Here is a 133,431-nt window from a genome sequence, read left to right on the forward strand (position 1 = left end):
ACGTGCACTCAGAAGCAAACCCCAGGTTATTTGCACCATGGGATTGTCGCGGAGCTGGGGGTGGGGCAACCTTCCTTCTCCTTCCTCTTCCCTCCGGATTGTTTTGCCCAGGGTGGGGTGGAGAGGGGCGGGGTATTGCACGGGATCCCTGGGCGCGCCTTGCTCATTATCATCACCATCCCTCCGCCTCTTCTGGGCGATACGTGCGGACTCGAGCCTCCCCCGCGCTCGCAGGGGAACAGCCAGGGGCGTGGTCGATGGCAGTGATGACGTAGCGAAGCGGAGGCGGAGAGAACTGGAAAGCGAGAGGAGGGGGGTGCGTGGGGAGGGGGTCGGAGAAAGAGGGCTGCACGAGCCGCGCACGCGCAGCACCTTGTTTACCCAGAATGTGTCTTATATGCCATCCTTTACCCCCCACCCCCTCCCTTGCATTCCCGAGTCCTCCCGGCAGATGCCGCTCTAGGCCCAGCAGCGGAGAGCGTGCTCGGTGGCCGCCAGGTGGCGCCTGCGCTCTCCATTCGCTCTCCTGCCGCCGAGCTGCGAACACCCCAAACAATCCCCAGCGCCGCCGCCACCGCCAAATTAAATAATCCGCCCGTTTCGCTCCCTTCAACCCCCCCTCCCACAACGCCCCGCTCGAGGGCCCCCCCTTCTCGGCCTTCCTACTAGGCCCCACTTTCCACCCCCCTCCCCCGCTGAGGGGGCCTTGAAGGTAAGGGGTCGACCTGACCCGAGTTGTTTGGCCTTGGAAGTGAGAGCAAGAGAGGGAAAGAAGAGAGGAGAGAAGCGAACAGCAATAATTACTTGGAAGAGGAGAGAGAGAGAGAGGACGGGGAGGAAAGGCGCACAGGGCCCGAGGAACCCCGTCACCGCCAATCCAGCGAGGCCTGCCGGGTGAGGTAAGTTCGACCGTGGCGTAGAAGCTTCTGGAAGTTTATTTTTCTGAGGAGGAAAAATTCCGAGGGGGGGAAGTTGTTTGTTTGAAATCAAATCGCCGCGAGGGGAGGGCGCGCGCGCCTGTTTGCGGGTTTTAAAAATCTTTTATGTTTTTTTTAAAAAAAACATTATTTTTTTGAGCGGCGGCGGAGGGGGCGTACGGAGAAGGAGGCAGCGGGCGGTGGGGGGGGGAGAGAAAGGGAAGCAGCCAACGGCAACAACAACAACGGCGGCGTTGTGTAATACATATAGATAGATATCTGGAAATATCGGTGTCCCTATCCATCTTTCTTTGAATATGGAATGTAGGGCAGGCCTCGGAACAGCTCGAGTCTGAGGGGAAACTCACAAGCGCAGGCAAGATGGAGGACGCGGGGCCGAGCGAGCGAGGAGGGAGAGGGAGGAGGAGATGGTGGGGGAAGAAGGCGAAGGAGCCCCACAGACGCTGCCTGCCCTCCCGCCTCCCCTCATTCGCTCGCCCCCTTTCCCGGCGCTCCCTTGGCGGACGCGGCGGCGGGAGGGAGCGAACCTGAAGACGGAAATAACCCCCTCAAGGAAAAAAAATCGCTCCAGCTTTAAATTGCTATTTTTTCCCCTCTTTCTCTGCATCCATTCCCCTCTCTCCAATCAACCTTTCAACCGGAGAGGAAAAAGGCCTAGCCCGCCTCCTTCGGGCACAAAAAATGGAGACTCGCCCCTATCCGTTCCTCTCTGCCCCCCCCCCCCCAAACAACGATCCAGGGGTAATTGTTTGGGGTGGGGAGGCTGCCAGGGTAGGTAAGGAGGATAAGATGCAAGCCTGTGTTGTCTACTATTAAGAGCTACGGCTGGCAAGATGGAGGATTTCCAGCAGATTATTTTGGGGGGGGGATGGAAATGGGTGTGCAGTGTGTGTGTGTGTTAGAAAAGGGCACTTCGTTGGATATGTTGGTGTTTTTTTTTTAAAAAAACACACACACACACTACCACCACCACCAGCAACAACGGCAGCACGAATGCCTAACCTCTTAACGTTGTGAACCGCCCTGAGATCTGTACATGAAGGGCGGTATACACATCGTAAAAATAATAATGATTCTCTCAACTCCCCAAGCTGGGAGAAGGCGAATCGGACTTCTCGGTTCTCCGTGGGAGGAAGCTACGGGGGCGCTTGTAAGACACGCTTGGTGGCAGAGAAATCAGGAAGGCTTAGTGGTTTTTCTGCCTTCCGATCCTTCTCTCACCCCCGTTCCCCCCCTCCACTTCAAAGCGATGAGAAGGAAAATGACATTTCCCTTTTTTGCATATTGGGGAATTAAAAACTTTCGAGCGGGCCTATGCCTCGAGCTGGACGGAAAACCCTCAACTTTTCTTGTCCTCCTGTGACTTTGGCAAAGGGACAGTATATCATGGGAAATGGATGCACTGGGAGGAGTGAACACTCCTGTCTTTCTCTCTGTTCGGGGAGGAACTTTTGCGCGAGTTGTTTTTCCACATCGATAATGATTTTTAAGTGAGTTGTTGGGAAAACGTGGGATTTGCTTCTTGCCCACTTCATCTCCACGCATTTTGAAAGTGTGAGGAATGTACTGCCCGATGTCCTGAACATGTTTACATAGAAGGAAATTGTACTGTGTTCAGAGAGCCTTTACTCACAAGTAAAAACCTCAAGGATTGTAACCTTAGACATGTTTCCCATCCCTCCTCCGGCCTTTTATGTTTTATGGTGGCCGCTTTGAACTGTTAGTGGTGATGGTGGGGGAACCAAACCCCTGTTCAAAGTGACTTTTTGGTGTGCTTGTGCTGCTGGAAACCCCGCTGGGCCGCTGCCGGGTGGGAGGAGAGGAAGAGGCGGAAGGAGGCTGTTTAATAGCTTTGGGTTTTTTTGTTTTGTTTTTGGCGCCACTTTTGTTTTAGATACATACTCTCTTGTCGCTCTTTTCCTCTCGTCTCCACACTCTTAGAAACTGAGCTGATTACTCTCCAGGTATGAACTGGTCCCATTTTCTTAGACGTAAACGTCCCCTTCCTGGCATTTTTGTATGTGTGTGTGTGTCCCAGAAAATAGGGCGGCGGCGAAATGACCCAAAGTGGATGAAACCTTGTGAGATTCTTCCCACTCCCGATTTTTGGTGGTGTGCGGTGTCTAGCGTGAACTTGCTGCCCTTGGATTTTGAAATGTGTTAGTTTTACCGCCTGCTTTTTCCATTTTCTGTAGATTTGCTAAGCTCTGTTTTGAACCTCTTTGTGTCCAGTTTCAGCACAAGTATGTATATATGGGGCAGGGTATTGATCAACTTGCCAGTCGACCTAAGCAACTGTGGGTCTCCCCGGGCGCTGCTGCCCTCGAGGCGTTCCACACCGTGGCTTGTAGCCCTTATTCGGTACGTAGTTCCCTTCCTGCGGTGAGGGAGGAGGCGCTTTTGGCTGCCACACCCCATGTTTGTTTCATTCTAGCCGAGGCTCGGCTCGGCTCGGCTCGTCCTGTCCCCTTTCCCCATGGAGATGCCGGCTTAGCTCCGTTCTCTCAACGCCTACGGGTTAAGAGAAGGAAACATGCCGAACAAAATTATCTGTTGTTGTCGTCGTCCTCCTCTTAGGGGAAGGAGGGTAGTTTTCTTTTTTTTTTATCAGCATCATGGGGGAGGGCGGGGAGTCGGGTTACCGAAGTGCGTCACACAGTCCTGGTTGATGGGGCCTACTCCGCAGCCGACTTGTGCTCTGATGCTCGCAGAAATCACCCCCGCCCACCCTGCATTCTCGCTTTCGTCAGCCTCCCTAGAAGACACCGAATCTTCTATTCTTGGCAAGTGGGTTTAAGTGCACTTGAGGAAAGGGCTGGATTTCTAAACATCTGAACACGCGTGTGTTTCTGAATGCAAATCATTTGAGTTTGTGGACAAAGTAGTGCATGATTTATGGCCTACTCCCTGAAAGTGCGCTGTAGAGAGAGATATTTCAATCCACACCTTGGGGCTGCCATCAGAAACATCACCTGGAGTCTTGCAGATACAGCATCTGTCCTGAATTTCAGCCAAAGCTTATGCCTCTCTTAAGGACACAACAGAAGCTTGCTTTGTAAGTTAAGATTGCTCTCAGTAGTGTGCCGTGCTTATAGATTTGGGGTGTTTTGCTGTGGAGATATAATAGTTTCCACGTGGTGTCTCTTCGACATAGGGTATGATATTTTGGAATAAAAGGACACGACGCTCCGTAGTGCATTGTTTATAAACAGCCAAAAGTTTCTCAGCAAGCTGGGAAGTGATGGTCAGTATTTTTACTTCCATAGATTAATAATGTTTCATGGTTTCATAACCTAGAGCCTGTCTTAGCCCAACCTCAAAAGGTGACCCACTTTTAAGATTATACTGTATTCCTTTCATTTTCTCTTCTTTGGCTCTCTCTTCCAACACCATTCCTTTCTTATTTCCTTGTCTTAATCCTGCCCTTCACCCTAGGGTTCCAAAGTGGGCTACAACAATTGAAACACAATATTAAAATAGTTCAGAACAACTTATAATCATAACTTGCTGCTCCTCTTGCAATTCACATTCAGTTGGATATGATCTACATGTGTCACTAGCCTATTTTATGACTGCTCCCTTACCACCTCAAACTAGGGCCATTTTTGACATTAGGTAACACTTTGTCCGAACTGTGGTGTCAAATATGTTTGTACAAAATGCTGAAAAGTTATTAACAGCTCTGTAATCTGGAGTGCTTAGTATTTAGTTGCTATTTTGTGAGTAAAAACAACTAAGAGTCTGGTTGGTACCTTATTGTGGCATTAGCTTTTCTGAACCAGAGCTTGCCTTTACTGTATAAGAGATCTGGCAAAGTGAGATGGCAAAGTGGCAAAGTCCACAAAAGCTTATGCCACAATAAATGGGTTAGTCTGTAGAGTGCCACTATATTCTTAGTTGCTCCTAGTGGAACAGACTAATGTGGCTACTCTTTTGAATTTTGTGAGACAAAACTAGGGTGCCTATAGGTTGATCAAACCAGTGGCATTTTTCAGGGTTTGGGGGTTGTGGAAGAACAATTTCTTGCTAGTTTTTTCTAGTTTCCATGGCTCTTGCTTTAGAACTTCGATAGGCAAATATATACATTCCTGAGAAAGATATTTGCTCTGGTGAACCCCAGGAGCAGAATTCACAGTGCAATTCCTTTCAAATAAATTTTTATTATTTTTTCTCATATTCTTTAACATCAAACAAATTATAATCAGAATTCACAGTGCAATTCAGAACAGTGCTATGCTGAGTGGGAAAGGTTAGGGTGTATCGTATAGTCCAATGCACTGAACTGGCCTTGAATTGGTATACAGGGGAAACTTGAAAAATTAGAATATCGTCGAAAAGTGCATTTATTTCAGTAATGCAACTTACTATTTTTTTCTTTTAATTTTTACAAATGCTTTCTTTTAGAAATTCCACAGTAATAAAACAAATAGTTACAATAATACAAAAATAAACATCACTATTACATTTCATTAATTACATTCCATTTATAATTGACCCACCTAACAACAAATAATTACATTACAACAAATAAGGCTTGACATATGTTGCTTTGCATGTCATGCATCTATCTCATATATTTGTTTCACTTTTTGAGTTGCATTACTGAAATAAATGCACTTTTTGACGATATTCTAATTTTCCGAGTTTCACCTGTAAGTAACGTATAGCAGCCAAAGCTCTCTTGGCATAAATTAAGGCGATAGAAGTTACACTGGTGTAGAGGGCAAAAGGGTGTGTGTCAAGAATGGGAAATGGGTATGCTGGAGTGGAGAGAGGATTTTAAAGCAAAGTAATGCTGATCCTAGCTGATTTCACTAGCAGGTGTAAGATGCACCACCAAGCTTACATTGCCATATAATCATCTTGGCTGTGAGTCCTGGAAGACCTGCTCCCTGTCTTTATAACCCTTTCCTACTTTGCCTGGGTGGGCAGTGCCCTGATGGACTCTAGCTGCAAAAGCTGAGGTGGCTGAGCAGACTATTGTGTTGGGGTATTGCTTGTGGGATTTTGTTGCTGTTGATATAATTTTTTGGTATAAAAACGAGATGGTTGGACAGTGTTCTCGAAGCTATGAACATGAGTTTGACCAAACTGCGGGAGGCAGTGGAAGACAGGAGTGCCTGGCGTGCTATGGTCCATGGGGTCATAGTCGTTTAGTCCAGTGTTTTTCAACCACTGTTCCGCGGCACACTAGTGTGCCGCGAGATGTTGCCTGGTGTGCCGTGGGAAGGCGGCATATAAATTCAATAAAAAATAAATTTAATTAAAATACATTTGTCACTAGGCGCACGATAACTGGCGGGGCTGCGCAGCTTCACAACCGCCAAGATCTTAAAGCTCTACCGCCCTTAAAGCTCTACCGCACTTGCAGTGATGGACAAGTTTTTGACAAGGAAAGAACTGGATATATATACTATATATATACTTTATATATAGTCAATATAGGCACAGAGTTAATTTTTTTAACATTTTCTAATGGTGGTGTGCCTCGTGATTTTTTTCATGAAACAAGTGTGCCTTTGCCCAAAAAAGGTTGAAAAACACTGGTTTAGTCGGAAACGACTAAACAACATAATTATTTTAAAATCTCATTATTTATGTGGAATTTGTTCAATTTGGTTATGTACTTTTTGATATGCTTTATTTCTGACTATTGTTGTTATGTCTCGTAATTTTGAAATTCTTTTTCTATTGTTAGGCACTTCAGCATACTGTAGTTTTATCTATGGAAAGGGAACATTCAAATAAAATGATGGTCTTCTTGCTTAGGATTGCTTTGCTCAAGACCACCACTTCCCTGATACCACATTCTTCTGCCAGTTCCCCCCTCCCTTTTTCCCTGGAGGCAGATGATGTCAAATTTATGCTCAAATTTGTCAAACGTTTCTGACTATGAACTTCATAACAGTTGGTGCTCACTCAGTAAATTACTGTCCTTTTGTTTCTCATAATATATATAGTTGCCCTGATGGAAGATAATGTCTGATAGCCTCAATTCCTATGCAATTCTGCTGAATTTTCAGGAAAATACACCCTATACATTTGTTGCCAGATCACATATTTACCATGTGTTGAATGTGTGTGAAGGGAAATGTATTTTTCATGTGTTTGATGGTTGACTTGACAATGTGAGTTTTCGAGACATTAGTGAATAGCCCAAAGTAATGTGGATAGGTGTTTGAACCAGGTCTCCCTGGTCTAAGACCAGCACTCTTAATTACTACCCAGTACTGTACTGGCTTTTCATATTAGTTGTGTTTGCAAGCGGGAATGGGGAGGAGTTGCTGATTCAGCCAGTGGTCATTCCTGATAGAGTAGAATGGTTGAAGGTTGGTAATATTGTAGAGTGCCATTCCAGGTTATGGAAAGTTGAAGTGATTACTCGCATGGTTGTGAGTCTGTTTGTTTTGTTTTGAACACATGGGCAGTTGCATTCATCTATAAAAAATAAAGTCAGTTTCTTGTTCAAGCAGTTTTTGATGGTGAGCACCATCTTAGGGCACACACAGATTGTATAGAAATGCCTTCCTCAGATAATATGCTTAGCTGAAGCTGTGTTTCTGGAACTGTGATATTATGTGTCTCAAAACAATGCTGTTATATATGACAATACTGTATAAATTGTTTATTTTTAAACAAACAGCTATGGCAAACTAGCCACATGTTTCTGTCTTGTCTTGATCCTCCCAAGGTAGTGGGCTATTACTGATCCCAGCAGATCTTATGAGTCCAGGGAAGGATTTCAAAAAATACATATTTCAGAGTCAGTTTATTAGCCACCATGCAGTCAACCACTACATTCAGGCACTAATCCAGGGGTTGCACAGCCACTCCTGATTTCAGGTGCTATGAAGAAATAATCTATATATCGTTGGTGTATTTATGACACCTCATCAGCCAAGGCAGACTTATCACAACCACTTTTACACCACTTATGGACCAATATTACCATGAGAAATGATTGCTTTAAAATTATTTCAAGCTAAGTGGTAGTGTTCTAATTCCTTTCTCATTTGCTTATTGAGTGCTTGTTGCTCTATAGCCCCTATAAGCGTTGCAACTATCAAAGAGGAGGCTTATTTCTGCCCATCTTGCCCCAAGAACCAATAATTCTGCACTGACTATTTGCACTATCCAAATAGTCAGTGAATGCAACCAAGCACAATATATACTGAGGAGACATAAAAATGGGGAAAGAAGCAGCATAACAGCAACATGCTGTTAGAGAAATAATGTGTTATCTCTCAGGGCACAGCAATGATAGGAAGAGAAATAATGGGAAGAAAAAAAAGGGAATAAATGAGCAGTTCTGTATTTGAGTTAGTTTGGGTGGATGGTGAGATTGTATATGTGAAGTGTGTTCTCTTCCACCCCATTTTTAGGGGTGTTTTCAATACTTTTAGCTGTTTTGGTTATATAATTGTGTTCCTCTTTCTACAAAAATGTTACCCATCCCAGTTTAGGGTAAACTATTGCATAGTAAAGCAAAGCACAGCAAATGCATTAAGCCATTTTCAGGTAGTTTTCTTAAACTGTGTTTAAGGGCAAGAGTAGACAAGCTTTTGCCCTCCAGATGTTCATGCACTTTAGCCTGGTTCACACATGACATTAAGCCATAGCTTATACATATCGCTTACTGTGAACGAACAAAGGGGGAAGGGGCAAACTATGGAAGTTACCCTGATCTCCTTAGAGCAGGGGTGTCAAACTCAAATTCATCGGGGGCCGCATCACCAGTTTGGTCACCCTCAAAGGGCCGGTTGTATCTGTAGGACTATGTGTCCACTCTTTATTATCATAAATTATTGTCATTGCATTCAATTATTACAGTTTTTTGTAATAATGTAAGTAATAACTAGCTCTGAAAGCAGAAACATAGTCAGAATAATGGCAAGTAGATATTCAAATGTACAATTATTGTACAATTTATTGAAAAATGATTTTTGGTAACTGCACTGGGTGGTGGAGGCTCGCTAGGGTTTCATGCAGGACCTTTGCAGAGCTACTAGTACCTGGAGATGCTGGGGTCCTTCTGCATGCAGGACAGATGTTCTGCCAGTGAGCCACCACCCTTCACCAAAGGGACTGGCTGAGGTTGACTCACTGGAGCTGCTCTCCTGGTTCCAGGGTTTAACGGCCAGAAGTATAAAGCAGCATCCTATGTTTCTGAGGAGAGGGAGGGGAGGGGAGGGAGGGAGGAAGGAAGAAAAGAGGGAGTGGGAGGAAGAGAGGAAGGAAGGAAAGAGGGGAGAGAAAGAAAGTAGGAAATAAGGAAGGGAATAAAGAAGGAAAGAAAAAGAAAGAGGGAGAGAAGATGGAAAGGGAGAAAGAAGGAAGGAAGTAGAGGGAAAGAAAGAATAAGAATGAGGGAGAGGAAGATGGGAAGGACGGAAGGAAGAAAGGAAGGAAGGAAGAAAGAAAGAAAGAAAGAAAAAGAAAAGATTGAGCAGGAGGGAGAGAGGAAGGAAAGAGGTGAGAGAAAGAAGAGTAGGAAAGAAGGAATAAAGAAGGAAAGAAAAAGAAAGACGGAGAGAAGACAGAGATAAAGAAGGAAGGAAGGAGAGGGAAAGAAAGAATAAGAACAAGAGAGAGGAAGAAAGAAAGGGAAGGGGGGGTCGCCGCCTTGATTCAGCGCCAGAAAAGAGTGCGAAGGGACCCAGGGGCAAAAAGCATTTCCCGTGCAGCGTGAGGCAGCGGGGGTCCGTTTTAGAAGTGCGTAAAGCCTCAGAGTTGCATGTCCGTGAGGCTGAACCGCTGCTGAGCTCATGTTTATGAGGCTGAGCCGCGGCAGGAGGAGGAGGAGGTGAGGCAAGAGGAGGCAGAGGCGGCGGCTTGCCGGGTCGGTGCCCGACAGCGCCGTGCGGAGAGTCCCGAGCCTCTGGGACGCAGCAGTGCTCTGTAGCACTTTGAATCCTCCTCCTCCACACGGCACTGCTGGGTGCTTTGTCTGTGTTTCAGCAGCAGCAGCCGTTTCCAGGCGCCGAGCCGTGGCAGGAGGAGGAGGATTCAAAGTGCTACAGAGCACTGCTGCATCGCAGAGGCTCGGGACTCTCCGTGCGGCGCTGCCGGGCACTGACCCGGCAAGCTGTCTCCTCCTCCTCCTGCTGTGGCTCGGGGCGCTCCACGCAGCGCTGCTCTGGCCGCCTTTCTACCCCCTCTGGCCCCAGCTGTTTGTCGGCGCGGTGCTTCAGCAGCAAGGTCCCGCTGCTGGGTCCCGCTGGCTGGGGCGCTCGGCGGGCCACATGACGAGGTCTGGTGGGCCAGATTTGGCCCCCGGGCCTTGTGTTTGACACCCGTGCCTTAGAGGAAAGGCATGATGCACATTGGAGGCAACTAAATTAAATTCACTAAAATATTGACATACATCTAGCTAAACATTTCTATAAGCAGCATACTCTGGTGCTCTGTCTTCTTTCCAAAACTAACAACACCATCACCTCAGCTACCTCAGCCTAGCTAGGGGCACTATGGTAAAAGTAGGCTTCCATAACCATTTACAGTGGTACCTCGCAAGACGAATGCCTCGCGTAACGGAAAACTCACTAGACGAAAGCGTCTTGTGATGTTTTTGGTGACTTGCAAGACAAAGTTTTCAATGGCTGCGCTTCTCAAGACAAAGTTTTTTAGCGGTTTTTTTTTTTTTGCTGCGGCAACCCGTGCTTTGCAAGACGAAATTATCGCTAGACAAAGCGACTAGCGGCACGAATTAATTTCGTCTTGCGAGGCACCACTGTACTTAGCTGAATGTGGAATCATAGACAGAAACAACAACCATACACACCTTCCTTTAGATGATCCAACAATCAGAACTGAGCACAAGGAGCCCATCTAGGAAGGTTAAAATTCTGCAGATCACCTGTAAGGAAAATGAGTGGGGTGCAGGATACAGTGCTTGCTCACTCCCCCCCCCCAAATAGCAGTTTAGCAGGATTTTAAAAGGTAAATGACCCCTGACAGTTAAGTCCAATTGCGATCAACTGGGGGTGTTGCGCTCATCTCGCTTTACTGGCCGAGGGAGCCAAGGTTTGTCCGCAGACAGTTTTTCTGGGTCATGTGGCCAGCATGACTAAGCTGCTTTTGGCAAAACCAGAGCAGCACACGGAAACTGCTGGAGCGGTACCTATTTATCTAATTGCACTTTGACGTGCTTTCAAACTGCTAGGTTGGCAGGAGCTGGGATGGGACCAAGCAACGGGAGATCACCCCGTCGCGGGCATTTGAACCGATTGGCAAGCCCTAGGCTCAGTGGTTTAGACCACAGTGCCACCCGTGGCCCACCACACAGGATTTTGGCTGCTTTCAAATAGTTCTGCATGTTCAGCCTTAGCTGCTCCACTCTGTTGGATCAGTATTTCTATCTTTTGCCTCTCAGTGTCTTAAGTTCTAGTGCAGCAGGAAGCCATGTGTTCTGCACACTATTTTTTTATCAGCTGAGATCATAAATTTGCTTGCTGTCCATTAGTTGTAAGGACGAGATTGCAAGGGGAAGCTGTGCAAATTGGCTGCAACAAATTGGCTATAGAAACCATGATAATAAGTATCAGCTTAATTTCCCCCAAGCTAAATAAGATCTTCTATCAGCATATGCATATTTCTTGAGAGCCACAAGCATAGATTTTCAAGTCAAGTCTCTGCTATGCATACAATTAAATTGGACGTATATTCCATAGTAGCAATTTGCTTTTGAAAGTCAATATTGGTTTCGACAAACCTTATAGAAAATAAGTTACAAAATTGTAGGGCAGCTATCAGGAAAACCTGTTCGTTGAACTTAAATATTGCAGAGACAGCATTGATGTAAGAAACTGTTGCTTAAATTCATGGTCACAGGTACAGTTTTTCCTGATTAAGGATGATATAGCTTTACCAAGGACAGTTTCCCATATATCTCCAATCAGGTCACAGTGTGAAATGAAGTGGAATACATGAGAAATATAAGACATACCCCGAAAATAAGCCATACTTCCGCGCCGCGGAAACCAACCCCCTCAGGCACCTCCACTCACAGAGTCACTCCAGGCGACTGGCACTGCAGGATCGCGATCAGCTGTGAAGCGGCGCTCCAAGAGCTCTGCTTAACAGCTGATCGCGCGCCCGCCTTGCTGGCTGCATCCCTGCGTTCCGCCTTCTCGTCCACCGCCGTCCCTGCCGCTTCCGTGCTTGCCGCCACCGCTGGGCTCACTGCTTCTTCCTTGCCTGGTCCGGCCAAGGAGCTTGCAGCGCCCTGCAGCGGTGGGCGGAGCACCTGAACCAGCGGCCTCCGCCTGGCCCAGCTAAGGACGCCTGCCGCCCTGCCACCCAGAACCGGTGGCTACTGCAGCGCCGAACACTCAAGAGAGTCCCGCAGTGCCCTGAGCTGTAAAAACCGTACCGGTAATAAAAAAAGAGAGACATCCCACCGAAAGTAAGCCACCCTGTGTTTTTTTTGAGGAAAAAAAGTTATAAGACAATGTCTTTAAAAAGGGGAAACACGGTAACCCCCCCCAAAAAAATCTTAGATGATATAAATATTCCTTCTGTTTAGGTTTTCACTGTTGAACAGCTAAATTTGATATGTTCCAAGTTTACCATCAAGATGATAAACAGTTCTAAATAAGTCAAAAGCTTAAGGTTTTGATTAACTAGAAAATATACAGCTCTAATTGGATTTTTCATTATGGCCAACAGTGCCATCTTTACTTATTTGTGAGTGGCAGACATTTAAGTCCCATTTACTGTGATGCCAACAAATAAAGGTTGAAATCTTTTCCCAATGCTATGTTTTTAAATAAGGTGAGAGGAAGTTTAGCATAAAATCAAAGATTCTGTAGCACTCTTCACTAAAGAACTGAATAAAAATCTATATCAATATAAAAGTTAACATTTGTTTGAGACAGAGTTTGTGCAGAGTTATTCCCATTTCTTCATCATTTGTCTAGAACTTTATACAGTAACTGAGAAAGAAAGATCAGTCACAGGATGTTATCAGTGCAGGTGTGCCAATGTACTGCTGCACCAAATAACTAAAGTGACACAAGTAATTCACAAAGCTGTACATGATGCTACCTCTTGGGTGTAATTAATGCATCTCTGTGTTAACTGGAGCATAGTGATAGAGGTTTCCTGTCTTCCAAGTTCTGTGAAGATGTGCTGTCTTTTGTGCAGTACAGTCTTTCCCAAAACCTTGGCTGTACTGTGTACTGCTAGAATTGCAGGAAAATACTACAGAACCACTTTGTACTTCTTTCCTGAAGCAATTTTAAGTAAAAGCTACCCATTCGGTTAAAAGAGATATACACAATGCTGACTGAGGTTGATGGGATTTGCGAGTCCAGCACCTTCAGGATACTGTCTTGACTGCCACTGACTTAGAGCAACCCTTCCTTACATAAAGTTGAATTTAAGATTTGCATTTTAATGCCTTTCCAGCCTTGCTCAGTAGGTCCACAAAAGTTTTTAGTTAATAGTGACGACAGCGGCGGCAGCAGCAACAATAACAAATACTAGCTGGAGACTGGCAGAGGAGGAAAGAAGAGGTCATTCTCCTCTCCAGCAGCCTGCTGAAACCAAGGGGGCAGCCCACTTGGTTTCTGTGGTGGGTGCAGGGGACAGATGGAGCAGTCCATCCCTCTTCCAGCAGATCGCTCAAAGTTACCAGCATGCTGTTCTTTGTCACCTATGATTACCAGGTTATGCATGATCAAGGCTTAAAATTCAAAACGTAATGAATGCTACTGTTTTGTGCTTCAACACAATACTGTGCTCACAGTACTGCTCACATATAATATATAATGAGGTGTGTGCAAAAACATATCTTCCAGAGTTTATCATCTGAAGAGAAAAAATTGTAATTCTTAGCTTCATAATACCAGCATACATCTAGGAACTCTTTAAGTTGTATGTCATAAGAATACTTTCAGTAAAGAGTAATAATATCAGTTATTTAACTATCAGTTATTTGGATGTAGTATATCATCCAATAAGGTGAACCTTTGCATTCTGTGCCAAGTTCAGAAAATCAGAGTATTAGCTGCACACCTTAGACACGCTTTTGTTTTATGAATTTACTAAATATGCAAGCACAATTGGTAAAGGCTATATATATATATATATTTGTTGGAATTATTCCAACTATATTAAGAAACCAAGAGGAAAATAACTTTATCGAAGACTGAGACTATTTGCATTTGTGGACACATATAAGTTCCTTAGCAGGATTAGTTCAAAGTCAAGCAATTATAATTAATGTGAAAGGAAAACTAGGGATTAATTAATAATTAGAATAAAAGGATAACAAAGCAGTGTTATGAACTATATAAATATATGAAACAGCAAAAGGGGTGAGGGGAAGTCAAAATATACATTTTTTGAGGAAATATTGGATTTGTATTTCTAAAACGTTTCAAAAAACTGAAAAATAAAATTTATATAATTTTACAGAAAGAACAGCAAAAATAGAAAGAAGATCATTTCAAATTAAAAGTATTACTGTAATAGTTAAAATTTGACGAAAGACTAACAGTAAAATAGCAAAAATCAAAGGAGTTCATTTGTACTGAAGGTTATGTTTGGCAAAGGAAGAACCAATAACCACCACTGTGAATTCCTTCTTCACTCCCAAGCACTCCCCAAAATTCAGACTTGCACAGGCACCCACAATGCACTAATCAGCCCAACAAAAGCAATTACTCCTGGCAATCTGTCACACAGCACACAAATTTCCTCTCCAGAGCTCCCTTTTGTTCTGCAAATTGGAGGTCTTGAGAAACAACAGAAACTCTTCCAAACAGTAGGATAAATTTCTGCTGGTTCTTACCTTCTCCATACATCAGTGCATTGGAAATACTTTGCTTCTCTTGCTGCCCCCCTGCATCATATAACTATGGGAAGGAAGACGCCCATAAATAATGGCTGACTAGTAAGCCAAGCAAAAATATGTAGTCCACAGGGACTGAACACATTGTTTTCCTCCTATAAGATTTCCTTTAGATCCCATATTCATGCAAACTCTGGGTGAATTCTGACTTTGTATAGCAAAAGAAAAACTTAAATGCCTACTGAGCATCATTTGCTCCTCCTTTAATATATGTATCTTCCAAGTACTATAGTTAACAAGGTTCTCCAGATCTGGTTGCCAGCAACGTATTGCTCAGTATCTCCACAAAATCATCAATATTATGAAACAAAACAAAACAAATTCCTCCCAGTAGCACTTTAGAGACCAAATAAGTTTGTCATTGGTATGAGCTTTCGTGTGCATACACACTTCTTCAGTTAATCAATATTATGATTTATCTAGCACAGCTTCGTTTTCCAATACCAGCCAAGAGAAGTTGACAAGATAATAATAAAGTTAACATGATAATAAAGTTAACTTACCACCACTACCCTGTACAGTGGTACCTTGGGTTACAGATGCTTCAGGTTACAGACTCCACTAACGCAGAAATAGTACCTCGGGTTAAGAACTTTGCTTCAGGATGAGAACAGAAATCGCACGGCGATGGCGCAGCAGCAGCGGGAGGCCCCGTTAGCTAAAGTGGTACTTCAGGTTAAGAACAGTTTCAGGTTAAGAACGGACCTCCAGAACAAATTTAAGTTCTTAACCCAAGGTACCACTGTATAATCATTTATTGTGATGGATGATGAGCTTACATTGGTCATTATATTATTATGCCATCTCCCATCAGCCCTAGCCAGCATGACCAGTTGACACACATGACAGACCAACAACATATGGAGGGCACCACATTAGCTATTCATACACTAGTGCAGGGGTCCCCAGACTATGGCCCCCGGGCCGGATGCGGCCCAATTGGCCTTCCAATCCGGCCTGCGACGACCCCCACCGCCCGCTGCCGCCGCCCGGTCTTATGGCGCGCGGCGCGGCGGCGATCTTACAAATCGGGAAAAATCGCCGAAAATCCTTTGTGTGCACCGGTCATTTCCGGTGCACTTCCGGGTCGGGGGAGGCCCATACGCATGCGCACAAGCGATTTTCGGCAATTTTTTCCCGGGCGTGTGCGCATGCGCACGGGTGCGCACTCTCCAGCCCTCCGGCCCGCCGCGCAGTCGGCGCGGCAGGCACCGGCCCGAAGCCCGGTAAGTCTGTGGACCCCGGCACTAGTGGAAGACAACTGCAAGCAGACAACCCAGATGTGAAAGGGGCAGAGGAATTACGAGATGTAGAAGCTGGACCAGGAGTCACATTGTTTAGCTGCCGTACTTGCTACTGTATCAAGCAAGCAATAAAAGTTGTTGGTAAGATGTCTGGATTCAGCTGTCTGAATATGTCTGTAAGATAACATGGAACCTTATGATGCGGAGCTACCACCTGCAAGCTCCAAATTGCAGGTCTCACTTCCACCCCCACCTGGCATTTGAAAATTCAAGAAAAGTGAATGCATTTTTATTTTGGCATTTGGATCCCAAAGGATTTTTCTCTCTCTGTATGGTTCTAGAATATGTTATAAACACTGCTGAATATTGAATGTTATTGTTACAGGTAGGTAGCCGTGTTGGTCTGAGTCGAAGCAAAATAAAAAAATTCCTTCAGTAGCACCTTAAAGACCAACTAAGACCAAAATAAAAACTTAGTTGGTCTTTAAGGTGCTACTGAAGGATATATATATATATATATATATAGAAAGAATGTTATTGTATTTGTTGGTTTTAAAATGACATTTTATTTATCTAGGTCGCTCTGTGCACTATATTGGAGAAAGGGTCTAACAGAAACCTTTAAAAGTTAAATAAAAAATATATCATACTGGATGAGTCAGATAAGGTACACTAATGCTAGCCCCTTGTACTTGAGTATACTGTTTCCAGCTGGCAACCTGTTAGAGAGGCTTAAGCACTGGCGGTACTTCAGAAGGAATAATGACATGACACTGTACCAGTTCTTGGTGAACAGGTGCAAGACCAAGAAGTCATTTTCAGCTTGACAGTCAGCCCGGAGAAGCCCAAGATCTTTGTGGGCTGGAATATAAAAATCCATCTGTGACAACTGAGGGAAACTTACAGTCAGGGAAGAAGCAATAAACAGCATCCAAGCACAGTCATAAAAAAGTGCTGAGTAAATAGGAAGTCTCTGAGTGGATTTAGCACAACCATTAGACAGATTGCCACTCCAGCTTCATGTAACAATCCTGCTGAAAATTTGAAACAAGAAACTACACTACTTAACCTGAAGCAAACTTTCCCATTGAAAGTAATGGAAAGTGGATTAATCCGTTCCAGACAGTCCATGGAGTACTTAAACTGAAGCATACTTAATCTGAAGCGAATTTTCCCATTGAAAGTAATGGGAAGTGGATTAATACGTTCCAGATGGGTCCGCGGAGTACTCAACCTGAAGCGTACATAACCCGAAGTATGAGTGTAATTGGTTCTGGAAGTCCATACTTAACCTGAAGCGTACTTAACCTGAAGCGAACTTTCCCATTGAAAGTAATGGGAAGTGGATTAATCTGTTCCAGACAGGTCCGCGGAGTACTTAAACTGAAAGTACTCAAACTGAGGCGTACTTAAACCGAGGTATGACTGTAGTAAAATAATGTGTTAAATGAAGTACCTGTGACACAGTGGGTCAGTGGGTCTGGTTGTTAACCAGAGGGTTGGTGGTTTGAGCCCACCCAGTGATGACTGGGTAAGATTCCTGCATTGCAGAGGGTTGGACTAGATGACTCTTGGGGTCCCTGCCGACTACAATTTTGTGATTCTTAGAAACGAAAGAAAATGCAGGAGACTTGAAACAAGCAGGAATTCCAACAGGTTTATAATCCACTCCTGTAAGCAAATTGGTGAATTTTTAAGGGAATTACAGAAGCATGTAAACTTCTGGTTGTCAAATAGTGAATGGGTCACTCAAATTGAGAGGGTATATTAATAATAATATGCAGTGGCTATTTCTACTAAAGAATAATCCACTGGTGGATATGGTTGTGGAGGGCGCTACTGCAACTGATCCTGAATAGTATGGATTATCTGGATCCACTTCAGTCAGAGTCCAGGCCTGGTTTCAGGACTGAATCAGCCTTGGGTGACCTTATTGAGAAGAACAGGAGGGGTGCAACCTGGTTACTCCTACTAGATTTCTCAGTGACCTTAGATATCAATTACCTTGTATTGTCCTTGATTGACTGGAGGGTGGGTATAAGAGACATGGTAAAGTGGTTCAATTCCTATTTGTGTAGTTGAGTCTTTTTCATCCATGGGCCGGTCCACCGTCCCTTAGACCATGTGGTGGGCCGGACTATATGTTGGAGGAAAAAAATGAATGAATTCCTATGCCCCACAAATAACCCAGAGATGCATTTTAAATAAAAGCACACATTCTACTCATGTAAAAAAATACTGATTCCCAGACTGTCTGTGGGCTGGATTGCGAAGGCAATTGGGCCACTTCTGGACCACGGGCCTTAGGTTGCCTACCCGTGGTCTAGAAAGTAGCATGGGGGAATGCTCTTCAATCTGTTGGCACTTGTGCTATGGAGCTCTGCAGAGAACTATTTTGCTTCCAGTGCTATTTGTAAAAGACTAACGCAGGTGGCGCTGTGGTTAAACCACAGAGCCTAGGGCTTGCTGATCAGAAGGTCGGCGGTTCGAATCCCTGCGACGGGGTGAGCTCCCGTTGCTCGGTCCCAGCTCCTGCCCACCTAGCAGTTCGAAAGCACAACAAAGTGCAAGTAGATAAATAGGGACTGCTACAGCGGGAAGGTAAACGGCGTTTCCGTGTGCTGCTCTGGTTCGCCAGAAGCAGCTTTGTCATGCTGGCCACATGACCTGGAAGCTGTACGCCGGCTCCCTCGGCCAATAATGCGAGATGAGCGCGCAACCGCAGAGTCGGTCACGACTGGACCTAATGGTCAGGGGTCCCTTTACCTTTACTTTAAGCATTTATATAAAATTTCTAGGTGATGTTTGGAGAACCTGTGGATGTACAATTTCCATCCTTTCTATTTCCTATGCATGCAGCACCTAGTGGGAGTTTTAGTCCAGCAATATCTTGAGGGCCACAAGTTCTTCAGTCCTGTTTTTGGTTTATGCTTTTTGTGCCTTGCCCATCATTTAATCTAATAGTGGGCTGAGATGGTTGAGTGCCAACAGATCTAGAGCCAAACAAAGTCCATTGGAAAAACAATTGAGAGGTATTGGTGTGGTTGGGTGAACCCAAGGTATGCAAAAATACAAAAAGAAAATGACAGAAGAATTGCACAATATTACCTGAGCATACTCAGTTGCCTTCAGGAGCCACAAAAATATTGAGATCCAATTGGAGAAGAGAGATGAAAATGTGCCCCTTGCAGCTTATAGAATCCTAGAGGGCACGGCTGACTGGTTGGAAGAGGTGCATACCTGTTATAATAAGGATACATTACAAAATTTAGTTACAGGTCCCACTTGCCCAGGGTTCCCGAAACTAAGGAGATGTGGCCCAATCGCCTTCTAAACCCGGCCCGCAGATGGTCCGGGAATCAGCATGTTTTTACATGAGAATGTGTTCTTTTATTTAAAATGCATCTCTGGGTTATTTGTGGGGCCTGCCTGGTGTTTCTACATTAGTAGAATGTGTCCTTTTATTTAAAATGCATCTGGGTTATTTGTGGGGCATAGGAATTCGTTCATATTTTTTTTCAAAATACAGTCCGGCCCCCCACAAGGTCTGAGGGACAGTGGACCGGCCCCCTGCTGAAAAAGTTTGCTGACCCCTGCGACTTGCCAGTGCCTTAAGTCTACTTCTGTATTTTGAAGGGCCCATTCATCTCAGCCAGTTGATGCAAATCACAAACTTTAACTACTGACTGTAACAGTCAGTAACTCTAGTGTAGCAGTAAAAATGCAGTCAAGTTTGGTTGCTCTCAATTTTTGTAGAGTGCTTATTTGGGGACTTTTGTCTCACAGTAGAGAACGCTTAAGTTAATAAATTGGTTCTTTTAACTGCCCACCAGCTTGCTATATCTTCACTTACTACCGTATAATGCCAGTTTTTGCCTAGTGTTGATTAGCATATTTCCCATGTCTGATCTGTTTTAAGGTGACACAGTCAGAATGACCTGCATTTTTTAAAATAAACATTTTAATTAGATTTTCCAATTTAAATATCTAATCCATTTTCAAATTATACAAATATCAATTAAACAATTAACCCAAATCTTCTGCCAAATTATACAAATTTAAATTTGACTTCCCATGCTTCAGAAATCACCGAAAATCGCTTGTGTGCATGCGTATGGGCCTCCCCCGACCCGGAAGTGCACCGGAAATGACCTCTTCTGGGTTGGGAGAGGCCCATACGCATGCGCAAAAAGGATTTTCGGCGATTTTTTCCTATTTTGAAGATCGGCGCCTTTTCAGGGGATATTTGCCAGATCAGAACTATAAACACACATCTAATGTCTTATTTATGGCTCTCCCCCTTTGACTAATATTGTAGCCGGCTTTATCTTCAATATGGCGGAATCTAAATTATAGCTGCGTCATAACTTTCTTGACAAGTTTCCAGCCGCTAATGAGATTGCTTCACTTTGATGTCCATATTTTAAGGAATCTTACCCACATTCCAAGCGAATCCAAGAATACATACTTTGATTATTTATATTTTCAATTCACACAGTTTTCATATTTAAGAAACCATATTAATTCAATAAATTTCACCACTTTCCGATCTCGCTTGCTTTATAAATGTTTACGGTTCTCCAGGAGGGAGTTTTGTTAAGTGAATTGTAAAGCATAATAAAGCAGAATTATAAAGTTCTCGCTCCCTCCTTCAGCTCCGTCACATATCATTTCTTTGCTGATTACATTTCTCAGTTATCTTTGTTTTTTCAGTGGCTGAGCTTAGCAGAATAAATCTTCTTTCCTTGTCTGAAGCATGTCCATGACTTATATGTTTTCGTACAGTGTATTTAATGGGGGCTTTCCATCCAGTGCCCCCAACCTCTCCTTCCTTCCTTCCTTCCTAAGTCGAAGCTGGTAGTGGGCATCTGCCGATGAGACTGCATCTTCCCGTACCCCGGGAAGACTTTGGGAGGCTGCATACTCCCCTTTACAGGTTCGTAAATTACCCCGTGGGAACCAGAGAGATGGTATTTTCAGCCATCTTTTACGGCAATCCAAGCGGAAGTGAAGACCTGCATTTTAAATGAGAAGGCAGTGCAGTGCTAAGACCTGGGAAACCAGGGTTTAAATTCCTACTCAGCTGTGAAGCTCACCAAGTGACCTTGGGCCACTTACAGCCTCACAGCATAACCTACCTTACAGGGGCGTAGTAGAAATTAAATGAGATGGGGATTGGAACCATGTATGCAACCTTGAGCTCCTTGGAGAAAAGGTGTGATATAAATGCAAAAACAAACAAACAAATAAACCACATCTAACCAAGATAAAACTCTTCTGGTCAAATAATTTAATTTGCTTACACCTAACCTCTCCCCTCCCCCTCCCCTTCATTCAAAGGGTGAATTTCATACACGGCAACTTGAGAGAGAAGTTACCTTACAGCAAAATGAAATAATTTCTTTGTTGTATCAATTAATCAGTAAAGCTCTACTGCGGGGGAATTGTTCTTTAAAGCTTTGTATTCGGTAAAGAAAGTTGCAGAGAAATTGTGCAAATCATTGGGGTTAAGTCCGGGGGGGGGGTACAGAAAGGGTTGGCAGTGTAGTAAAAGCAAGGCACAATCTACAGTGCATGTGTATAACATCTGGAGGTTCTTGTGTTTGGATACAGTACGCATGCTTGCATTGCTGAATACACATTTAATTGAGTAAACAAGTGCCCTTGCTTGCACATGAATGGATGTCTGGATTTATCCATTGTACTCTGCATTGCACTTAAGCTAGTGTAAGTTGAAAAGGTAAAGGGACCCCTGACAATTAAGTCCAGTTGCAAATGACTGGGGTTGCGGCGTCCATCTCGCTTTACAGACCGAGGGAGCCGGCGTTTGTCCGCTTCCGCAGACAGTTTTTCTGGGTCATGTGGCCAGCATGATTAAGCTGCTTTTGGTGAAACCAGAGCAGTGCACGGAAACGCTGGAAACGCTGTTTACCATCCTGCCTACCCCTATTCAAAAAATTTTAGGACATTAAAGCTTGATAGCTTACCCTTGTATTTAAGAAGTAGTCACAGGTGATCAAGAATTCCACAAAGGTGAGTAAGCTAGCTAGCAGAAGACAAATGAAGTGATCAATCTTTCCTCTGTAACAAGCATAGAAATGCAATTATAAATCCCTCCTTGTCAGCACTAAGCCGGGCTAGTAACTTCTCACAGCTTATTTACAAGGCTGTGTTAGATCTACAATTCATCTCAAAACTAAATCAATGCCTGCTGATAAAGACATATAAAAGAGGCTTTTCTATGCAAATGAAAAACCAATCTGAACATTTCTCAAATAGGAATATTTACATGTCACCTACAAAACATAGGCATTTCATATTCACCTGATGAATGTAAATTACTGCAATGTGTTCAGTAACAACCATCCCTGTTTTGAACTATTGGTCATGGGCAGTTCATTTTGGTTTGCTGCTACTTTTGTGAGAGTGGGACTGTATTAAATGAAGCAGAAGGAAATGCTTGAAAGAAGAATGGAAGACAGAATTTTGTAGTGCACATGTTCCTGTATTCCCATACTTAGGCTTCAGACATGTATATAGGTGCTGGTTTTAAGTCCTATGGGATTTATTAGATGGGCTCTAGTGTGATAGTGACTGGGTGAGTTCTGTGCCCTTCACTAACATTGTTCTCAATTATGTCAGCTACTTTGTGGAATCATTTGTGGTGGCAGATTTTTTGGGTGGGCTGTTGTTGTTTGCATAATGTGTTTGGGAGGAGTTTAGGAAAAGAGGGATGTAGTTGATGCCACCACAATTTCACTGATCACGGGTAGAAGGAGATACACCCATGGGGAGGTGACAGGTTACCATGCAGGTTGAAGATGGGGCTATTTACTCTTTCTTTCTCACCCCTATCCCTTCCAGTGGTGGGTTGCTGGTTACTCATCATCTGTGTCTTCTGTTTAATGCTAGATCAGTACAGAATAAAACCACATTTATCCATGATTTGATTATGGATGAGGATGCTGACACCTGGGTGGTTGAGCTGGGAAGAGTTGATCTTATCCAGCTGTGCCCACCTGGATACTTGGTGCAGCATCAGCACAGGCCGCAGTATGGGAATGAGGAGCTGCTGTGTTCCATATAATGTCCATCTCCAGGAAAACCCTCAGTCTCAAGAGCTGGTAGTGTCTGACCAAGGAGACAGTAGACTAGAACTGTTGTTGGTGTACCCTGCTGCCCAGTATCTTTTCTGACTGAGCTGACAAAAATGGTCTTGCGTGTGATGTTAGAATAACCCAGAATTACAGTGCTGAGTCAGCCCCATGCCAACTTTGGGTTTGTCTCAGGTTGGTCCAGCACATAGGGCAGAGCACACCCTAGTTTGGGTTTTTGCTCCAGATGAAGGAAAGGATTGTCTGGAGGTGGGGATGGTGGATGCCACCCTGCTATCATAGTTAGATCACTTCATGGTAAACTTTGGACTTGTAGCTCCAATTTTCCCACTCAGAGTGGTGGACAGATTGAGATGATCTGTCTTGGGAGACTAATGGAGTCCACTGGATTCCTGAATGCTCTGGGGGAATTTCTCGTAGATAGAGCAGGTGATCCTGTTGCAGCCCTTGTCATGCTGTGGAACACCAAGACTTGTAGGGCTCTTGGCAATGCTCTCAGGCATTGTTGAACCCACTTTGCACCTTACACAAGTGAACTAATGGCCATGAAACAGGCTGAATGATGGCTAGAGCACAAGTGGAGAAAGATGTGTTGTGAAGCCAACCTAGCACAAGTGAAACAATGGGACCATGCCTATTGTGTGACTGTGAGGGTGACAAAGGTTTCCTATGAATAATTAGATACTGTGCTAATATAAGTGCTGCTGTTGCCATTTGTGTACAGGTGTACACATTTTCCACTTCAAGGGGGTGGGAGAAAAATTATATGTACAACTGGTTCAATCCCCCATAGTGTAAAGAATGCTGTCCAGCTTCTGCTTTGTGTAGGTTGCAGGCTTACACACATCAACCTCTGATACCTTTCCTTCTCCAATTGTCATTGTTTCCTTGTCAGTATTAACCATAACACAGCAATAACCCTGAATTGGGTTTTTAACCATAATTCTTTGTTTCCTATGCTATTTAACATTTATATGAAGCCACTGGAAGCTGTTGCCAGGAGATTTGGAGCAAGGTGTCATCAGTACAAGGAGCAAGGTGTCCTGGATGGGGTTGACCTCCCCTGGAAGGAGCAGGCTCATAGTTTGGGGTTTCTGCTGGCTCGCAACAGGGCATTCTCTGTGGCAGCCCCTAACATATGGAACTCCCTGTCTACAGAAGTGTGTCCGGAAACTTTAGTTTCAGTGACCTCTTTATTCTGGCTTATGACAGCAGAGATGCATATTTTTATGATGCACCCGATTTTTGTGATTATAAGTAGTTTCAAGTGTTTTAATGTTGTGTTTATTATTGTTGTAACCCACCCTGGGACCTTAGGGTGAAGGGCAGGTTGTTGTTGTTGTTGTTGTTGTTGTTGTTGTTGTTGTTGTTGTTGTTGTTGTTGTTGTTGTTGTTGTAAATTGCATTTGGTTAAAAGATTAGCAATGCTTGGCAATGCTATATCAGACCGTATTTTTTTTTAAAAAAAATCTTGGACCTTCAGGAGTATACTTTTCTTGAACAGTAATGTTTGCTTCATATGTAGGCTTCATTATCAAGCCCTCGTGGGAAATATGCAATAATAATAGTTTTAAATCCAGAAGGGCCTGGTTCACATAGGCTGCAGTCATATCATGTGATGAATTGCATGTGTAACTGACCCCATCTTGGATTATTCACCTCAGTGTTTTCATCTTGCTCAGTGTCAGTTCACAGTCAGTCTACTTTTCAATGGGAACATTCCAAACGACTGAGAGCCACATTTTGTGTGAGGTGATACAGATATTTTGTCCCTGAGGTTTGATCAGTTTTGGCTCATTCTATTTGCAATTCTCATTTTCAGTGGACATTTATCTGCATAATTCTTAATGGAGCAGTGTTCTAAAATCAGATTGTTCATTTGTGGCAGAATCCTCAGCTTACAACAACTGAAAGCACGCTGTTACCTGGAAAATTAGCTAATATAACTAATATTCAAATATATGAATGTGATGAGTTTAATCACTATGCAGAACTCTGTAAAATCACTACCTTCCTCATTGTTGTAGCAGGTTTGGGGTTTGTTTGCATTGTTTAAAAACAACAACATGCTTTTGATAAGCTTGGCATGATTAAAGTGAGGGAGTACTTTATGTACGTAATTTTATTTAGCAAGCTGCAAAATATAAATTCTTACTCATTATAATATTGTTCTGCCTTAGCTGTTACAGTTTAAACTTCCTGTCTAGAAATAGCTAGGTCAACCTCTGGGTGACCTGTCTTATTTAGCTTTGGGCTAGAGCTCCACCAAGTGATCTTCCAGCATGATACAATTTTTTTAAAAGTACCGGTAAGCTGATTGTGTTTTAGCATCACTTAGTGGCAGTATTAATTTTAACATTTTATTCCTGCCAGGAAATTACATTTCAAGAACTTTGGTGTAAAATTAAAAGAATATAGTGTTAAGTTGCATTTGATAATATTTAAATTTGATTAATTGGATTTAACACTTAGACTGCTGAAATGTTTGTATATGGTCTTCAGTTTTGTCATTTGTTTTCAGCTTGAAACCTCGCAAGAGGCACTTGAACCAGGCACCCCCAAACTGTGGCCCTCCAGATTTTTGGCCTACAACTCCCATGATCCCTAGCTAACAGGACCAGTGGTCAGGGATGATGGGAATTGTAGTCCTAAACATCTGGAGGGGCAAAGTTTGGGGATGCCTGACTTGAACCATCTGGTGATTAGCTATTGCTTACAGTATTTTAAACGTGTTGAAAACTTCAGTCAGGAATTGGACAAGGGTGTCACCACTGATAGCAGGTTGGCTACCATAGTTGCAGCTGTGAACCCCTCAATGGAAAGTGTGATGGAGCCTGCACTTCCCCAATTGAGCAGCCCCGATCCAGCTCCTGTCTTGCAGCAAAGACTCCTACTTGCCTGCAAGCAGGAGCAGGAGCAGGCTGGGGTGGGGTGGGGTGGCAGTGACATCCCTTGCCTGCTCGCTTGCTGCCCCAGCCCAGCCTCCCCTCACTCAGCGCCTCTGGAGCTGGAGGAGGGGGTGGTTGCTGTTGTGGCTGCGATGGCGGAGGGACCCAGTGCTGGAGGGCAGCAGGTGCCTGCTCGTTTGCAGCCCAGCCCACCTTCCCTCATTCTGAAAACGGAAGTGTGGCACTCAGAACGGAAGTTATACTCAGAACAGAGCACGTTCTGCTTCCGAAAAAAGTTCAAAAACCAGAACACTCATTTCTGGGTTTGAAGTGTTTGGGTTCCAAGTAGTTCGAGAACTAAGCTGTTCAAAAACTGAGGTACCACTGTATTACTCCACTGACTCTCCACATGGATGCGCCAACCTCCCCTTCTAAACTAAAACCTCAGTATTCAGACTAAATTGCCATGTTGGCACTTTGTGATAAATAAGTGGGTTTGGGGTTGCAGTTTGGGCACTCGGTCTCTAAAAGGTTCTCCATCATTGGTATAGCCACATTTGGGATTCTCTGTATAGTTCTGATCATCTGCCTATAATAAGGTATTACAGAGCTGGAAAAGACTGGGGAAAGGTAAACCAAAATGTTCTAGGGATTGAAGTACCTTCATAGGAGTGAACTGATTGATACATATAAGTATGAATGGTGTTGAGAAACTGGGTGAGTGAGATAATTTTCTCTCTCATAATACAGAATTCAGGGCTACTTGTTGAAATGCATAAACATTAATAAACTTGGGGGAAACATAAGAAAGTTCTTCCCTAAGGGCACAGTTAATCTGAAATTTGCTACTACAAGATGTAATAACTTACATGGACTTTTTACATGATCTTAAAGGGAGGCTAGACAAATTTGTAGGTCTCTCACTGGCTGTTAACTACCGGTATGAGAGAACTAAATAGAACTTCCATGTTGGAAGATGATTTTCTGCTTAAAAGCTATTGTTTGTGGGAAACAGTAGGGAAGATTGCAGTTTGCCTTCTCTGTTTCTTGAAGTATCTCATTGATTTTTTATGAAATCAGGATGCTAGATCCAGTGGACCTTTGATCTGTTCTGCTCTTGAAGGCATTTATATTCCCAGGAGCACTGTGGAATATATATGCATATATACTAATCACAACTATATTTTGCTTCTTGAAAATAAGTTATAACTTTTATTTATTTTATCTTTGGGGGCTATTTTTTAAAGCAGGGGTCCCCAAACTAAGGCCCAGGGGCCAGATGTGGCCCAATCACCTTCAAAATCCGGCCCGCGGACGGTCCGGGAATCAGCATGTTTTTACATGAGTAGAATGTGTCCTTTTCTTAAAAATGCATCTCTGGGTTATTTGTGGGGCCTGCCTGGTGTTTTTACATGAGTAGAATGTGTCATTTCATTTAAAATACATCTCTGGGTTATTTGTGGGACATAGGAATTTGTTCATATTTTTTTTCAAAATATAGTCCGCCCCCCACAAGGTCTGAGGGACAGTGGACGTGGCCCCCTACTGAAAAAGTTTGCTGACCCCTGTTTTAAAGAAGCAACAATACATATTTGATGAGAACAACTAAAACCACAAGCTGCTGTGTAAATTGAGTTAACCTTTTGTTTGTTTTTTAACAGGTATAGGCTACTGCAACAAGAGTGATAAACAATTACTCTTGCAAACTACAGCTGCCTTTGAATGCATTTTTAATACAGTAGTGCTCCAGAAGATGATAAAGAAATGATAGCAGCTCAAGAAGCAACAACTAACTTTGCTCTGCTTCAGTAAGTACCTTAAAATAGCAATGTTAAATGATAGCACCACAAAATATCTCCCCCCCCCCCAACAGCAATGATATATACTATTATGTATATGCCTTAAAATTATGGCTTATATTAACTCAGTAGTTCTAGCATCATTTCATCATCAAATAATTATGTGATGATATTGTTTAAAAAGATTGATTGAACAATTTAGCAGCTATCAAAGTGTAGCTGCCATAAATATTTGTCTTGTGACTTCTTCAGATATAATGGCTTTTTAAGCCATATGTGTTCAATGATCAATGAGATGTTGGAGGTGTTTCTTGCAGATTTGGGGTAGTGTATGTCAGGTGTCTTCAGCCTTTTTAGACCCAGGACACACTTTTTTAATCTTTTAGCATATATTCACATGAAGGTAGTGCTAGTGTTGCAACTCGCCTTGGATCAAGTTGCAACCCACTAGTGATTCCAGACCCACTAGTTGAAGACCAGTGGTGTAGGCAATGAAGTACTTCACAACAGGCTCAAACAGGGTTACTGAGTATGCTCTTTTTAAGATGCTACAAAAGTATTACTTGATAAGGATGAGCAAAGAAATGAGTGTTCCTCTGACTGCATTGTTTTTTCTTTAAATCGTGTGCTGTCTAAATTTGATTTGTTCACCTGATGTTAATTGCGCACAGTCTGTTGGTTTGCCGCTTCCTGCAAATCATGCTGAGAGTTTATTCAAAGTTATGCCCATTGAGCTTAGTAGGGTTTATTCTCTAGTAAGTTTATTTTGAGTTGAAGCTTAAGTGAAGTATCTGCATGCATCAGGAAGATAAATTGATATGGATGCATGCAAATTTCATTGTTACGTATGCAGTGTTCTTGTCACACATTTAAATTTTGCAGATGGTGGGTAGGAAATATTCTTTATCCACATATTAACTCAAGGTTTCTAGTTTTTTCTCTCCTTCCACCTCTGAATTGGCATGGTGTGTATCATATGCTGAGACCATGTACTGCCATGGACTGGCTTGCTTCTGACAAGTACCTGCCTGTTCATATTGAAACCTGTTCATATTGAAACCCTGTTCAGAGTACACTATTTTGCATCCAGGTAATAGACATGGTAAATAAAATACTTTCGAAATAAAGGCACACTTACCAAAGAATATAAAAATATGTCTTTTTAGGGAGTCTGAAACACATTTTTCTTCAGATACTGATTTTGAAGATATTGAAGGAAAAAATCAGAAACCAGGAAAAGGAAAGGTATGTGTATCTGGCATTCTCAGTCATATAGACTAATGATGGTGGCAATGTAATAAAGTTGGTTTATATTTTATATAATTTTTGAATGAAAATTTTTCCATGCAGTAATGGTGACTTAAGTGCTTGTTTGAATCTGAATAATGTTGGTGTAATAGTGTGTGGGGAGGTTGCAGATCCCTTCAAGTTGAAGCTGTTCTTCTCATGGAATGTGTTCCAGAGTGTCCACACACCTTTGGGGGCAGCTTTACCAGAGATGGGTTGCTACTAGAATGGGCAGGCCAGAAAGCCACTGTGTACATGCAACCCGGTCTTTGTGTTGAAAACATTTGTTTCAGCAAATATAAATTGGCAGAACACAACAGGTGCTAATAGTGGTTTATAGTAAATAAAGATTCCAAAATGTTAAACCTCTGATAACACATAATAATGCTAAAATTAGTTCAATTATATTTTTACTAACAAATACATTTGCTTTTGATATTTATACAGACCTGTAAAAAGGGGAAAAAAGGTGCAGGAGAGAAGGGGAAAGTTGGAAACGGAGCAGGGAAGCCTGGTGGTCCAAATCGAATGAATGGGCATCACCAGCAGAATGGTGTGGAAAACATGATGCTGTTTGAAGTTGTTAAAATGGGCAAGAGTGCTATGCAGGTAAATCTTTTTAGGGGTCTTAAAGTGAATATTCAAGCAGTGTAAATAAAGCACTCTATAAAATTGAAACTGTCTAAGGAGTTGGGCTCATGTACATCCTTGATGTTATATTTTAAAACATAATTTTTTTAACAGCGAGACAACTATGGGGAGGGGGAGAGATACTTTCATTTTTCTCTTTGTTTTTGTTTGTTTGTTTGTCTAACCTTTGGAATGAACCCCTGGAAAGTTGTCCAAACTCAAATCTATCCCTCAGTCCCCCACTCTGGCTATAAACTGAGAATGGCCTCATGAAGAAATTAATAAAATAACATATAATCATATTGGCTATGATTGAACATAAACTAAATAATGTTTTAGCATTTAAAGTTCCAGTAAAGACCTGGGCTCATAAAATCCTCTCTCCTTCTCCTCTGGGGCAGCTGTGAGGAGGAAAGCAGAAGTTTCTACTGAACAAGATTAACAGCAGTTTAACACGTGTGCAGTTTTTGACTGTGAAAGCAACTTGATAAAACTTGCTTGTTTCAGCAAACATAGTTAAGGCTGACCACAGTTTGCCCAAATATTGATAACAAGACATGCTGTTATTAAGTGAAACTTCCAAAGTTCTCCTTCAGAGGGGGAGAACACAAGCCCAAGACTGTGCGGCAGTAGTGATTTAGTCATACTGGCCACATGTCCCTGAAAGCTGTCTGTGGACAAACGCTGGCTCCCTTGGCCTGAAAGCGAGATGAGCGCCACACCCCATAGTCACCTTTGACTGGACTTAATCGTCCTGGGGTCCTTTAACTTTACATATTCAGAAATTAATTTATGAAGCTAATTCTACTAGTATTGGCAGATCTTAAGACAGGCGTTGGCAACATTTTCCGGCCATGGGTCAGAGCATTCCGACAGGCTATCATTCGTGGGCCAGACATGGACCAAACATGCACAGAAGCTAATTCTGGCACCACGCTGCCCATGTCTGGGGTGCCGGAAATCACTTCTGCGCATGTCCGCAGCGCCGGAAATCACTACTGCGTCTGTGCAGACGCGATTTTCGGCATTTGCGCAGGCGCCATTTTCGGCGCTGCTTGGCAAGTCCCTGCGCTGCGTCTGCGCGGGGGGGCTTGCTGAGCAGGCAGCTCGGTGACCGGGCGGCTCGTGGGCTGGATAAACGGCTTCCATGGGCTGGAGGTTGCCGGTGCCTGTCTTAAGAGTTAGTGTGTATTATTAGTGCAGGTTTATTTAATGCTTCTAAATTATTTTGGTTAATGGAATCGTTTGTTTTTATTTAGATACAAACATAAAAATAGTTTGATCCAAAGGTACCCTTCTGCTCAAAGGGGCAGCATCCATGAGTTGAAAGGCACCTTTGGATTAAAATCAGTGTACCTAAATCTTTTGTCTCATTGTCATCAATCTGCAAGCTATAGTTTTAACAGTGAGAACTGCCTTACTTGATTAAAACATTTTACCTCTTTCACCAGTTGAAGCTGCTTACAAGCAAAATACTTTGTTCACAACAATTTAGGCTTCTCTGTTTCGCATAACTGGAGCAGGACTGGCAGAGGGGAAGGAGAAGGGAAAGTTGTTTTGTGTGAGCAGAAGAACATTCTGCTAGTGAATGCATATAGCCTAATACTTTGAGAAATGAAAGAAAGTAAAGACATAAGCAACTTAGCTTGCTGTTTAGAAGAACTGGTTCAGGAAACTATGAGCTTATTATAATTTTTTTATTGGTGGCTTTTTGGGGTGGGTGGGAGCTGCATCTTGAAAAGGTAGTTACAGTGTATTTAATGGTGGCTTTATTTATTTTTCCCTAGTCTGTGGTAGATGACTGGATAGAATCCTACAAACATGACAGGGATATAGCACTTCTTGATCTCATCAACTTCTTTATTCAATGTTCAGGCTGTAAAGGTAAGAAGTGTATTTGGAAGTAGTGCTTACTTCCTTACAGACTTAAAAAAATTCAAATCCCACCCTTTTTTCAATTAACTATTCAACTTAAATGTGGGGGCTTGGCTTGCAAATGCCTGCCACCACTCTGTCTCTTAAGCACAGCTGGCTAGACATGTTTCCATTAGACTTGCCTGTCACAGAGTAGCTCAGTTCAGACATGATGCCAAAGCATGGCTAAGGAAGCACAACTATGGTTTGTCATGGCATCTGAATTTATAAACCGAGTTTTGTTACCAGCCAGCAATTCAGAACTGGAAATCACTGTTTGAAGTGGGCTTGCAAACGATGGCTTGAGACTTGAGTTAATATGATGTCTAAATTTCACAACTCAGTGGTCACACAGAGAGGAAACAATGTATTCACTTGAATGGGTTAGCTGCCTCTTCTTTAAAGATTTGAGAAATTTTCTTCAATAAACACTTAAAAAAACAAACAGTAAGTGAGGAGGTAGAAGAGATAGCATAGTTTGCAGTACTTTCAGTTCTTGTTGTTGGAGAACAAGACTCGGTTCAGATGACTCTCAGTCTAATAAACCAAGCTTTATTAGATTGAGAACAAGCCCTGTACCATAAGGAAATAAAGGACTACATAACTTTTAAAAGGCATCTGTAGGCAGCCCTGTATCGGGAAGTTTTTAATGTTTGATATTTTACTAAGTTTTATATGTGCTGCAAGCCACCCAGGGTGGCTGGGGAATAAATAAAATTATTATTGTTATTATTATTATTATCTCTCTCCTCCTCCTCGGTTCTCTTGCTTGTAAAAATTGAAGACATTGTGGATTGATCTTAGGCTGCCAACCAGGATTTCATGTGTTTGTGTATCATAATATCTCAGGATTAATTTATTGACAATATTTCTGTAGTGGTTTACCAGAGGTTGAGGTGACACACAATATAGCATATAACATATTTTAGAAAATTCTAACAGCCAACTATATAAAAACTTGCATGTTAGCAGTTTATAAAGCAGGCCTTGTCTGAATTTGTAATTGTTTGTATACACAAACAGTGCTTATAGTCCAAACATTAAATGGCATTTCAGTTTAGTATGTTCCTGCATAACCTTTTTCTCCCCCACAGAAGTTAAGGTCTGTGATACTGTATGATGTGATTTTAAATCACTGTTTGTTACTTGTAGGGGTTGTAACAGCAGAGATGTTTCGACATATGCAAAACTCAGAAATTATTCGGAAAATGACTGAAGAATTTGATGAGGTAAATCTTACACATATTTCTAGAAAATTTGTCGTGCATTTATGAAATGAACTATCATGTTGCAGGATATAAATGTTTGATGTAATACATTGCATATTTTGAATTGCATAACAAAGGATATTGGTAGGGTGAAAAGTTAATAAGTAAAAGCAGTGGAAATGAACTTATAGTTAAAACATGCAGATATAATGATGGCATCTCTTTTGAAGGGATGTTTTAAGCAGTGCTAGAAACTCAGATATGTAAGCTATCCCCCAAATGGCACCTTAAACCTAAGTTACGGTCATCACAGTGGAATGTTGGAGTCTCCTTTGGAATCAAAATCACCTCAAAAATTAAACAGCCTCGCTGATTTTTAAAGGATTGGAATTCAGCATCACACTAAGGCAATCATTCTGCCAGGCCAAGCTTTTTGACTTGCCGAATGAAACAGTCCCCTCTCTCACCCCTGTGCACTGTGGTGGTGGCTACTCCAACCCCCCCTCCAGCCAGTTTTTTTTTGGGTGGCTTGTGGAGGAAGGGAATAAAGCCCATTACAGAAGCAGAAATCCTTTATTTCGTTTATTGTATTTATATCTCACATTTATCTTCCAAGGAGCTCAAAGGAGTGTACATGGTTCTCCTCATCTCCATTTCATCCTCACAACAACCCTGTGAGGTAGGGTACGCTAAGAGATGGTGACTGGTCCACAGTCACCCAATGAGCTTCATGGATGAGTGAGGATTCAAACCCTGGTCTCCCAGTTCGTAATCCAACACACTGACTCTGCAGGGCTTCCATTGGCAGGGCTCTTTAATGGAATCCCATCCAAAGTTGGCACTGGGTGATAAATAAGCTAAGGTCTTAACCCCACTTCTCTGGGGTGTAAGGCTGAAAACACTATATGTACACCTATTTGGAAGTAAATCCAATTGAATTCACTGGATATTACTTCTGAATAGACTTTCATATGATTTCATTACAAAGCTCTAGAATGCTAAGCAAAAGTGGCGGGGACAAGATCTACTGAGTATTCTTGGAACTGGGATGATAATGAATGTGAGCACTTAGAGGAGACCTTGAGAATTGGTATATGCTTTTTGTGAAAAAGAAATGTAGGTCCTGTGTCAGGAAGGCACAAAATGTCACAATATGGTTTAAGTCCACAAATAACTATATATTAACTAGCGTTTTTATAACCATTTTACTTTTCAAAGTTTTCCTGTGCTTCTAAATAGCTGATTACTACAACCATTTTAAATGTGACTCAGACCATCTTTCAAAGACTTTTCAGAAAGTAGCAAGCCACACCATGTGTGTTAAGAGGCGTTCATAAGGCTGATGGCCTTGTCGGAATTCCACCCACCCCACTTCAGTGCATAGTACTGTTGTGTCAAGTGGTCCTAAAATACTTTTTAAAAAGAAAGAAGGATAGTTTAGCAGTGATAGCAATAGAAGAGGGTCAAAGGAGATTGAGAGAGAGATAGGTAAAGGTCATAGCTGCCAAGTTATCCCTTTTTCAAAGGGAAATTCCCTTATGCTGAATAGGCCTCCTCGTGAGAAAAGGGAAAACTTGGCAGCTATGCCAGTAAAGGGACCCCTGACCATTAGGTCCAGTCGTGACCGACTCTAGGGTTGCGCGCTCATCTTGCGTTATTGGCCAAGGGAGCCGGCATACAGCTTCCAGGTCATGTGGCCAGCATGACAAAGCTGCTTCTGGCGAACCAGAGTAGCTATTTATCTACTTGCACTTTGACTTGCTTTCGAACAGCTAGGTTGGCAGGAGCTGGGACCGAGCAATGGGAGCTCACCCCGTCGCAGGAATTTGAAACCGCTGATCTTCTGATCGGCAAGCCCTAGGCTCTGTGGTTTAACCCACAGCGCCACCTGTGTCCCTTGAGAGAGAGAGATACAATGAAGTAAAAGAGAGTCCAGAGGACCACTAGGGACCAAAGAGTAGTCTTAAGAGAAAAATACCCAGCCAGACAATGGGTTGTAGCCAAGTACTGCCTAAGAGTAGACCCATTGATTGTAATGACCCTGTTAGCCATGCCTTGTAACTTAAATTGATTTACTCTGAGCTTTGACTAGAACCCACAAGTCTGAAATCCTATCCACTAAACGTTAGAAATCCTTCTGAGCTTAATTCTGGAGTATGAAAGTTCACCTGTTTTGCAAACATCCCTTTGCAGCCCTGAGGTTCTGTAACTTGTGGATTCATTAATAAATAAAAAAACAACCTTGGAAACTTAGTTTTTTGAGAGCTTAGGTTGCATGTTTATGGAATAAAAATGTGAACACCATGCAGCTTTGGCCTCCGAGTGTCCTTGGCAGTGATATTAAATGATAAAAATAGTCAGCGGTGTTTAATCCATGAAAGTGTTGAGGAAGGCAAGGTATTAAGATGTGCAAATAATTCTGTTGGGGCCTCTCTCGTGTATCCTTCAAATAGGATGAATAGAGTTCAAGGAAAGTGTTTCTTGTGTGTTCCGGACAGCTCTGCCGTTCAGCCACCACCACCCCAATAAAGCTGCTTCTGTTTTCCTCGTGGCTCCGTTGTCTTAACTTCTCCCCCTCTCCACTCAGAGTTGACAGCAACAAAAATCTCCACAGGTTGGCTGGTTGGAGCACAGTGGCGTCTTTTGCTGCCATGCTACTACACGAGTTAGCTGACTTTTGTGGTTGTGTGACAGTAAAAGACGCTGCCGACGTGTGGAGATGTAAAGAGTTGCTGGCGATTCTGACATCTCTCCAGCTTGGCTGGCTGGTATGCAGCAAGAAATGCTACTGTGTGCCAGCCAGCCAGTTGGTGATGTTAGTCACCAAGTAGATGGTTGTGAGTCGCAAAATGTGACTGGCGACCAGGGAATTTTGAACACTGGTTTTCAGGATAGGGTGGGGGACCTCTGGCCCAGAGGCTGAATGTGACCCTCCAGGCCTCTATTGGGCCCTCAAGATTTTCCCTGTGCCACACCTATCTCTGCTCTATGTCCTCCTTGAGTGCATAATGCCTGTTGTGTGTGGAATTGTTTGTGTTTGCAATCCTCTGTCTGGCTTTTGCATGTCTGGAATGTAGCCTGCTGTACAAAAGTAAATCTCGTGTGTGGCTTCGTCCACATGCCCTTGGCCCCACTCACCATGGGCATGTAATCCACAGAGGGTTGCCCATGTGAGCCTACAGCTTTTCAGCTAAAGAAGCTTCTCCTCCCCTGTTTTAAGGGGAGTGATGAAATACCAAGCATGAATAGAAATAGGTGTCCCAAAGAAGTTATTGGAAACCAGACACTTAAAAAGAATATACATTTCCAATTTTAAATAATGGCTTTTAACAGTAATGAAGAAAACAATGGACAGTGGAGTTTTGAGAATTTTTGCATGGGATAAATTAAAAGATATTAATCCAAGCCATATTCATATAACTGGCATTGTTAGATTTACTATTGCATTTAAGTTTAGAAACAATATGATACAGTGGTACTTCGGGTTGTGGACCCGATCCGTTTCAGGGTGCCATTCACACCCCGAAAAGTCCGCAACCCAAGAGGTGCTTTTGAGCATGTGTGAAAGCGTGACAGAGTGCTTCTGCGCATGTGTGAAGTGTGCAGAACGCTTCTGTGCATGCGCACGTGGCAAAACCTGGAAGTAAACACTTCCAGGTCCGCCGCGTTCGTAACCGGGAAAAACTCAACCCGCAGCGGACACAACATGAGGTATAACTGTATGTCATAAAGACACTGAATATTTGATAAGTATTGCATATGTAAGTACATGCCCCTACACAAATATTCTACTGTTTAAACCTTGAAATACTGTTTAAATATGGTTTTTAAAAGACGATTCCCAACTATTCATCTAAAAGAGTTTAGCTGTATTTCTTAGCACAATGGTAATAAACTGCACAGGAGCCATATATATTCTGCTCTGAAGAGGTTATCAGTTTTTGCCTTGATAAGGGAGCTCCTCTCCAAAAGTGTATCTTTTCCAGAGCTAAAGAAGACAGTTGACTTGAATGTCTTACAGATTGCTTATCATTGGTTTCTTTTGAAATCCCTGCTTTGTTTTGAAAACCGCTTGTTGGCATCTCAGGTTTATGTAGTTTTCTTAAAATAACTTCTTTCCCCAAGGCTATTCCAGAGTGATTATTATTATTCTTGCATGTTCAAATGCACCTGCTGCCTTGAGAGTTTTGGTTCTGCAAAAAATGGTTGTTTTGTGGTGAGCAGAAATCTTGGTTCCACTTTGGAAAGCAAAACAAAACTTAGAATATCTCATGTACTAAAGAAAACAATGATAATCTTTTTTGGAGAAGCATTTCTTGGGTCTTGAAGAATGCTGACATTTACAGCATTTACTTTTGATGTTTTAGTTCCTCAAGTCATCTTATATTTTAACAAACAGTAATATGAAATATCGTTAACATATATTTGTTTCCTATTGTAGGATAGTGGAGATTATCCACTTACCATGGCTGGTCCTCAATGGAAGAAATTTAAGTCAAGCTTTTGTGAGTTTATTGGAGTATTGGTCCGGCAGTGTCAGTATAGTATCATATATGATGAATATATGATGGACACAGTCATTTCACTACTTACAGGACTATCAGACTCTCAAGTCAGGGCATTTCGACATACTAGCACACTGGCAGGTAAGCAGTCTTTATTAGGATGATTTTGTGTATTCTCTTTTTAATTCTTAAAAGGCATCCTAAATAATGATTTCTCCCATATTTTATTGAATTTGCGATGACTGGTTCAGAAATCTGCAGTAAGCCAAAGAGAAAAACACAGATTGATAAAATAGAACAAGGAGATAGCTCTATTTGCCTTCCTTTAAAGTGGGAATGATCACAGTAAAATAAAATATACTTTATATTGGGCTATATCCAAAAACTGAACTCATCCTCACTGGACTCCCTCCTGTATTACTGAATGTTAGCATGTGGATGCTTTGTTGTCTCTACCTTCTGAAATAAAGCAGATGCAACTGGAAAAAATGTCCTTGAGGATATGGTTCTCTGCCCTCTGGAGTTCTTTCCCTGGGAAAGCTTTTTGGTACTAGGCAAAGACATAGGATTTGATTGCCCCCAACCCACTAAAAATAGGATAGAGTCTCTGAATAAAACAACAGAGGTGTATGTAATGAAAAGCATTTTTGAAAAGTTTGGGGTTATTTCAAATTGTTATGGAATAAGATACTATACTGTTGTAGGAAATATATTCCTGTTGTTATATAAATGAATACATTTCTTATTTATGCCAGTTTCTGTTTTATAAACTTACATACAAATGCATACATACATCTTCTATGTGTGCATGTGTTGATTGTAATTTACTTTAGAAAAATATTCTCTAGGTTTCATGTAACAATCCTTTCCATTTCTGAATGAATCATTCAAATGGTGCATTCCTGTACAAGTCCTCTAAGAAGTAAGTCCCCTTGAGTTCAGTGGGACTTACCGCCAAGTAAGTGTGTATAAGATTGCAGCCTTGTTTACATTGAGCAGTCTAATTTAAATGTACTATAGTGGTTTTGTCTCTATGTCTCATTTGGCAGTCTTGAAAATGTTTTTATTTTTTAAAACACATGCACGTTAAGTGATTTTATCTTTTATATTTTTTTAGCTATGAAACTGATGACTGCATTAGTGAATGTGGCATTAAATCTGAGCATTAACATGGACAATACCCAACGACAGTATGAAGCAGAACGAAATAAAATAATTGTAAAACGAGCTAATGATAGACTGGAGCTCTTGCTACAAAAAAGGAAAGAGGTTAGAGCCTTTGTCAATTATTTTAGTTTTTAAGGATTTTGATGCAAAATGAGGTGTGCTGTCAGTTGATTGTGAAATTTGTCTTGCCATTGCTTAGTTATTAGAACATAAGAATAGCCTGCTAGATCAGGCCAATGAGCCATCTAGTCCAGCATCCTGCTCTCATAATGGCCAACCAGATGCCTGTGGGAAACCAGGGAGCAGAACGTGAGTGCATGAGCACTCTCCCACGGTTTCCAGCAACTGGTATTTGGAAGCATTGTTGCCTCCGACTTTGGAGGTAGAGCATAGAAATCATGGCTAGTAGCCATTGACACCCTCTTCTCCATGAATTTCTTTAATCTTTTAAAGTCCAACACAATGACCAAGGCAGACAGTATACAAAAGATTCAAATAGAGTGGCATGCCCAGGGTCACCCGGTGACCACATGAGAGAGTGAGTTCCGTTGTTTGACTATGTCCTGTATGAAGAACAAGATAATGACCCTAAATCACCCCAGTCATATAGACCAATTCATTTACTAAACCAGTATGCCAAGATAGGGTCTTCCATAACTGCTAAGCGTTTGAATAATATTATAAATAAGTAAGTAAGTAAGTAAGTAAGTAAATTCAGATCAAACCTTTATAAAAAGTAGGAGACTACTATACAATGTAGAAAAAAATATTGATTGTATTGAATTAATAAGTGTAAGCAATTGCGGAAAAAGCCTTTGATAGGCTTGAATGACCCTTTCTAGTAAGAAACCTTCAATAAGTGAATCTCAGTGGCATATTTAAAGAGTGGGTTGACCCAATGTCAGAAGTTTTTGTTAACAGTCACTTGTCAAAGCCACTAAGATTGCAGTGTGCCACACGTCAAATATGTTCATGATCTCTTCCTGACTTGCAAGAGTTCATAATGTCTCTATGCGAATAATATTACACATCAATACAAAATACATGGACCTTACTATACACTTTTGGAGAAGCATCTGGTTACTTGATTAATACTACTAAATCATTTGTTTTCGGAATACTGTAAATCTGAAAACTCAAGTGACAAACACCTTTTATAAATACTGTATATTCCGGCGTATAAGACGGCCCCCAACTTTTCCAGTTAAAATATAGAGTTTGGGATATACTCGCCGTATAAGAAATACCACCTGGCGTATAAGACGACCCCCGACTTTTGATGGGTTAAAAAGTAGTCATACGCAGGAATATACAGTACTTTGGATTTAATTTCAAAATTGGCCCAATAAAATATTGAAGAGTTTGGTTGTACTCAGATTCACAAGCAGTGGTTGATCACAATTATAACAAAATAAGCACAGAAATTAATGAAGATCTTAAAAGGTGGCATACTCTTTCTCTTATATAGGCAAAATATCAACTATTTCTATGATTATTCTATCCATGTGTGTAGATGTGTTTTAAGGAAGGCTAACCAAGACAGCCCTTTTAAAGACTACGTTGACTCCCACCAGCTGGATTTGTGCTGTGTGGAACATTATATACAATGGAGTTTCCTTTTTACCCCATCTCCAAAAATTGAGTTTTTAGTCTAGTTTACTGTGGGTCCTCAAACTCTTCTGCTAGGTAGCACTGAGCATTATTTTTTCTGTGGAATTCTTATCTCCAGAATTTAGCTACTGTGTCATGAGTCTTCACAGGATTTGGATCCTAGCTGATGACCTTACTGTGCCTAAGACACAATATAAATATAATAATAGCTCATCTGGCTAGATTTTCCCAGCCACTGGGCAGCTTCCAACAAAATATTAAAATACAATAGTGCATCAAACATTAAAAACTTCCCTAAACAGGGCTGCATTCAGATGTCTTCTAGTTTTGAAGTATTGAAATATTGAAGTACAATGGCTGTAGTTTTAGTTTCAGAGTTCCTGTAGCATGAATAGTGTAAATAGTCAGCATGCACATCATCTGGGTACAACGGATGGATGTAGAGGATATATTTCTTTTTCTATGCATTCTCTCATCTCCTTTTTCATTGATAACCTCAATTTGGCTAAAGAACTATTGGGCAGAGTCAAAGTGACCCTTCTCCCAACACGTGCACCATACCTGAGAACAAGTGGAGGCCAAAGAAACATTTCTCTCCAAACTGGGGAGCTAGGCTCAGAGAGCCTCTTAGCTGAACCCAGTTCCATTTAATCTCCCTACATTGCTCTAAGAGAGCTTCCGCTTTCTTTTATGGGATGTTGTCCATCACTGAACCACTTCCTTCCACTCTCTCGTCTTAGACGTCTCTAGCTGACTAGGTTTTCTGCGAAAGGTAAAAGTGAGTTGATTGAAAGCATGGTGGGCCAACAATTCATCAATGCTCATAAATTGCTTTGTCTAAAAGAAACACTCCACCTCACCCCCTAATTGTGTGCACTCTTGTAAGCATATCTTCAAGCTTCATTGTTTCCTTAGTATAATCTAAAACTTTTAAGGCTATTTTGTTCATGTTGCTATCCTGCTTTCTGGCATGTGTAGGGAACATTTGACCCTCTAGCTTTTGTTGCAGCTACAACTCCCATCAGCCCCAGGAAGCTTGGCAAATGGTAATTGTAATACAGCAACATCTAGAGGGCCAAAGGTTTTCTCACACCAGTATGGCATGCTGTGGTGTTCACACACTCCAGGTCTCTGGGGAGAAAATGATTTGTTAATATGCAATTATTTAAACAAATTCACCTGTCCCGTAATCTTTTTTGAGAATTATTTCCGTTTTATAGACATTGTATTGTGTCAGTATATCTCTTAAAACTACAGTTTCTTCATTTGGCTCTTAATGTATTTTTCAGCTCCAAGAAAATCAGGATGAAATAGAGAATATGATGAATGCAATTTTTAAAGGTGTATTTGTTCATAGATACAGGTGAGTTCAGTTGCGCTGTGCTATAGAGTGGGCTAAGCTTTGCTTGTGGTTATTTTATTTATCATATTTTATTTACTTTTCAATCCTCTTCCAGGGATGCAATAGCTGAAATAAGAGCAATCTGTATTGAAGAAATTGGGATTTGGATGAAAATGTATAGTGATGCCTTTCTCAATGACAGCTATTTAAAATATGTGGGATGGACAATGCATGACAAGGTAAGGTGCTGTGTACCATTTGTCCATTTTCAAGGTTTTCAGAACTATTTATTGAGAATCAAGCAGCAAAACCAAACAAAGTTAGTTTCAGTACAGGTACAACATTTTAAATATATATATTTTGTGCTGGTTTTAAGCAAAATGGAGAAGTACAAAAGTTAAGTTATATGAATTACATTCCAAGAGGTCTTTGAGTCAAAAGTGTTTCACAAGTATTTGGGTACTGCTTGGGACCAAAGTGCCTGAATACAAATGTTCATTAGGCTTTTTACGGTCTGCCTTGTCAGTAGTGGTGCCATAACCCTAGAATGTTTTTTAGGAAGGCTGTCTGGTGCCTACTTAAATGTTGTTAAATGTGAGGTAAGCCATAAACTATGGCTTATTGTGAATGAACAATATGCTAGCACACACTGTCAAATCGCTCCTGCTGCATTTCTCTCCTAGCGTAAGCAGGAGCAATCAACCAGTAACCTTGGTTTCTATCAATGTCTGAACCAGCACATGGTTTTCTTTCTCTACAAACTATAATCTGTGAAACTAAGGCTCTTGCTTTCCCAATTTGTGGCTTGTTTGGAAAACACAAACTACAAGCTTTGGTTTAGATTATAGCTTGTTGCCCTCACTCGGGAAGGGGAGCAGCTGGAGCAATTTGCCAGCGTGAAATAGCATGCTCTTCATTCACAGTAAGCCATGTTTATGGATTACTATGTTAGAATGCAGCCAGTAGTTGTTTGGATCCCAATCACAATCATAGTGAGGAAGATTATATTGTTTTGGGAAATATTGCCTGTTTGAGCAGGAGAGTGCTTGGTTATTAATATGACAGCAACAAACCAAGAACAGTAAAGACCTTTGATTTAGAATAGATGTAGAGCTGTTTAATCAATGAATGCAGCATATCATGTTGAAAAATGATATTTAAAGCCTCCATGTGTTTGATTTTTTTCTTAGCAAGGGGAGGTAAGACTCAAATGTCTTACAGCTTTGCAAGGGCTTTATTATAATAAAGAACTGAATTCCAAATTGGAGCTCTTCACCAGTCGATTCAAGGTTAGTATTTTTACTCTTTCATTTAAGCTAGCATTTTCTCTCTTTTCATTTAAGCTAGCATTCCAGACTTTCCATTTTTAACACTTGTCATTTTAAAACTTTGTTTCTCTCCCCCCCCCCAAAAAAAACAGGATAGAATTGTGTCTATGACTCTAGACAAAGAATATGATGTGGCAGTGCAAGCAATAAAACTACTTACTCTTGTTTTACAGTAAGTATTTCAGGCCAGTGTGTAATATAAACATGTGGAGTTAATTGGTGCATTTTGTTTACGTGTACTTTGACAAAGCTTTGAACATAGAATATCTGTTTTGCAGTGTCACTTTTATTATGTTGCTTATGGGGCTGAAAGTTCTTTTTTTGGGGGTTCAGTTTTCATCATGCTGGGATACTCTGAGCAGGTTTTTAAGTACTTCTCAACAGCCATTTGCGCCAGAAAATGTCATGATTCCTTGATATATTTGCTTAAGAGCCCAAATTATTGGGTGGTTTCCCCCCCCCCCCCATGTCCACAGTGAGTAGCAGGGCAGCCTAAACTGGCTTAGTAAGGTCAGCTGTTCTGCTGTGGTAATTTTAAAAGTCCACTGATTTCATGGTAGTTGTTTGTAGGTGGTGTAAGAATTCCTACAGCATCTTCCCCCAGTTTCCAAGCAGCTGCAGCTATCGACTACTTAGCAATCAACCGGATTTACCCTGTCTCCTTTATATCTTTTTATTGCCAATTACATTTCATTATACTTGAATAAAAATGTCTGAGAGAACTTGGCCCATTTCCCACAGTGCAAATAATATTACATATTAAACTGCTGTAGTGCTTGACCAGCCCTCCATTCATAACCAATTCTGGTAGCTATGGGGCATGTCAACCATTGGTGGCAAAGATAGTTTAACTTAGCTGTCAGCATTTACTTCAGATCACTTACCATTTTTTATACAGCTGTTCACAAATTTAATAAGCAGCTAATGAAACTCAGTAAAATGAAACTAGTTATGCAACCCCTGAGCGGTTGGTGTACATGGCTTTGGACTGCAATACCTCAAAGACCACCTCGCCCCATATGAACCAGTCTGGACTTTGCAGTCATCATCTGGGACCTTCTTTGTGTACCTTCTCTGTGAGAGGTCTGGAAGGTGGCAAAACCATAATGGGTTTCCTGGGTTGGCTCCCTGCTTGTGGAATGCTCTCCCCCAGAGATGCTCACCTGGCACCTTTGTTCCATAACTTTAGGCACCAAGCAAAAACATTCCTCTTCTTCCAGGCCTTTGGCTAATTAAACTATCTATGGCCTTTTAAACTGTGGGGTGGGTGCATAGTGTTTTCATTTGTTGCTGTGATATGTATTTTTGTGCTTTTATATTTTAAACCTAGCTCTGCTAGGCTTTGTGATTATTGTTTCTGTCTTTGTGGTTATTGTCTACATCAAAATGTTAGTCACATTGCTCCTTTTTTATTTTAATGTTAACATCAACATGGAATCTCTTCGTTCTTCTGTAATATTTTGGGATATATATATTTTATTTTCATTTCTAGGAGTAGTGAAGAAGTCCTGACTGCAGAAGACTGTGAAAATGTCTACCACCTGGTTTACTCAGCCCATCGTCCAGTAGCTGTAGCAGCAGGAGAATTTCTTTATAAAAAGTAAGGCAGGATAATGTTTTCGTTTAAGTACCACTTACGATAAATGGTTGATATTTTCTGTAATTAGCACACTATGGATATTTTTAAACAAAGTTTCTCCTCATGAGGGAAGCAATAATTGAATGCAGTATAGTTGCTTCAGACTGTAGGAAGTCACATGCACAAATACCACAACTAAGTTTTATTTCTCTAGTTCCACCTGAGCAGGAAATCTCAGTACTGTGCTATATACAGGGCTATGTCAGAGTCAGTTCCAACAGAATGGGGCTTGATAATGTTAAAGGGTATAAAGTTTGTTTCTGGACCCATTTGAAGTGCTCGTTTTGACCTTTAAAGTCTCATACAGTTTAGGGAAATTATGCCTGCTCACACTCTGTGGACATCTTGTGCCTTTCACTGCGTGCCACAGTTCTAGTAAATGGACAGCCTGAAAATCCTGGTGGTTTTTGTATTTATGGTTCAGTTCAGACATAATGACTTAAGGTGTTTTGGTGTGATATCTGACTTGACAAATAACAGTTTATGGTTTATTAGCAAATTGGATGATCATAAACCAGGATTTGCAAACTAGTTTCCACTAACTATGGTTAGTGGATTGCAGGAGGTATCATGCAGACTTAAGATGAGTATAGTTTTATGGAATTCAAAGCGCAATACAATAAAATACAATGTGTAAGAAACAAAAGAAGCAATTTGGGCATCATTTGGGGGAAAGGGTTGTTTCCATTCCTGATCTGGAGGCAGTCTTCTACTTGGAAGTAAATCCCAACAGTTCAGTGGGGTTTCCTCCCAAGTAAAACATGTGTGGATTGGGGACCTCAATGACTAAAGCCGTGTGTGTGTGTGTGTGTGTGTGTGTGTGTGTGTGTGTGTGTGTGTGTGTGTTAATACGGCTGCCCTGAGACATTCCATAGCAACTGCTGGTCATTGTAGGCCAGTGATGTCCAAACTTTTTTCAAAGAGGGCCTGAAGTGAAGGGCCGTGAGGGTCAACCAAAGAAGTTGAGCTTTTTTAAGGGTTGAAGTTGTTGAACTTTTTTTTAGGATTTCGGATTAGGTCCCCAAAATGGACTGGACTTTGGACATGCCTGGTGTAGGCAGTACTGAGGTAGACAAAGCAATGGGTCTGACTTGGTATAAGGCTCCTTCCTGTGTTTCTGTTTCAGAGCAACTATGGCTGAATGCCAAGAGCATCTTCTTTGCACCCAGAAGGACCTTGGTTCAACTCCCTGCTTTGGTTAGAGCATGGTGATGATAATGCCATGTTCAGTCCCCATATGGGACAGCTGCATATTCCTGCATTCAGGGTTGGACTAGATGATCCTCAGGGTTCCTTCCAACTCCACAATTCCATGATTCTAAGTAGGCAAGCATTTGCACTCCTGCTATCCTAACCCAGCACACACATATTTAAACTAGGCCACTGAGTGTTCAGTCACCAGAGGTGAATATGCATGAAAATGCCTCAGCTTTTGCCTGACAGAACAGAAAGTAGAAGTCAGAAAATATGTTCCACTTTTTGTTCTTCAAAATGTGGCAACCCTATTATTGGCAACCCTTCCATAGTGACAGAGGATGAGATCGCACATAGTGCCAGTGTACACAGTGGGAATTCCCCTTTCTCTTCTGCCCCCTACGTCCCCCCCCCCATCTATCTCAGAGGGTCCCTCAACCCATTGGAGCAGATTTTGGGGTGCATTGGTGACAGCAAGGAAAATGAGAAATAAAATGTATCACATGTGCAAGTGGAAGTTCACTGCATCAGTAGGGTGCCACAATTGGATATTGTCTATAAAAGAGCAAACTTTTACCTGTTAATAATAGTTAACTGTTGCTCTTGAAAACATCATCTGTCTAGTAAATGCATATGCAGCAATTTTTGATACAGCAATAAATGTCTGGTGCTTGTTTTTTTGTTCCCTTGCTTTGAAAGGCTTTTTAGTCGTAGAGACCCTGAAGAGGATGGAATTCTTAAAAGACGGGGGAGACAAGGTCCAAATGCTAACCTTGTCAAGACTTTAGTATTTTTCTTTTTGGAAAGTGAGGTATGTTTATGAGTAACTTGTTCATTTTATAGAACTATAGTTAAGATAAATGCTTGATTTTTATGGTGATTTCTTTCTGAAGAGCATACCAGGCATTCAAGACTTTCTGAATAGTAAGAAGTATCTCACCCAAGTATAGCAATTTGCTTAAAATAGGAGTAAAAGTTTTGCCCCAGTTCATTTTATATACATTTCATATACAAATGCTTCGGGTTACAAACTCCACTAACCCAGAAATAGTTGCTCCAGGTTGCAAACTTTGCCCCAGGATGAGAACGGAAATTGTGGTGTGGCGGCAGCAGCTGGAGGCCCCGTTAGCGAAAGTGCGCCTCAGGTTAAGAACGAATTAAGTTCATAACCTGAGGTACCGCTGTATCTGTTGAATGTTTTTTTAAACTAGGATGTCTTTACAAATCTATTATTTAATGGATTATTTCTTTTACTGTAAAGGTAGTTTTTGATAATTAAACATCTGCCTAGAGTGATGCCAAGGCCTATATATTTTTTTGGCTACACTAATTAGAGTTCATGAAAAGTTTTGGCTACTCTGTTAAGAGTATGAATATAAACAATATGGTCAGGAAGATTGAACTCATAGGCCACATTTCCTTTGCTCTTCTTTGCACCTCCAAATCTCTCCCTTTATGATTATTGCTGACACTGCTTAGCTTGACAGTTTTGATAATAGAAGCATGAGGGGAGAAGAAGAGTTGTCTGATTTGAGGTTCTTTGAGTGCTTTGCTGCGATTAGATCTTTCAAATAACCATGACTGTCACTGTCAATTCAAATGCAGCACACATTTCTGAATTAGTAAACCAGTTCAGGATGCTTAAATACACTTGTTTTAAGGGGTCATCATAGTACTGTAACTGCAAACAAGTAACAAAACATTTTCCTGGTTAATTGCCCATAATTCTGTTCAATATTAACACCTCCCTTTGAAATCATAAATAACAGGAATTAGTACTGGCTCTTTTACAGTTTCAACAACAGTAGGGATTTTCCTACATATTAACTAGTTTTCCTGAGACAAAATATTAAATACAGTTGAATCTTTTTTTAGTTACATGAGCATGCTGCTTACTTGGTGGACAGCATGTGGGATTGTGCCACTGATCTCTTGAAGGACTGGGAATGTATGAATAGTCTTCTGTTGGAGGAGCCACTCAATGGAGAAGAACGTAAGATTTCACTGTATTCTTCAGCATCAAACTTTTTCATAAGAAGACTTTATAGTCTGGTTGGGAAGGGGTTTTGAGTTTGGAGAGGTTTCCTTTCTCATGGAAGAGAAAGGGAAGCTCTTTTGTGTACAGAAATTTGGATTGCAACCATTGGTTAGCAATAGTCCATAGGTCTTGCAGTCCATAGGTCAGTTTGGTCCTATGCATATTTCTTTGGAATGTACTCTTCGATGGGGCATACTCATTATGAAGCATAGTTTGTAGCCTAAATCTGTTGAATTTTTGTTGTTGTCTTCAACTTGGGGATCAATTGAAATATGTATATGTTTAATAAACAAGCTCTCCAGAGAATTATAGAGTAGATCTTGCAGTGATGAGGAGCGAAATCCACTTTCCCTTGTTCACTCACCGTGATTTTTTTAGTATACAAAGTTAACCCCCTCTCCTATTTCATAGTCAAACCAGCAAGTGTGCTTTAATAAACAAACAGATGTCTGGTTGCTCCTCAGTTTTCTGTATTGGTATTGTGATTGTATAAATAGTGCTGTCTTGTAGATTTATACTGAAACATCATCCCTGATAACTTTATTAAACATTTGAAATCATTTTAATGCTAAATCAGTACCTTGAGTTAATTCTGCAGATCAGTACCCTTGCTTCTGCTTTGTTCTTATCATGTGAATCTCCCATTTACTTTATTCTGTAAAAATAATACTGCTGTTTTCTTAAAGAAAGCATTAAAATGCAAATACACCATTGAATGTAGTACAAAAACTGTAAAACATTACTATTACTTCCAAACCTGAATTCAAACTCATAATTGTACACATTTGTTGTTTTCTACTTAATCTTGAAGCCCCAGTTGCAAGTTTAAGCTATTAACATAATTCCAGTGGAAAACCTTTATTACTTATATCTAAGCCTTCATAAGCAGGTATGCTCTTAGGAAAAATGAGTTGAAATATTTATTCATTTATTTATTATAATTTCAGCTTTAACAGACAAACAGGAAAGTGCACTAATTGAAATAATGCTGTGTACAATTAGACAAGCAGCTGAATGTCATCCCCCAGTAGGAAGAGGCTCAGGAAAGCGGGTATGGTTTTGTTTTTGTAAACTTATAGTTTGGCAGTAGTGCTGAATTCATTCTCATATTTGATTTTAATAATAAGGCTTTCTAGCAAATGAAAAAATGTGTTGGTAATTCTTCACATATATTGTGACAGATGGGTGCAGTACAATGTCAGTAATGTTTCATTGTTAAAGTACGTATCAAAAGACCCTATTGTTCAAAACATATATGTTGTGTTCCAAAAGCCTTTTAACTTTCATGATTATTACATTAAATCAGAAGTAAGATGTGCTGACTGGAAGATGTAGTGTACATCTTAGTGTAAGTATCTTAACTTTAACTAAATTATCTTTTGTCTCAGAGACCAGCAATCCAAGTTCCAATACTGAAATTCGGTCATAGAATTGTGGCACATTTTTGTAGCATTAGCACTTAGTAACTCTACTATGCAATAAGTTTATGTAGTGTTAAATTGTGTGGCTGTTGAAAACATGATTCTATCCCCATTGCTTAACTTTGGTTGTACATTGGTTAGAGGATTCAGTTAATAAGCAACTAATAAATGTAAACAATAAATTTTAGTTTGCTCTTTTATATGAATCTGTTCATACATGTGGCATCTGTACCAAATTCGTAATTGTCACTGGGCATGCATGAGCACATGGATGGGTGGGGATTCTGGCGCAGCTGCTGCACATCTGAGCCACACCTGTTCTTTATTTTTTATATTAACTCCAGAAAGTAGTACAGCATAGCATGTCTTTGAATAACAATTGCTAGAGAACAACAGTGGGATAGAGCTATTGTTCTTGTGTCCTGCTTTTGGGTTTCCCAGGGGCATGTGGTTTGCCACTGTGGAAAACAGGATGCTAGACTATATTGGCCTTTGGTCTGGCGCAGCAGGGTCTTGGGTCTACTATGAGTTACATTTTTATAACCTGGTAAGTTACTGATTTACTTTCCCGCCAGAGCGGTACCTAATTATCTACTTTCACTTTGACGTGCTTTCGGACTGCTAGGTTGGCAGGAAGAGGGATCGAGCAACGGGAGCTCACCCCATCATGGGGATTTGAACCGCTGACCTTCGGATCAGCAAGCCCTAGGCTCTGTGGTTTAGACCACAGCACCATCCGTGTGCTGCTCTGGTTCACCAGAAGCGGCTTAGTCATGCTGGCCACATGACCCGGAAGCTGTCTGCGGACAAATGCCAGCTCCCTTGGCCTATAGAACGAGTTGAGTGCCGCAACCCCAGAGTCATCCACGACTGGACCTAATGGTCAGGGGTAACTTTACCTTTAAGTTACTGGTTGGACTAAACAACTGTTGAAACTGTTGATATGATAACTTATTTAGTTATAACTATCCTTGCACTTTCAATGTAGGTACTTACGGCAAAAGAGAAAAAAGCACAGTTGGATGACAGGACAAGGATTACAGAACTTTTTGCTGTGGCTCTCCCTCAGCTATTAGCAAAAGTGAGTGGTTTATTTCTCTCCTTAAGACTACAATTCCATAGGAAGCTGCCTATAGAGTTAGACTATTGGTCAATCAATCTCAGTATTGTTTACACTGGCTGGCAGCAGCTCTCCAGGGTTTCAGACAGTAGTAACTAGTAGTAACTTTCTCATTCCTACCTAGAGAAGCCAGGGATTGAACCTGTGACCTTTTGCATGCAAATCATGTGCTTTGCCCTTCTTGTGCAATTTTCCACTGGTCCCAGCACTTGAAGAGGCATACAGAAAGATTGCATTTGGAGAAGCTACCTGGTTAATGAAGTTAACAGTGTTGAATAATAATGAATATTTTTGATTTCCTGGTAAAACTCATATCTGGAATTGTAGAATGCATAATGTGGTAGAAATCTGGTATTAAAATTTAACAAATACATGATTATGTGGGACACTTTTGTTTTCTTTAAAACGAGCTTTGTTTTCTTTATCAATTTCTACAGTATTCCGTAGATGCAGAGAAAGTCACCAACTTGTTACAGTTGCCACAATATTTTGATTTGGAGATCTACACAACAGGAAGATTAGAAAAGGTAAACAAATATGCAAGTATAGAAGAATAAAGGGAATAAAAACTGAACAAATCCTCCTATTAAACAGATAATTTTATATTGGGGGTTAGCAGCATTCCATAGTGGGGGCTATTGCAGGCTTGGCTATGGAGCAGATAGCTTCATGAGAATGCAATTGTAACAGGTGAAGCCAATACCTACCTCTTTTGAAATACAGTGGTACCTTGGTTTACAACCACAATTGGTTCCGGAAGTCTTTACTTAAACTGAAGCGTACTTAACCTGAAGCGAACTTTCCCATTGAAAGTAATGGAAAGTGGATTAATCTGTTCCAGACGATGAAAAACACCCCCTAAAACAGCAATTTAACATAAATTTTACTGTCTAATGAGGCCATTGATCCATAAAATGAAATGAATAAAACAGTACAAAATGAAAATGTGAGGGATCTCTTACATATCGGAGCACTTCAGTGACTGCGGCCCAGTCGCGGACGCTCCGATGCCTTCTGGGTGGCCAGGCCTTCACCCCGGGCCTTTGCAGAGGCATCGGAGCGTCCGCGACTGGGCTGCAGCCACGGAAGCACTCCCATGGCTTTGTGAAGGCCCAGCCTCCGGGAGGCATCGGAGCGAAGGCCCGGCCTCCCGGAAGGCACCAGAGCATCCGCTCTGCCTCCGCAGAGGTCGGGCCTTCGCGGAGGCATTGGAGTGTCTGCAACTGGGCCGCAGCCACGGAAGCGCTCCCATGGCTCTGCGGAGGCCGGGCCTTCACACAGCCATGGGAGCGGTTCTGCAGCTGCGGCCCAGTCGCAGACACTCCAATGCCTTCACGGTGGCCAGGCCTTCACTCCGATGCCTCTGTGGAGGCCGGGCCTTTACTCCGGGCCTTTGCGGAGCCATGGGAGCGCCTCTGCAGCTGCGGCCCAGTCTTCAGGCCTTTGTGGAGGCCTCCGTAGGCCTCAGACACCTTGGGTTACTTACTTCCGGGTTGCAGTTGTTCGTAAACCGAAAACTCGTAAACCAAGGTGTTCAGTAAACCAAGGTTACACTGTAAGTAGTTTTAAAGAAATTCCTTTTGGGTTTGTTTGTTTGTTTGTTTGTTTGTTTGTTCTACTTGATCAAATCACCAGAAAACATATGTTTGCTGTGCTTATTTGATAATTTTGATTTGTCTTTTGTAGCATTTGGATGCCTTGTTGCGACAGATCCGGGATATTGTTGAAAAGCACACCGACACAGATGTTTTGGAAGCTTGCTCTAAAACGTACCATGCACTCTGTAATGAAGAGTTCACAATATTTAATAGAGTGGACATTGCAAGAAGTCAACTAATGGATGAACTGGCTGACAAATTCAATAGACTTCTTGAAGATTTTCTGCAAGAGGCATGTATCTTGTTTTAGGTTTTCTTTTGTATTTCTTGCTTTAGCATTCAAGCTAGCATTCTCAATGGCAAGATAGCAAAAGGCTTCTCACAAGGTACAACACCCCAACAATTGTGTTTATTTACAAGGTTCTATTGTTACATATTGCAAGAGGTAATAGAAGATATATTTGTTTCTCATCGCTCCTTGTAAGAACAAAAAACCTCAACAATTGCAAGTACACTTCATATCTGGCCTGAAATAGAAAGGATTGATAGTTGTTGATTTTGTAAGTGATTTTCATTTGAGCTACTCTTAAAATATTACTTTACCATTTTTTGAAGATACTTACTTTTACTGCAACCGTATAATTTTTTAACAGGGTGAAGAGCCTGATGAAGATGATGCTTATCAGGTCCTATCAACATTAAAGCGAATCACTGCATTTCATAAGTAAGTACAGGAACAGCCTGTCCACTTCTTGCAACTCTCAACTCTTTGTTTTAATAAGAAAAATATTTTTTTAAAATAATTGACAGTAGCGCTGTGATCATTTTAGCAGTCATGTGTTGTGCAGGCATTCGACTACTTTCTGCTCAATATGCCCAGCTTCTGTTCCTGCTGGTCTTTCCCCCTATTAACATCACCACAACTACACATTTCATGTTTGTGTAAAGAGGCATTGACTCTTTTAATACTAGAGAGAGACAGAGTACCACCGGTTAGACTCCATGTTAGCTCTTTGTTTAGAACAACTTACTTAGGGAAAGCTGTGCATGAATCTGTCTTGTCTTGTTTGAAGGTGGGCATTAAAAACCTGTGTATGTGTCCACCACCTACGTGTCTTCTATGTACACTCCCAATATTAATCTTTTTTGCTAGTCACAGTGTGCTTTTAAAAAAAAATATGAATGAGTTTCCCCTTGTTCTTATACCCAGTGGAAATTCATATGTAAGAGAATAAAGAAATATTGTCTTACTACATGAAATAAAAGAGACCGAATATATGGATGCTGCTTCAGACAGCAAAATTTTAAAATAAGCAGGCAACAAATCTTACAACACTTAACATATCTTGATCTAAAGAGTAAAAGAATCATTAACTATTCCCCAAAGTTTCATTACTTGCTTGAAGTCAATTGTTTCCTGAGTCTTCAGGTTATCTTACTGTTGACAATGTGGGACACATTCCTTTACAGGAGATGTTGATTAAATTTCGCTGGTAACCAGATTATTTGTGCAGTACATTACGTAAATAGTCTTAGGAGGTTAGGATGTTTGCTCAATGCTTTCCAGGACAAATTTGAGATACAAACTAGACCAAGATCTGGAAAGTTCATTTAGGAATATATTTTATATTGAATGATACCTGTGCTGATGCCACAATCTATTCTACAGTAAAAAGCTATTTACAGATTGGCACCCCTCTTTCCTTCCTCTTCCAATCCAGGGCAAAGGGCAAGGAGGGAAAACTAGGCACATTGCATCCTCCATGGCTTGGTGCTGTGCAAAGCACACTGGATCTCTGTAGCAGGGGTGGGGAGATTTATTCATATCAAGGGTTGTATTCCCTTATGGGGGCTACATGACTGTTGTGGACAGGGTCAGAGGCAAAAGTTGGGGCTGCGATAGGTGTGGCCTAGAGAGGTATGAGGGCCACCTGAAGCCTTCTCGGTGGTGGCGCCTGCCCTGTGGAACGCCCTCCCATCAGATGTCAAAGAGAAAAACAGCTACCAGATTTTTAGAAGACATCTGAAGGCAGCCCTGTTTAGGGAGGCTTTTAATGTTTAATTGTTTTATTTCATTTTTCTGTTGTAAGCCGCCCAGAGTGGCTGGGGAAACCCAGCCAGATGGGTGGGGTATAAATAATGTTATAAGGAGAGTAATTTGACTAATGCCTAAGGGTAGTTGCACTGTGCTGCTTGCACTGTATTGCAAGGATTACAGTCATCAGTGCATTGCAAAGTGGGAGAGAAGGTGTGATGAAATTGAGCTGTTCATTTTTTTTCTATTTCAGTGCTCATGATCTGTCAAGATGGGATTTATTTGGTTGTAACTACAAGTTATTAAAAACAGGCATTGAGAACGGAGATATGCCTGAACAGGTTTGTATATTTTAAAAAGCAGTAATAGGAAAAATACATATAAGAAAACAAAAATCAGGTTTTTTTTTAATAACCATTTTATCTTGTATTTTAAACACAGATTGTTATTCATGCTCTGCAGTGTACTCACTATGTAATCCTTTGGCAGCTAGCAAAAATTACTGACAGCAGTTCTACAAAGGTAAGCCTTGTTATGATGATGGTGGCAACTTATAGTTTCATAGAATGAAATGTGTAATAACAGTGTGTCACCAGGTTCAAGCTACTTGAAGTGCCTGTCAGTATGATTGGGGGGGGGGGAGGACAGCTGGTAACCCTTCTGACCTCTGGATGGCAGGGTGGATTTATTGAGCTTTGGGAGGGAGGTCTCTCATTTAAATGACATAAATGGGACATCTCTTTTCAGCTGCTTATTTCTATCTGTAATGAGAACAGAGGGATGCAATGTGTGATCCAGAAGCTTGCTTGAAACTTGCACTGGGTATAATTCCAAGGGTCAAATAAGCTGCAATTATAATACATGTTTTTTGTTTCTTTTCTTAGATCATTTCTATTTTATGACAAGTTCTTAGTTAACATACATTTTTTGTTTAACAAGCAAGTATAATTTAAAGCATTGCATATTATTTATCATTCTATTTCAAAGGAGGATCTTCTACGCTTAAAGAAACAGATGAGGGTATTTTGTCAAATCTGCCAGCACTATCTTACCAATGTAAATACTGCTGTTAAAGAACAGGTTAGTCAATGTTTTACTACTTGGCCCCTTTGTATGAAAGTGATTGAAGATATTTTGCGCTCTCCTCTTTCACTCACGTTAAAAGGTTCTTTAATTCCTCCTCACTTTCTGCCATCAAGGTTGTGTCATCAGCATATCTGAGGTTGTTGATATTTCTTCCGGCAATCTTAATTTCAGGTTGGCAATTCATCCAGTCCAGCTTTTCGCATGATGAATTCTGCATATAAGTTAAATAAGCAGGGAGACAATATACAGCCTTGTCGTACTCCTTTCCCAATTTGAACCAACCAGTTATTCCATATCCAGTTCTAACTGTAGCTTCTTGTCCCACATAGAGATTTCTCAGGAGGCAGATGAGGTAATCAGGCACTCCCATTTCTTTAAGAACTTGCCATAGTGTGTTTTCATATGCTGAATATATATATGCTATATGCACGCGCTATATGTATATGTGTGTGTGTGTGTGTGTGTGTGTGTGTGTGTGTGTATATATATATATATATATATATATATATATATATATATACACACACACACACACACACACACATATCAATCACGCGCGCATATAGCATATATATATTCAGCACATGAAAACACACTATATATATTGTGTAATAGTGCAAATTGATAGGATGGTAATGTTTGGAATATTAGAAAGGCAGTATCTTTAGATTTTTTTCAGCATATGAAAACACACTTTTGTATGATATTTTAGTTCAGTTTCTAGCCTTGGGATTGCCATTGCAGTGCTCACTGGCAACCTGGTACCCCAGAAAACCTACATTAGCTCTGCCGCCCCGCCCAACAATCAATTAAGAAAATTGATTTTTTTTAAAAAAAATGAAAAGGACTTTCAGCTATTTTCAACCCAGAATGCTTCTAGGTGCACATGGGCCTGGATGGAAGATGGACTGGAAATTACTCAGGTGTTGCCTTTAGAAAGGTGAAATATACATGTGCTAAAATATAAAGCTCTCTCACTAGATTTAGTAGAGCTCCTCAGAATAAAAGGTAGAGAAATGGGAAACTTTGTTGGATCCTTACTTTACAAGTTTAGCATATCATATCTCTGGTTGATGATGACTATAACTGTTTATTGGATTCCTTGCCATAATAATACAAACATACTAAAATCTGTTAATGCTTAAAATCGGAAGAATGAGGTGGGTCCTAAAACATCTCAGGTGTCAAAGGTCAGGGTTTTCATAATATGACAGAAGCAATATAATGATGGGAATTCCACATCTAACAGCCTGCAACGGAAAATAAAATTACAGTATAATCACATAATTATGGTTCTTATCATTATTTTTTGCAGGCCTTTACAATTTTGTGTGACGTATTAATGATCTTCAGTCATCAGATTATGTCAGGAGGTCGTGACATCTTAGAGCCGCTAGTTTACACTCCTGACTCTTCATTGCAAGCTGAAATGTTGAATTTTATTCTTGATCATGTCTTCATTGACCAGGATGATGATAACAACAGTGCAGGTATAAGGCTGTGAAATCATCTTCTAATCATATTGACAGAATCTGAATATGACCCAAAAGACCTGGGTTCTCCCTTAATCTACTATATCACTGGCTTCCTCAGAATAGCTTGCCTGTTTCCTTATTTTATCACATGAGTTCCCAACTGCAGTCTGAAGTGGTACAGTGAAGACACACATTTATCTCACTTGAGTGGGAATTAGGCCCTAGCTTACACCATATTTTCATCATTGCAGTCTATATTGTAGTAACTCACGTTAGCTTTGAATGTGTCCTTTACAACAGTTAGAACTTCCTGGCCTTGCATGGTGTCCTGCTTTCAGTTACCTTTAAAAGATAGCTCTATGATTCCATGAAGTACCAGTCTAGGTGTAAATTCGTGTAAAAAGTTGGAAAGGGATCATACAAGAAATAAAGAGAACTGAAATCAACTACCAAAACTATTCTGTGCTACAGTGTACTTAAAAGTTATAGGTTCTTTTTAAAGATTGCCTTGTTATTACAGTGTAGCTGGCAAAGCATTTGGTAGTCACTTCTTTTTTTCCTGCTATCATAGGTTATTTTCAACAACATTTTCAGCAGCTGTTAATAAAGGTCCAGTTGATGAGAATTGATTTTTTTTAAATGTTGTGCACCTTATTTCATTTCTTAGATGGACAGCAGGATGATGAAGCCAGTAAGATTGAAGCTTTGCACAAAAGAAGAAATTTGCTTGCAGCTTTTTGTAAACTTATTGTATATACTGTGGTGGAAATGAATACTGCTGCAGATATTTTTAAGCAATATATGAAGGTAATCAGCATTTCTGATCTTCTGAAAATGTGGGGTGGGGCTTTCATGTTAACTGGTTGCTGTCAGCTAGCATGTTCTCATTTTTTCAAGATTTTATATTTCCTTTTTCTGTGTGGCTGGTAGACCATAAACAGATTATATACTTGATTCATATCAGAATACATTTCTTTTCCTTCTGTCTTGTATTGATAGAATGCATGTCTTGCCTGGGCCCTGGGAATGTCTTGTTAAATTGTAGTTAAATGAAATATTTTAAAGTCCTTTTTTAGTATCCCTTCAATTGACTTCTTAACACTGTTAAGAAGTGACTGTTTGCTGTCAGCAAGTCAAGCTATTTTGTGTGTTTTCTCTCCCTTGTAGTATTACAATGATTATGGAGATATAATCAAAGAAACAATGAGTAAAACAAGGCAAATAGATAAAATCCAGTGTGCAAAGACTCTGATTCTCAGTTTACAACAGGTAAGTACTTCCTCAATTAAAGTACCCGATCCCAATGTTTGCTAAAAACAGACCTTATTAAGATAAATAAATTAGTGCAACTCAAGTTATAGTAGTACTGTAATTCTATTTATATCTGAGTCCATTGTTATGCCCATGAAGCTCTGTGATACTTAATGCTAACTTTAATAAGCGTTGACAATTAGGAAATTTCATTTCATGTTTGTGATTTCTCTCAAAGAGAAATTCAATCACTTAAATGTATGCAAGTATGCATGAGCCATGTGTTGGACTACCCTCACCTGAAGGAACAGGGTTTTCCATATGTTTCCCTCAGTCTGTAAATTAATGGGTTGAATAATATTTGTCAGCTTGCATCACCCTGCAGGCCATCGGATGAATAATTATGAAATACTTTAATAAATCCTTATTAATTAATAGGGGACCCAGGTGGCGCTGTGGGTTAAACCACAGAGTCTAGGGCTTGCTGATCAGAAGGTCGGCGGTTTCAATCCCTGCAATGGAATGAGCTCCCATTGCTCGGTCCCAGCTCCTGCCCACCTAGCAGTTCGAAAGCACATCAAAGTGCAAGTAGATAAATAGGGACCGCCCGGCGGGAAGGTAAACGGCGTTTCTGTGCGCTGCTCTGGTTCGCCAGAAGCAGCTTTGTCATGCTGGCCACATGACCCGGAAGCTGTCTGCGGACAAACGCCAGCTCCCTCGGCCTATAGAGCGAGATGAGCGCCGCAACCCCAGAGTCGGACACGACTGGACCTGATGTCAGGGGCCCCTTTACCTTTACCTATTAATTAATATTAATGCCCAGGTTCATAATGTCCAGATTCTTTAAGTACATATCTTCTATGTTCTTCTTCAGCTTGTATATATTTTAGAACTAGCACTAACACCACATTGCAAAAGGTTTACTGAAAATAAGTTGACATACGGGTATGCACGTTGTAAGCTTCAATCAAGTTTTGGGGGATGGAATTCAGCAGACAGAATGCTCTGTACACTTCATTGTATTGTTATAAGTAATACTTCCCTCTTTATAACCTTTGCATGTCTTGCTGGAGTATAAGCAAAGTTATTATTTTATGTTGAAAGACTAGCTCTTAAGATGGTTTTGGTTAAAGTTGGTAGAAGTCACTCATTTTGTAAGATTTGGGGAAATAGTCAGATTATGCATTAAATTATACAAAAGTTTATTAAGACTGAAAAATACTTTCTTTATGCAGCTTTTCAATGAGATGATTCAAGAAAATGGGTATAACTTTGACAGATCATCACCAACTTTCAGTGGCATTAAGGAGTTAGCTCGACGTTTTGCTTTAACATTTGGACTCGATCAACTGAAAACAAGAGAAGCCATTGCTATGCTACACAAGTAATTGCTCCCATTTTATTTTTTTTGTTTCGGAAAACACAAATGCATCTGGAGTTTTGAATTACTATTTAGCTTTTTGTGAATTTAATGTGTTATCAGTCTCAATTTCTAGCAGGTGGAAAGTCTAAAATAAATTGTATATTCAATTCTAGCCAATTCAGTCTTTGTGGTGTGGGTAGAACCTCTGACCCAGAGGCCAAATATAACTCTCCAGGCTACTGTCTGCTGTTCAGGACTCTCCATGGGTTATATCCCCCACCAGCCAAACTTTATACCCTCCTTGAATGCTTTTGCCTAGCTGAAATGTGTCCATGAATTCCTATATTTCCTCTTGTTTGTCTGGGTGGAGGGTAGAGAGGGTTGTGAGAGTGTGTGTTGAAATGAGCCTAGTTCACAAAGGTAAAATGCATATTTATTGCTCTGCCCACTTTTGCCATTGACCCTGCCACCACTAGCATGTGACTCCTAGGTTACATTTGCATAGAGGCATATGTGAACCTCAGTTTGAAAGATTCACCACCTATATAACTTTCTGTAATTTTAGCAATGCTATCTCACAAGCCCCTTGGAGGTCTGTGCATTTTACTCCATCTGCTGTGCAATAGCTTGCTTCCTTCTAGCCTAACTGGACATAAAAGAAAGTAGACCATGTTATTTCTGAAGCTTTTTTATGATGGTAAGGCTGTAGTTTAGTGGCAGAGCACCTGTTTTTCATGAAGAAGATCTGAGGTTCATCACCTTTGTTTTTCAGATTTGGGCATCAGGCAGTGGGTAGACTTTCATAAAGCACTTTCATATGTGCACACAACACCAAAAAGAAAAATGTCATACTTTGAATTTACTGTATTCCATGAGAATACAAAAACAAATAGGAAAAATCATTTTAGCTTCATTTAAAATGTTTAATTTGAATTGAGAACAATGTTTCATTCACAGTTGTAAAAGACATGATTTGCAATATGTGAAATGTAAAAACACCGAATACAGTGGTGCCTCGCTTAACGAATGCCCTGCTTAATGAAATTTCCACTTAACAAAAGGATTTTCCGAGCCGAGGTTGCCTCGCTAGATGAATTTGTTTTACAAAAAATTCGTCTAGCGAATCGCGGTTTCCCATAGGAATGCATTGAAATTCAATTAATGCGTTCCTATGGGCAAAAAAAATATCAATGCATTCCTATGGGATTCGCTAGACGAATTTTTCGTTATAAGAAAAGACCCGTGGAACGAATTAAATTCGTCTAGCGAGGCACCACTGTACAGTACTGTTTACCCTTTTGAAAGACTTTTCTAGCATCAATTGTTTTGGAGCCTTTTCATGTCAAAGGAAAACCTTACTGTATGTTTTTCATTTTTTTGCCCTTTGTGAAAACTCATTTAGAAGTGCTCACTTCAGTTTTTAATTGTTTTCAGGGACGGCATAGAGTTTGCTTTTAAAGAGCCTAACCCTCAAGGTGAGAGCCACCCACCATTAAATCTTGCATTTCTTGATATATTGAGTGAGTTCTCATCCAAACTTCTCAGGCAAGACAAAAAAACAGTGTAAGTATATTCTTTATATTTGGATCTTCTTACAAGGTACACAGATGTCATTTAAGTATCGCCATTTAAGAACATTTCTGTAATATAATTCTCTGAGAATAGCTGTGGAACATTTTATCTTCAGTTTGCTTAATAATTAATTGCTCCATATACCATATTTTTCAATTTATAAGACACCCCCATGTATAAGACACCCCCTATTTTGGCGGACTCCAATTTAAGAAAATGGGAGATATATCCGTGTATAAGACGCCCCCCCCCAATTGTGACATTATTTTAAAGGGGGGAAAAACAACTAGTCTTATACACAAATAAATACAGCAATTCTCCTAAACGAGACATTTAGCATTGTGGTGAGTAAACATCAGTGTTAAACAAATTATGAGCATAGGATGAGATACAATTCATGGAGGTATATTTTATTCTCTTGTGATAGTCTATAAAAGAATTGTTTCAGAATGTTGTGGGTGGACAAACTTTAGCATTGGGACATAGTGCCCAAGTCGTCTTGTTGTTTGAGACACTAGAATTAGGACAAAATATACATGTAGCTTGTCCATGATGTATGGAACAAGAATAGCTTTTATCAAAAATTCCAGAGAAGAATTTGATAATAGTTCCAGAGCCAACATTCCATTCCATTCCATTCTAGCTCTAGGGGACTGTTTGCTATTACATTCCAGATTAGGGCCAACTCAACAGTCTTTTCTAACTTGATCCTAGTGGGGTGGAGAATTATTATTACAATTAATATTACAATTATTATTATTAAATTTGTTTACAACCCTTGATCCAAAGATCACAGTGTGGCTCATAACATAAAAATACCAAATGAGAACAGAAAATACATAATAACCCAAAAGCAAAATGAGCAGATGTAAGAATGACTAGAGTCTGTGCTGACAAAAGCAATACATGGACATAGCTGCTAGCTGTTTTGTTATTGCAGGGGAGAATTGCTACTTAAATGCTGTTTCTGTCTTTAGACCTTTGAATTTAAAAGCTTTAGAGAACTGTGTCATTACTTTTGATATTCATATGTTAAATATATACTGTATCCAGGGTATGTTAGTAATAATTTTTTGTTCCTCCTTAAAGGTACGTATATCTGGAGAAGTTCATGACTTTTCAGATGTCTCTCCGAAGAGAAGATGTGTGGCTTCCACTCATGTCTTACAGGAACTCTTTGCTAGCTGGGGGTGATGACGATACTATGTCAGTCATTAGTGGAATCAGTAATCGAGGGTCTACAGTAAGGAACAAAAAAACAAAACCAGCTACAGGGAAGCGGAAACTACCAGAAGGTTTGGATTTTTAATTTTTCCATTGCAGCATGTTTGGCTTTCAACTTGAGAAGTGCTAAAATGTAAACTGTAGTACAGTTCCTGATTTCACTTTATGTGAGGGCCTCTCTCACAAAACCTTAGCTATTTGTAGCCCACTGTTTCCAAAGATCTGACCCAGCTGTCTTATATAAAATAAGAAAGCTTTCAGCTAATTTGGTCTCAGTGAAAACAACATATTTATCGTACTCCAAACCACTGACTTGTGTGATCCTGCCTCCCTTCATGGTTTTCTAAAATCATAGTTGCTGTTCTGTGACTTCTGACAGATCTTGGGCAAACTTTTGTTAGGGCCAGTAAGGGATTTCCATGAGTCGAAGCAGTTTTGCAGATGCATGTTTTGCAGGCAAGGCTTGTTAGCACGAAACATAGTTTCCCTGCAGTAAATAAGGGAAGGGGGGCAGGGAACCACCTATTGGTGGTGGTGGGGATTAATGACCCTATGCTATATTCCTGATAGCCATATAATTTTAGGGAAGGGTTATTGGATTTTCTGCATTGAGTCTATGCCTGTTGATTCTTTTTTCCTGCAGTACAGGAGGGGGACCGTCAGGTGAGTTGCTCCAGTAGTCAGGCGGAGCTAATGTGCCTACTAAGTGGGAGTGAGGCGTTGTTGTTATTTGTCTTGAGGTCTACTGCCCAGTCTGTGCAGCCACACTAGCTCTTTTTCTTCCTTTGAGTTTCCTTTCCTGGGGTTACTTACAAGGGGGGCACTTAAAAAGAAGAAGAAAGGAACTCAATAAAAAGACAAAGACTTTTTCTTTTGGAGGTAATCAGTATAGGCAGCACTGCCTAGCAAGTACAGTGCTTCCAGCCCAGAAGTCTTGTTAGAGGGAGGCAGGGGCAAAGGAGAGAAGCCCTCAGAGCTACAGAAAGCAAAGCAAGGAGCATCTAATCTGGTGGGCCTATTCCTGCCAATCAGTCTATCCCCTGGCATTTGTTCCTGATGACCTAAAGCCTCTTGAAACAGGGTATCCCTGCATTCATCAGGGAAGTTATGCTTGGGAAGGATTTGGCAGTGGTAGGTCAGAAGCTGGGAGTGGCCAGCACAGGTTGTCTTACTCACCCATGATTATCCAGGTCTTTACTCTGAATTTGGTGCAGATTATTTTGGTGAGCAGCCCTGTAGCAAACCAGCTGCAGGAAGGAGCTAGACCCCAGCTGCTTTCTCTTTATTCTGAAGAGTGTGCTTTGGGTCCAATGGCTTCACACAGGTCAGTCACAGTGGCAGCAGCAGCGTGGGGCTCATCTGGGGAAGATCGTCACAGAAGAGTTTAAGCAGCTGTGCTTCAAGACAGTTAAGACTCAAAGACTGGGCAAGAGACTCCAAGATATATAAAATATATTAAAATAATAAGCATCCTTGAGGGAAGTACCCTATCTGAGAAAGGTGGTCACTGAAGTGACTTTGCTTTGTACAAAACAATAGTTTCTTGCCGGGTTATTGCACTGTACTCTTAGAGACGTGACCACAAACTGTATGACTGCAGTTTTGTTTAGCTGTTTTAATTAAGGGTTTTGAGTTGTTCTAAAGCTGTTTTATCTCTCTAGCTGAGGAAAGCAGCAGTAGTGACAGCATGTGGATGAACAGGGAGCAGACAATGCACACACCTGTCATGATGCAGACGCCGCAACTCACTTCCACCATCATGAGGGAGCCCAAAAGATTGCGGCCCGAAGAAAGCTACATGGGTGTCTATCCAATGCAACCTGAACACCACCAACCTCCGCTCGATTACAAGTATATACACGCTTCTCTCCTCTGTGCTTTGCTGCTGCTACTAAAATATGTGGTCTGCCCTTCTTTTAAAATCTTGTTTATTCTTCTTTCAAGTACGCAGGTGACATGGATGTTAGCTCAAAGGCAGCAGGAAGAAGTAGCGAGACAGCAGCAGGAGAGAGCAGCCATGAACTACGTGAAGCTGAGAACCAACCTGCAGCATGCCATGTAAGCTCAAGCAACAATTGCTTATATATAATGTTGCTTATTCTTTGCTAGTATGTTTTGTCCTTAGGTTTACATTATTTATCTCTTAATTGTAGTCAAATGTGCCCTGATACATCAGGCCAAGATCTAAAGAACTCTGAAACTAGCTTCCTTTGGGCGTTTAGTCTCAGGTTTCTCACATTAACTTTCCCAATGCCACACAGCAAAGTGCCTTTGAAATTGGTGGAGTTTCAGGTACAACAACAACAACAACAACAACAACAACAACAACAACTTTTTTTTTATTATGCCACCCATCTGACTGGGTTGCATAAAATCACAGTAAACATCAAATGTTTAAAATGTTCCATTCTTTTGGAACAGCTGCTCTCAACCTGTTCATTCTGCCCTGCGTACCTGAATTATAGGCAATGTGTTTGCCACATTGGACACAAATTTATATCAACAGAACTAGCTAGCTTGCCAGGGGATGGGGTGGGGGACAAGGAGGAATTGCAGTTGCACCAGTTCCAGAGCCATAGCAAGATATAGATGGGAAGACAAATGAGAATACGATGTGGACTGTGTTCAAGGAATATTTGTCTTTGACTAGAACCCTGGACAGTCATTTCACGGTGCAAGCCTTTGAATGCAGCCATCATCTTAAAAGAGTTGCTGAATCCCTTCTCATAGTTAGTTAAAAATGATGCATTATGTGCCTGCCTATATCGAGGGCAAAGCACTCCCGTTGCTTTCCGAAGCCACTTACTCTTTGAAAACTGCTAGTGTTGGGTCTTGATGCAAACTATATATCTTTGAGATTGTTCTTAATTTATGTTTCAAACATACATATTGGTGAAAGGCTAGGCATTGCTCACACATTTATTTATTACATTTTTAGTTGTTTCATTCTCTGAGTTACTTTTTTTGAGATAAACTTTTGAGAGCTTCCGATAGACAAGAGTTTTTATTGCCAGTGCTTACTTTCTGTAAGTAACTTGATGGTAAACGCCAATGGGTTTTTTATATAACAATTATATGTATTACATGACTAAGTTAAAGTTCTGTATTAATATTTAAATATCAGTCGACGTGGCACAAGTCTAATGGAGGATGACGAGGAGCCAATTGTGGAAGATGTGATGATGTCATCAGAAGGGCGCATTGAAGATCTCAATGAAGGCATGGATTTCGATACCATGGACATAGATTTAGTAAGAAAAATCAATTACTGCTATCTTAAAGCTTTTCCCCTGCTGTATCTGTCTTCATAAGATGGCTATAGCATTGCACTGATTCTGCCACAGCAGGTTTTAGGACTCTGCTGCAAATGCAGCTTTTGTACCAACCAAATCTGGATGCACCATTTCTTTGTCTAATACGTCAACTAAATTAAATGTTAACAGATCTCTAGATTTTATTCACTGGCTGACACATTTTAAATAAAACTCGTAGAAGTATGTGTATTAATTTTAGATTGTCTAAGCAGATTGCATAAATAAACATCCAAATATGATGATACCTGGTTTTCTTTTCAGCCACCATCAAAGAATAGGAGAGAGAGAACAGAGCTAAAGCCAGATTTCTTTGATCCTGCTTCAATCATGGATGAATCTGTAAGTGTGATATGACAAGCTGGGTAATGTATTTAATTGCAGTTATTTGATGATCTACAAATTAGTTTGTTAGGGCAAACATCACTTCCTTCTTGGCAGCTGTGGTAAGGACCTTCCCCTTGGCTCAGAGCTTGGAAGGTGCTAGCACATAAATTCTGCATTCATTCAAGAAGTACTCCCAATTGAGTCTGAAGGTTGCCATGAAATGGGCTGCCCCTTCCTCCTGAGTTTGTAGCTAGTGGGGGAATTGTTACTGGCCTCTAGTTACAGTTCTGGTGCCCCTGAAGCTCATGGTGAGATGAGGCACAGAACCACAAATTTTGAATACTCTAGTGAAAATGTGGACCTATAAAAATAGAAAAAAAGTTACAATAAAAAACAAGAGACTAAACACCACAGAACCTTTCTCCTAGGGAGTATCTTTCCAATGTAAAAACAAATGTATGAGTTATTGGGCTCTATATTTACTTAAAAGTCTATTTGACTTGTATTTCATTCACTCATAAGTAGATCAGGAGTTGGGAAGAGCCTTTGAAGGTGATCTTGTAAACTGTTTAGTCACACAAACACCCCAGCTGCTGTTTCCTGACTGCTAAAAGGCTCTTCAATCCTGGGAAAATTAATAATAAATGGCATATTTTTACAGTATTTAATCTAAACCACAATCCACTTAAAATGAGCATCCTATTGCCCTTCCAGCTTCCTTTCTTTTCTTGCATTTATATCCTCCCCCTTTCCCATCACGGAACCTAAGTTGTCAAATGTTTGTCAGGAGTACAGTGGTGCCTCGCAAGACGAATTTAATTTGTTCCGCGAGTCAATTCGTTTTGCGAAAAATTCGTCTTGCGAATCACGGTTTCCCATAGGAATGCATTGAAATTTATTTTTTTGCCCATAGGAACGCATTAAATTTCAATGCATTCCTATGGGAAACCATGATTCGCAAGACAAATTTTTTGCAAAACGAATTTGTCTTGAGAGTCACCATCAGATCGCAAGACGCATTCATCTTGTGAAAAATGCGTCTTGCAGGGCATTTGTCTTGCGAGGTACCACTGTAGTCCTTTTCTGTCAAGGGTGTGACCACAAAATAGCTACCAATGTGTGTTTGGGTGGGGTGATAAGCTATTTTGTGGCTAGTTATAAACTTTTAAGAGCACCCTCTGACTCAATGTATTTTCTACATGTGTGATTCTTAGTCCTGTCTCTGTTTTCATTTCATTTCATTATATTCTTCCCATCCCTAGTCTCTGATCTCCCCCCTTCCTTTCTTTTTCTTTCCTTGGGTTGGTGGTGAATTTTTTGTAAGCAGCTGTAATCCTGGGTCCCCCAAATGCATTGCTTAAAGTCAACACCATGCATTTGGGGGCTTTAAGATAGCAGCGACCTGCTGCGTATGGCAAATGAACATCTCTCTTACAAAAGTGCCATTGCCTTCCATTCTTGGGAGCATTAGGATAGGTAGGATAGAGGGAACAGCAGCAGGGGTGGATTGGTGGGAGGTGCACCAGGGAATGCTGGCCTAGAGTAAATCAGTCAGTTCCTTTTGCTTGAATAGGAAAAGTAGCATTTTATCAATTGCACCACAAGATGGCAGTAAATACTGAATTATTTGATCAGAAAGTCTTGTGGCAACTGTAAATGCATAATTTTTAGAAATAGACAGACTTTGACTTTTAATTTCAGAAGGAAACTGTAACCTTTACTAGACTTCTTTTAACTTGTCCCTCCAAGCCATAAGTTTTATTTCATTGTTTTTCTAGCACAGACACTTGAAAGGGAAACAACTGGTAGATACGGAAATGTGCATATAAAGAAATGCACTTTGATTCAAAGTTTACCCTTGGTTTCTCTAAACATAAATATTTTTTTAGTACAGTTCTAATAATTCTAATGCAACCACAGTTGGAAAAATGAAAAGTCTTCACTTCTAGTGACCTACTTTCTGTATTCTACAGATTCATGTTAAATATTGTCTTGATATGCTCAATCCAACTGAAATTATTTGCATTACATTTCTTCTGCATGTAGCTGGAATATGTTGTAGCTTAAATATGAATAAGCTGCATTACCTTCTGGATTTGCAGTTCTTTGTATATTTCCACTAACCCAATTTCATTATGCGGAAAAGAGAAAAAGTTGTAATACTCTATAATGATTGGTATTTTCTACTTAGTATTTACTGGGATATGGGCCTCCCCACTTCAGGCTAAACTCCCTCAGGGGAAAGGGGTTGGGGGCTGCATGTCCAAAGCAGGTAGGACCAGCACCCAAAGTGTCCAAGGACAAAAGGTACACACAAACACAACCCCATTCTCTCTTTCCATGGTGATTGCTTGCAGTGAGAAGGAGTTCCCTAGATAGGGCAAGCAGTGATTTAGCATCTACACTTAGGGCTCCCCTTTCTCAGTGGATGTTGTATGATAAGAGGCCTGTCAGACAGCTTCACACTGCTGGTGTATACACTAAAAGTATTTTCTGTTTATAGATATTAACTGCTGTAGACATTGGTGAAAAAAAATTACAACCTGATCTCTCAACTTCATACATTTCCCCCCTCTCTTCTAGGTTCTTGGGGTATCAATGTTTTAATACCAGTACAACCGATAACTCCATGCTGAAGTTTTCTAATGTGGAAGAGATTTTTAAAATAAAAAACATGTGGTAGATACAGCGATATTCTAAATAAGATTTTTTCTCTAAGGAGAATGATGTGCTTAAAAGATCCAGTACATTTAAGAGGCAGTTTTGTTTGCCTGAAACATAAAGGACAAGTAAACAACTTGAGGATAAGCTACAGTTTCTGTTGGCAAACCAGTATTTTATTTATGTAATATTAGTTTATTTCCAAATCATAGTAAATAATCACTTTTTTGAAATTCGTAGCTGTTGGATAGGGGCTTGGTGCATTTTCAAGCCCTCCTCTTTATAATTTTTCTGATAGAATTCAAATAATCATGACTTATTCTAGATTACTGTTGAAATTATGAGCTGAAATGATGGGATGGTTCAGAGAATCATTGACTTGTTGGAAGGGACTTGAAGCATTTTCAGCGAAATGCTATAAATTTTGGTGAACTGAAGCATTGGTTAAGTTACAATAATCATAGAGAGAAATAAATTTACAAGCTGATCGTTTTACTCAAAAGCTATTTTAGGATCTAAAAAAAGTAATGCCCAAGCCTCCCAAAACTTGCTTATTGCATATTCATGAAATATTCAGAAACCATAAACTGCCAGAAAGCACTGAGATCAATCCTGCTTACCCATTTATGACCCTGAGAGTTTGCTTGTCCTTTAAGAAAAATGTAATGTTGTGAAATTCCTTCCAGTAGTGCCACTGTATTTTGTCTCCAAATAAAGAAGCTTATTGTAGTATGTTTGCAGAAAAAAAAAATCTAAACAAAAAAATATACAGCTTATTAGAGTGTGGGAATAGGGGTCTAAATTCTAAATAAAATAAATATATATATATAAATATACATACATATATATATATATATATATAAATTGGTGCTGATTTTATAATTGCGCAGTTTGTTTAGTTTTTTCTTACTTTTAAATTCCAGCTTAAAAATTATGAGGTTTCAGAAATATATTGAAAGTTTAACAATGTTTAAAAATAGATGAGCATGAGAACTCATGCTTTAAAAATGATTTTTAATTTTGTATTTTATATTGGTTTATCTATCTCTGTCTTTGCAAGCAGTCTTCAGGTTAATACTTCTAACAGGTTACAGTACATTTCCTCTGTATGTAAATTAAATTGGATAATAGAATTCATCAATTCCCCCCATAATATTCTTTGAAAGCTAAGCTTTAAATTTCATTTCATGACTTTTTCACAATTAAATTTAACCATTCTAAATAAAAACATGGTTCTATGCCATTTTGACATCAACTCACTGCAAGGCTTAGGCAGCTACACATCACTTTAAAGGAAATGTTAACTTATATTACATATGTATATTTTTTGTCAGTTGTCTCTCAGCTCTTGAGGTATATAATTTCTAATCATTCCATGCGCCTTAAAATGCTTGCAATACAATAATTTCCTCAGATAAGCAAATATTTTTAAAAAGGCCTCTTATTCATTCAAAAAATAAAATTGTGGGCTGTGGTAGCCATAAACCATAGGTTTTCTAAAGTATCGTGATGACATAATTATTTTGAAAAATCATGGGTTAATGAACACACAGAGCCAATCTGCCTAGCTTCATACTGTCATGTCTAAAAACATACTGCCTATACCCCCCCTTCTCCACACCACTGCATTTAAATGGAACTGCTGAAAGGACTGTATATATGATTTAAACTTAAGCTGATTTTTTTCTTACTCTTGAAGGAGTGTTTCTTTGTGAAAGCAGTTCTTACAGCTTTATGTTTTCAAACTAAAAATGTTTTATATATTTACCTTAACCTGTTGTCCTCCACATTCTATTGTCCTAATTGTACTGTTTTCTGATTTGTATTTATGTCTTGAGACAAGTAACTTTTTGAATAAAAATAAACCTACAGTATGTTGTAAGTTTGATCTTTTGGAATCAAGGGTAGAGGAGAAAATAAAAAATAGTATGAATGGTGCAAATGTTATGTTTATAAAAATTAAAGCTTTTTCCATGTCTTTGAGTTTTTGTCTCAGAATTGGGATAATGTATGGGAAATGCACTGTTTTATATTTGTAATAAATTGTACAAGTTTTTAAAATGTGAATAAAGCACTAATTGGGTTAATAATTTAAAGTAGAGATGTTATGCAATGATGATTGGTGTAAACATTTCTTTAATTGAAGATAAGTTTGTGTCTCCTCCCCCTCACCCCCATTTTCCTACCTGCCCGAATTGTAATTGTATTTATCAAGCGCATCAAGAGAAAAGAATTTTTAGGGATATAAGCTGTTCACTGGTGTTCATTAAAGTTGTTGAAAGTCCAAGCTCTGCAGAAGCCCTAGCACCTGTATTAAGTTGGTCTGATTTAAACTGTTCTGATTTTGTGTTGCTACTGTAATTGTGGGCATATGCATACAATCTTATCAAAACTTAATAATGACCGATGTTGCATTCTGATGGACACTTATTTGAAAATAAGAACCAATAGCAAAGATTTCTAAGAATGCATAGGCACTATATGTTGAAATCAGTGGGATTTAAGTTTCCATTGTTTTCAGTGAGACCTTGTGTAACTGACATCTATCCATAATGCATGACACAAGATGAATCACATACATACACATATACATACCGTACATAATATTGTATGCTGCCTTTCCATAGTTCCATATTCAAGACTGCTTACAACCTGAAAAAATACATAACTGTAACATGGCAAAAGTGGTCATAAACAATAAAAAGACGTCCAAAAAATACACAACCAAGCTGAACAATTTCCAGCTAAATCACAAGATGTAAAATAAAAGTACAAAAAACAACAGCATCACCCCCTACCCCCCAAAAACAGCCCAGCCCAAGAGTCTGTTCAGCATCCTCAGTTTTTGTAGTTGTAGTCAGGTCTCTTCCCTCCCAGGCCAAGTTGAAAAGGCCTGCAAGGCAAGGAGGCCTTCAAGGACTCACAGCTGAGATGGTCTCAAACTTCTTCTGTCTGTTTTTCACCTTGGAAAGCTAGCCTGAGAGTTTCGGAGCTTGTAACAAGCTACTCTGCTATATCAAGATGGGGGAAAACTTCACACTACAGGATTTGACAAATTACAAATTTTCAAACATTTTTACTGTTTACATGGATGGAGTCACATAAATGTACCTTCTGAATTAACTTAATCCACCTGCAGTTCTGATTTCAGTGTCAGTTTCCCAGAATTTGGCACCCCCCCCCCCCATTTTTCATATATGATTTACCTGAGATTCCTGCATTGCAGGGTTTTGAACTAGATTACCCTCGGGATCACTTCCAACTCTAGAATTCTGTGATTCTATTCGACACCTCAAGCAGCTTCTATACAAAACATGTCTAGTGTCCTGTCATAGCTGCCCTATTTGCATAAAGCATACCCAAACAACTGGGTGTGATGCATATGCAGATTTAGTGGCCCAGCTTAACATGCTGCATGCAGAGATGCTCTTCCGCAATGAAGTACTGGCAAGTTTCTCTTGATGTGCCAATTCTCAATTCACTGAAAAGGTAAACCACCGTGAAGTGCAAATATTTAAAAATATATGCACCAACAACCTTCACATATACAAGGAGTTTCAAAAATGTGTACAAAATCTCATGCTCGAAGTCTTAAAAGTCCAGTATAAAGTGCAATAATCAAGTCCGATAGTAAAGTGCTAGCACAAAGAATGAGAATTATGAGCTTCGGTAGTCTTGTTAAGCTTTTGCACATGAACCTTTGAAAGGGTCCGCCCCCTAGGAAACCATTCCTGTGAAACGGGGAAGAAGCTGGCCACCCGTCGGATGAGATAAGAACGCATGGGAAGAGATAAGAATGCATGATACATCATAGCACTTTACTATCGGACTTGATTATTGCACTTCGAGCATGAGATTTTGTACACATTTTTGAAACTCCTTGTATATGTGAAGGTTGTTGGTGCATATATTTTTAAATATTTGCACTTCACGGTGGTTTACCTTTTCATTGTTTTGCTAACTACTGTGTGGTCTGTCTGTTACTGCAATTCTCAATTCACTGGCTGCACATTGTGGAGTTGGGGGTCAGCATTCCTGCACTACATTTTCCACTTGCATGTTACTGACAGCCTCCAGCAGGTGCAAGACATTTTACCACTGAGGGAGAATGGTGCCTCTCCCATTGTTAGTTATGGGTGCCTTTTTAATATAATGAAAACAACAGGGAAGAGTCACCGCTTCTTTGCCTCCTGCCTTCTCTACAGCCTGAGTCATTTTTGGCAAATTTGCATGGTCCTTGCAAACAAGGCAGACACAAGAATGCCATTGTGAAGAAGATTGCTACATGCCTAGAGGCGGCAGCCAGTGGAGTGGTTGGCATAGTGCAGGCACAGCAGGCAGGACCAATCCAACACTCACTGCCTTGCCCCCTTGACTTCATTGACTAGCCTTCATAGCCTCATAGCTTCATAGCTTCATAGACTAGTATTTCTTAACCATAGAATCTTAAAATTGTGGAGTTGGAAGGGACTTCAAGGGTCATCTAGTCCAACCCCCTGCAGTGTAGGAATCTTCTGCTCAACATGAGGCTTGTACTCACAACCCTGAGATTAAAAGTCTCATGCTCTACCTACTGAGCTTGTCTACTCTTGGAAGTCTAAGCTGGTGACCATCACTACATTCTGAGGCACTGAATTCCACAGTTTACATCCTGTTCACATCTCTGCTTAGGAAAAGGGAGTCTAAAGACCACTCAGACTGGAAAGCCACTGCCTCTTGTAATAAACTATCCTGGGTTAGATTGGCGGTGGCTAATCTGTGGATCTCCAAAAATTATTGGACATTTAGACACATCAATCCCAGCCAGGGCAAATAGGCAGGGACTACTGGAGTTGTCCAGCAACACAGTCCTGGGGAATCCATCACAGTAATTTGCAGGTTGTCCCTCTAAGAGTGAGAGCTCGGAAATCTCCAAATCTCTCATCAGCATTTAACTCAATTTAAGCAGCACTTGCATTCTCTATAAATGACAAACATAAAAACCCGCCATTTATGAGTAAAACAATAAACCAGACCAGCTTCCCCAAATCTGTTCATTACTTATTTCATTACTTCTAAATGGAAAACTTACAAATTCACAGCCATTATGTCCTCCCCGAATATGCGAGTACATGACTGCTGCCTTCTCTACAAGCAGTCAATTTGTAAATGTTTACATGAGCACAACCCCTCCCCATTCAAGGCTGCAGTCCTATCCCCACTTACGTGGAAGCAAGCCCTGTTAACTTCCTTTACTTCCGAATAGGCACGGCTAGAGCTGCGTTGTTTCTTTAATAAAGTCGCAAAGATGCTGGTGGCATTTTAAAATTTAGCAAATGCATTGTGCCACAGGCTTTTGTGGACCATTTTTGTAAAGTGCACTTGGCAAAGCAGGGACATGAAATAGTAAATAGGTTAGGCTGCAATCCAACGGCAATTTACCTGGGAGTAAGTCCCATTGAACTCAGTAGGACTTCTGCGTAGAGATGCATAGGAAGGTGCTGTCAAGTGACACCTGAATTCCAACCACTCCATAACACATATGGTTAATAAAAACCATACTAAAAAGAACATTTAAGCACATGCCAGTTGCATGTTTCCATGCTGGATTGGAAAAGGCCCAAATTGGCTAAGGAAAAAAAAAGAAAGAAACTTCAAACTGGAACATTTTAAACAGTTCTTAGCTTTCGCTTCACAACCCTGAATTCACATGGCAGATACAACATCACGTTAAATGACACAGCCTTTGATAAACATTAAATCCTGTCTCCCAAGTCTCCCAATAATGATTTGAAAAAAGGGAATATATTTCTAACTACTGCAGGGGAGAATCGGAGAATAGTCCATAATTTTGACGCGAGGAAAAGCAGGATGGGGAAAGCAGAAAGAGAGATGTGTTATTTTAAATGGTGTGTGTGCGCGAGTGCTGCTTTTAGTTCAAGGCTGGGGGATGCGGATGGGGAGGAGAGATCTAGTTCTGCAGCCACAAAACTGCTCTTTGCCCACTGATTTAGTGGATCCAAAAACAAAACCCCAGGTAGCGAGGAGGCTGACTTGGTTGCGGGATCTCTCTTGGGATCCCAAGTTCCTCTCCCGAAGCGATCGGATGTTCAGGGTTCGTCCCCGATTTCCAATAGGGAAGTGAAACTTCCTCTCATTTGTGCTTTAAAAACAAAGTATGTTACCGAAATGTAGGATATCGAAGGGGCTGCTATCCTCAGCAAGCGCGCTGGCTAGGAAGGATTGCTTCCGTGTAGACCTGGCTGGTCAGTGTTACCCAGGCAGCGAGAGCACATATGCTTTGTAAAAAGCATCGATGGTGGCAGTTTATTTAATAGTCTGGGGTGATACAGAAGATCATCCAGCCGAAACCTCCAGACATCCTGAATAGGGTAAGCCCCATATCAGGGGGCAGCGTTCCAGCATCCTTTGGAGCTCTGCAAACCAACTTTAATGATGGTATACAAGGAGGTGTTTTTTAAACACGCCTCAGATATTTATTTGTTGTATTTATATCCCACCTGAGTTCAAGATGGCGCATTGCTCTCTTTTTCCTCACTTAATCTCCACAAAGGTAGGTGGTTGGGCTGAGAAGACATGACTAGCCTAAGGTCACCCCGTAAGCTTCATCATGGCGGAGTAGGCATTCGAACCCTGGTCCTACTCCTAACACTCTAAACCACCCCACCACCACACAGAAATGGTCAGTTGTTGGACGTGGAATCGCACAGGCTGTGATTTATTTATTTTTTCAAGTTCCGTGAGTTAATAAAAACCTCAACTGAAAAGGTGTATTCTTGGGAAATTCTGCGCAAACGCCTCGAAGGACCCAAGAACTGCCCCGTGGATCGTGCCCTCAAATCACCAATAAATTAATGTAATTGGATGCGTCTTTCCCTCCCTCCCCCAACACTACACCCAGAAACTGCCACGTGCTCTACTTGACTGGTTCTGCTTTTGCACTGGTTCCTTTGAAACTGCAAAGCTTTCAAACAAAGCAAAGGCCGGCCCAACTGGGTTAGGTCGATCTCCGCCTGTCCCCCCGCCCCCGAAGCAAGCCCCACTGAGCATTGAGAGAGCCAATCAGAGCAGCGAGGAGAAGCCCACAAGGCAGAAGGAGCAGAAAAAGCAACTTTCCGATAAAGGGAGGAGTGCCCAGGAGGTGACAAATCGCCCCTTCTCCCGCATTGACGTTGCTCTGATTCAGATTTAAAGAGCGGGTCTTTCAGCGCTCCGACAAGGAGCGTTAAAGTTCTGCCTGGAAATGGGTGGGGGGAGGGGAATGTGTCCATAAGCCCTAAGCTAGGGATGGCCCTAGTTCTACTTCACCTGCACGCACACATACCCCCGCGCACCTAAGCACCTACTCAGAGTTTCTCCAAGGCATTGCTGTACACAACTTCTTTTCCCAGGCTCCAGCAACAGGAACCCACGAGGCGCACAAGCCCCAGCCCCTTGGTGAGCTTTCTCGCGCTCACAAAAGCCCCTGGTGCTGGCAGGAGCTAGGAGCGGAGCAGTGGGTGTGCGTGCTTCGACTCTAGCTCTCCAAAAATTGAGTAAACTAAGAGCGCCCCGCAGTGGCGTTGGTTACAATAGTCACTCCAACAGCAGCACGAGTTCCGTTTTAGGCAAGAATCAGGAAAGAGAGAGAGAGAGAGAAGAAATATTCTCACCACTCACAGCTACCCACTCCCTCCTGCTGGCCTTGCACCTGTTGAGCCTTTCACCACCAGGCAAGCTAGTCCCAGCAGCTGAGAGAAGCAGCAGTCAAATGCATTGAACATTGCTGAGGGTTTGTGATCAAGCCTACTTAGTGGCAATGAAGGCAGCAAAGAAGGCATGTTTTGGTGCCTTCATTCATGGGCATAGCCAGGCTTTATGTTAGTGGCGGCAGAGACTCAGTTAAGTATTTTTATTGATTTGCTTTATTTGGGGGGGGGGCAGCTGCCCCTGCCCCTGCCCCGCCTTAGGCTATGCCCATGCCCCAAATCTTGAGGGTCATGCTAGGCGTCCCTGCAGTGGTGGCAGGCCTCGCCAGGCCTTACTGCCTCCTCCTGACACACGTGAAGTCCAGGGGCGTACCCAGGATCAAAACTAGGGGGGCAAGGGGTGGGGCCAAGACATGGGAGGGGAGGGGCCACAAAGTGGGAATGTGGGCGGGGCTACGGAGCCCAGGTGAAACTGACTCCGGTCTCACCTAGGCGCCGCGAAGCTTTTTGCAGTCGGAGACGCAGGGGCTCCGCTGACTGCACGCAGCCAGGGCGCTCGCTCTGGCCCGCCGGGCTGCCCCCAGTGCACTATGGCCAGGACCCCGGCGGAGCGCGCAGCTGTGGGCAAGAGCGGCGCTGCCAGCGGGGCTGGTGGGCAGAGGCGAGTTCCACGGGCAGCGGAGCGTGAGTTTGGCATTCCCGCCCGCCGCGCCCTCCAGCTTCCCGCCGCGCTCTCTGGTTCCCCACCGCGCTTGGCTTTGCTGGAGGGCGCGACAGGGTGCTGGAGTGAGGGCACGGTGTGGTGCGGTGGGTGGGAACGCCAAACTCGCGCTCCGCCGGGCTGTGCTCCGCCTCTGCCCACCAGCCCTGTCAGCAGCGCCGCTCTCGCCCACAGCTGCGCCGGCCCCGCTTCGGGGGGGGGGCAGCTGCCCGCGCTGGGTACGCCCATGGTGAAGTCACATGTGTGTGTTGCACATGTGACATCAGGTGCACATGACAAGCCTCCCCAATGTCTCATGGAACTCGGCACTTCTGGCCACCCTGCAGAGCTTTTTTGGGTAGTATGAGACCTTTTACAGTCTGGCCTAAAGGAGGTACCAGTAGCAAAACTGATCATAGCTCACTGTGACTTGTTGACAAAGCATTTTGAAGACTAAATTACTTGCATCTGCTGAGAACTCGTCTCCAATATTACACAGATTAATCTCAAGGGGGTTCCCTTGTCTTGTTGGATGAGTTTCAGTAAGGCCCAAGGACACAGACATAGCACTCGGATCGGTCAGAGCAACAGAGGGAGGTGATTAATGTTTTCTTGTGAGAGGAGGTGGTTCCTGCTTGCTTGAAGGAGGCAGTTCCTTAAGAAACCCTCCCTGGATTTGTAAAATCTAAGCAATTACTCGTCAGTTGCCAATCTACCCTTCTTGGGCAAGGTTCTTAAGCAGGTGGTCATGGACCAGATCCAGGCTCTGTTGGATGAAGCCAATTTGTAGATCCATTTCAGTTGGGTTTTAGGGAGAGAAACTGTTTTGATTGTTCTGTATAATGTCAGGAGAGACATGTGTCCCTGTTAATTCTTGACTTTTGATACCATTGACCTTGATATCTTTCTGGAGTGGCTGCCTGAGTTAGGAGTAGGTAGAACCACTTTGTGGTGGCCCCAGTCCTACTCGGATGTTCACTTCCAGAGGGTAATGCTTGGGGAATGTTCAGTCCCATGGAACTTTCAATATGGGCTTCCTCAGTGTTTGATTTTGTCCCCTATGCTGTTTAACATCTATGTGAAACTGCTGAGTAGGGACACCCAGAGTTTTTGGAATACATTGCCACCAATATGCTGATAACTCACAGCTCTAATTCTCCTTTACATCTTCAGGTGTGACGATGGATATGCAGGACCATTGTCTGGCCTCAGTAATGGACTGGATGAGAGCCAACAAAACGAAGCTCAATCCAGATGAGACTGAGTCACTGTTAGTGGGAGGCTCCCTGGACCAGATGGGTGGTGCCCTGCTCTTGATGCGGTTACACTGCCTCTGAAGGAGCAGGTACATAGTTTAGGAGTCTTTCTGGATCATTTACTGCACGGGTGTCAAACACAAGGCCCCCGGGCCAAATCCGGCCCGCCAGACCTAATCATGTGGCCCGCCGAGCGCCCCAGCCAGCGGGACCCAGCAGCGGGACCCTGCTGCTGAAGCGCTGCGCCGACAAAGCGCCGACAAACAGCTGGGGCCGGGGGGTAGAAAGGTGACCGGAGCAGCGCTGCGTGGAGCGCCCCGAGCCACAGCAGGAGAAGGAGGAGGCAGCTTGCCGGGTCAGCACCCGGCAGCGCCACACGGAGAGTCCTGAGCCTCTGTGACACAGCAGTGCTCTGTAGCACTTTGAATCCTCCTCCTCCTGCCACGGCTCAGCGCCTGGAAATGGTTGCTGCTGCTGCTGCTGAAGCACAGACAAAGCACCCAGCAGCGCCTCATGGAGGAGGAGGAGGATTCAAAGTGCTACAGAGCACTGCTGCGTCCCAGAGGCTCAGGACTCTCCGCACGGCGCTGCCGGGCACCGACCCGGCAAGCCTCCTCCTCCTCCTCTTCTTGCCTCACCTCCTCCTCCTCGTGCAACTCTGAGGCTTTACGGACTTCTCCTAAAACGGACACCCGCTGCCTCACGCTGCACGGGAAATGCTTTTTGCCCCTGGGTCCCTTCGCGCTCTTTTCTGGCGCTGAATCAAGGCGGCGACCCCCCTCCCTTTCTTTCTTCCTCTCTCTCGTTCTTATTCTTTCTTTCCCTCTCCTTCCTTCCTTCTTTATCTCTTGTCTTCTCTCCCTCTTTCTTTTTATTTCCTTCTTTATTCCTTCTTTCCTACTCTTCTTTCTCTCACCTCTTTCCTTCCTCTCTTCCTCCTGCTCCCTCTTTTCTTCCTCCCTCCCTTCCCTCCCCTCCCTCTCCCTCTCCTCAGAAACATAGGATGCTGCTTTATACTTCTGGCCCTTAAACCCTGGAACCAGGAGAGCAGCTCCAGTGAGTCAACCTCAGCCAGTCCCTTTGGTGAAGGGTGGTGGCTCACTGGCAGAACATCTGTCCTGCATGCAGAAGGACCCCAGCATCTCCAGGTACTAGTAGCTCTGCAAAGGTCCTGCATGAAACCCTAGCGAGCCTCCACCACCCAGTGCAGTTACCAAAAATCATTTTTCAATAAATTGTACAATAATTGTACATTTGAATATCTACTTGCCATTATTCTGACTATGTTTCTGCTTTCAGAGCTAGTTATTACTTACATTATTACAAAAAAACAGTAATAATTGAATGCAGTGACAATAATTTATGATAATAAAGAGTGGACACATAGTCCTACAGATACAACCGGCTCTTTGAGGGTGACCAAACTGCTGATGCGGCCCCCGATGAATTTGAGTTTGACACCCCTGATTTACTGTCTCTTGAGGCTCAGGTGGCCACAATGGCGTAGAAAGCTTTCTATCAACTTTGGTTGGTAGCCCAGCTGTGCCCCTATCTGGACAGAGACAGCCTAACTACTGCTTTCTAAGCTTTGGTAACCTCTAGCTTAGATTAGTGCAACGTGTTATATGTGGGGTTGCCTTTGGAGATTGTTGGAAAGTTCAGCTGGTACAGAATTTGTTTTTCACCAAGGCAAGACAGTTTAAACATATAACATATAACACCAATCTTGGCCTGACTGCACTGGCTGCCAATTAGTGTCCATGTCCAATTCAAAGTGTTGGTTTTTACCTATAAAGCCTTAAACATTTCAGAATTGCAAAGTTTCTAGGACCGCCTTTCCCCATATGAACTACCACATGAGAGGTCTGGAAGGTGGGAACATGAGAATGGGCCTTTTCTGCAGTGGCTCCCTGTTTGTGTAATGCTCTCCCCAGGGAGGTTTGCTTGACACTTTCGTTACATATCTTTAGGTGCCAGGTGAAGACATTCCTTTTTCCTCCCAGGTCTTTGGCTGATTTAACAATCTGTGGTCTTTTAAACTTGTGTTTGGGTCTCTGTTTTTTTGTTTGTTATTATGGTATGTTTTATATTAGAAACTTCGCTCTTTGGATGAAGAGCAGTATAGTAAATAATAATAATAACACACTCTTTGGAACCCAGATCTGCCACTGTGGATCCTGCAGGTGGACCAGCTGTGAGCAGGTGCAGGCAAACTTCCTGTGTGTGGTGCCTCTATTCATGTCGTGAAAGCTGCTAAATACTAAGGCTGGCAAAGGAAAACTTTCATTTCCTGTTGCAGTTTTAATAACCAGCTTATTTTCCCTGTCCCATATCTGGCACCATGTCTTTTTGAAACAGGATCTTTGGTTTGAAAAATGGGCAAGCACATGAGTTATTTCTTCTTCTTCTTCGTATACAAAAGACAGCCACTGCCAGTTAGTGTAGACCAGGGGTGACCAACGAATGGCCCTCAAGATGCTGCAAGGCTGCAACTCAGTTGTCAGGGGTGTATGTTTGTTTATTAAATCACACAGGCAATAAACCAAGTAAAACAGGGGTGTCAAACTCAAATTCATTGGGGGCCGCATCAGCAGTTTGGTCACCCTCAAAGGGCCGGTTGTATCTGTAGGACTATGTGTCCACTCTTTATTATCATAAATTATTGTCACTGCATTCAATTATTACTGTTTTTTGTAATAATGTAAGTAATAGCTAACATAGTCAGAATAATGGCAAGTAGATATTCAAATGTACAATTATTGTACAATTTATTGAAAAATGATTTTGGTAACTGGTGGTGGAGGCTCACTAGGGTTTCATGCAGGAGCTTTGCAGAGCTACTGGTACCTGGAGATGCTGGGGTCCTTCTGCATGCAGGACAGATGTTCTGCCAGTGAGCCACCACCCTTCACCAAAGGGACTGGCTGAGGTTGACTCACTGGAGCTGTTCTCCTGGTTCCAGGGTTTAAGAGCCAGAAGTATAAAGCAGCATCCTATGTTTCTGAGGAGAGGGAGAGGGAGGGGAGGGGGGGAGGGAGGAAGGAAGAAAAGAGGGAATGGGAGGGAGGGAGGAAGGAAAGAGGTGAGAGAAAGAAGAGTAGGAAATAAGGAAGGGAATAAAGAAGGAAAGAAAAAGAAAGAGGGAGAGAAGACAGAGATAAAGAAGGAAGGAAGGAGAGGGAAAGAAAGAATAAGAATGAGGGAGAGGAAGAAAGATGGGAATGACGGAAGGAAGGAAGGAAGGAAGGAAGGAAGGAAGGAAGGAAGGAGGGAGCAGGAGGGAGAGAGGAAGGAAAGAGGGGAGAGAAAGAAGAGTATGAAAGAAGGAAGGGAATAAAGAAGGAAAGAAAAAGAAAGAGGGAGAGAAGACAGAGATAAAGAAGGAAGGAAGGAGAGGGAAAGAAAGAGTAAGAACGAGAGAGAGGAAGAAAGAAAGGGAAGGGGGGGTCGCCGCCTTGATTCAGCGCCAGAAAAGAGCGCGAAGGGACCCAGGGGCAAAAAGCATTTCCTGTGCAGCGTGAGGCAGCGGGTGTCCGTTTTAGGAGACGTGTGTAAAGCCTCAGAGTTGCACGTTCGTGAGGCTGAGCCACTGCTGAGCTCATGTTCATGAGGCTGAGCCACAGCAGGAGGAGGAGGAGGTGAGGCAAGAGGAGGAGAAGGCGGTGACTTGCCGGGTCGGTGCCCGGCAGCACCGTACGGAGAGTCCCGAGCCTCTGGGACGCAGCAGTGCTCTGTAGCACTTTGAATCCTCCTCCTCCTCCACGCGGCGCTGTGGGTGCTTTGTCTGTGCTTCAGCAGCAGCAGCAGCCGTTTCCAGGCGCCGAGCCGTGGCAGGAGGAGGAGGATTCAAAGTGCTACAGAGCACTGCTGCGTCGCAGAGGCTCGGGACTCTCCGTGCGGCGCTGCTGGGCGCTGACCTGGCAAGCTGCCTCCTCCTTCTCCTGCTGTGGCTCGGGGTGCTCCACGCAGCGCTGCTCCAGCTGCCTTTCTACCCCCCCCCCAGGCCCCAGCTGTTTGTCGGCGCTTTGTCGGTGCGGCGCTTCAGCAGCAAGGTCCCGCTGCTGGGTCCCGCTGGCTGGGGTGCTCGGCGGGCCACATGACGAGGTCTGGCGGGCCGGATTTGGCCCCCGGGCCTTGTGTTTGACACCCGTGAAGTAAAATATCTAAAAGCAGGTCCAGTACACATGGAGTCTGGGAAAGGTATTCAGTAAGCACACACAAACAAAAGAAAACAGATGGCAGCAGCCTAAAATTTAATAGGAGGGATTTCAAACAGGTTGGTACCAAGACACTAAATTCCTACATTGTATGAAATGGGCCTTCTCCTAACATGACATCTGCAGGAGCTTCTCACCCACAGAGCAGAGTGATCAATTGCCTGGGCAACATTCAACAGGGAGCTGACACTAGCCATGCCTGAGGGCTGCATGCTGACTTTGTAAATACCTTTCCATGTTGACGGCTAGGATCCCAAGCACACTTACTGGGGATACAATACATGTGTGTGAGGGGACAAGGGGTTCAGGGAATGCTAACAGCCCCCACAATACTTAACTTGCCAGGTGTTTGCAACCTATGCTACCCCACTGTTGGTTGGTTATATAAGGGGCAATTTTTCAGATATCCCAGGCCCAAGCTGTATAGGATAATGGGAGGTCTGGTGCAACAACAGCTGGAGGTTTACCAGAGGTCACCAACCCTTGCTCCATAAAGTCCATAAAGTTTGTTTTTTCCACCCCAGCACAGATTTTAAAGAAGTGCAACAATTAGCACACCTCCGTTGCTCCATATTGTGTGTGTGTGTGTGTGTTTTGTAAGGCAGAGGGGGAAACGCTTTGGTCCTCCAGATGTTGCCTGGAGTACAATTCTCTTCGTCCCCACTGGGATCAACATCTGGAGAGAAACTTATTTCCTATTCCTGCTAGATAGAAATTGAAGGTTTTATTTTTTAAATGTATCTTTCTCAAGTTAACCAGCAGAGGGCATACATGAGTTAAAAAACCCTGAATAGTATCAACCTTAGAACAATTCTGAATGATTAAAATCTTCAAGTACTGTACAGTATTTGTACTTTCCAGAGAAAATTTCCAGCTAGTCTTCTGCAGCAAAAACAACAAAGGATTGTATCTAATGCAGGCATCCCCAAACTTCGGCCCTCCAGATGTTTTGGGCTACAATTCCCATCATCCCTGACCATTGGTCCTGTTAGCTAGATTCATGGGAGTTGTAGGCCAAAACATCTGGAGGGCTGCAGTTTGGGGATACCTGATCTAATGCTACTCCTACTCAGTAATCAAGTTAGAGATGTCCATTAACTTCAATAGGTCAACTCTGAGTAGGATTAGTATTACAAATACCCCAAAGCAGGCACCCCCAAACTCAGCCCTCCAGATGTTTTGGGACTACAGTTCCCATCATCCCTGACCACTAGTCCTGTTAGCTAGGGATGATGGGAGTTGTAGTCCCAAAACAGCTGGAGGGCCGAGTTTGGGGATGCCTGTCCCAAAGGGTCTTATGGTTGGTCATTCATGGCACAGACATCCTGGCATTAGTAAGCCCATTAACATCTTGAGTGTGATTAAATTAATCATTGCCATAGTTCAACCCACTATTAATCCCATCTGAGTCATCAGTGAAAGCAATGGACCTATTGAAGGTTTCCTGCTGTGACCGGGGTCACCAAAGTCTCTTTTCCTGTTTGCTCACCCACTTTCTGCCCCCTTTCTATTTTTTTTGTATTTTTAAAATTGCCAAGCGCATAAAGCTGAATGTGCACAAGTTAAATGTGCACAAGCTGTGGGTCTACTGTAATACAACTAAAACATTTCAGACAGCATAGTTGCGACTGGACATGCGAATAAGGTAAATCCAAATACAATAGTTTGTATAAATATTATTTAATGAGGCATATGCAATTACATATTACATTTGTAAACATTGTTCTGCCATTCAAATGCACAAGTCCATTGTCATAATCTCCATGTCTAAGGGAGGGCATAGCTCAGAGTCTTCCCCATAAGTGCCATATTTGTAAGAACTTGAGTTGTGTTCGAGCTCCTGTCAGGGAGAGGGGAGAGAAGTTTCATTTCCTAATGAGAAATTGATCCGATCCATGTTTACTTAGCAGTAAACGGCAGCTGTGTTAATTGAGGTTACTGCACTGTAAGTGTGCATAGAACTTTGGCACCTCAGGACCAAAATGGGGTATCTGATTGGCTTTACAGCACCATGGGACTGCTCTGCAATGACAGTAGACCATTTTGGATCAATAGGATGAAGTTTGAAACCTTTAGCCATGTGGACCAATAAGGCAAGGTTTTTCAACCCTCAGCCAAGCAGAGTATTCAATTGGTTTTTCCAGCTCATGTGACTCCCCCCCTCTGCCATGACAGTAGGCCATCATGGGCCAATAGGCAAAGGTTTTGAACTCCCTAGCCAATCAGGGAAAGGGGAAAGGAGGACATGAGTCAAAACAGGGTATCCGATTGGCTTTACAGGGCCATGGGGCCTCTACGATGATAGTAGGCCATCATGGACAAATGCTTTGCAAATGTTATTAACACCCTAGCCATTGGACCCATAGGCTGAGGGATAATTTTATACGCTTCTTCTATGCTGCCTCTTCCTTGTCTTTTCTTTAAACGCCCCAGATGCTGCAACACTTCTTCACAGGGCAGCTGCTCCATCCCCTTGACTGTTTTAGTTACCCTATTTTTTAACACCACATTATCCTTTTTTTTTACCTGAGCTTGTAGATTGCACTGGGTTGTGCAATGAAGAATGCAAATAGTTACAAGTCCTTAGAGAGAAATGAATGAAGAACTGAACCACCAGAAATAGAATATCTCTGAGTCAAGGAAATCAGCAGCAAAAAAAAAAAGGGGGGGGGAAAGCACACTGAAATGAATAATAACTTTTATTATATGACAGCATGGTGGCATTTTTTCATCTTGGGTGGGAGGTGTTGTGTTCCCCCATTTCATACATATTTCATACTCACATACCTCAACACCTACTTGCAGAGGAGGGACTAGATTTAATGGAATTGTAGAGGTGAAAGGGACCCTGAGAACCATGTATACCAACCCCTTGAAATGCAGGAATATGTAGCTGTCCCATACAGGGACTGAACCTGCAACCTTGACGTCATCAGCATCATGCTCTAACCAACTGAACTAGCCAGCATATTGTACACATGCTGTGCACAGAAGGCCCTGGCTTAGATTTGTGGCATATCCAGTTAAAAGAAGCAGTGACAGTTTTGAGCAGGGTGTTGATGCCTACCACACTACTGATCCTGTCCACTTAACCCTGTTGCTGGTTGGGCCCTCCCATTAGAGCTGCTTGATCAGTGCTGGACATATGTTTAATTTCCCTCAATGCAGTGCTGCAGAATGCCCAATGTTGCAATGCTAGGCCAGATCCTCTGCAGCAATGCATGGCGGGAAAGTAATGTTGAGGGGGGCAGCGGACGGGGCAGGTCTTATTGAGTCCCTTCTAATTCCTGGCTCCAACAAGAATCCAACTTCTGGAATAGCCAGGCAAGTTTCTTGGCAGCGGCCTAAGTATGGGTTGTTAAGGTAACAAAGGAAGTGGCTCTGTGCTAGAAAGCAAATGGGTGGGCCCTGCTCCCTCAACAATCTGGTAGTTAGAAAGACAAAAGGTCAGAGTTATATGAGAGCGCTAGAAGCTAGATGCAGGCAGAAGCCAGAGAGAGAGAGAGACAGACAGACAGACAGATAGATAGACAGACAGACATGCTTGATTTCTGTTGGGATCCAAGCTTGCAGCCATGGGAGAATCAAGACCTTCTTAGGGTGTTAATACTGTGATCCCCTGCATCCTAGGCTCAGGTTGTATGTATATATGAGTAAATGAACCTAAATACACCACAGTCTTTGCTGTCCCTCATTTTGAACTCTTGGTTGCCTGGAACCCCTGGATCTCACATTGCTTGGAGATTGGGGTGGTGTGTAATTGTAAAAATGGCAGCCTCCTGGTGCTGAGTGTTTTTTGATTCCCATGAGATATGTCCCCCCCCCCCTCAAATGGTGACCTCTGCCTGACTGCCAATCAGCAATTGGGGGAGTATTGCTGCTGACTGGCAGTGCCTAAGCCCTGGTTTCAGTGGGGCCTGTCAGGATACATGTGTTAGGGTCTCTTACTCGTGAGTAGGACCCTGGCAGAGACACATGCCTGACTGGCATGTTCTCTCCCTCCTGGTCGATCGGGAGCTTCAAAAGCATTCTTCAGCCCGAACACCACAGCGACTGATTCCAACAGACATCAGCACACTTATGGATCTGCAGAGTTTGCGTAACAGATGTCAGCAACTCAGCATTTGGCTAATCTACGTTTATTTACATATAAACATACACGGAGCACTGCAACATGGCTCCCTCTCTCTCTAGCATCAGGCAGCAAAGAGAATGAACGAAGGACAATAGTCCCACTTCAGGAAACATAGTAACACAAACATCCTGTCTTCGTGGAATGAAAACATATACCATCATGTGATAGACAACAATCCCATGAATGCAAACACAGGGAATGAATCTCTAACATGTACCCTGGCACTCACCAGGTGCTGCCACTGGGTCTGGATTACAAGTAGCCTGGTTGAGACCCTGGAGAGCTAAAGCTAGCAGGGGCCAGGCCAGATAATACCTACTTACCTCCCGGTCCATCAGTGGGAGTATAAGGCAGTGCCATCTATTTTGTTCCAGTAGCTCACCATATAATGCTAGAATTCTGCACACATTGATTAGAGGAAAATTTCATGCATGTGTACAGAGGCTTAAAGCAGTGTTGTTTGTCTTGGCATTAAGAGTTCCATTTAACAGAAAAAGCTACTCTTATATGGTTAATATTGATTCAGACCAAAAGGGATGAATATATAACTCATCTGAAGATGTTATGAGGTTAGTGTTTATATGCACAGGAAGAATAATTAATTCCAGGAAATGGAACATAAAAAATCAGGGATGAGTCAGGCTGCATTGTGAAGCATACTTAGCTGGGAGTAGCAAGCAGAGTTTGGCGAGGACCGTCAAGGAAGCTGTCAGAGGCTAGAAGACCTTGCGCCTGTCCAGGTTATTTGTGCTCATGAAGCTTTTGAGAAGGCCATATGCAGTTACGCTTCCAACACTGTGTCTGCAAAAGTTTTGCAGTCAGTTACTCTGCTTTCATTTCTAATCGGTGCATATCATGTAACTTCCTGCAGAAACCCTGCAACTTTTCACACCATCAATTTGGCTGCGGTGGGGGGCATGGCAGAACCGAAAATGGCAGCCACACCTGGAAAAAAAAAGTAGGAAAAAAGACACGGCCACAAAATGGTGCAGTCAAACTTCCCATCAGCTGCCCCATTAATAGAGGAAAAGGCACATGCACCACCCCCCAACATTTGCTCACAGAGAGAAACTCTTTCTACGTACCTCAGGAACATATGTTCAAGAACAAAGAGAGGGTGGGTGTCTAATTCTGCTATCGAAAGAAGTATGTGCCTATTTAATGTGATGTGCTAATGTACAGGAGATGTTGATCCACAAGAGCAAACAATCTGTCATGGATTTTTGAGGGGACATTTGCTGAGCCCTTCCATGGAGGTAATGGCTGGCACACTAGTGTCCACAGATACCAGCCATGTTAGCAACCCTGTCACATAAGCATAGTTTAGTGAATGAACTTCTGGCTCTCCTCTTCCCTCCTACATCACAGCCATAAAGAGCAGATCAGAGGCATCTGCTTTAGTTTTCAGCTACGGTAACTACACCTGAAAGTTTGTTAGAACCAAGACATACCGTGGTTAGTTTTAGCTCCAGTTTGTCCAAGTAGGACAAACTTCAGATCATAGTTTTTGATCCTGGCCTGTTTGAATGCATCATTGTTACCTGCAGATTCCGAATTATTAAATGGGAAGAAACTCCAATGAAAACCCTCGTTATTACATATTTTTTACATATATATATATATGTTTATATATATATGTTTATATATGGATGCTTTATGATGGCCTATATTTGTAATGCCTAATAAAGGTTTGGTGAAGTGTTTAAGATCCTGAACTGGATGAAACAACCATACCTGCCAAGTTTCTGCCTGAGAAATAAGGGACCAGACCGGAAGTAGCAGATCAGAAGTAGCGCTGCCGCCATTTTGGAACTGGGCAGAGCATGCTCAGAAGTGACTTTTGATGCTGCTGTGCCCAGTTCCAAAATGGCTGCCGCACCAGAAGTCGCGCTGCAGCCATTTTGGAACTGGGCAGAGCAGCATCAAAAGTCGCTTCTGAGCATGCTCCGCCCAGTTCCAAAATGGCCGCTACGCCAGAATAAACCGGGAAAAAACAAAAAAAAATCCGTTTTTTTCGACTGGGGACAGCTGGAAAAATGGGGGTTTCCTGGGGAATACGGGAGACTTGGCAGCTATGAACAACAAACTGCAGTTAGCTGAAAATTTGCAGCAAAAGCTGAGAAAGAACGAAAAGGAAAGGAAAGGAAAGAAAAAGAAAAAGGAAGGAAGAAAGTTTGTTTTCCAGCAACATTGGAGAAGAAGGTTGGGTGTGTGTGTGTTAGCATGCTCAGATGTGCATTGAATCAAGCCATTAGCTATCCAAACATTACCAATTATACAACGATTAAAAATGAGGAGCTAAAAAGAGCCAACAAAATCCCTTGCTGAGATGAAATAATAAAATCCTTGAAAAATCCACAAGCTGGGCAAAAATAAAAATGTTTTCATAATTCATCAGAAAACCCACTGCTACACAAGTAGGGGGCCATATCTGACAAGGCCCTATCCTGTGTCCTTGCTCAGAAAAATTTGAAGGTAACCACAGTGTGCAAGCAGGTTGATATAGGTGGGGGAAAAAAACTCTCAGGTAACCTGTTCACAAACTGCATATGATAGTAAGAGTCAGTGTGGTGTAGTGGTTAGAGTGTTGGCCTGGGAGACCAGGGTTCAGATCCCTATTTACCCATGAACTCACTGGGTGACCTTGGGACAATCACCGTCTCTCAGTCTAACCTACCTCATAGGGTTGGTGTGAGGAAAAATTTGGGAGGGAGAGTACCATATATATAATATCAGCCCCAACCAGTATTGCCAGTGTATAAGGCTTTATCAGTACTTTGAACTGGATCCAGAAATGAGCTTGCAACCAGTGTTAATGTACATGAGGCCATGCATACTTTATCTGTGTTCTATTTCTTGCACTCAGCACAGAACCAAGGTTGAACAAATAGAGAAAAAAAGGCTTGGCTTTTTTTTTTAAAATAGAAAATATTATCCCATTTCGATACACAAACTCTGTTCCACATGCATCCAAATGAGCTCATGTGTGCAAAACCTTCATGCACACAAATGGGTTTGCATTGATTTCCTGCTCAAAATCCATATTTTCCTGCAATATGCACCAGAAATAACTGCCACTGTTTGGGTAAATTAAAAACACAAAACAAACACAAAACTCAAAGACGTAGAACTTAAAGATTTAAGAGTGGATAAAGACCTTCCATGCTAAATGGTTGGCAATGGGCAGGCATGATGATTTATTTATGGTATGATGTGTTACTTAAAAAGGGAGAAGAAAAGAAGAAGAAGAAGAAGAAGAAGAAGAAGAAGAAGAAGAAGAAGAAGAGGAAGAAAGACCTCAGGAAACTATTGTTTAATGTAGTTTGAGAGGGAAGTTCAACAGGAATTTCTACCCCAAGAGGAAGATGTGTTGTTTTATGGGGAATACAAATATCGCTCAGCACACTCAGGGCAAAGGAAACAGGAAGCTGGCTAGAAAAAGCTCTGATACAATCTGTCACGGAGAAGTGTGAGGACATACAATCGCTTATCAGTGATGTGCTTTTAAATTCCACAGGCCTTTACAGACACTACCTGCACGAGGCAGTAGTCTTTTGTGAAAGGAAAAGTAGGATATGAATAATTTCCCATGGTGGCTGCAAAAGGTGCATTACTTACATTTGGGCTGATGAAAAACTGTTTTTATATGCACACCTTCAACCTCAGGATGGGTGAACCTGTCAATTTCAGTTTCTCATCTTTCCACATAAGTTTGCTGTTTCAGTCATTCATTTTTATTGGAATGTCGTCATGAATATTCATTAGCATCTTAGTGCAAATTTCTCCTGATATATATGCAGACTTGAATGCAATGTTGTATAACATACATATTTTTCTGAAGCACTTTCCCCTAATATAATGCATTTTTGTATGTTGTTTTCACTAATATATGCACACTTTTACTTCGTATGCACAATTTTGTACACATTACTTTGCTGGAGAGCTGCATTGCAAAATTAGGAGACATGCAAATTTTGAAGGTTCGCTGTGTTGTAGTTCACACATAGTTTCAGAAAGTGTGAATTAGGTAGGTTCACTTTTAAAAGCAAACTTAATCTATTTTCTCCCCATCCCTACAAGTGAAACAGAGTCTTCTCTCTAATACTCACCCAGATCTACTGGAATTCGAAATGAACCAGGAGCCAATGTAGCTCAAAATTTATGGAAGCATTGCACTCAAAACTAACTAGGTCCTTGGTATTATCCTGGAGGCAACATTTGGCACCAGTTGTAGCTACTGAACACTCTTCAAAGATCACTCATTATAAGATGTGTTGTCTTACAATATTTTTCATTCTTTGGCCTTAAGATGAAGTTGGACTGCATCTCCCATAATTCCCAGACACTTAGCCAATGCTCAGGCCCAATGGGAGTTGTAGTTCAGCAGTATCTGGGGACCCAGGGTTGAAGAACAATAACTTGGAATATTCCCCAGAAACCATTGAGATACGCTGTGGTTCCATAGTCAACACAGGGCGGTTCCTCAGAAGACTAACACCAATAGCATTTCCTATAAGCTTAAAATTTGACAAATGCTGGGTTACAACCATCGATAAACCATACTGTAGCTGTAGCCTCTCAGTGTCTTCCTGCAACAGTATGAAGATACCAGTTCTGTTTTCCCCAACAATCATTTCAAAATAGCAAGTACAACTTGACAACGCCCTGAAGGCTGCAAAATCATTTTGTTTTGGCTTCCTTTTCCTTAGTGAAAAACATATTCTTGATTTTAAAAGTGTTGCTTCTGGCTTTGTGTATGACTATGTTTTGTGTCAATCCAAACTCTACAATTCATTTGAATCTAAAACCCTTCTAAAGGGAAGAGAGGAAGTGGGAGCTTTTGGATGAGCAAAAAAGGGGAAAGTATCAGTAATTTTTCACTGAAGCAGCGTGGGCAGCTTTTCCAGATGGTTGAATTGTACACCATGCCAGTTGTATCTGTGGGAAGGAATCATTTCTACTGTTTATGATGTTCAGGCTTTGAGTGCTGTTGTTTATGTAGCCAAAGCAGTACCACATTTATTTATTTATTTATATCCCACCTTTTCCCTCTAATGAGCTCAAGGTGCCATGCATAGTTTCCCGTCTCCTCATTTAATCCTCACAAGAACCTTGTAAGGTAGGTTAGGCTGGGAATCAGGGACTGGCCCAAGCTCACCCACCACGTTTGATGGCTGAGTGGGGATTTGAACCCAGGTGACCCTGTCCTAGTGAGATGCTCTTCCCAAAATACCACACTGGCTGTCATGGGCACAAGAGGAACTCCTTAGCATGGATGTACAAACTTCTCAATCTCCATATCGGTTTGTTGTGATGATGATGATGATTTAAGTCCTCATGAAAATTCAACAGCAGTTTTCTGTGAGTTTCTCCCAACATCCACATATTTGCATGCAATATTGCTTAATATACACTTTCTTGCAGAGCAATTGCCCCCTAACATGATGTGTTCGGTGTCAGAGAACTGAATTGCACGAAATTCGAAGGATAGCTGTGTATTGGTTCTTGTGTTGTTTGGGAAAGTGCAAATCATGTAAGTTCACCTTTAATTGCAACTGAACTGAGTTTATCCTCCATCCCTACTCTTAACCATGGGAAAGGGGTTGTGACATTGAGCCACCATATTACATCACTGCTCAGCCCAGGAGGTGGGGGAGGGAAGTAAGGAAGTAAGGAAGGGGATTGCTCTTGTAAACATGTTGAGGCATACATTGTTTTTATAAGACTACACACACACACACACACACACACACACACAGAGAGAGAGAGAGAGAGAGAGAGAGAGAGAGAGAGAGAATGAGGCCTCCTCACTCTTATCACAACCAGCCACTAAACTAGTCATTGGCTATGATAGGACTCTTCCAATGTATGTATAGGAATACCACTTTCATGGTCACATCCCTGAAATAACACAATCAAACAATGGAAGCTGATGATCTTTGTTGACAATGGAAAGAGAACAGTGCAGTGAGATTTTCCAGAACATAAAACGTTCCTAAATTGCCATCTCTGTATTATCCAAGGTCATTAGTGTGCGTGGCTAAAAGCATCTGTGTAGCTGTTAAAATGAACAGAAGATGGGTTCACCTAAGGGCCAAACGACATGGTCAGCAACAGAGCTGTTCAGTAGGAACATGTGGTTTGGACCAAAGTCCCACATTAACAGGATTGGCCTTTAAGCCTACAGTCAAGTGTGCAGTAGCCGCTTCAGAGGGGATAAAGCCTGCCCATTTTCAGACAAAGAGGTGCAAGGATTTTTGTGCCAGGTGCCTTTAACATAATTACTACAATATGTCAATAAATGTATATATTTAATCTCAATCTAATTTATAGGTGTGTATATGTATGCATGTGTGTGTGCATGCACACACATTTATCTGATTAGTAGAATCAGCTAAAATAGACAATAACAGCTGCCCCATCTAAAGGGATGAAGATGACGACAACAACAGCAGCAACAACAACAATAACAATTTATTTATTTATACTCCACCCATCTGGCTGGGTTTCCCCAGCCACTCTGGGCGGCTTCCAACAAAATATTAAAATACAGTAGTCGGTCAAACATTAAAAGCTTTCCTAAACAGGGCTGCCTTCAGATGTCTGGTAGTTGTTGTTCTGTTGTTCAGCAACCACCCACTCAATCACCTTTCCAAGAATGGGCAAAAGTTGACCATAATGGCCGCATCTAAAGATGGTTTTTTAAGAAGCGGTTTGATAATCGCCTCTTTAAGCGGGTCTGGGAAGGCTCATTCACAGAGGGAAGCATTCACCATCCCACGAAGCCCATCACCCAGCCCTTTCCGGCTAGTTTTTATAAGCCAGGATGGGCAAGGATCAAGGAGATAGGTGGTTGGTTTCACTTGTCCAAGCAGCCTGTCCACATCCTCAGAGGTAACAGATTGGAATTGATCCCATGCAACTTGACTACCAGGACTCTAGCACTCTTGCTATTTGTTGAAGGCTGTGTCTGGCAGTATCTTCCGTACTCACATGAATCAGAAGGAAATGGGCTTTCTAATAAAACACCACCACACTTTACCACAAATGAAAATTTCTCAAATGAATCCGAAACCCAGTGCCTAAAATTCCTTGTAGAAGATAAGGACCCTGAGATTACGATAAAAGTAGCCAAATTTTGTGCGACTGCCATAAAACTCAGGGAACAAGCGGTGTCACCACAATGATCAAGGCACCCCAACGGCAATTTTAGGTTATATTTTAGCGACCCAGTTTTAATTTACATATTCTAAATGCTGTAATATATACACGTGTACCATCCCTCCCATGTAAATTTTAATGCTACACCATTGAGTTTTATGATTTTTGATTCTGTATGTGAGCTGGTCTGTGACTGTAAATAAAATTGAAAGAAAGGTTTTTACCACAAATGTGGCCTGCGTTCTTGCTCCTAAAAGAACGAACTAGTAAACAGCCACAGAAATAGAGGCATGGTTCTGTTACACTCCTTTAAACAGCACTGTGCCTTGTAAGAGCCATGGAAGAACCATTCCCTGCTTAAAAGCTACAGGCAGTCATGAAACACCATCCTTCATCTTCCTTCCATCCATATATCACCACTATGTGAACAAGTGCTTCCTTTGGACTGTCCCAGATCTTCCACAATTTCAGTTCATTAGAAGATGCTGGGTTCCTTTAGTATTATGGGAGAGGAGAAAAAAGTGCAGTTTTCTTCCCCACTTTAGGTGATCCCGATGCCCTATTGTCAGGCAAGTCAAAGCCTGTTTGGGCAGGCATTCTCATTTTTTATTAAAAAAACTGGGTTTAATTAACAAGAATAATGTTATACAAATAAGGGTACCAAGTTTTCTCATATCATTTGTATACCACAAAAATAGCATAATAAATGTGGATAAATATCTACAACATATGTTTCATACTTTCAGACATCTCTTGAAGACCTTTTCATGCTGACAGGTCTTTGCAGCTTTGTTAAAATAAAATAAAAAATGAGCTGGGCACAATAATGATTTCTTGTACTGCTTCAGTGTTTCGTGCCTTTCCACTGTACACTGCCCTCTGGTTTTATGAAATGGTGGTATACAAACAAACAAAACAAAACAAAACAAAATTTCTCCTCCATCCCATCTCTAAAGCTAATTTCGTTAACCTCTAGCAGCTCCCATATGTGTACTAAAGCTTTCTTCACGCAGCACATGGTTAAACTATGGAACTCACTGTCACAGGATGTAGTGAGGGTCACCAACTTGAATGGCTTTAAAAGAGGATTTGCCAAATCTGCAGATGGCCATGGCTATGTTCTGTCAGTAGCATTGTTGGGAATTCCAGGGGGGCAGAGGGCTGCTGCATTTACATCCAGCTTGCAAACTTCTTATTTTTCTGTTGGAAGCCACCCAGAGTGGCTGGGGAAACCCAACCAGATGGGCGGGGTATAAATAATAATAATAAATTATTATTATTATTATTATTATTATTATTATTATTATTATTATTGGCATTTGGTTGGCCCGAATGAGGAGGAAGCTGATAGGCAGTGCCACCCACTGAACAGTATGCAAGTAAGTCAGCTGGCAAGTATGGACTGGCTGAGCTTGGTAGGGTAATGCCCCATTCATCCCAATGAACCAGCCTCCACTGAAATGTTTAAGAAAGCCTGTGCACAAGCTGCTATGCATGTTCTTAAGGAGGGTGGCACTAAGCTGCACACCTGCAGTTTCCTGGACCCCGGCCCATTCATGTTTTTAAAGTTAATTTCAATTAACTTTTACTCATTTGGGAATAATAAATGTCTTCTGGTTTGCTTTAAAAATACCTCCCCCAAACCTGGCACATTAAAAGAAATGTCAGCAAAGTTACCTTTTGATAACAGACCTGCTTATTTATATAGCAGAAGTAACAATGTATTGCTCTGTAAAATGTGCTCGGCAGGGTGAAATCTCATTGTGTTTCCATGATCACCTAAACAAAATAGTTCTAACAAGGTCCTGAGAAAGAAAGGAGAGGAAGTAGGGAAAATGCCGAAAACAAGCTGGCAGGAAGCAGTCTCCGTCACTTTCTAGGGTCTGCAAGCTGGATCAACAAGGAGGGGAAGGGAAAAAAGTAGTCCAAAGGTACATTGAAGCATCTTGTGTTCATCTCAACAGATGCACAGATGGCACAACGGGAGGACCAAACCAGATAGCCAGGAGGAGGCCTCGGTCCTTGTACATAAGGGGTATGGAACCTCAAGCCTAGGGGCAAATGAGGCCCTCCAACCCTCTGTGCCTGGCCCTCAGCAGTCTCCCCTGGCCACTCACCTATCCCCAGGCACCACCCTTTGCTTTATGCCAGGCTGGAATGTGTGTTTTTGTACTGTGATAATGTTTACTGTGTGACCTTGGGAGGGAACCATGTGCACCACCTTGACCTCATTGGTGGGGCATAAATGTAATAGATAATAAATGCAACTAAAAATTGGTGCCTGAGATTGCATGATTTCCTCTTCCCTCCCCTTCCTTTCCCCCCTTGTGTCATGTCATATCCTTTTGGCCCATAAGGCTTTCAGACAGGATTTTCATGTTCCCCCCCCCATCTGTGCTCAGCAGTTAGTACATTTTAAACTGTTTATAAATTGTAAATTAATAAGAATAATGCATTGCTGTATATGTATGTGTGCATGTGTGAGCACCTTCTCTTGCTCCCTAGCAGCTGGTGATGCAGTCCAGATTTCAGAGGTTCTTTCCTGTCAGGGGGAGGGAGCAGACAGTGGCATTGGGGCATCTAAGGGGTGGTGGTGAGGATGGTGAATTTCCGTCTTGGTTAAAACAAACAAACAAAGAAATGTCAATATTTACTGCCAAGCACAGACATAAAGGGCTAGACGAAGAGAGCCAGTGTGGTGTAATGGTTGGAGTGCTGGACTAGTATCTGAGAGATCAGAGTTCAAATCCTAACACAGCCGGGAAGCTTGCTAGGTGACCTTGGGCCAGACACTGTCTCTCAGTCCAACCTGCCTCTCAGTTTAAAATGGGGGTGGGGGTGGGGTGGGGTGGGCAAGCGAGGGAAAGTCATGTAAATCATCTTGAACTCCTGGAATGAAAGAGGGGATATAAGAAGAAGTATAAATAAAATAAATATGCCAGCACAGAGAAACAAATTTGGCAGCTGTGTTAATACACACACACACACACACACACACACACACACACACACACACACTTTTTATTAAAGATTTTATTGAACAAACAAATAAACAAGGAAAAGATTCATGGAGTCTTTTTCATACGGTAGTTCATTTACATTTGGTATGAGACATAAGATAAGAGATAAGATAAATACTTTATTGTCATTGTACATATAGGACAACGAAATTGAATGCCATCCCATAAAAGCAAAACAAAAACACAATTACAGCCACACATACACACACATCACAACTCCTCAAGATCATATTATTTAGTTACAGCATTTAAGATGGTTATAGTTCTTGGACTATTTAAACTGAACTATTTAAAATCTTAAAAGATGATGCTGTTAAGGTGCTACACCCAATATGCCAGCAAGTTTGGAAAACTCAGCAATGGCCAGAGGATTGGAGAAGATCAGTCTACATCCCAATTCCAAAGAAGGGCAGTGCCAAAGAATGCTCCAACTACCGCACAATTGCGCTCATTTCACACGCTAGCAAGGTTATGCTTAAAATTCTACAAGGCAGGCTTAGGCAGTATGTGGATCGAGAACTCCCAGAAGTGCAAGCTGGATTTCGAAAGGGCAGAGGAACCAGAGACCAAATAGCAAACATGCGCTGGATTATGGAGAAAGCTAGAGAGTTCCAGAAAAACGTCTACTTCTGCTTCATTGACTATGCAAAAGCCTTTGACTGTGTCGACCACAGCAAACTATGGCAAGTTCTTAAAGAAATGGGAGTGCCTGATCACCTCATCTGTCTCCTGAGAAATCTCTATGTGGGACAAGAAGCTACAGTTAGAACTGGATATGGAACAACTGATTGGTTCAGAATTGGGAAAGGAGTACGACAAGGTTGTATATTGTCTCCCTGCTTATTTAACTTGTATGCAGAATTCATCATGCGAAAGGCTGGACTAGATGAATCCCAAGCCGGAATTAAGATTGCCGGAAGAAATATCAACAACCTCAGATATGCAGATGACACAACCTTGATGGCAGAAAGTGAGGAGGAATTAAAGAACCTTTTAATGAGGGTGAAAGAGGAGAGCGCAAAATATGGTCTGAAGCTCAACATCAAAAAAACCAAGATCATGGCCACTGGTCCCATCACCTCCTGGCAAATAGAAGGGGAAGAAATGGAGGCAGTGAGAGATTTTACTTTCTTGGGCTCCTTGATCACTGCAGATGGTGACAGCAGTCACGAAATTAAAAGACGCCTGCTTCTTGGGAGAAAAGCAATGACAAACCTAGACAGCATCTTAAAAAGCAGAGACATCACCTTGCCGACAAAGGTCCGTATAGTTAAAGCTATGGTTTTCCCAGTAGTGATATATGGAAGTGAGAGCTGGACCATAAAGAAGGCTGATCGCCGAAGAATTGATGCTTTTGAATTATGGTGCTGGAGGAGACTCTTGAGAGTCCCATGGACTGCTAGAAGATCAAACCTATCCATTCTTAAGGAAATCAGCCCTGAGTGCTCCCTGGAAGGACAGATCGTGAAGCTGAGGCTCCAATACTTTGGCCACCTCATGAGAAGAGAAGAATCCTTGGAAAAGACCTTGATGCTGGGAAAGATGGAGGGCACAAGGAGAAGGGGACGACAGAGGACAAGATGGTTGGACAGTGTTCTCGAAGCTACGAACATGAGTTTGACCAAACTGCGGGAGGCAGTGCAAGACAGGAGTGCCTGGCGTGCTCTGGTCCATGGGGTCACGAAGAGTCGGACACGACTAAACGACTAAACAACAACAACAGTTCTTGGACAGAAACTGTTTTTTAATCTATTCATTCTTGATTTAATTGTTCTGTATCTCTTGCTTGAAGGCAACGGTGCAAAAAGACTATATCCAGGATGAGATAAATCCTGTAAAATATTTGCCTTTTTTAAGGCAACAGGAATTGTTTGGTTCTTCCAGAGATGGGGGAGGGCATGATTGTCATAGACATGATTGTCATAGACCTCATATGGTTGGGGGAAAAGAGAGTGGAAAAGGGGGCAGGAGAGAGATGGGGGGGGATAATGATATTTCATTGTATTTCATAGTGTTTGTGCAGGGGTTGTGTGTCAGCATCACGTGGGTAGGTCCTTTATTTATATATTTACTTATTTTTATTCTGAAGAGTTTTCTTGGCGGGGATGCTGGAGTGGCTTGCCGGTTCCTTCTCCAGGTGGATGGATCACATTTGGTCAAAACATAACTTCTCTAAGTTATTTAAGCCCCTTCGCCACGGCAAGGCAGTGATCCATGAAGGGGATCAAAATTGCTCAAAAATCTACAAGGCAGGCTTCAGCAGTATGTGGATTGAGAACTCCCAGAAGTACAAGCTGGATTTTGAAGGGGCAGAGGAACCAGAGACCAAATAGCAAACATGAGCTGGATTATGGAGAAAGCTAGAGAGTTCCAGAAAGACATCTACTTCTGCTTCATCGACTATGCAAAAGCCTTTAACTGTGTTGAACACAGCAAACTATGGCAAGTTCTTAAAGAAATGGGAGTGCTTGATCACCTCATCTGCCTCCTGAGAAATCTCTATGTGGGACAAGAAGCTACAGTTAGAACTGGATATGGAACAACTGACCTTTTAATGAGGGTGAAAGAGGAGAGTGCAAAATATGGTCTGAAGATCAACATCAAAAAAACCAAGATCATGGCCACTGGGCCCATCACCTCCTGGCAAATAGAAGGGGAAGAAATGGAGGCAGTGAGAGATTTTACTTTCCTGGGCTCCTTGATCACTGCAGATGGTGACAGCAGTCACGAAATTAAAAGACGCCTGCTTCTTGGGAGAAAAGCAATGACAAACTTAGATAACATCTTAAAAAGCAGAGACATCACCTTGCCAACAAAGGTTCGTATAGTTAAAGCTATGGTTTTCCCAGTAGTGATGTATGGAGGTGAGAGCTGGACCATAAAGAAGGCTGATCGCCGAAGAATTGATGCTTTTAAATTATGGTGCTGGAGGAGACTCTTGAGAGTCCCATGGACTGCAAGAAGATCAAACCTATTCATTCTTAAGGAAATCAGCTGTGAGTGCTCCCTGGAAGGACAGATCGTGAAGCTGAGGCTCTAATACTTTGGCCACCTCATGAGAAGAGAAGTCTCCCTGGAAAAGACCCTGATGTTGGGAAAGATGGAGGGCACAAGGAGAAGGGGACAGCAGAGGACGAGATGGCTGGACAGTGTTCTTGAAGCTACGAACATGAGTCTGACCAAACTGTGGGAGGCAGTGGAAGACAGGAGTGCCTGGCGTGCTATGGTCCATGGGGTCACGAAGAATCGGACACGTCACTAAACAACTAAAAACAAAAACAAAAATTCTGAAGAGTGTTTGCTTGAAAGCTGGCTGCTGCTATGTCCCCTGCCTCAGGGTGTTGACCTTGAGGAGGACTCTGATTTGGTTGATGCACCATCCAGCAGCACAAGGGCACGGCCTCAGCACTCACTTCTATACCACCCTGAACTGAAGACATGGCGCTCCCATCATCCTTGGGGCCTGAAGATGTTTCCTGAATTTTGCGATGCAGTTCTCCAGCCAGGTAATTTCTACAAAAATGCATCTATGCAGGTCAAGTGTGCCTCAAAATACACGTATAAGTGAAAATAACACAAAAATGCATTGTATTAAGTAACACAGCTTGCAAGAACGATCGCATTAAAATGTGTATATTAGGTGAAATTCACACTAAAATACTGATGAATTTTCATGAGGACTTAAAAAAATAACAACCATAGACTAATGTGGAGAACTGAACTTGGGAATGGGAAAACGGGAAACTGAATTTAAGATTGGAAAAACTGAAAAACCGAGTATGTCAATTCTTCTCATGGTTTCAATGCTTCGCTAAGGTCTCAGAGGGTCATTGAATTACAGGTGAAACTAAAGGAAGGAAATGGAGATGCCCACATTTCTAACAATGTAGTGAATAAAGGGGACAAAAATGAGGATACAAATTTCCAAAGAATAATGGTGATAACTGCCATTTCCTTCCACTCTGGTATTTAGTATTCTGAAAGACACCCTGCACTCCCCACACATGCAGACAATGAATAATTAGTATACAGAATGTCTGGACAATTTTACCTTGAATGGTGGGAATGCTTACAGCACAATCTACAGATTCAGCTACGGTAAGTAACATTCTGATGGAGCAAATTTGCAATTCATGAGAAGTGGTGTTAGTTTTGGCAATTTGAAATGCTATATCCTGCAGAGAAAATGAAAAATGAGAACTGATGGTGCCAGTGCTAGTCTATGGCTGGACCATGAATTAAGCATAGCTATTTCTATTATTGTATGTCTCATATAAAGGTAAAGGTAAAGGGACCCCTGACCATTAGGTCCAGTCGTGACCGACTCTGGGGTTGCGCGCTCATCTCGCATTATTGGCCGAGGGAGCCGGCGTATAGCTTCCAGGTCATGTGGCCAGCATGACAAAGCCGCTTCTGGCAAACCAGAGCAGCACATGGAAACGCCGTTTACCTTCCCGCTGTAGCAGTTCCTATTTATCTACTTGCATTTTGACATGCTTTTGAACTGCTAGGTTGGCAGGAGCTGGGACCAAGCAACGGGAGCTCACCCCGTCACAGGGATTCGAACCGCCAACCTTCTGATCGGCAAGCCCTAGGCTCAGTGGTTTAACCACAGTGCCACCTGGGTCCCTATGTCTCATATAGCACTATCCATGTACATTATTTCATCTGAAACTTGAGCTACAATTAGGACTGAAAAGTTTAAGGGGTTAATTTTTTTCAAATCCAATTAAACATTTTGACTGATTAAAATTATGCCCCTGTCTGATTGGGCAGCCATTTAAAAAATGAATTTTTAATACATGGGTGGGAGCAATAATACATCCCCATTACTAAATTACTCTTGAGACCCAATAATACATTCCCAGTACTAAATTACTATTGGGTCTAGCCTTTTAGGGATTTCTGGTTTGTTGGACTCCGTGCCCCCTTTGACATCTAGAGTGACACCATCTTCAATCAATATTGTGGTGACTTAGAACTGCAAATACTTCCTTTTGTGTGAGATGTGCTTTTGTATATTGAATGCCTGTTCGACTAACTAACAAAAATCATTTTCTCAATAGATGGGGTGAGGTCTTGGAAGGCAAGGAAGTCTTGCAAGTGAGCTTGCTCTGCCTCGTCTGCAAAAGTTGGGTGGGAGGGGTATGACAACTGTTGGAACATCTTCATTGCTTCTGTTCATTTCTGAATCTCTTTGCCTTGCATATGTACCTTCAAATCATTGACTTCTGGATGCAGTGCCTGCTTCTGGACCTCCACCATTATTAACCCAAATAAAGATATATTCCTTACTCTCAAGTAAAAGTCACTGCTGTTGCATTTTTGGATGGGAGCATGAGAGTTATGTGGAAGATGGGACGGACTTCTCTTCTGTTGCTCCAAGGGCAGGATTAGAACTAATGGATGTCAGTTTACTGTTTGAGCTACTCAATAGCTCAAAACCCCCGCAACTGCCATTGCTTAATCTTCTTATGGAGGAGAATACAGATTTGCCTAACAGAACATTAATAGGTTAGTGAACACAGGAAAACAGGAAACTACTTTATTAGACTATTCATAGAATTGTAGAGTTGGATGGGACCCTGGGGGCCATCTGGTCCAACCCTTTGCAATACAGGAATCTCAACTAAATCACACATGAAAAATGGTTATACAACCATAGAGACATTCACATTCAAGCATAGCCAAGGAGAAGGGCCACAGCCATTAGTTTGGTAGGCAGGATAAGCACAGACCAAAGTGGGGCAAAGTGCTTTCTGAATCTTTGGTTAACTTAACTCAGTATTGTCTACATGGACTGGCAGCAGCTCTCTAGGGTTTCAAATCAGGATCCTTCCTAGGCCAAACTGAAGATGTCAAGGATGGAAACTGGGACCTTCTGCATGCAAAGCACCACAGTTTTATGACCCTTCCAGAGGTGGCAAGAGTTACTATAGCTCAGTTTGGAGGGCATCTGGTTGACCACAGTAAGAACAGGAGATGCTGGAATACATGAGCCATTGTCTTGATCTAGCAGAGCTCCTCTTACCCTTTTTGGGAAGCTATAGTTGTTCCCTGCATTGCAAGCCCTACACTGAACCCAGGGGGGTTGCATCAGGTGGCCTCTAAATATATTTCAATTCCAAATATTCTATGTTGAGAATGTTGTCTAGAGTCTTCTCCATTTCACTTCATCATTCATGGGCAGCAAAATCAATGGGCAGTGCGAGCAGATATTCAGGTGGTAGGGGGAGGTTATAGAAGCAGGAGTAGGCAAGGTGACCACATTTAAAAACACAAACTGGAATCCATCTAGGAGTGACACTATGTGATGCTGTATCTATGGATCCTGGATTTTTAAAATGGTGGAGGCAAGCAGGGTGACCCTCAGGAAATCCTCTCCTTGTCACCACTGCCTGTTAATTCCAGTTGTGGACAACTCTGGGGTTGCAGCGCTCATCTCACTTTACTGGCTGAGGGAGCCAGCGTACAGCTTCCGGGTCATGTGGCCAGCATGACTAAGCCACTTCTGGTGAACCAGAGCAGCACACGGAAACGCCGTTTACCTTCCCGCTCGGAGCGGTACATATTTATCTACTTGCACTCTTATGTGTTTTCAAACTGCTAGGTTGGCAGGAGCTGGGACCGAGCAACGGGAGCTCAGCTCGTTGCGGGGATTCGAACTGCCGACCTTCTGATTGGCAAGCCCTTGGCTCACTGCCACCCACGTCTCAACACATAGGTTCCCCCAAATAATCATGGGATTGTAGTGTGTTTAGGGTGCTGGGAATGGTAGCTTTGGGGGAAGCCATAACTGTGAAAGTGCTTTAAATGTATGGTGTTGACATGACCCCTGAATGTTTTTGGTTGGTTGGAATGCATCTTTGAACTCTGATGGTGCCTGGATGGAGGTGTGCAGTAAGAAACCTCCTGCAAAAAGGTTAAAATGTTCATTTGTTACTTTACCTACTTTTGTCTTTTGCCCCTCTATCCTGGCATGTGGCCCCTGGAAGGGAGTCCAGGGAATTTCCTGGACCCTGCTATGAAGTTTATATTTCCTGGATATTCCAATCTTATCATATGTTGCTGAACACCACCACCACCAACAACAACAAGGGGTTGTTGAAGTCTAATTACCTTCTGAATTTGAATTACTTCTCCTAGAATCTGGAAGTGAAAACACTAGAATAATAGATCGGCTATGAAATCAGTGGGCTAGCTATTAATAACCACTGTTTATCTTCAGTAATGAGATCTCGTGATTAAACAGCCAGAGTGTGCAAAGCCACTTCTGCTTGCCTTCTTAGGGTGTATATTCTTTCACTGGAAACTTAACCTGGCACACAAAAAAGGACCCTTTCCCAGTCAAGTTGTGGAGAAGAGGGAGAGAAGGGGCCATGCCCCCTAGGAGCACCTGAAAAAAGGAGGGCATGTGTTTGCATATGCATTGATGGGTGCAGCTCTGAGGGGGAAGAGAAGGAGCATGCTGCACACTACCATTCAATGTGGTTGCAAAGCAAAACATGCCATAGGTTTATGTTCATCTCTAAAGTCCAGTGCTTATATATACTAAAGAAGGCACCTACACTTCCCAGGAGACTGCTCTGTTGCTACCTCAGAGCAGTACACACACCCACACACACCACGCTCCCATTTCCTTGGCAGCAATGGGCCGTGTTCCTTTATAAATGACACAAAGCACTCACCCTTTGGTGCAAGAGACAGGAATAGATATAATGAACAGTAGGATTTGCCTTCTATAGCAAGAGCAATGGTCTATCTCTAGCCCTGTCTAGGCTGCCTGAAGCTCTCCAGTTGTTCCAAGTAGAGGTTTTTCCCATGCTTTTCTGTAGTCTAATTCAGGCTCCATTCAGGTTTCAGTAACTAACAGGTATATTGAATGGGTATACAACTTACAGGTAGGGTTCTTAATACAGGCTTGCAGCAGGGTTTATTCTAACCAAGGGGGAAAGAGTTGGGGGGAGGTCAGAGTCGAGAGGTCAGTTTGCTCTTGGGCAGGTAATTCAGATTTTAAAAGCAGATAAAAGGATAAATTCAATAATAACAGCATCCAATCCACTGGTCATGGGAAGCCTGGGCCAAACGATCTGACTCCATAAGACATTTCATGCTGTTTTATCTGTGGCAGAGGGAAGGGAATTCCACAGTACATGAGCAATGATGGAAAATATGTGACTAGAGCAGACATAGGCTTCTCAGATGAAAACTTTCAACTGAATTATTGGGGAGGGGGGGGAGAGACTTGAGCAAGAGAAAGGTTAAAAGTGCCTCTCTGCTTTCACATACCAGGTGAATGAATCTTAAGAGTGGGGTTTATAACTCACTGGGACCTCCTTGGGCTCCAGCATGCTGCTTGAACCATTTTTTGTTCCTTCAGAATACCCCACAGCATCGCAATGCCCTCAAAAATTCAGCCCTACTCCTGGGAAGGGCCAATAGCTCTCATCTTGAGAGGAATATCCTGGAGTTCCAGAAACCATCCTGGCTTCAGATTGGATCCCAGAATGTCCTGTTTTTTTGGTCTGGTACTCAGGCACAAGTCAGCTGCCTCCTGTGAGAGCTTGGGACCACCCCCCCCCCAAGTATTCTGATTTTGATCAGTGGGATGTTGGAGGGGATGCAATTGTCTGGCTAGTTATAAGGCAGCTTCCTATGTCTCTGCCATTTTCATGGCTCATGAATGGCTTATCCAAAACTGGGGCAGCCTTTTTTGGTCTTTTTTGGTCCAACGCAGGCTTAGATGAATCTGGCACCATCGCATCTAAGTTTGTGCCTAACTTCAGGACTTCTTCTTGGGGGCGTCCAAAGCACACAGCAAGTTTGTGATCTTGAGATCTGAGATGCTGCAAGCAAACTTTATTGCAGACCTGATCTTAAAAAGTAAGAGACAGAGGGACCTCATATCTCTGATCCAACCCAAACCTTTTCATTTTCTTTTTGAGAGGAGGATATTTTTATCCATTGCAGTACAGTGTGACATCTCTAGCAGCCTTGCACCTATTGTTCAGATTTTCAAAACCTTGTTCTCAGCTCCTTAGTGACTAATTTCAAAACTTCAGATATTACAGCGTTTCTGTACATGATGTTCTTTTCCAGAGGTTTTCAGCCTCTGCTTGAAAGAGACGAGGACATCTAAGCAAATGCCATGGAAGCTGGAGGGGAAGGCAAAAATATATATCATAAAAAATGAAGTAGAGAGAAGAGGGGGGAAAGGAATATTACACAGTTTTATAAGAGAATGGGAATTAGCCTGGGAAGCTTCAGAGCAACCATCTTGAGGCCTTTATGTCTCCCCTTTTCTCCATATTTTTTAAAAAATTGATGGACCCAATTACATTAAAAAAGTAAAAAAAACCTTAAGGACTGAAACAGAGCAAATTTGTCCCTCTAGGAAAAAAGAAAAGAAAACACAAGCAACGCACATCTAATGTCAAATGACAGCAATTGCTCACAGCTCTATGGACAAGGACTTCTATTTCTGAATGGTGGTGGTGGTGTAGTATCATGTCACCCCCCCCAGCCTTAGAAAAGCAAACAGAATTCAATAAGTGACCAATAGATAGATAAAAAGGTGTCAACAGTATGGGGGAGGGGAGGGGAAAAAAAGGGGGGAAGTGGTAATACAACCCAGGAGAGAATTCAACCATATTAACATTGATTGACTTCCTGAAGTCAATTTTAGCATCCTTTCAGAGAGAAGCTGATTAAGGGATGCACTAATAGCATCAATTGACTTCATTAGGATTATTCCAGAGTTTGTATCTTTTACAGACGTTAAAAAAACCACAGTATAGCAAGACTCTGGGGTGTTAGCTCAGAGACAGCAACCCATTCAATAAAAGCACACACACACCCAAGCACAGAGTAGTTGCATTAAAAGCAACCAGAAAGGGGCCACCTCCTTATTTTTATTTGTTTTTTGCTTGCTTGCTTCAGTTGTTAAATACCACATACTTTTATTTATTTATTTCAAGCGTTTATGTACCAATTTTCCGCAGGTTGGAGGGGGAGGGAACTCTCCACTCCAAATTCAGTCACTTTGGAAGAGAAAGTAGGGATGGTGGTTCTCTTCTCCAACCTCTCTGCAGAGCAGGACAGCTCAGGGGAGGCTGGGGAATGTTCTGATCAGTCAATGAAGGAGGCTGAACAAGTTTGAGTGATCATGCCACACCCCATCGTGAAAATCATTGTGAGAAGGACAGGGAAACCTATTGGGACCTCTTCATTGCTTCCGTCCAGTTCTGAACTTCTTGCCCTGTTCTTGAGCTTCTGGTTCATGACTCCTAAGCACTGTATTTGGTTCTGAGCCTGTCCCATTGCTTCCCTGAATAAAGATCTGTGTCTTACTTCCAAGAAAGAGCACCTGTCTGCATGTCTTGGATGCAAGTCTTGGACATTGCCTTGCTCAACAGTGTTCTGTTGGCATAACACATTTCATCAGCAGAACAAGTATAGTGATAAGTGACTTTGAGTTAGTGCCAACCCATGGAGTTGGAAGGGACCTTGGAGGTCATCCAGTCCAAATCACATGCCTTGAGTAGGACCTTTAATTCAGGGCACAACTACCACATCTCTGTCAGACTGACATCTGCACTCAGTCTCTGCTTAAATGCTGCCAGTGAAAGAGAGCTCACACCACTTCTCATGGAAGTCTGCTCCACAAATCTCTGTAATAAATAGGCAATGAAGAAAGGAAGCAGGAACATCTGACCTGCTATGAGAATGCCAGCTTTCAACAGCAAAGATGTGAAAGGTCACTTGTAAGTCAGGATTACCAAGAAGGCGAAGCTACAGTGTGTGGAACTTTTGAGGCAGTCAAGCTAAATGCCTTGGTTGGAGACCGGCTTTTGCGCCACATATCCGAAGACTGGCAGAAAGGAGAATGGGACTTGTTGCCAAGGTAACTCTTGGCATAACACCAGCAGTAGCAAGCCCCCTGCCACTTGATCCACAGCAAAGCATTGATATGTGGATTAGAAGAGATTGCATGGCCAATCTTTAAAACAGCACAGTGTTCTCTACTTTGCCTTTAAAAAGATTGTTGTGGCAACCTCGCCCTTGCCCCAAGTTGCTGCTCCGCTAAGCTCCCAATACATTTGAACAGCACTGATGCACCTGCAAAACTCTTCTGAACAATCAAGAAGCCTGGCTGCGAGAGCAGGAAAGAGAAATGATTTATGTTGTAAGTGAAGTTCAAGCAAGAAAGGCAGAAACAGTCCGTGTTATAAGCAGAACTGAAAATTTCAATCAATCACTTATATTTGTAGTCCAAAAATCCCTTTAGGCTACATTATTACATCTCAGAGTAGGGATGTGTGAATCTATCAATTTCAGTTTCTAATTTTTCCAATCTTATGTTCAGTTCCCCTCGTTTCCATATCACATCTCACTTCTCCTCATGAGAATTCATCATTTTTTGTTCACATTTCTCCTAATACACACATTTTCAAATGCAACTTTGCCAACACAACATTCTCAAATTTGGCATCCAATTTTGTAAGTTATTTGCTAAAATGTTTATGCACACTTTACCCCAATACAGTATATGCCTGGTTTGTACACATTATTTCTCTGGGGAAAATGAATCGCAAAGTTCAAGGATGTGTTTGGGTTCATGTGTAAATAGATAGCCTCATTTTTAAATGTGGACTGAAACCCATCCAAATGTGGATTTAGGGGAGTGTGACCAGTGGGTGAGGAGACGGGTGCTATAGCGGATGCTACAACTATTATACAGAATGGAGCTAGAGAGATGGGAGCACCAAATTTTGGTGTTGCACAGGGCACCACTGATTTGAGACCCCAATGTCCACTCCTGCCCCATCTCTATTATAAACTATAATAGAATTAAAACAATGTAAAAAGAGATCTGCTAAAACACAGTAAATAAAAAATAAAAAAATTGTCCAGTAGCACCTTAGAGACCTACTAAGTTTGTTATTAGTATGAGCTTTCGTGTGCATGCACACTTCTTCAGATACATAGTGCGCATGCACAAGAAAGCTTATACCCAAAACAAACTTAGTTGGTTTCTAAGGTGCTGCTGGACATTTTAAATTTTTATTTATTTATTTTGACTGTGTCAGATCAACACGGCTACCTACCTGAATGCTAAAACACAAATACGGTATTAATAAGCGCACAGCACCCCTTAAAAGTCATTTCCTTAACAGAACAGTCAATCCCCCAAAGCCTGGCAGAATAAAATAGCCAACTTGCTGTTGGAAGGACAAGGAGGGAGCCAGTCTAGCTTCTCTAGGGAGGGAATTTGGGGAGCAGCCACCAAGAAGGCCCTCTGCTTGACTGATTGCCCAGCAGAAACCCTGGATCCTTGGACTGTACCACACCTGAATTCAACACTAGCCAATTCCCCCAGAGAGCTGGGTGTCTCCCATCAAGTGTAATACCATTCCAGCAGCAAGGGCTCAAAATGGAATTGATTGGAATCATTGCATGATTGCTGTGCCAACCCTGCTTGCCTCCTCTCTATCAGTAATGTTGTGGGCTGATTTCTCTCCCTAAGATTTCTCTCTCTATGTTATGTGTCTTTCCTACTGCACCACCTGCTGCAAACATACACCTGTGGGAGAACTCAAATAAGTGATACTGTATTCCGAAGGGACATTTGGGGGTGGGGAGACAAGGAATGGATTTTAGGGGGCAGCTAATTTGAAATGTTACACTTGAAGAGCCAAGTCACACAGGCTGATAATATATGCAGTTCTGTCCCAGGCTTGTTTACTTGGCTTTCAAAAATAGCCTGCTGAGATAGTACCGTTGCAGGAGAATTAATTTCAGTAAGAATAAGCATTTCAGCATACTGTATTAACCCCAGAACATCTCCACCCCTCAACTCCCCCCCAGTCAAATATAACACAGCAATTAAAACCAAACAAAGACACTTTAATTAAATTGAACAGGCAGCTATGACATTTCTAAGTGTGCCTCTTCAACAGAGCTTTTTTAAAGTAAGAAGTAAGAGTAGAACAATGAACCTTTCTGCAAATGGGGGCCCATCTCTTGATGTCTGCAAGTTGAAAGATGTGCTCAGCTCCTCCTGCTGAACTGACATCCAGAAACTGAAGAGGACAGGAAGGTAACAATCTATGTTGGGGAAAAAATCTGCTGTCCCTTTTCAAGAGGAAGAGACTTCTTCTCCACAAATTGCCTGTACCCCTAGGTCAGGCATCCCCAAACTGCGGCCCTCCAAATGTTTTGGCCTACAACTCCCATGATCCCTAGTGAAATATACTCGGAGTCGAGAGTGAATTTCATGCTCTTTATTCAGCTCATATTCATCAAGGAGAAGAAGAGAAGACGAATGGCTCTTTTCCCAAAACCATCTGCTTATATACATTATTTACACAATGGGCCTTGCGTGATTGGCTACTTCAGGGCTACACCTGTGGGCCAATTATATTGTGGATTGACTTCTGCCTGCAGCCTGATTGGCTGCTCCTACAGGCCAATCAGGTAGCAGATTCACTTCTGCCAGCCGCCTGATTGGCTGCTCCAGCAGGCCAATCAGGTTGCGGATTCACTTCCACCTGGAGTTGGATTGGGTAGCTCCCGCTGATTCTGAATCCTATTGTTCTAGGATTCAGCTCAGTACATAACACCTAGCTAACAGGACCAGTGGTTGGGAAAGATGGGAATTGTAGTCCAAAACATCTGGAGGGAGGGTCAAAGTTTGGGGATGCCTGCCCTAGGTGAAGCCATAAGAAAAAAGGTTCTCTCGGTGCCAGTTTAAAGGCTGCTGTGACACCAGCAACCAAAAGACCAATCCCTTCCCTTTGCCTGCCAACTCTACTTGCATGTTAGGAAGTTTTAGCAGAATTTAAACCACTCCACCAGGTATCTCGTTAGACACTATATTTGGTTCAGCAAAATATGCAACAGGTTGGCGGGATTTGGGAGGCTAAAAATTACTTTGAAAGCAATCCATTACAATGACTTTGAGTTGCCATCTCCGCCCCCCCTCCACCTCTGCCTGTGCAAAAACTCTCCTCCTCCCGTTCTCCACCAGGGCCATACAACCCCCCTCTCACTCTCCAACCCACCCACCCACCCACCCGTGCAAAACCTGATACTCCACCATAGCATGCCCACACACTGCAAACCCTCCCTCTAGCTATCGGCAAACTCTGCTGGCACAAAAAATCCCTCAAACTCCTCCTCTCGACCCCACCCTACTCTCTGCCCGCATCCTGTGATAACTCTCACTATAAATGGTAAGTGAAGAAAGACCTTGTATCTGGGGAGGACAGGCAGTCCATATTATGACACACCAGTTTCTTGATTCTGGGGTTGACTTATCAAAGCAAAATAGTGCAAGGGCCCTTTGTCTTGGTTCAATGTTGTGACTCAGCCTGATTCATGGTTCTACATCAGTACAATGAAATGCCAAGGATGCTAAAATAACTACAATGTCATTTATAACCTTTCAGCCTCATTTACTATGGTGAGTAAAATAACCATTGCTCATCGTGTTGTTTGGTGTTTTCTTTTTGTTGGCAGATGGGAGGCTGTTGCTGTTGTTGCTGATGGTATTTTTCATCCATTTTATATTTTGTTGTGCTTTATGTGGAAATTGTTCTGTTTGATTTTGTATTTTTTAATGCTTTATTTATTGTTTATGACTACTTTTGTTATTCTGCAATAATGCATTTTGTTCATGTTATAAGCCACCTTGAGCATTGTGTGAACTATGGAAAGGCAGCATATAGTCAGCAGTTGTTGGGCAGAAATTGCTGAAATGTCTGGGAAAATCTGGACAGTAAAGTCAATTTTGGTGAATTTCCTTAAACGTAGCTGGAAAATGTCCTTTTTTAAACATAGATTTTGCAAAATAAAAAAAAAGTTCAACAACTTTGCCAAAAAAAGGCTCAACAATTTCTGTGACTAGATTTTTACCTTTTGAAATATGGCAACCTTACCAGAGGCCATGATGGAAACAAAGGAAAACAAAACAAAACTCATAGCTCACAGTTTGGTACAATGGGTAGGAAACAAGCCAACCAAATGTCGTTATCATTACAGCAATCTTGGCAGCAACTGACAACCAATCAATTGCCTCAACAAAGAAACATGCAATAATACAAAAGTGTAAGATGCAGGCTCGAGTGTGATCATATTTCTTGATATTTGTTAGCTAAAAAACAGTTGATTTTGAAGCTCAACTAAACTTCCTTGCTTAATTGTGGCTGGAAGAGAGTTTTGTTTTTGACTGATACATGAATGGGACATTTGAAAAGATAACCTCTAAGGTCCCCCGTTTTTTCTACTCCACAAAAAAACATAAATATGAAACAGGTGTACTCAATGTGGTGCCCTCCAGGGTTGCTGACTCCAATTCCCATCAGCCCTAGCCAGCAAAGCCAATAGTCAGGAGTCATGGGGGCTGGAGTTCAACCTTTGGATGGCCCTGCATCAGTTACTCCTGAAATGGAGCATCGACTAATCAGAAATCCAAAACAAATGTCACCGGATTAAACCTCAGTAAGGTAAGAATTCAAATGGGCCTTAGAAAGCACTGCTAATAACAAGGCCAGTGGAAGTGATGATATTCCAGCTGAACTATTTAAAATTTTAAAAGATGATGCTGTTAAGGTGCTACACCCAATATGCCAGCAAGTTTGGAAAACTCAGCAATGGCCAGAGGATTGGAGAAGATCAGTCTACATCCCAATTCCAAAGAAGGGCAGTGCCAAAGAATGCTCCAACTACCGCACAATTGCGCTCATTTCACACGCTAGCAAGGTTATGCTCAAAATTCTACAAGGCAGGCTTAGGCAGTATGTGGACCGAGAACTCCCAGAAGTGCAAGCTGGATTTCGAAAGGGCAGAGGAACCAGAGACCAAATAGCAAACATGCGCTGGATTATGGAGAAAGCTAGAGAGTTCCAGAAAAACGTCTACTTCTGCTTCATTGACTATGCAAAAGCCTTTGACTGTGTCGACCACAGCAAACTATGGCAAGTTCTTAAAGAAATGGGAGTGCCTGATCACCTCATCTGTCTCCTGAGAAATCTCTATGTGGGACAAGAAGCTACAGTTAGAACTGGATATGGAACAACTGAGTGGTTCAAAATTGGGAAAGGAGTACGACAAGGTTGTATATTGTCTCCCTGCTTATTTAACCTATATGCAGAATTCATCATGCGAAAGGCTGGACTAGATGAATTCCAAGCCGGAATTAAGATTGCCGGAAGAAATATCAACAACCTCAGATATGCAGATGACACAACCTTGATGGCAGAAAGCGAGGAGGAATTAAAGAACCTTTTAATGAGGGTGAAAGAGGAGAGCGCAAAATATGGTCTGAAGCTCAACATCAAAAAAACCAAGATCATGGCCACCGGTCCCATCACCTCCTGGCAAATAGAAGGGGAAGAAATGGAGGCAGTGAGAGATTTTACTTTCTTGGGCTCCTTGATCACTGCAGATGGTGACAGCAGTCACGAAATTAAAAGACGCCTGCTTCTTGGGAGAAAAGCAATGACAAACCTAGACAGCATCTTAAAAAGCAGAGACATCACCTTGCCGACAAAGGTCCGTATAGTTAAAGCTATGGTTTTCCCAGTAGTGATGTATGGAAGTGAGACCTGGACCATAAAGAAGGCTGATCGCCGAAGAATTGATGCTTTTGAATTATGGTGCTGGAGGAGACTCTTGAGAGTCCCATGGACTGCAAGAAGATCAAACCTATCCATTCTTAAGGAAATCAGCCCTGAGTGCTCACTGGAAGGACAGATCGTGAAGCTGAGGCTCCAATACTTTGGCCACCTCATGAGAAGAGAACAATCCTTGGAAAAGACCCTGTTGTTGGGAAAGATTGAGGGCACTAGGAGAAGGGGACGACAGAGGACAAGATGGTTGGACAGTGTTCTCGAAGCTACGAACATGAGTTTGACCAAACTGCGGGAGGCAGTGCAAGACAGGAGTGCCTGGCGTGCTATGGTCCATGGGGTCACGAAGAGTCGGACACGACTAAACGACTAAACAACAACAACAACAAGGTAAGAATTACTCTCGGTTGCTTCCAGATGTTGTTGGACTACAACTCTCATCATCCCAAAACATTGACCATGTTGGCTAGGGCCAATGGCAATTGTAACGCACCTGGAGAAGACAATGCCAGCTGCTACCCCTAACCTAGGCTTATTCTGATTTGGCCAAATCTGTCTTTGAGAACAAAAAAAATAATTCTGAGAGAAGTTACAATATTTCTCCATTTGGATTATTATTCTTATTTTACCAAGCTGGTTAGTGAATTGAAAAGAGAGTGGGAAGCAATTGTTGACTATCATACTAATAAAAAATGCTACTATTTTAACAAATCAAGTTCTTTCAGCTACTTTTTCATTTTTATCATTGTCCACCAGAATTCACAGCACAACAATAAGCGGTACTGAACAGAACCCTGAAAACAAGAGACACTCAGGCTCATATTATGTGTGTGTGAAGTGGGGGAGGCCTCTCCCTCCTTCCCTCCCTTTTGGTCAAAGGATAAATCATATGCATACCTAACCACAGAAATAAATTCCCTTAAATCTTTGGACAGACATCTGTATTACTTCACTGGTAGGATCTGCTTCCCAGCAATCCATGTAGCTCAGGAAACTGCCTGCTTTGCCTTTCTGTCAACTTTGTCTACTGTTTTTCTATTTAAGGCAGGAGTGATGAACCTTCTCTGGCCAAAGGGCTGCACTTCCCTTTGGGCAGTTTTCCAAGGGCCAAATGCCATTAGTTGTGGGTGGGTTCAAAGACAAAACTGGGTGGAGCACAAATACTGATTTTATCTTTGTACAGCAGACTAGTTTCTGCACATACACATACCTTCCTCTGCATCCTCCTCCATCAAGAAGGATTATCAGCATTCAAGGATGCAGTCCAGCCATGCAGGGCCAGGGGGTATGGGCTGGTGAGAGTTCTGAGGGTTGATTAAGAGGCCAGGAGGGATGCGTTTGGTTCCTGGGCGTGCAGTTCCTAATCCCTGATTTAAAGCAACAGACCACTTTATTGATCCAGTCAACAGACCTTACAGTAACCTGTTTAGATCACACAAAAGTGGCATGCATCTATACACCAACCAAATAAGACATGAGCATCTTGCTAAAAAAAAAAACTTTAAAAAGGGGGCACAAGTGCTGTGAAATCACAATCCCCAAATTTGTCTCTTAAATCATAAAGAAAGAAACACGGCAACACACACCATTAATTAAACATGGACGATCCTGCCATTACCAGCAATCTACGCAGCAGGGAAATTAAACCAGAGTGTAAAATTTAAAAGGAAAAAGGGGGCTGATATTATCTGGATGACATCATATTCTGAGGAAATGTAGTTTCCCATCCAAAATGTGCTACTGAGTTCCAGCAAACAGTATTTCTTTGTTCAGAACTTCTATGCCACTCAATATTTAAATATGTTTGTGGTGTAAAAATATACATGCTCAGGATACAAAATACAATGAAAAATAAAACAGTACATCCCTAAGTGTGGCTCAGTAGATATTGCTCTAAATATAGGCCACAACCCCCTGGCCCCACCCCCAGGCATCCCCCCCCATTACTTGTTTAAAACTTAACTGTGTGGCCACTTGGAGATGATGTATCTTGAATACAGGTGAAAATATGAGTGACTATTATAAATTCATCTACATTGTTTTTCTAATGCATTTATCTCAATAATTTACTCTATTGGTCTGAATACCAGCTGACCCCAAATGTAGTCTCTGCCCCTAAAATGAGATCTCTTAAATGGCGGCTTCTCCATCCATATGAGTCTTAGTATAGGCTGCACTCTGGTTTTATAAAAAGGAGAAAGCGTGTCCTCCCTAAAAGAGGGCATGTGTTGCGGTGAGACCTGGAGACTGACCCTCGTGTTGTGGGTGGGTATTATTGGATAGCCACAACACCCGATTGGTAGGTCCCTCATTGCTAGGTTTAATCTGGCCAATGGAGTGCAGTCTAAATGGATCGAGGGACCTATATATGCCCATGCACATGACCCAGAGCTTCCTCTTTTGGCATGTGCATTGGAACAGTTAACAGCGTGTCCCTTGTACAGCCTTCGACGATCGTCTTTGGTTATTACTTTCCGTTATTTACTATTTTCTTTGTCTTTAGTTTAATCATTTCAATTTCCCATTTAATTTAAGTTGACCCCTTCCTCTTCCTTTGGGGGGAGGCATTTGCCCCATGGGGGCTTTAAGCCCCTTCAGCGCTCCCGGCTGGGAGCTTGCCGCTTCGTTTCTTCTCTCCCACGGGGCTTTTGGCCCCTTTAGCGCTCTCGGTTAGGGAGCTTGCCGCTGATCCTCTTGATTTCTGATCGGGTCAAATTGCAGTAGCCTCGTTTTCCAAAATTGGCTGGCAGCTGCAGCTTCGGGGCTTTTTAACCATAATGCAGCCTGTCGGACTTTGTGGTTCCTGTTGCTTTGGGTGGCTGCCTTTATCAGGTCCCGGTTCCTATTGAGAGTTCCCTCTCCAGAAAGGAATTTTCTGTTAGCCATTTGTTAAAAAAAGCCTAGTTGGGCTTTGTTTTTAAGGGCAGGAATCCCCCCTTCTTCCTAACCACCATTTTGGGTTCCCTTTTGCATTGGGAGAGATTAAACCCATTTGATTTTGGTGGGAGCGCCATCTTGTTTTGGCGGGAGCACCATTTTAATTGTTGGGTGCCCAGTTGATAGCAGATGCCTTAATTCAATATCCCCCCCCCAACCTGGTAGGTTGGATCAAAGAGCAATGCCTGTAAAAAGGAATCCTAGCCCTGTTCTCCCTTCTAAGAGGGTGATTAGGGGGTCCATCACAATCCTTGCATTCAGCGCTGGCCTCCGCAGTTCCCCAGCTTACGCTGGATCATTTGGGTGCAATTGTGGTTAATATCAATTTGGACCCTGGTGCAATTGCAAGGTTTGACACTGAATTGGAGACCATGGCCCAGCAGTTTTTTTGGGGGGCAGCCTGAGTCACAGTGTGGCCCCTCCACATCATCTATGGTTTTTGAGGCTCATGGTCCTTTGGATGCAAGTGAAGGGAGTGAGGCTTATGACCCTTCAGGTGCTTTGCTATCTCAATTTCAGCCTTCTAGGATCCCAGTTCCAGCTAGTCCTAGGGGTTGTCCTAGGAGTCCAGGTCCCTTGACGCAGCGGGCCTTTCGGTCGGGACTGCCTCATTTGCAGTCAGCACCCCCGGGGCTTGGGAATGTTGTGCCTCAATTGGCACCACATGGGGGTGGTGGAGTCTTTTCCCAGCCAAGCACCTCACATGTTTTTAGTTCACAGGTACGATCAGCCCCTGTGAGGGAGGGGCTCAGTGTTCAGTCTTCGGAGGAGGATCTCCTGGTGCCTAGAGTCCCTTCATCTGGTGGCAAGTGACAGAGGAGTTGTCCCTCGAAGCGGACAGCCAAGAGGCGCAGGGATGGTGATTCTACCTCTTCTAGTGGTAAATGTCTGCATGATGGTGTTTAGTCTAGAGGTGGGCATTTGAGACAAACAGTGTTATCTGGAGAAGAGGTATCCTGTATTTTTCTGTTGGTAAATTGAAGATTTAAGAAGAGAACATGGGGAGGCCCTTGTTGCTACATTGTGCTGCTTGATGGAGGGGAAGGAGAAACTCCTCTGCAAGGAAAGGTGCAGCATGGGATGTCTTTTTAGGTGAGTAAGAGGAGATAAGATAGAAGAGTGCAGAATTATGCAGAGCAAGCAGGAAGTGAAGAGAGATTTATTATTTTTTGCCCCCTTCATAATGTTAGAACTCATGGGCTTCCAAAGAAGCTGAACATTGTAAGATTCAGGACAGAAAAGAAAGAAAGCACTTTTTCACACAGTACCTTGCCAAACCATGGGATATGCTCCCACATGAGACAATGATGGCCACTAGATTGGCTTTAGTTGGCTTCCTCTTGAACCATTTTCCTCTTCTTGGGTTTGTGGTTGTGGGGAAGCCATAGCTGCCAAGTTTTCCCTTTTCTCGCGAGGGAGCCTATTCAGCATAAGGGAAAATCCCTTAAAAAAAGGGATAACTTGGCAGCTATGGGGGAAGCCACAGAGTAGGGTTGGGCAGATGACTGGTACAAACAAACAAACAAACAAAGCTGTCATTTGGATGGTCAAATATAAGTCAGATGTTTTCAAATAATGGTCAGATATTCCTAAAGCATTCCCATTATTAGACCAACACTGCAGAACCAGGGAGAGAAGGTAAGCAGACTTATTCAATAAATTCTGCTGAGAGACTTGTGTCTCTACTGTCCCCCAGAAACAGCCCTCGTCTGCCTGGTCCAAGACACTTAACTGCTATACCACACTGGCTCTCTATGTTAATCTGGGATCTTTTGTATGCATTGAGCCATTGAGCTACACCCACTTCCCCATGTTTTCTGTCCCATAATAGGAGAAAAGGGGTAGTCTTGCTACATCCTGAAACACTCTTCCTAGAAGCCACCAGGAAATTGCACATCAGTCCCAGTCAATGCCATTTCAGAAGTGATTTTCAGGGCATTATCCAACTGGCAAACAGAGCAACAATGTCAGGGAGATATATATATATATATACACATATATCTCAAGGACCTATCCCATCTCTGTCTCACATTCATTGATACAAACCAGTATTGACTGATCTATTTTTGACACAGTGCTGATGCCTCTTAGGACACAGGACATCATGGCTAGGTTCCTTAAAATGCAGTGTTGCAAACTGTCACTTTTTGCCTCCTAGACACTTTTGTCCTCTATTTTAGCAGCATGACTCAGAAGAAAGGGAGCGGGGAGAGGAGTGGGGGTTGTATACATGGTGACATCAAAGAGAAAAGGAACAAGAACTTTCCTGCCACTGTAGCACAAAGGTTAGAGTGGTAGGTTAGAACCAGGGAGTCAAAGGTTCAAATATCTCACTGAGCCACAAAGCTCGCTGGATGATCTCACTCTTTTGCAACCAAGTCTATCTCACAGGGTTATTGCAGGATAAAAGGAGAGTAAGTCCCCTAAATAAGCTTTCTTGGGAATATTTTTTTAGGGTCAGAATAGGGGTATCTTATTGTTTATTTATTGCGAGCAGCTTGACTTGTTATAGGCTGGTTTTCTGGAACTTTTGCAGACATCCAGATTTTTTGTTTCGGTTGTTCTAGGCTAAACCACATCCTGTGCTTGAGATTGCTGAATTGAGATCAACAATTCATTATTTATTTAAATACCCCGGTTGCACTTACAGCAGGCCTTCATGGGTGCTATCCTCTATTATTTTAATTATGTGTGTGTACTGTAGTGTTTCATATTAATTAGATAATTTATGCAAACACACGTTAGATAACTTATAGAAGCATAAGCACTTTCGGAATCAACCCCCCCCATTTTTCCCCAAATATCCCTTCATATACAAGCTATGGGACGTTGTAGAAGGAAGGCAAGACTATTGCATACAATGAATGAGGATTGAGGGATACATGGTTTTTAAGAGGCCCTGGTTCAGTTTGCTTCTAGGGTAGATCAGCATATGCTGAGATCATCAGCAGAGATTGCCATTCCATTCATGCATTTCCTCCCATTATTCTACTCACACTGCCTGTCTTCATTGAGAAAAAAAGGGGGAAGAATTTATTCTGTGAGAATAAAGACAGGACAGATAAACATCCTGAATGCAGCCCCCTCTCACTTGGCCACACCCCCTCCCAGGCCACACCTCTCAATGGCCCTGCACCATGCTCCCCTTTGCTGCTTTTGCTTGTCCAGTTTACCTGGCTAGAGTGCATCCTTGAACTCTGGATAATTTAGGGTTGCAATATATACTGGAAAATTTCGGTAATGTCCAGGGGGTGGGGGCTAAATTGGCGCCTGGTGAGAATTTTCAATTTAATAGTAAACGTCCAGGATTTTGTCTGCTCCTCGGAGGAAGCAGAAGCGCTGTGCAGCAGTTGCTTCCTTGTTGCCTCCTGTCATCCACCACTGCCAATCGCCCTAATACAGCTCAAAAACTTTGGTTTGTCCCCCAGAAAGGACAACTTTTTGGAGCAACTGTGTCAGGATTTGTAGAGAGACCTGGGTGCAGCTGCAGACAAGTCTGACTTTGCGTAGAAGGTAGCTCACTGTCCAGAGCTTAAAAAAGAAAAGTCACTCCAATTGATACACTCACCTTTTGCCTCTGGTTTCCTCTGAGAGCTTAAAAAAAGGGTGTGCCCCCCCGACACTGATCTAAATTGATGGCCAGGTCAAATCAGGCTGCCTCTGCTAAGCACTGGAAAATTTATCAGTTACCACCTTTACATACCTGTATATGGGAACAAGCAATGTGGCATTGCAGTGTTTAAGCTGTTGTATTACAAGAAATTGTGGGTGACTCCCTGGAATGTATTTCCCCCCCTCAAAATTGGGAAAGCAAAACAAGTGGGGAGGTGATATCTAAAGCCATTTGTGTTGCTTACACAACACAAAACACTGTTGCTGTATGTAGGTTTTATTTTATTTGAATTTTTATCTTATATTTTAGAAATGTACATCCAGTTTTTTCCCTTTAATTTTTTTTGGGCCCCCAAAAGAGTGGGGCCCTAAGCTATAGCTTGTTTAGCTTATATGTAAATCCAGCACTGGCCATTACTTATAAACAGATATATTTAAAGAGTCAGCTTAAGTCAAGCCAAGTCAAATAGCACCCTGACCGCTGACTACACAGGCCAAGTAAAAATAAAATACAAAGGTTAAACAAAACTCCAAGTGATTACATTAATAAAATAGATTATTCTAGGCAGACGTACGCAACCAGAGGGCTGTATCCAACCATATTCTATGCAGAGCAGAACTATTGAAAGAACCATGAAGTTACTCTGAGTAGGACTGGGAGTGGATACGACTCAGAATATACACTAGCACACACCCATCATTGCAATACCAGCAATGTTTTAAGCATTCCAGAATTTTAATTGGCAATTATAAATGTCTCAATATGTGACCCAGAATTACTGGCTTGCTGTTATGTTATCCTGATTATGTTGGGCCAGATTGGTGGTGGAGAAGAAGAAGAAGCACCTGAAGCTTTAAGTCACTGTCACCTTGAATTACTGCATAACCTCTGCAAAAAGGCATTCCCCATAAAGTAATTAAGAAATAATAGATGCCTGGAATGATTTATGGATTGGGGAGCATCTACTGAAGCCTGAAATGCAACAGATTTATGACAGCAGAGAAGAACAAACTGGGGATAATTCACAAGGGCTATATAAATTCCTGATTAACGAAGAATCAATGGCATTAATGTTTTTGCAGTTAACTCCAGAAACTGATGATAAAACTAATGTTTTTAAATAAATTGCAGAACAGGTATGATGATCCCAAGAAATGAAGGATGCAGGATCAGTGAAATAAATGTTGCTGACTGAAGATGACTCAGGTGGTGTCATCTCATAGAGGCTGTTGAACAAAGTGGGAATGAGCAACGCTGCCTGATCTCAGTGTCCCATCAAAATATATTCCCTTTTTCATTTGGGAGAACCCTTGGGGTTGATATTGAGGATGCTGGGAAGAACATAAATGTTATTAGTTGGACCTTGCTGCTGGTAAAACACCCAGAATGTAACACAGGTTCCATCTGTGTTGTGCATTTAAAGCATGATCATAGCATGTAAAATAGTCTTGACTTGCCCTAAGAATGTTGGGGGCTGTAGTTTGTTAAAGGTACTGAGTGTTGTTAGCAGATCCCTGTTCCCCTCACTGAGAGGATTTGCTCTTCTTGTACATAGCAGAAAGACATTCAACTAACAGATAAAGCAGAAAAACTCCCTCAGAACTTTGCAGCTAATAGAGGATGAGATACCTCACTGAAGAACATGCCACTCTGCCTGGTTGCTAAGAAACACCTCCACTGTTCCCCTCTTGGCTAACCGACTTACTGGTAAAATAATTAACTCTTAAGTCACACACTGAATGATCTCTGCTGTTTTATTTCCATCAAAGATTTGCTAGATTGAGGTGACCCTGACCTGGGTAAATTCAAACTGCTCCAGGGCCATGGCAACACAGGGCCTGCTGACGTGAATGATGATCTCTTTATATGCCCTCTGGTTGCCAAGTTGCACGGTCAAGAGCAATTTGGAACATACTCAACCTGTGATGAATTTAAATGATGAAAATATTTGTTTTCAAGAGAACAATTTATTTTTGCTGGAGAAATTCTAAATCCTGTACACTGAGATTAAAAAAAGAAAAGGAAAGCTTGCCATCTCTTTCAGTGTAAATGGCACATTTTGCCAAAACATTCTGTTTCATTATGTGCCTGATAGGTCTGAAAGCTTAAACCGGATGAGGTTGAATCAGACAGAATCACACACCTGCACCACATGAACCCTCATTCAGCAAATAAAAGATGATCCTGCAGAAGAAGAAGAAGAAGAAGATATTTGTTGCTGATAGGCACTAAAACTTTGGGTTCTTCCAAACAGTTGGGAAAATCTTGGGTCCTTCCGTACATTCTATGGCCCCATCTGCACTATTCATTTAAAGCAGTATCACACCACTTTAAACTGGCTTCCCCCAAACAATCCTGGGAACCATAGTTTGTTGAAAGTGCTAAGAGTTCTTAGGAAACCCCTATTCTCCACACAGAGCTACATTTCCCAGAGTGGTTTAACAATCAAACTCTTTCCCCAATGAACTCTGGGAACTGTAGCTCTGTGAGGGGGACAGGGGCTGCCTAGCAACTCTCAGCACCCTTAACAAACTAGGCTTCCCGGGATTCTCGGGGGGGGGGGAGCCATGGCTGTTCAGTGTGGTATGATACTGCTTTAAATGTAAAGTGCAGATGGGGTCATAGAGACATCTGTAGGAACATAGGAAGCTGCCTTATACTATACCAAGTTAGATCATTGGGTCATCTACCTCAGTAGTGCCAGCTGCCCAGGGTTTCAGGCTGAGAATCTTTCTTGGCCCAGTCCTACTTGGAGATACCAGGGATTGAACATGAGACCTTTGGCATGCAAATGAGGCACTCTGCAAGTAACTATGACCCTTCGCCTAAAAATAAAGTGTTTCCAGTCTCCATGGCTCTGAGTGCCCGTAGAAAACTACCTTATATTGGCTCAGACCAATGTTCTACCTAGTGTTGCTTTCGCTGACTGGCAGCAGCTCTTGAAGGCTTCAGGCAGAAGTCCTTCCCCAACCTTACCTGAGACACCAGAGATTGAACCTGGGATCTTTTGAATGCAAAGCTGGTGTTCCATCACTGAGCTAAGGTCCTTTGCATTGCAATCAACACATCTGAGTTCAAATGCTGCCACGGCAGTGGGTTACTTACTGGGCCTCATTCCTACTCAGGTGGCACCAAGATCTGGAGAGGGGGGGGGAACCTATCTTGCATAAGCAACATCCAGAGCTGACATTTGCTAGAGGTTGGTAATTGCTTCATCCTTTGGGTGAGGGACTTATTTACTCTGACAGTGGACTGAGCACCTCTGAGATAAAGAAAAAGAAAGACATAGCTGAGACTGACCTTAGGCACGTGCACTTATTCTGTCAGGGCTCAAAGATGCTATTTGATGAAGATCCACAGTGATGAATGCCAAGCACTATTGGGAACTCTGTTTAGGAGAATGTCAGAGCCTTTCTACATTGCTTAAAATTTACTCAATATTGTTACTAGTTTTGACAAGTTTTGAGGAAGGCCATGGCACTGAGGCCAGGATGGAAAATGGAGGTGCCTTTTAATTGATAGGTATTTCACTAATGTCACCCCATTGTGGAAGAATATAATGCTGTAGGTTATATAGATCCAGACCCAGTTTTAGAACCCCCGTTCATGCATTCCTGCCACAAGTTTTCAGAAACTTTAGAGTTACAATTCTCAGAGTAGTTTATTCCTCTTCTCAGGGAACTCCAGAAGATTTGGCTCGTTGAGGGGAATAGGGTTCTCCTAAAAACCCTCAGCATCCTTAACAAACTACAGCTCCCAGGATTCTTTGGGGAAAGTTATGACTGTTCAAAGTGGTACAATACTGCTTAAATTGTATAGTGCAGATGGGACCTTGAATCTGGAGTTTTGGTTGGTGGTGAGCATCTGTAGGCATCTGGGAGGCTGGACAGCCATCTGTCAGGGACACTATAGTTTCATACTGTATTGCCTTGGAGATCCTGTATCAAGTTGGTCTAATTGATCTCCATGGTCTCTTCCAATCTGATGCTTCCATAAACTTCCATGCACAGCACAAATCAGTCAGAGCAAACCTTTCAGCAATGATAATGTGATTTGGATAGTAATCCTTGGCATGAGAAATCTGTGTTTGTGTTAAACACTTGTCCCTATTTTCATGTATGAAATATTGGAGGATATTCCATAGGAATTAAAAAGGAGGTGAGGCTGCAAAACCAAGATGTATCATATTTGCAAGGGGATCCCCCCCCACTCTCACCCCACTGTGCGAGGCACATCTTTCTATTTTGTCATTCCACCAATTGATACCTGTAAAGTCGATTGTAAGCCACCTTGTTGGAGACCTCCTACTGTATATGGCTGCCATTGTTACATTCTTGAAAGCAACATGTTTCATGAGTTCTTATTCAGGATATCAAACAAAAGAGAGAGTAGTAGGTTATTCTCTACCTAACAAGTTATTCAAGGAATTGGGGGGGGGGTAATTCAAAGACTGACAACATTAGCAAACAGCCAAGATGATTTTCACAGCTCCCACGGGCTTCTCTAAAAAAATTGCTGCTGAGGAATAACGTCTTCTCTCTCTCTCTTTCTCTCCCCAAATAAGTCATCACTCAAACAAAAGACAACATGGGTATAGGGAATTGGCTGGAAATATAGAAGTGGGTTGTATGCACCAATCAACTCTAATATTCAATCATAAATCAAGCTATGCAGACGCAATATCCCCATGTAACAGGCAAATGGTGCATGCGGATAGGGAACTCATTTATGAAAAATATAATTGCTTGACAGAGAGGAAACTGACAGGGAATATGTGATGGGTGACATGGCAATTCTCAAGAAACTCAAAATGAGTCAAATATGCCGTAGGAGCATGTAATATGCTTGGGAGGCAAATTCACAGCCACATCCATTATTTAGGCACTTGACAGTTTCTGCTTTCTCGAGGCAGGAGTGAGGAACCTGTGATCCTCCAGATGTTGCTGGACTCTAGCGATGAACACCCTTTACCACTGCCAAGGGGCTGATGGGGTCCAACAGATCTTGGAGGGCCACAGGTCATGCATCCATAGGTCAACCCCACCTTTAAAAACAAACCAATAAACCAGGCATTTCTGGTGACTACGATGGTGATGGTGGTGGGATAATATACTTTGATCCCACAACAATTTAAGTGCTTTGCATTTCTCCAGCAAGTTCATATCACTATACATAGAAAGTCGGTTCAATCCCTGGAGCATTACAGTTGTTAGGGAACTTCCACATGACCCAGAAAGCTGAAATTTGGTGCACATGCAATTCAGGGCACCCTGATTATGAGGAAAACGGAAAATGATACATTTGTACTTCTGTCTTTTTTAAAAAGATAATGGGGACAAAAAGCCCACTGTAAAATAGTTAAGAGACACTTTTCTCTGAGGCCTTATATAAGAGTACAGTCATACCTTGGATCCTGAATGCCTTGCGAGTCAAACGTTTTGGCTCCTCAACGCCGCAAACCCAGAAGTGAGTGTTCCAGTTTCAAACGTAGTTTGGAACCTGAACATTCAACGCAGCTTACACAGCTTCCGATTGGCTGCAGGAGCTTCCTGTAGAGTAGAGTAGAGTAGAGTAGACACACTGAAAACAAGGGATCTTGACTTGTTTTATGCTACTGACTTCTCTGGAATCTGAGTGTCAATGATGTTGGATACAATCTCGTATCTTTAAAGGGAGCTCTGATGTCTTTACAAGTGTATTGGACACATTTATGAGGTAGGAGTGTTGCATTCTGAGATGCTACACTACCAGTGGTGGCTGGTGCCCATTGGAACTAGTTGGACAGAAAGCAGAGAGACCAACAGCAGGTGGAGCTAAAGGCAATGTTAGGCAGAGCCAATTCATTCTAGTTTTGACACCATCCTCCACCCTGCTGAAATCTGCAAAGGCAACACTGAGACTAAGGAAGAGGGAGCTGTCAGGCAAGGCCATGTCCAGGTAGACAGGTGAGAGAAGACTTGGGTTGGTGCCTCACTCACCCTCCACCACTGAGTAACAATTTGGTGGTGGAGAAAATGATGATGGAAGTATATTCCTTTCATGTTTGTGGGCTTCTTGGAAACATATAATGGTTTAGTGGTGGGGTTAGATCTGGGAGGGAAACCCATGAATGCAGATATTAGTGGACTGATTAGCTGTCATCAACCAAAGCAAGCATGGTGAACAATCAAAAGATTATGAGAAATGTAGCCCAGTAACTTTTAAAGGGTGACTAGATTCTTGATCCCTGGATTGTGTGGATACTTGATGTGATCCAGCAGGGTACACCTAAAAAACCAGTAACACGTTAATCTGATCAAATTGTGTATACAGTATAAATATATGCACTCACAGCAAAGATTTAAGTAATGCAAACTGAGTTCAGATAGAAAAGTCCCGATAAAACTTTACCAAGCAAAACTGAACCAAAACAGTGTATAATTTGAGGAGAATGGAACAGAGAGGTATTGCCTTTCTTAGTTCAGAGCTAGCACATAGTAGAGAGACATTTAACCAAAGATACAGAAGAAAACTCCCTCAGACCTATACAGCCAATCAGAGCAGTGAAAATCATGCTACTCTGCCTGGTTGCTAAGTAACATCTGCACTCATCCTCCTCTTGGCTAGCTGACTTACTGATAACCAAGGCTGGCCCAAGATATTTTGGCACCTGATGTGAACCATAAAATGGTGCCCCCCTCCCCACAAGGGAAGAAGGGGTGAGTTACTAGCTACATCAGGAACAAGGCTGGAATAAAGATCTACATTGGGATCTCGTGCCCCTGTGAATCCTGCCACCTGAGGCGGTTACCTCACCTTGCCCCATGGTTGAGCCAGCCCTGCTGATAGCAGAACTAATTCTTAAGTTACAGACTGAATGATCCTGCTGTTGCATTCCTAATACAGTTGTACCTCGGAAGTCGAACAGAATTCGTTCCAGAAGTCTGTTCGACTTCTGAAATTCTTGACTTCCAAAGCATGGCTTCCGATTGGCAGCAGGAAGCTCCTGCAGCCAACCAGAAGCCACAGAAGCCTCGTCAGATGTTTGGCTTCCGAAAGAACATTTGAAAACCGCAACACACACTCCCAGTTTTTGATCATTTGGGAGCTGAAACATTTGACTTCCAAGGCGTTCGGGAGCCAGGGTACGACTGTACTCTTTCAATAGCTGGATGTCAACCAGGCCCAGCACATCGGTCCACCTCAGAACGAAAAACTATGTTGAACATTTCAGGCTTTCAATAACTATAACTTATTGTGAGAGAGGGGAGGGAGGAAAAAAAACCAAACTAGAGCTGACAACCTGCTTATGAGGCTCTTTCCCCCCTCTGGTTCTTCCTTAACAAGCGAGTTAAGTGGCAAGTCTGCAAAAAGAAATGTGACATTTGCTCCAGCTGCAATATGGTACAAGTGTCTAAATTGAATGTTCTCTTTTTCTGCCTCTCTCTCTTTTATAAAAGTCTCCAGGCTATGTGTATTTATATATTCTTTCCCATTAGAAAGTACTGGAACTTTTCAATCCCTCCTAACAAAAGGCCCCTTTCTCTGCTTTTTCTCTGAAGTATTGAAATATTGTGGGCATAATGCTTAATAGTGGAAAAGCAAATGTGTGCTTCATGCTATGGGCCACCTTGCTGAGGCAGCAATTTGCAAGATATAGGACTGAACGATACACTTTGCTGCAGACCAAGGTCTGTGAATCCTGCTTGCTGCTGGAAGTGGGGAAGGAATTCAACTAAGTTTGCATTTAAAGGCAAATCTGAAATTCACACACTTCAAAACAATATGAAAACTGAAACAAAACCTTCCTTCAAAAAAACCCCACACCGATCCAGATTCTATGATGCAGCTCTCCAACAAAATAATGTTTGCAAAACTGCATGTACCGTGTTTCTCATATTATAAGACATGTCTTATATTTATTTTTTCCTCAAAAAACACACACACTATGGCTTATTTTCAAGGGATGTCTTATTTTTTTCCTCCTCCTCCTGCCGCAGCCGGCATTGCTGCTGCGCCTATCACTATGTCTTATTTTCGGGGTATGGCTTATATTCCTTGAATGCTTAAAAATCCTGCTATGGCTTATTTTATGGGTATGTCTTAAAATATGAGAAACAGGGTATTATGTAACAGTGTGCAGGCCATGGTGCTGTATGGATGTACAAGGGGGTGTCAACTTTGGGAATAGCCCTCCGCAATAAGAATGTCAAGCAATTGTTAAACCCCCCACCCCACAAACAAATAAACAAACCTCAAAGCCACACACACATTTCTTTTTTACACACATTTTATACTTGCTTTTCAACAAGTTCTTCAGACATTTCTGCCAATCTGTTTTCTGGACAGCACTCTGTACCACTAAACCAAAAGTATAGCCATTCTCAAAGGAGGCCCTCCCTTGTGCCTCTAAGCCAGGGGTTCCCAACAAAATTTTCTCGAGGACCCCTCATCGAGCCGCTATTGTGACAAGGACCCCCATTAATTCCTAATCCTAAATCTAATTCCTAATTCCTAATCTAATTTTTCCAGTAAGCTTAACACTGATCTTGGAAGGGTTAGGTTCAAGGGACACCGATGATTTAGGTTCAATGGACACTGACAAGATCGGTTCAAGAGTCACTGACTTACTTGCTTGAACATCAAATGCATTATCTTCCTCTTCATCTGTAGGCCTTTGTCGTTTTAATGAACCACTTTTTAACCAACGGTCCATTTTTAACTATGTGAACTGTAGCTTCCGCGAAAAACAACGTTTTGTTTACAAACACTACTGTTTTGCAAAGAGGCAACGCGCGCCAGGGAGGAGGGAGGGGAATGGAGAAGACAGGGTACCTGCACAGTAGCGCACAAATGAAGCCGACGCACGCAAAGCATCTTGGGGAAGTGAGCGTTAGTAGAATGCGCGCGCTGCCTCTTTGCAAAACAGTAGTGTTTGTAAAGCGCCACCTAACGGCATGCAGCAGAACTACTGCCTCTATCTAATTCTAGTTTTGCGCTAGACTCTGCTCATGCAGGAAGTGGCCAAAACAAAAAATCTGTTCTCATAAGAAATATATTTAATATATTTTTTATTCTAATAGCATCTTGCGGACCCCTCTGGCATAGCTCGCGGACCCCTGGGGGTCCGCGGACCACCTGTTGGGAACCACTGCTCTAAGCAAAACCACCAGTCATAGGATTACCTGCTCTCCATCTGTTCTAATGAGGCCAATCCAGCACAGACAGGGTTTCCCAAACTCGGGTCTCCAGCTGTTTTTGGACTACAACTCCCATCATCCCGAGCTTGCAGGACCAGTAGTCAGGGATGGTGGGACTTGTAGTCCAAAAGCTTATGGAGACCCAAGTTTGGGAAACCCTGCTGTAGGAGGTTAGGGAACAGTGAGGAGGACACTGATCCAAGAACAGCCTTAGCCTATGTCAGAATCATATAATGAAGCCCACACTGATTCAGCTGAGCTTTAGGAGTGTGCTTGTTCCCTGAGCAGCCTTGCTGCTTGCTCCTTTTTCTTTGCTGCCTCTTTATGAGAGTGAGAACTACTGGCACATGGCGAGTCTCTCGTTTGCAAAATACATGTTTTTGGTTATTACTGTTTTTATTTAGTGGATGGAAATATTGGGAGGACTTAAGTTATTATTCTTGTTTTTCAATCCTGCAGAAGTTAAGCTTCATTTGAAGCTGCTGGGAAAAAAATCATTATGCTGAGACTAAGATAAGGGGAGTTTTGGCCTGTCCCATCTTGAAAGGTTGGACTGTTGTCCAAACCTTCACTGTCTTCACTCACTGTGCCTTAACACACAGGTTTTAAAAAGTGCTTAGGCTTGGACTTAGAAGAGAGTCTATAGCAGGAGGGAGTTCCATAGGCACAACCACTAATGCCTTTCATCTAATTTCTTGCTGAGAGTCCTGCTGGAGTGAAAAATGCCCATCTAGTCCTGCATTCTCTTCTCATAGTGGCCAATCAGATGCCTACTTAAGAACATAAGAGGAGCCTGCTGGATAGTCATCTAGTCCAGACATCCCCAGACTTCGGCCCTCCAGATATTTTGGACTACAATTCTCACCATCCCTGACCACTGGTCCTCTTAGCTAGGGGTCATGGGAGCTGTAGGCCAAAACATCTGGAGGGCCACAGTTTAGGGATGCCTGATCTAGTCCAAGATCCTGTTCTCACAGTGGACACCTAGATGCCCGTGGGAGATCCACAAGCAGGATCCAAGCATGAGATCTCTTTCTCCCCCCCCCCGCACTTTCCAGCAAATGGTTTTCTGAAGCATTTATGCCTCCAACTGTGGAAGCGGAACATAGCCATCATGTCTAGTAGCCATTGATAGTGTTATCCTCCATGAATATGTCTCTTGGGATGTCAATGCTGCAAATGCTCCATTGTAGCCTCAGGCTATATATGTGTGTGTAAATAAACCATATATCCCTAAAGACACCACAGCCTCTTCTGTTTCTCATTCTGAGGGAACCGAACCCTGGGTAAGCTCCTGGAACCCCTGGGGGGGCTGTTCAGTGTGGTACTCCAGGACTCTCTGTCTGGCCCCCAATGACTTCTCCCTCACTGCCTCTGCTTCACACCTGCCTTCAGTGTTCCCCCCCCCCCCGGCTGGAATATGGCCTTGAACTCTGATCATACCTCTTGCTTCCCTGGATGGAACATGAAACGGGGCCTGTGAGTGTGTGCAAACTAGCGTACTGTACAAAGATGATATTTACATCAATTGCTCTACCGACTTTTGCCTCTAGCCCCACCCACTCTTTGCACATGGGACCTAGAAAAATGCAGAGCAGGGAATGCCGCTCTCAGAGTTCCTTGAGCTTGCCGTAAGATGTTGTTTAGGCTAACCAAACTCTACTGCACACTCCTTGGTCTTGATGATATCTGTGGTATATCCTTTGGAAGATCATTTACCTGATCTTCCCTCAAACAGGGTTGCCAGCATCTTAACTGCTCCTGCTCCTGTACAGCAGAGCCTTTCTCATCAGCTGTTTCAATGCCAGGAATAAAGCCGTCAGCCTGTCCGCTTGAATTCTATGTGTCAGGCTGGTGTCAGAAACACGGGAGTTTGGGGCTGTCGTTTTTTCTTAAAGTGGAAATTCCACAGACTGATCTGAGCAGCTCATAGGACTGAGCGAACCGACCTCACCAGGAGTCCCCTGCAAATTTCAGGAGCAAATCTTCAAACAGGCAAGCACCTTTAGATCGTGTTCCTTTTTAAAGCGTTGTTAATACCCAGATGACACACTTTTCATCACTGTAAAATGGTGCTGAGCTGACAGAAAGCATGCTGAGCACTCCACAAAAAAACAGGAACACCTCCTTGCAACCTCATACTTAAACCATATTCAGGTAATATGCTGTTAGTGTCCCGCCAGGATCAATTTAAGTCTGCTAAGCTGGGGATTCTTTGGTTCACTGTTGTTGTTGCTGTTGATTTTTTTTTTTAAATCCTGCTGAGCAAGTGCTTGAACAAGCATACACTCAGATGCACAGCAGTAAGAAAATGAAATGAAAAGCATTGTAGGTATCACAGCAACATTGTAGGTATCACAGCCCCCAATGCATGAAACAGTCTTAGGAGTTTTTATATTCTTTCCCTGATTTTCAGTTTTATTTTGCATGAAATGTAAACGCTGAAGATTAGAAATGGGCAAATATGTCAGTTTTTGGTTTCTCTGTTCTCTCACTGTCACAATCTTAAGTTCACATTTTGACATCACTTTAAGTGCACAAGAAAAATTATCAGCAGTTTAGTGAGAATTTCTTCTAATAGGTATCCTTTTTGCAAAGCAATTTTCCCCAATATAATGTATTTTGGATGTTATTGTACTAATGCATTTTCATGCACACTTTAACCTAATGCAGGTGTGGGGAATCTACTATGGGCCTCCAAATGTTGGTGAACTACAACTCTCATAATCCCTGGCCATTGGCCATGCTTGCTAGGGCTGATGGGAATTGTAGTTCAACAACATCAGACGGTCCAAAGGGTCCCCACACCACCTCTAGTACTGTATATGAATTTTTGTATACATGACTTGGCTGAAGAACTGCATTGCAAAATTTGGAGAAATGTGAATTTTAAGGGGTTGCTGTGTTTCGGTTCTAGTATTGTTTCAGAAAAGACACATTCAGTAAGTTTGCCTTGAAATGCAAACTGGATCCAATTTTCTTTCCCCTGCTGAAGATGGAGGGGAAATAAATACATGAAGGCAAAAAGCCAAAGCTCCATGGGAGGATCTCTGTGGAGTTCTGAAACAGAAAGGGAAAATTGGAAACCTAAGACAATTGAAAAAGCACAGTCCAGCCAATTAAGCCCTTAGCAGTCCGTCTTATGTTGATTGAAGGCCAAACTAAAGCTTAGCTCCTCCTGAACCAGGAACATAAGGAAGTGCCCTATACCAAGTCAAACCATTGGCCCATCTGGCTTAGCATTGTCTACGCAAACTAGTAGCCGCTCTTCAGGATTTTAGATCAGGGTTTCTCCCAGCCCTAGCTGGAGATGCCAGGGATTGATTGTGGGACCTTCTGTATGCAAAGTAGATGCTCTCTCACAGACTCAGTGTTTTCTTAAGGTAGGTACAGTCATATATTCCTGGGGCAGAACCCCAGGTTCGATAGGGTATATAGCCTTCAGATACCTCCCACTTATGCAAGTTTAGTGTCTTTTCAGCTACGTAAGGACTGGCACTCAGAAGATTGAGCTTGCAGTTATTATGCAGAGCAGGGGCTACTAACCCCTTTGGGCCAGTGGGCACACTGGGAATTTTGAGAAAGTGTTATAGCTGCCTATCACCAAATTGCTACTGTGAGGGAATGGCGTGGCACAAAATGGCTGCCATGAAATTGTGGCATGGGCACAAAGTGCATGCCATATCTAAAAGAGCGCCAGAAGAGAAAAGACCACCGGGTGCTGCAGACATCGCCTCCCATCGGCACCATCAATGAAGAAATAAAAAGGCAGCTATTTGATTACAGAGAGAAGTTCTTTGTGCTTCTGTTCAGAGTGCAAAGGAGGGTGGATATCCAGTCCTGGTATTCAGTGAAAAAGGAGCATGCTTACGGGGCATGTTGAATTGGGGAGAGAGGTTGAACCACTGCAAACAGCAACTGAGCTGGTAGAACAAACAGTCTGTTCTGCATTGTGGATTTTGCAGGTAATATGGGTGGGCAGACAGGTGCCCATGGGCACCATGTTGGCAGCTCCTAATATAGAGATTCCTCATTGATGCCAATGAGGAAAAGCAACGGCACTTCTGGTCATTGTTTCAACAAGGCTGACGTCCTTGACCCCAGGTGCTCCCAGAAACGCAGTGTGCCAGATGTCTGTCTGTGTGCACATACTGCGCCCCTCCAAATACCCCATGATAGGTAGCCTCTTCCTCCAAACACCCCACCATCATAAATGGGAGGGATGTGGATCTTTAATAAAATGACAGAGGAACTTTAAATCCATGTGCTGGTTCTTTAGCACATGGGTAGGCAAACTAAGGCCCAGGGGCCGGATCCGGCCCAATCACCTTCTCAATCAGTGTGTTTTTACATGAGTAGAATGTGTCCTTTTATTTAAAATGCATCTCTGGGTTATTTGTGGGGCCTGCCTGGTGTTTTTGCATGAGTAGAATGTGTGCTTTTATTTAAAATGCATCTCTGGGTTATTTGTGGAGTATAGAAATTAGTTCATTTATTTCCCCCCCCCCATATAGTCTGGACCCCCACAAGGTCTGAGGGACAGTGGACCGGCCCTCTGCTGAAAAAGTTTGCTGACCCCTGCTTTAGCATACCACAGCTGGTTACAGAGAGCATAATTGCTCTGATTCTTTATGCAGTGTGTGTGTCAGAGAGAGAAAATAGATGAGCCGGATGGCATGAGGATATTTACATGGGCACTTAGCCAGGAAACAGTGTTGTGTTTTCCATAGATATGCTTCTTTAGGGAG

The 133,431-nt window shown here is 42.3% G+C and overlaps 1 protein-coding gene and 1 long non-coding RNA gene across 5 annotated transcripts; one reads left to right on the top strand and one right to left on the bottom strand.

Moving 5' to 3' along the window:
* The first annotated feature begins 476 nt into the window (after positions 1–476).
* On the top strand, positions 477–70,259 carry STAG2 (STAG2 cohesin complex component). Of its 4 annotated transcripts, none has more exons than XM_035112443.3 (34): positions 477–899; positions 27,702–27,848; positions 29,006–29,084; positions 29,574–29,735; positions 31,544–31,640; positions 32,823–32,899; positions 37,320–37,524; positions 38,501–38,652; positions 41,451–41,524; positions 41,619–41,742; positions 42,694–42,792; positions 42,924–43,003; positions 44,324–44,431; positions 46,364–46,475; positions 47,540–47,657; positions 48,650–48,753; positions 50,112–50,204; positions 50,681–50,770; positions 51,930–52,133; positions 52,495–52,565; positions 54,130–54,217; positions 54,318–54,398; positions 54,864–54,956; positions 56,278–56,452; positions 57,105–57,244; positions 57,605–57,706; positions 58,924–59,072; positions 60,486–60,614; positions 61,713–61,918; positions 63,509–63,698; positions 63,792–63,905; positions 64,972–65,098; positions 65,423–65,500; positions 68,069–70,259. In XM_035112443.3, exons 2-34 carry the CDS (start codon positions 27,805–27,807, stop codon positions 68,090–68,092), a joined length of 3,789 nt encoding a protein of 1,262 aa, XP_034968334.1. In that variant the 5' UTR covers positions 477–899; positions 27,702–27,804; the 3' UTR covers positions 68,093–70,259. The 4 variants fall into 4 exon arrangements, with proteins under 4 accessions (XP_034968334.1, XP_088520625.1, XP_034968336.1 ...); XM_035112445.3 differs by lacking the exon at positions 477–899 and adding an exon at positions 2,780–2,902; XM_035112444.3 differs by lacking the exon at positions 477–899 and adding an exon at positions 3,596–3,993.
* On the bottom strand, positions 63,075–75,625 carry LOC148686565 (uncharacterized). Its single transcript, XR_015948650.1, has 4 exons — positions 75,493–75,625; positions 73,568–73,754; positions 70,742–70,798; positions 63,075–63,206 (listed from the first exon to the last, which is right to left on the bottom strand). It is a non-coding gene; the product is annotated as an uncharacterized LOC148686565 (long non-coding RNA).
* Between the last annotated feature and the right edge of the window lie 57,806 nt (positions 75,626–133,431).

Source organism: Zootoca vivipara, chromosome Z2 (assembly GCF_965207765.1).
Source record: "Zootoca vivipara chromosome Z2, rZooViv2.hap1.1, whole genome shotgun sequence".
Classification (NCBI taxonomy): domain Eukaryota; kingdom Metazoa; phylum Chordata; class Lepidosauria; order Squamata; family Lacertidae; genus Zootoca; species Zootoca vivipara.

Bases quoted from the DNA above. Each gene is read 5' to 3' on its own strand.
- STAG2 (XM_035112443.3), top strand. From the start codon at position 27,805: ATGATAGCAGCTCAAGAAGCAACAACTAACTTTGCTCTGCTTCA. The intron at 41,525-41,618 runs GTGAGTTCAGTT...ATCCTCTTCCAG, and splicing joins GTATTTGTTCATAGATACAG to GGATGCAATAGCTGAAATAA. The intron at 44,432-46,363 runs GTAAGGCAGGAT...TTGCTTTGAAAG, and splicing joins GGAGAATTTCTTTATAAAAA to GCTTTTTAGTCGTAGAGACC.